Source organism: Musca vetustissima, unplaced genomic scaffold (assembly GCF_032173495.1).
Source record: "Musca vetustissima isolate MV318-11 ecotype Yass unplaced genomic scaffold, APGP_CSIRO_Mvet_v1 utg2910, whole genome shotgun sequence".
In the NCBI taxonomy this organism is placed as follows: Eukaryota; Metazoa; Arthropoda; class Insecta; order Diptera; family Muscidae; genus Musca; species Musca vetustissima.
Genome location: NW_026885361.1, coordinates 3,520 through 141,483, shown reverse-complemented (window position 1 = coordinate 141,483; position 137,964 = coordinate 3,520). Strand labels below are relative to the sequence as shown.

General features: G+C 33.2%; 23 protein-coding genes across 24 annotated transcripts; 12 read left to right on the top strand and 11 right to left on the bottom strand.

Moving 5' to 3' along the window:
* Window positions 1-30,816: 30,816 nt before the first annotated feature.
* On the top strand, window positions 30,817-34,785 carry LOC133332608 (transcription factor castor). Its single transcript, XM_061540991.1, has 5 exons — window positions 30,817-31,089; window positions 31,141-31,755; window positions 32,622-33,423; window positions 33,903-34,297; window positions 34,384-34,785. Exons 1-5 carry the CDS (start codon window positions 30,817-30,819, stop codon window positions 34,783-34,785), a joined length of 2,487 nt encoding a protein of 828 aa, XP_061396975.1.
* A 7,318-nt stretch (window positions 34,786-42,103) lies between these two features.
* LOC133332607 (E3 ubiquitin-protein ligase Godzilla) lies at window positions 42,104-47,101 on the bottom strand. The gene is made up of 8 exons (XM_061540990.1): window positions 46,982-47,101; window positions 46,730-46,902; window positions 44,253-44,350; window positions 43,986-44,179; window positions 43,725-43,917; window positions 43,384-43,656; window positions 42,599-42,725; window positions 42,104-42,539 (listed from the first exon to the last, which is right to left on the bottom strand). The coding sequence occupies exons 1-8, from the start codon at window positions 47,099-47,101 to the stop codon at window positions 42,104-42,106; spliced, it is 1,614 nt and encodes a 537-aa protein (XP_061396974.1).
* Window positions 47,102-47,490: 389 nt separating this feature from the next.
* Window positions 47,491-103,569, top strand: LOC133332628 (small ribosomal subunit protein eS25). The gene is made up of 4 exons (XM_061541017.1): window positions 47,491-47,496; window positions 102,759-102,815; window positions 103,060-103,336; window positions 103,410-103,569. Exons 2-4 carry the CDS (start codon window positions 102,813-102,815, stop codon window positions 103,481-103,483), a joined length of 354 nt encoding a protein of 117 aa, XP_061397001.1. The 5' UTR covers window positions 47,491-47,496; window positions 102,759-102,812; the 3' UTR covers window positions 103,484-103,569.
* LOC133332632 (probable cleavage and polyadenylation specificity factor subunit 2) lies at window positions 56,353-58,817 on the bottom strand. The gene is made up of 4 exons (XM_061541020.1): window positions 58,663-58,817; window positions 57,673-58,596; window positions 56,890-57,601; window positions 56,353-56,829 (listed from the first exon to the last, which is right to left on the bottom strand). The coding sequence occupies exons 1-4, from the start codon at window positions 58,809-58,811 to the stop codon at window positions 56,353-56,355; spliced, it is 2,262 nt and encodes a 753-aa protein (XP_061397004.1). The 5' UTR covers window positions 58,812-58,817.
* LOC133332606 (adenosine deaminase-like protein) lies at window positions 59,998-61,029 on the top strand. The gene has a single exon (XM_061540989.1). It carries the CDS (start codon window positions 59,998-60,000, stop codon window positions 61,027-61,029), a length of 1,032 nt encoding a protein of 343 aa, XP_061396973.1.
* Window positions 61,046-62,945, bottom strand: LOC133332605 (zinc finger protein Xfin-like). Its single transcript, XM_061540988.1, has 3 exons — window positions 62,814-62,945; window positions 61,734-62,749; window positions 61,046-61,532 (listed from the first exon to the last, which is right to left on the bottom strand). Exons 1-3 carry the CDS (start codon window positions 62,943-62,945, stop codon window positions 61,046-61,048), a joined length of 1,635 nt encoding a protein of 544 aa, XP_061396972.1.
* On the bottom strand, window positions 65,143-89,664 carry LOC133332625 (serine/threonine-protein phosphatase 2A 56 kDa regulatory subunit gamma isoform). 2 transcript variants are annotated; one of them, XM_061541013.1, is made up of 8 exons: window positions 89,607-89,664; window positions 80,557-80,731; window positions 68,852-69,048; window positions 68,445-68,779; window positions 68,142-68,372; window positions 67,681-68,073; window positions 67,365-67,617; window positions 65,143-65,283 (listed from the first exon to the last, which is right to left on the bottom strand). In XM_061541013.1, the coding sequence occupies exons 3-8, from the start codon at window positions 68,918-68,920 to the stop codon at window positions 65,143-65,145; spliced, it is 1,422 nt and encodes a 473-aa protein (XP_061396997.1). In that variant the 5' UTR covers window positions 68,921-69,048; window positions 80,557-80,731; window positions 89,607-89,664. The 2 variants fall into 2 exon arrangements, with proteins under 2 accessions (XP_061396997.1, XP_061396998.1); XM_061541014.1 differs by lacking the exons at window positions 80,557-80,731; window positions 89,607-89,664 and adding an exon at window positions 73,573-73,682.
* LOC133332604 (uncharacterized protein DDB_G0271670-like) lies at window positions 73,568-81,783 on the bottom strand. Its single transcript, XM_061540986.1, has 5 exons — window positions 81,760-81,783; window positions 80,557-80,731; window positions 75,526-75,930; window positions 75,059-75,483; window positions 73,568-74,341 (listed from the first exon to the last, which is right to left on the bottom strand). Exons 1-5 carry the CDS (start codon window positions 81,781-81,783, stop codon window positions 73,568-73,570), a joined length of 1,803 nt encoding a protein of 600 aa, XP_061396970.1.
* On the top strand, window positions 81,378-84,286 carry LOC133332624 (zinc finger BED domain-containing protein 4-like). The gene is made up of 4 exons (XM_061541012.1): window positions 81,378-82,151; window positions 82,206-83,712; window positions 83,770-83,919; window positions 83,988-84,286. The coding sequence occupies exons 1-4, from the start codon at window positions 81,838-81,840 to the stop codon at window positions 84,180-84,182; spliced, it is 2,166 nt and encodes a 721-aa protein (XP_061396996.1). The 5' UTR covers window positions 81,378-81,837; the 3' UTR covers window positions 84,183-84,286.
* On the bottom strand, window positions 84,399-86,260 carry LOC133332603 (anaphase-promoting complex subunit cdh1-like). Its single transcript, XM_061540985.1, has 2 exons — window positions 85,936-86,260; window positions 84,399-84,467 (listed from the first exon to the last, which is right to left on the bottom strand). The coding sequence occupies exons 1-2, from the start codon at window positions 86,242-86,244 to the stop codon at window positions 84,399-84,401; spliced, it is 378 nt and encodes a 125-aa protein (XP_061396969.1). The 5' UTR covers window positions 86,245-86,260.
* On the top strand, window positions 92,524-92,992 carry LOC133332638 (ubiquitin). The gene is made up of 2 exons (XM_061541027.1): window positions 92,524-92,571; window positions 92,637-92,992. Exons 1-2 carry the CDS (start codon window positions 92,524-92,526, stop codon window positions 92,970-92,972), a joined length of 384 nt encoding a protein of 127 aa, XP_061397011.1. The 3' UTR covers window positions 92,973-92,992.
* On the top strand, window positions 93,167-94,201 carry LOC133332631 (peroxiredoxin-5, mitochondrial). The gene is made up of 3 exons (XM_061541019.1): window positions 93,167-93,295; window positions 93,673-93,807; window positions 93,870-94,201. Exons 1-3 carry the CDS (start codon window positions 93,200-93,202, stop codon window positions 94,197-94,199), a joined length of 561 nt encoding a protein of 186 aa, XP_061397003.1. The 5' UTR covers window positions 93,167-93,199; the 3' UTR covers window positions 94,200-94,201.
* On the bottom strand, window positions 94,403-95,050 carry LOC133332635 (nuclear cap-binding protein subunit 2). The gene is made up of 3 exons (XM_061541024.1): window positions 94,980-95,050; window positions 94,698-94,915; window positions 94,403-94,625 (listed from the first exon to the last, which is right to left on the bottom strand). Exons 1-3 carry the CDS (start codon window positions 95,028-95,030, stop codon window positions 94,430-94,432), a joined length of 465 nt encoding a protein of 154 aa, XP_061397008.1. The 5' UTR covers window positions 95,031-95,050; the 3' UTR covers window positions 94,403-94,429.
* LOC133332634 (protein phosphatase 1 regulatory subunit 21) lies at window positions 96,657-98,240 on the top strand. Its single transcript, XM_061541023.1, has 6 exons — window positions 96,657-96,730; window positions 96,822-97,175; window positions 97,240-97,419; window positions 97,478-97,764; window positions 97,826-98,075; window positions 98,145-98,240. Exons 1-6 carry the CDS (start codon window positions 96,674-96,676, stop codon window positions 98,232-98,234), a joined length of 1,218 nt encoding a protein of 405 aa, XP_061397007.1. The 5' UTR covers window positions 96,657-96,673; the 3' UTR covers window positions 98,235-98,240.
* On the bottom strand, window positions 98,476-99,012 carry LOC133332602 (iron-sulfur cluster assembly 2 homolog, mitochondrial). The gene is made up of 2 exons (XM_061540984.1): window positions 98,969-99,012; window positions 98,476-98,900 (listed from the first exon to the last, which is right to left on the bottom strand). The coding sequence occupies exons 1-2, from the start codon at window positions 99,010-99,012 to the stop codon at window positions 98,477-98,479; spliced, it is 468 nt and encodes a 155-aa protein (XP_061396968.1). The 3' UTR covers window position 98,476.
* LOC133332600 (probable 18S rRNA (guanine-N(7))-methyltransferase) lies at window positions 100,658-101,606 on the top strand. Its single transcript, XM_061540983.1, has 3 exons — window positions 100,658-100,696; window positions 100,754-100,791; window positions 100,856-101,606. The coding sequence occupies exons 1-3, from the start codon at window positions 100,658-100,660 to the stop codon at window positions 101,604-101,606; spliced, it is 828 nt and encodes a 275-aa protein (XP_061396967.1).
* A 3,410-nt stretch (window positions 103,570-106,979) lies between the features above and the next one.
* Window positions 106,980-107,889, top strand: LOC133332633 (V-type proton ATPase 21 kDa proteolipid subunit c''). Its single transcript, XM_061541022.1, has 2 exons — window positions 106,980-107,093; window positions 107,172-107,889. Exon 2 carries the CDS (start codon window positions 107,230-107,232, stop codon window positions 107,863-107,865), a length of 636 nt encoding a protein of 211 aa, XP_061397006.1. The 5' UTR covers window positions 106,980-107,093; window positions 107,172-107,229; the 3' UTR covers window positions 107,866-107,889.
* Window positions 107,890-112,686: 4,797 nt separating this feature from the next.
* Window positions 112,687-114,899, top strand: LOC133332599 (dual specificity protein kinase TTK). The gene is made up of 7 exons (XM_061540982.1): window positions 112,687-112,829; window positions 112,895-112,972; window positions 113,030-113,882; window positions 113,942-114,048; window positions 114,103-114,478; window positions 114,539-114,715; window positions 114,783-114,899. The coding sequence occupies exons 1-7, from the start codon at window positions 112,696-112,698 to the stop codon at window positions 114,897-114,899; spliced, it is 1,842 nt and encodes a 613-aa protein (XP_061396966.1). The 5' UTR covers window positions 112,687-112,695.
* A 1,072-nt stretch (window positions 114,900-115,971) lies between these two features.
* On the bottom strand, window positions 115,972-120,736 carry LOC133332598 (ribosome-binding protein 1). The gene is made up of 5 exons (XM_061540981.1): window positions 118,516-120,736; window positions 118,194-118,307; window positions 116,238-116,690; window positions 116,053-116,172; window positions 115,972-115,980 (listed from the first exon to the last, which is right to left on the bottom strand). The coding sequence occupies exons 1-5, from the start codon at window positions 120,730-120,732 to the stop codon at window positions 115,972-115,974; spliced, it is 2,913 nt and encodes a 970-aa protein (XP_061396965.1). The 5' UTR covers window positions 120,733-120,736.
* A 5,943-nt stretch (window positions 120,737-126,679) lies between these two features.
* LOC133332626 (RAB6A-GEF complex partner protein 2) lies at window positions 126,680-128,294 on the top strand. The gene is made up of 3 exons (XM_061541015.1): window positions 126,680-127,013; window positions 127,077-127,348; window positions 127,626-128,294. The coding sequence occupies exons 1-3, from the start codon at window positions 126,680-126,682 to the stop codon at window positions 128,292-128,294; spliced, it is 1,275 nt and encodes a 424-aa protein (XP_061396999.1).
* A 188-nt stretch (window positions 128,295-128,482) lies between these two features.
* Window positions 128,483-129,386, bottom strand: LOC133332636 (RNA transcription, translation and transport factor protein). The gene is made up of 3 exons (XM_061541025.1): window positions 129,311-129,386; window positions 128,921-129,247; window positions 128,483-128,860 (listed from the first exon to the last, which is right to left on the bottom strand). Exons 1-3 carry the CDS (start codon window positions 129,369-129,371, stop codon window positions 128,505-128,507), a joined length of 744 nt encoding a protein of 247 aa, XP_061397009.1. The 5' UTR covers window positions 129,372-129,386; the 3' UTR covers window positions 128,483-128,504.
* A 1,182-nt stretch (window positions 129,387-130,568) lies between these two features.
* Window positions 130,569-131,413, bottom strand: LOC133332597 (RRP15-like protein). Its single transcript, XM_061540980.1, has 2 exons — window positions 131,371-131,413; window positions 130,569-131,305 (listed from the first exon to the last, which is right to left on the bottom strand). The coding sequence occupies exons 1-2, from the start codon at window positions 131,411-131,413 to the stop codon at window positions 130,569-130,571; spliced, it is 780 nt and encodes a 259-aa protein (XP_061396964.1).
* A 2,057-nt stretch (window positions 131,414-133,470) lies between these two features.
* Window positions 133,471-137,577, top strand: LOC133332639 (transmembrane protein 192-like). The gene is made up of 5 exons (XM_061541028.1): window positions 133,471-133,547; window positions 134,769-134,901; window positions 134,960-135,224; window positions 137,272-137,396; window positions 137,465-137,577. The coding sequence occupies exons 1-5, from the start codon at window positions 133,471-133,473 to the stop codon at window positions 137,561-137,563; spliced, it is 699 nt and encodes a 232-aa protein (XP_061397012.1). The 3' UTR covers window positions 137,564-137,577.
* The last annotated feature ends 387 nt before the right edge of the window (window positions 137,578-137,964 follow it).

The following is a 137,964-nucleotide window of genomic DNA, read 5'->3' as shown; positions in this document are numbered from 1 at the left end:
TATATCAGATTCAATATTCCTTATATATAAAAAATGAATATATTTTCCTTAAAAAAAAACAAAAAATATATATATAATAAAACCAGTGAGCGGAGCAGTATAGTCGGACGGGGCCGACCATACGATACCCTACACAACTACCACGGAACTCAAATTTTCTGCGGATGTTTATTCCGAGCCTGGGCAATATTTCGTGATATTTGCACTCTCTTGCTCTCTCGCACCTCTTTCTCACACTGACATATTTTCTGACTATTACGAGTATTCAGTACAGCTATTGTCCAGATTCCCTTCACCGTGGGTTGTGTTGTGATGTTCGGTTTTCATTTGTGATCTATAGATCGACTCAAAATTAACACAAAAAATTAAGTTTTCAGTCCACTTCATTCCAAAATTATTATCTGATCATCACAGAAAATTATAGGCGTTGTCCTTGACCATAACTGGAACGTCATGGAACATTTTAAAGTGATCAGCGCTATATTTCCGCCCTCCATTGTGGTAAGGGTTACTATATAATATCTAAATACGTAAGCACCTGTAAATATTTAAGTGTAACTGCCACATCCAAGAACATACGACAATAAAATTGGTATCAATTTAAAGGTCAACCACTCCTCTTGGATATACTATGAACTTCTCGGGTCTATGTCCTTCAGGGGCAAATATATACGCTATAGAATACACATTTTGTCATTTTTCACACAAAAGTTAGGGTCCATTTGACCGATATTTATCAAAACAGGCATGCTAATCCTTTGGCCCGATCCCCTTCTCCGTGCAAAAATTCGCCATAATTGCGACCTCTGGAGCGACCAGAAAAACCGACAAAAATAAAGTTTTTGGTCCATTTCATCTCCCCTAAATATTAACCGACATTTTCCAAAAACAATAGGGGTCTTCATTGGCCAGAACCCATCCTACATGCAAAATTTCGTGAAGATTGGTCCATAACTGTGGCCTGTATCGTGTTTACAAATTATAATGGACAGACGGACGGACGGACACACATGTCTAGATCGACTCAGCTAGTCGAGATATGATACATAAAGGTGGGTCTAGGACCAATATTTCGCCGCGTTACAGACTTTTGGGGCTGCACAAAGCTATAATACCCTGACAACATAGTTGTGTAGGGTATAAAAATTAATTAATATTATTATTTTTTTTGTAATAATTAAAAATAATAATAATATTTTTAGATTCCAAAAAAAAATTTCAAAAATTTATTTTTTGTTTATTTTTTATTGACGAAATTTTCAAAAAGCCACTATTGTCTCATTTTGTTTGCAACTAAATGAAATCTCCATATATTTGTAACGTATATTTTATTCCAAAAAAAAAAAAACGAAAATAATAAAAAAGTAAATAAATAGAATTTTTGCAATTTCGATTTTTTTCTAAGAAACACATTTTTTTTGTAAAATTTTTGCATAACAAAAATTGAACAATTTAATATCGTCCATTGAATTTAATTGAATTACAGTTTTTGATTATTGCCAAAACCATATTGAACAACCCCTTTATCTTACCTTTGACTTTATTCGCCCCTCCTAACTTATTGAACTCAATATTTTCAACCGAAGTCACCGATCAATAGAAATTCCCTATGGTTTGATGTGAGCAAAACGTCTTAATATGCAAATGAGTTGGCAAAAAAGAAAAGAAAAACAACAAATAAAGAAAGGATTACAAGGATATACCATGGAGGGAAGTAATTGATTTGCATAACATTGGCACAAGCCTGTGTGCGGAACAAGCGATCTACAAAACAGCCATTAAGTGGTAACAATAAATTTATGGAAATTTTTGATCAGCACGATTTTTTAAGAAAATGGAAATATAAAAAGAGTGCTGTAGCGAAATTTTTCTTGGAATTGATCAGTACTGAGGATTGATTCTTTTCTATAGAGAATTCGTTTTTTTCAGTCATAAGAATTAATTTTTTTTTACAAAATATTTTTTTCTCATTTTTCCAAAAATAAATAGTTAGTATTGAGGATTTATTTGATTAAATTTTTTTTCTATAGTAAAAAATTCTCAAGATTCATTTATTTCTATTAAAAATCCTCAATGCAGTGAATTTATTTTTTTATTTTTATAAAAAAAAAATATATGTTTTCTTTTCAGGCTGAACATTAATTATTTCCAGAGAAAAAAATACTCCCTACTGAAGACAGATTTGTTTGCTATAGAAAAAATTTCTCAGTGCAAAGAATTTTTATTTAAAAAAAATATTAAGTACCTAGGATCAATATTCAAGAATGAAAATGTTCCTATAGAAAAAAAGAACCTCAGTTCTCAGGAATTCTTTTCTATAGAAAAAATTTTATTTTCTATAGAAAAAAAATAGTAGAAAAAATTCGAACCTCAGTTCTGAGCTCTATTTATTCTATAGAAACCTCAGTTCTAATCTCTATTTTTTCTATAGAAAAAATTCAAACCTCAGTTCTATTTTTTCTATAGAAAATAATTGGAATCTCAATTCTGTGATATGATTTCTACAAAAAAAGCTATCTTCCGGACCGAAAAATATCTCAAATCTGAGGTTCCATTTTTTTTCTATAGCAAATAATAGACCTCAGAACTGGCGTTTGAATTTTGTCTATAGAAAAAATAGTCCTCATAACGGAGTTTGAATTTTTTTATAGAAAAAAATAGACCTCAGAACTGAGGTTTGAATTTTTTCTATTGGAAAAAATAGAGCTTAGATCTGAGGTTTCTATAGAAAAAATACAGCTCAGTACTGAGGTTCGAATTTTTTTTACTAAAGAATAGACCTCAGAATTGTTTTTCAACAGAAAAAAAGACATCAGAACTAAGTTTCGTATTTTTTCCATAGACAAAAGTAGACCTCAAATTTATGGTTCGATTTTTTTCTACAGAAAAATAAACCTCAGAGCTGATATTCGAATAAACCTCAGAGCTGAGATTAGAAAAAAATAGAGCTTAGAACTGAGGTTCGAATTTTTTCTACTAAAAAAATAGACCTCAGATTTTTTTCAACAGAAAAAAAGACATCAGGACTAAGTTTCGTATTTTTTCCATAGACAAAAGTAGACCTCAAATAAACCTCAGAGCTGAGATTCGAATTTGTTTTCTATTGAAAGAAATAATCCTCTTAGGTTCGAATTTTTTTTATAGAATAAAACAGATCTCGAAAGTGAGTTTCGAATTATTTTCTTTAGAATATAAGCAGACATCGGAACTGAGGTTCGATTTTTTAATAAAAAAAATAGAACTCAGAACTGACGTTCGAATTTGTCTGTATAAAAATTTAGGTTCAGATCTTCTCTAAGAAAAAACTCCTCACATCTGAGGACCGTTTTTTTAATTAAAAAAAATTATAGAAAAAATAGCCAGAATGAGTTTCACTGTTTTACTCACGGAAAAAAATAACTGAGCACTGAGACTCGATTTTTTCTGTAAAAAATAGACCTAAGAACTAAGCATCGAATTTTTTTCCATAGAAAAAATCCTCAACACTGAGTTTAAAATTTTTTCTCTTGGAATAGAAAAACCTCAGCACAGAGGTTTTTCTATTCCATAGAAAATATACGCCTCATAATGTTCGATTTTTTTTTCTTGTATGAAAAAATCGAACATTATGAGGCGTATATCTCAATATTGAAGCTTCATTTTTTCTATAGAAAATAATACAACGGAACTAGAAAAAATACCTTAGAATTGAGGTTCGAATTTTCTTCTACAGGTTAAAATTCCTCAGAACTGAGACCTGATTTTTTATATAGAAAAAATATGTCAGAATTATTTTTACTATAACAAAAATTTCTTCCTATTTTTTTTTTCTTAAAAAATAATTTTTAAAATTCCATTAAAATATTGTTACCACTTAATGGTAACAAAAATATTCAAACTCTTTCGAGTTTGAAGATCTCATGTTCTGCACAGTCTTGTGCCACTGTTATACAAATCATCCACATCCCCCCTTTGGCATGACCTTGCAATCCTCCCTTTCTTTATAGTTTTCCCTTTTTTGCCAACTCATTTGCATATGAAAACATTTTGCTCACTTCAAACCATGGCAAATTTCAATTGATCTGTATTGGTTTGGAAATGTCAGTTCAATACGTTAGCAGGGACGAATAAAGTCAATGGTAAAAAGGGGTTGTTCCTCCCATAGCTTCTTTATATGTTGACAATAATAAAAAATGTATAATTTAATTAAAATCAATGAGCGATATTTTATTGTTCAGGTTTTGTATTGAATGGAAATGAAAACAAAGCAATATTTTTTCCAAAAATAAAAGAAATTGCAAAATGTTCAATTCTTGCAGTTTTTTCTGAATAAAATGTACGTTACAAATATATGGAAATTTAATTGTGTTTGCTAAAAAGCAATTTTTGCAAAATATGGATTTTTATATGATTGTCGTGTCAAAAAAGGAAAAAAGGGATTTAGAAGATTTTTTTTGGAATAAGCAATGCCTTGAGCAGAATTTCTGTAAACAAATTTGGTTAAAATATAAATTTTTTTTAATGTTTGTAAATAAAATATGTCCATTTTTTAGTTTAAATAATAAATATATATTTTTTACTATTATTATTTAAAGGAATTTATTTAATGATAATTTTGAATTCATTTTTAAGGGACCACCCCCCACCGCCCTTCTCGATTTTAATTATTCAAGATTTTCAATGGGCTGGTAAATCAATACCAATGCTTGTCAAGGTTTGTAACTTTGCACATATATATTTGAAGATTTAAAAGAGAGGAAAAATTATTTACAAAAAAAATTTGTAATTGTTTTGTTGTTGTTTTTTGTAATTAAAGATAAATCCTTATTTTTGATGGCGGGCATGATAACTCCTCACTGGAACATCGGAATCCGAAAATTCCAACGGTGTTAGAAAGAGTACATGTCTGGCTCTCGTATGAACTAGGATTATTGACTTCGCTCTAAAATTAACAAAATGGCGGACCTTTGAAAAAATATTTTTGGAAAATCGCAGATTTTTGACCAAAACCCAAGTTGAAAAATAAGAAAGATCATCACCGATTGGCTTTATCCTAGTTCATACGAAAGCTATACACTCACAGAGAAAGGTGTAAAAATTTGGAATCGATTGGGTTATTAGTTTTTGAGTTATCGTGCCCGCCATTCACAAAAGAGAAAAACGCGTTTAAAGTTTGAGAAGCCCCTTAGCCGTCACTTGATGCTGACACAATAAATCGGATATATCTTCAAGAGTTCTTGAGATTTTCACTTGAAATTTTGTAGGGACATTCTTGAATTAGTGTAGATTCGAATTAAATCAAAAAAAATTTTGACCCCGAGTTTTTATAACCTTTCGAGTCGAGAAGTTTTGCAATGAAAAGGAAAGCCAGGAGAAGAGACTGTTTGTCTAGACTGTAGACTGTCTATTGAATTCTCACTTATAAAATATTTCCAAGAAATATTTTTTCTCTAACATTTATTTTCTAATAACCCAAGAAATTCCCATTTTAAACACTTCCAAAATTAATTGAACTCAAAAAAATGTGTCAACACACTCTCCTCTCAATGCCAGTTGAGTGCAATAATCCTAACTAAACAAGGCTCTAACAATGTCAACTATTGTTTAGATGAGGAATGGTGAGAGACGATGGTCCAACCTCAACCCTAATTAAGGCTATTCAATGGAGAATGAAGATCCTCGCACAGGTTTATGCTAATTTGATGCAGATGATGATGTCAGAGACAGACATACACACCAACCAAGGATAATGTGATGATGCTGAATACACACACACAAATTAAGACAATATGAAGATGAGAGTCTTTGTGGTCTCAATTGATCTCCTTCTATTTGTGTGTGTTCGTCTGTCTGTTTGTCTTGCAGGCCAACAATGTAGAGATTATGCAAATTTGGCATCTCATCATCACTTGAGGTGAGAAAATGTCCTGCGGCGATATGTTAATGAAATGATCAATAAATGATCGAACGTTCGATCATGGGCAATTGATGGTTACGATGATGATTAATTATGTTATAGATGGTTAATGATTATTGAAATTCTTCTAATACTAGAAACAATAAAAAAAGTGTAAATAAAGATTCATTTGAGGTAATTTTGCTTTAAAAAGAAGGCCTCATATTGAAGACTTTTTGGAGTAATTTTTCGAAGTTCTGCATAAGAGGACTGTATTTAATTAGAAAAAATCCTCAAATTTGAAATTTGAATTTTTTTTAAATAAATTTTTTTGTTTAGAAAAAAAAAGTCGCCATTATATTCTGAATGGATGGATTGGAATAGAAAAAATGTTTAGTATCCTCGATTTTTTTCTAACAAAATTGAAGGACTAAAAATAAAAAAAAAATCCTAGATTTGTTCTATAGCAAGAAAACTCCGCACAGCTGAAAAGGCTAATTACCTCAGAAAAAATACTTGGTATTTTTTTTTTCTAAATAGAATTGGGTATTTCTTTTTTCTTTAGAATAAATCCTCAGTAAAGAGATTTGTTATAGCCTCCACCATAGTATAGAGGGTATATTAAATTTGTTTTTTCCGTTTGTAACTCATCGAAATAATCATTTCCGACCCAATAAAGTCTATATATTCTTGATCAGAATAAAATTCTATGACAATTTAAGCATGTCCGTCTGCCTCTTGTCATCGCCAAAATTTTGCATAGAGTCGTCTTTTGTCTGCAGACAGGTCAAAATCGAAGATGGGCTATATCGGCACACCTTTTGGCAAAGCTATCTTATAAAGCGGTTTGAGAGTATTTTTCGACCGAATTGGCTGTAATTGTATACTTTCAGTTATTATTGCGTTGTAAATCTCTCCATTAAATATTTTAAATATTGGTCCATTTTTCCGGGTAGTTTCCATAAAGGGTACCCCAATTTTCTGTATTAAAAAAATATTTATATTCGCCCACTTTTGGGAGTCCATATAACCTCCTTTTTATATTAAAAAAGTTATCTGATTTGTTCCGCATTTAGGTTGTCTCCGTATAGCCGCATTCCACCATAGTATGGGGGATATTCTGTACTCCAAAAATTGTCAGTTTATACCCTACAAAGTATGGAATTCTAAAACGATTTTGTCTATTTTGCCATTTGTTGTAATCATTGTACCTTCGGAGGATATCGAGATACAAATCTGGAACGTCAGGTTCGAGAATAACATATATCGGCCCGCATTTAGGACTAGACCCTATATAAAAATATCTACGATTTAATATTTAGGGTGAAGGAAGGTATTGTGATACAAATATTGAATTGATTTTTTCTATAAAAAATCATCAGAACTTGAGACAGATTTTTTTCTATAGATAAATCCTCAGTACGGAAGATGGAGTTTTTTTAGAAAATGTCTCAATATTATTTATTAAAAATTATTTTTTTATTGATTTTTTATAGAAAAAATTGTCTAAGTCAGGACTGCTTCTTTTATAAAAAAATCGTCAGTACTGGGAGATTGGGTTTATTCTTCTGGCCAGTACTAAGTTGCATTGTTTTCTATAACAATCCTAAATAAAGGGCCTCAAGTTTTTTTTTACATTCTGTAACAATCCTTCCATAGAATATTTTTTTTAGATTTCAAGAAAACAAAGAAATCGCTAGTAAACATGGAAAATTTTGTATTTTTTTTAATTAATGATGTTCATTTTTTAACTCTTAAAAATGATCATTAATATTTTTTAAGAAACGAGAAATATTTTGTTGTTGCCATTTTTTTCATTAACACAGATTTTTTCCCTAAGTTCAAAGTTGAACATCATTAGTTGACAAAAATTTGCTTCATTATGTTATTTTTTTTACATTTTTTGCCAAAAAATAATCTGAATTTTTGTATACTCTTGCGTTAGGGGTTGGTTGCTATGCAGTGGTCATTAAGTTTGTGTCTTAAGTCTTTCGTATTGGCAGCTGACATCATTGATGATTAATGTTGATGGTGGGTTGAGGTAGGGTGTTTTTTTTTCTATTCTTGAAGATTGGGTTGGCTGTTCCCGCAGAATATTCTGTCATCACAACGATCATTTCAAGTGTGAAAGTTTCCTTCAAGAAAAAATTTAGGAACCCAAAAAGTGCGGGAAATATAATTGATGACTTTTCAAAATTTCACACTTGAATTTTTTTTCAGTGATTTTTTTCTTGTTAAAAAGTGAAGAAAATTGCAATAAAGATGGGTATAGGAAGACTGTACACCAGGAATCGCCATCAGAATCCCTCCACTCAAAATATTCAATTCAATCTATGGAAAACCTCCTTAATTTTCTGAGGACCTTTAGAAAATGGTTCTATATTTTTTAAAGACATTTTATATATGCAATTGATGATTCTTTTCAATAAAAAAAATTCTCTGCACAAAGAATTGAGATTTCTTCTCAGAACTAAAGATTATTTGTTTTTTTTTTTATAAAAAGTCCTGAAGATTAATTTTTTTATGAAAAAAAAATGGGAATTTAATTTTTTGCCAATAGAAAATTTTTTTAAATATAGAAAAAATTATCAGAACTGAGAAGTGATTTTTTTCTAAAGCTGAGGCTCGAATTATTGTCTATAGAAATTAAGAGACTCAGATTTGAGGTTCGATTTTGTTCTATAGAAGTAAATATAATAAATAAATAGACCTCAGATCTTAGTTTCAAAATTTTTTCTATTGGAATAAATAGTCCTCAGAAGTGATTTAAGCTCAAGAGTAAGGTTTGTTTTTTTTTTTTTTTTGTATAGAAAAATACCTCAACACTATGGTTTGATTTTTTTTCTACAGCAAAAGTTTTTTCGAACTGAGACTGGATTTTTTTCCATAGATTATAAACTTAAACTCAAAACTAAGGACAGATTCCATTCCCAATATCTACCTTCTTCTTCTTTTATTGAAAAGACGACATCAGTCTTGAAAATTATTTTTTCCTAATACCATGACCTCGACAAGGATATAATAATGATGTATCTCTCTCTTCTCTCAACCCATCCAATAATTTATTATCTGTTTGCATATCTTTTGTCTAAATAAAAAATAAAATTTTCTACTGATTATTAAACTACAGCTATCGGATCCTAAAAATAGAGATCATTAACCCAGCATCATTAAGCATCATGTCCTTTAAGATTCAGTTTTTTTACGAAATAAAAAAAAAATCCTTAAAAATATGATGATTATTTCTTCCCATAGTCTCCCAAAACTCCCATAGAGTTTCTTGGACGACTGCGATTTTTTTTTTACCTAAAATCTAATGACATTATTAAAATTAATGATCTTCACGTTAGATATTGGATACTTTTTTCGTGTAATTTTCTTCCTTTTTCTTGTTTGTTTTACTTATTTTTCGGTGCTTTCTTCGCCCTTTCACCCCTTTTTTGTGTGCAGTTGTCTCATCAAAGGGAAATTCATTAATTTTTTTTGTTGTTGTTCGAAAGAGTTGAGAATCTTTTTTTGGGAGGAAGAAATAGAATTTAATGAATTGTCATATGTGTGTTCTTTGCAAGGACACATAAACATTTAATCCTTTTGTTTGTGTTTAGCCAACACAGGTAATAAAAATTTCCTATTGTATTACATTGGGTTGTTCAAAATTGCTTTTAAAATAATTTTCACTTTTTATTTTAACGGAATTGTTTTTCTTTTTAAAAAAATTAAAAAGGGGTTGATTGAATTTTTCGCAATAGTTTTTTTTCGGCAAAAAAGAGTTAATGATTTTTTGCAACCCTTTAACGGGAAGGCGGAAAAAAGATTTAATAAAATAAGAGAAAATTTCGAAGTGATTTTCTCTCTTAAAATCCTCTCTAGGAGAAAAATTTTTTTGGTGGGAATTTCATTGAAACATTTTTATCAGTAAAGGCTCTACATTTGAATCTCTTAACTCGATATTCTACAGTAGTGGCTAGTGAAATCAAATAAGCCGCTCCTAGTAGCCTCATGCTACAAAATTGTGGCCATCTAACATACAGTAGTGGCCTCTAAGGCCATCTACTTTACACAATGGTCTCAATGGTATACTGCCCTAAAATACCCCCTAAGATCATCTACTCTACATCATCTAAGACCAATTATTCTAAAGTCTCAAAGGCCACAACTGTACTTCAATAATATGACTTCTAGGGCTAGGTACTGGGCACAAATAGTCCCTAAAGTCAGTTACACTACCATTCTACCAGATTATTCAGTTTTACCCTCTAAGGCCATATTTTTCACAGTTTTGCCCTCTAAGGTCAATTACTCTAAATACACGCATTTTACAAAATTTTGTTCATCTATTCTAGACTAGTGACCTATAAGGTCATCTACTATACGCAATAGTGACCTATAAAGCCACCTACTCTACAGCAGTGGTCTCCAAGGTATACTGCCCTAAAATACTACCCTCTAAGAACATCTACTCTAAATCATCTAAGACCAACTATTCTACTCTCGTTACCTTTGAGATCAACTGTACTGCAATAATATGGCTTCTAAGGCCATGTACTCGACATAAATGGTCCCTAATGTCAGTTACACTGCAATGCTACCAGATTCTACAGTTTTGGCCACTAATGCCAGATTCTTTGTAGTTTTGCCATCTAAGGCCAGTTGCTCTAAAGTTTTGGCCTCTATGGCCAGCTACTCTACAGTAGTGGCCTCTAAGGCCATATTCTTCACAGAAGTGTCTCTTCGCAGTTTCGGCCTCTTTGGCCAGTACAGTATTGTAATGCCAGCTGTTCTATAGTTGTGGCCCTTCTGTTCAGATTCTTCAGAGTTTTAGCCTCTAGGGTCAGTTTTGGCCTCTAAGGCCAATTACTCCACAGAATATACATCTAATTACAGATTTTACGAATTTTTGGCCTATAAGGACACTACTATAGAGTACTGTATTGTCAGGCCAGCTATTCTTCAGTTGTAGCCTTTTAGGTCAGATTCTTCAAGGTTTTAGCCTCTAAGGTCAGTTAATCCACAGTTTTGGTCTCTAAGGCCAGTTACTCCACAGAAGTGGCCTCTAAGGACACATTCTTTGCAGTTTTGAAATACAAGGTCACTACTGTAGAGTACATTATTGCCATGACAGTTACTCTACCTCTAAGGCCAGCTACACTACAATATTGTATAGTACAGATTGCCTCGGATGCCACTACAGCAGAGTAACAGACCTTAAACTCCTTGTACATTAGAACTTTTTGTCGGGGTTAACCTACTTTATGAGGATTTATTTGACATATATGCAAATGAAATGACAATTGAAACCCACTGGGTTAACGAAATCCGATTAAATGTAAACTTACTGTTAGAGGCCGGCACTATTGACTATCGTCACTTCTGTAAAGTCCCGGGTCTAAGAGAACACAAATGTAGAGTAGCTGCCCCTTGTAGTATTGTATAGCATAGCTAGCCTCGGAAGCCCCTACAGCAGTTTAGCTGGCCTTTGAGATATAAACTGTAGAGTACCGTGCCCTTTAGTTCGTTACAGTATAGCACTTACTCCTGGAAGCCACAGCTGTGGAGTAGCTGACCTAAGAGAGTAACTGATCTTAGGTGTCATTACTAGGGAGACACCACTAACGAAGTAGATGCCCCTGGAGGTCACTGCTTTGAAACTGTCATTAGAAGATGCTACTACAATAGAGTATATACCCTTGGAGACCACCATTTTAGAGTATTGTGCCCACTTCAATAAAGTCCCGGGTGTAAGAGGACACAAATGTAGTGGAGCTGGTCCTAAAGGTAAGTATTGTTGCCCTCGGATGCCACACCGCAGTAGTATAGCTGGCCTAAGAGACCAAAACTGTAGAGTACCGACCCCTGTAGGTCGTTAAAGTATATGACTTACCCCTGGAAGCCACAGCTGTAGAGCAGCTGACCTAAGAGAGTAACTGATCTTAGGTGTCATTACTAGGGAGCCACTACCCTCACTTATGTAGAATAGCTGGCCTCAGAGGCAACTACTGTAGAGTATAGCTGTCAATACTAGAGACCACTGGTTATGACGACATAAATGTAGAGTAACATTCCTTAGAATACAGTATTATAACGTATATCAGGTCTATGAGGCCACTAATGTAGGTGACCTGTGGTGACCTTAAGGGCCACCACTATAGAGTAGATAAGCAGACATCAGAGGACACTTTAGCAAAAATCTTTGATCCAGGGTCCACTACAGAGGGCTGCTACAACAACAGCAGTAGAATAACTGTCACTAGCATAGCTGGCCTCAGGGGCCAGTACAATAAAGTAGCTATCCTATATGAGCTATAGTGATCTCCACTATAGTAAAGTAATTGGTCAAAGAGGACACAAATATAGGTGACTTTGCAGACCACTACTGTAGAAGTGTAGCAGCTTCTTTAAATGGCCACTGCTGTAGAGAAATTTGCCTTAGATACCTCTTCTGTTAGTAGCTGGCCACAGAATCAAACTAATGTAGAGTAGTTGTCCCTATAGGCCACTACTGTATATTAGTTGACCTCAGATTTCCCTTCAGTAGAGCTGTATGCCTTATATGCTATTACTGGAGAGAAGTATGTGACCTTTCAGGGACACTGAGGTCTTCAGATTTATTTTATATAGAAAAAAATAAAACTTGAGGCCTTCAGAATTTTTTTTCCATAGATAAAAGACCTGATGATTTCAGAATTATTTTCTATAAAAAAAAAGACATGAGGCCTTTAGAACTTTTTTTCTATAGAAAAAAGGAGACCTAAGCACTTCAGATTTTTTTTTTCTGAGGTCGTGAGGTCTTTAGAATTGGTTCTATGAAGAAAAGAAACTATATGTAATGTCTTCAGAATTGTTTTCTATAGAAAATAGAAGTCCTGAGACTCATTTCGCTCTGTAGAAGTAGGCTATAAGGTCAACTTCTCTGCATCAGTTATCTGTGGAGTCAGATTTTACTAGCTACTCCCTAGTAGAAACCTTGAAGACCAACTACTCCACTTTAATGGTCTATAAATGTACATACTAAGGTTTCCACGAAAAGAATTTCTCTTGAGATCCGTAAAAAGAATGTAGAGTAGCAATTCCGATTATTATTTACAACAATATAAAATAAACATTCCTTAAAACACGATATTTGCCATCTTTATAGAGATATTAAAATTTAAGTGGAAACCAAATCAAATTGTCACCCTTGTCTCCGAACAAATATGTAAAACTATGCAAATTATGGCAATATCGAGGCAATGAGAGTACAGAGAAAACATGACTTTGCAGCGATTAAAATATGTGTGAGTGTGTGCGGATCGATTACAACATTCAATTGATTTTTAATTTGCATTTTTCTGGTTTAATGGTTATTCTGATGAAGATATTCCGCAACCCTTTTTATTGCTGCTTTTTGGTGAACTAGTTTATATTCATTGATGGTAAGTCAGGTCAGGCCCAAAAATAATCAATGGATGAATGTAAGAAGGAGTTGAGGAGGGATCTGCACACACACAATGTCTTAGGGGGTTTGTCACCTTTGTTGTTGCACAAAAAAAAATATTGCCAATAAAAGGCAACACAGATTTCACAAATTTGCATAAAAATTAAACAGTCAAGTCAAACATTTGCATATCCTTGAAAGGAACAAGAAATGCCTTCGTGTCTTTATTCGCCTTCGGCTCTTGTGAGCGAATCAAATAAAGTTGTAAATCTCATGTTTGTTGTGTGGATCGGTTGTGTAAAACCATTGTAACGAATTTCGATATCATAACATGGGAATTTGCATATTTTGCCAATGATTTACAGAAGCAAAAAAGGATATCTAATTTCAAAGACGAAGAGAAAGGATATGAATATTTTTCTTGTATTGTGAAACGATTTATGAAATTGATTTCCATTAACTTTGTTGCAAATGAGAACTGGATGGCGACCTTGTAGTAATTTGCATGTTATCCTCCATGTTACGTTTTGTTATTTTAATTTCTGTGTTTTCTGCCATTGATCCTGAATATCCTGTTATTTAAACTAAAAGCAATTTTTTGAAATTTCATACGCTTGTTAAGTTGTTACGACATTTGTCGTTCCATTTTTTGGAAATTTGCATGAAAATGCGCTCACCTCTCTCTCTCTCTCTCTCTGCACAATGTAAACAAGACAAGGAGTGAGTGAAGGATGAATGAATGTATTTGATGGAATGTCCTTTTTTGTGACAACATACAAATTTTTTTTATTTTCTTTTTCCCAAGCATTTACAATTGAAAATTTATTGCATTTTAATTAGTTTGTTTAAATTTATTGAATAGCAGAGCTTCTGTATGACGACTTTGGAAAAGAGTAGTCAATTGATGGCAAATGTCGACTGGACAATGGCCTTTTGTGATGCTGACGTGTAACGGAAAAACATTGTTCAAAATCTTTTTTCTTTTTAATTTGCAACAATGAAGAAGGGTGATTCTGTGGTTATTTGATATTCTGCCAGGACAATTGACATTGAGAAAAATTAAATCTCAAGAGTACCGTAAGAAACTTGACAATTTCTCATTCAGGATAATTGACACAACTGACCGACGGTATTTACAAACAAAGCCTTCATTAGATGAATATTGTTTCTTCGGACGGGCAAAAGTGAACTTCTGCTTCTGAGGCCGCTTGACTTGAAGCTTTTCCGACACTTGGCAGATGAGGTATTTTTTATTAACTATTCTACAATTATATTAATGAACCCTCTATATCATAGGATTTGATAGTAATTGTGACGTATTTTTCTATAGAAAAAACTTGGCCCAAGAGTCTGGCTATTTTTTTCTATAGAAAATTTTGGGGGCGTAATAATATTTTGAAGATCTCAGGTCATCTTTTTTCTATTGGGGAAAATTTTTTGAAGACATCGGGTCTTCTGTTTTTCTATAGAAAAAAATCTTCAGGTTCATCTGAAAGGTTAGATACTTCTCTACAGCAGCATCATATAAGGCATACAACTCTACAGAAGAGACTTCTATACAGTAGTGGCCTATATGGCCAACTACTCTACAATAGTTTGCCTATGTGGTCAGCTTCTAACAGAAAAAGTCTTTGAGGCAATCTTCTCTACATCTGGGTCCATTAAAGGCAGCTACTCTTCCACAGAAATGGCTTCTAAGGTTACCTACATGTGTAGGTTATTTGACCAATTAATTTACTATAGTGGTCTCCAGGGATAGTTAATTTACTGTAATAGCCTCTGAGACTATGCTCTACAGTAGTGGCCTCTAAGGCCAGCTCTACTGTGAAACTCGAGTCGTTTCGGAAATTAGATCCATCTGTAGTGGTCTCTAAGATTACTACTCTACTCAAGTGGCCTTTGAGGCCCGCTTTTCTGCAGAAGTGTCCGCTAAAAGCTTAGTACTCTACATAGGTGGTCTTTAAGGTCACCTACTCCACGGTGGCGACCCCCAAGGGCAGCTACTCTACTGTAGTGGCCTCAAGGACCTGCTATATTTTACAATACTTTCTTCTATGGACTGCTACTCTACAAGTATATCCTCTTTGACCAGCTACTTTACAATAGTGGCATCCAAAGGTAGCCACTTCACTGTATTGGCCTTTAAGACCAGCTATGCTCTACAATATTGGCCTCTGAGATCAGCTATGCTCTACAGTAGTGGACTCTAAGGCCAAGTTTCTACTGTTGTTGTAGCAGCCCCACTGTAAGTCGTTTCTGATCGTAGATACATCTGTACAATGGTCTCTAGGTAAATGACTTTGCTTTTGAGGACAATTTTTCTACAGAAGTGTCCGCTAAAGGCTTTGTACCCTACAGAAGTGTCGTTTAAGATCACCTACTCCACAAAAGTGGTCCTAAAGTCCAGCTATTCTACTGTAACGACCCCAAAATCCTGCTATACTTTACATCACTGTCTTCTATGGACTGCTACTTCACATTTATATCCTCTTAGACCAGAAACTTTATAACAATGGACTCCATGGGCAGCAATGTTACTATAACCGCCTCCAGGGGCTGCTACTGCGATGGTCTCAGGGGTCAGTTACTTTAATGTAGTGGCCGAGATACTCTATAAAAAATTAAATATAGTCTTCTTAAGGCAGGTACTCTATATTTATGTCCTTCTAGACCAGTGACTCCCTAATATTGATATTTGAAGCTGAGGACAGTTTTACTCTACACTACTAATGACATCTAAGTTCAACTGCTCTGCTTCAGTGTCCTTCAAAGGCCAGCCGCTTAAATGTAAGCGTCTCTGAGGTCAGGTACTCTACAGTGTTGGCCTTTAAAGCAGCTACACTACTGTCGGGTCATCTGAGACCAGCTGTACTCTACAATACTACCTTCTAAGGACAGCTACTCTATATTTAAATTCTCTTAGACCACCGACTTTACAACAATGGCCTCCGGGGGCAGCTACTTTACTGTATCGTCCTCTCAGACCAGTGACTTTATAGCAGGGACCTCCAGGGTCAGCTACTTTACTGTAGCCGCCCACCTTGCCCGATACTCTACAGTGGTGGCCTCTAAGGTCTGTTACTCTACTGTAGTGACATCTGAGGCTGGATTACTCTACAATACTGTCTTATAAGGACAAATACACTACATTTGTGTCCTCTTAGACCAGCGACCTTACAGCAGTGATCTCCAGGATCAGCTACTACATTGTAGTAGTGTCCAAGGCATTGTACTCTACAGTTGTAGTCTTGAAAGCCAGCTATACAACTGTAGTGGAATCTGCGGCTATCTATACTATGCAATACTGTATTTGAAGGGCAGATACTTTACATATGTGTCTAGTTAGAACACAAACATTCAAGCAGTGGCTTCCAGGGTCAGTTGCTTTATTCTAGCGACCTTCAGGCTACGGTACTCTACAGATCAGATCTCTAAGGCCAGATACACTACTGTAGTAACATATGTAGCCACTACTGTAGTAACATACGAGACCAGTGGCATCCAGGAGCAGCTACTTTATTGTAATGGCCTTTAGGGCACAGTACTCTACAGTTGTGGTCTCTAAGGTCAGCTACACTACTTCCGTGGCCTCCGAGGCCAGCTATGCAATACTTTATTCGAAGGGTAGCTACTCTATATTTGTATCCAGCGACTTTATATCAGTTATCTCCAGGATCAGCTATGTTACCATAACCGTCTCCTCGACCCGATACTCTATTGTGGTGACCTCTAAAGTCTGTTACTCTACTGTGGTGGCATCCTAAGCTATATATACAATACAATACTGTACTCTACATTTGTGTCATCTTAGAACAGATACTTTAAAACAGTGACTTGCAGGGTCATTTACTTTTCTGTAGTAGTATATAGGATGATATATTCTAAAGTGTGGCCTACAATGACTTATATTCTCCTGTAGTGACATCTGAGGCCAACTTTACTCACAATAATTACATTTAAGGTTTGTATCCTCTTAGATGCGATTTACCTCACTGCTACTTTACTGTAGTGGCATCCAGGGCACTGTAACCCAGGGTAAAGTCTTCTAAGGTCTGCTTCTCTACTGCAGTGACATCTGAGGTCAAACTACTCTACAATACTGTCTTAGAAGGACAATTATTCTTAGACCACGGCATTAAAGCACCGGCATTCAGGACCAGTTACTTTGCTGTACGGGGGTGGTCTATAAGGTCTTCTATTCGTCTGTAGCGGCATCTGAGGCCAAATATACTATACAAAGTACTTTACCATCTTTCTGGTCTCTAAGAACATCTTTCTGTATAATAGTAACTCTCTCTCTCTCTCTCTCTCTCTGAGGCAAAATAATCTAAGGGCATTCACCTTGTAGTATCATCTTCCAGCTGTTCTACAATACTGACCACAAAGGCTACTTAGGTAAGGTACTCTATTGTAGTGACTATTAGAAGCAGCTACTCTACAGAACTGACTTCTAAAGTTGAGTCTCTAAATTTGTTTTAAGTAATCCATTATCTGCCAATTTGTTTATCCTTCAAGATGACCACGCGAAAGACTGGTTTTTCATCTCAGACACTGGAACGTGCCAAACCACTACAATTAACCCCTTCACATGGTATGTCACTGACCATTAATTGAGTGACCACTGTGTGACAATGAATGTTAACTTCGTAATTTCCTTTCAAATTAACCCCTTATTTGCATTTGGATATGGTGGAGAGGAAGAGAACGAACTGACCAAAATAAACCGGATTATCAATTTGACCAATGGTCAGTGTGACGCGTGCCTTCACTTAGTGAGTATGCAAAGGAATTTTATGAGTGTCCTTGGAAAGAGAAGGAAGGGGAAGGAGAGGTGTCAGAAATTTAAATATCGTTTTTCGTGGTAGGGGGAGTCGGTGGAAAATATTATGTTTTTTTATGGGAGGCAACTAAAAGAGAAGTTGGTCTTTAGAGTCAGTTATGGTCTTTAGAGGCAGTAACTGTCCCTAGGAGGTCACAGCTGATATAAAAGGCCACTAGTATTAAGTAGCCTCAAGAAGAAGCTATTCAAATAATGCGAACGATGACTAAAATGCAGAATATCTCACACTTAGCATCTACTTTCTCTGCTTTTTTGTACAAACCACATAGTCTCCGAAGCTACTGCCTTTGATTTTCAGGATTTAATTTTTGTTTTCTTCAATTTTTTATAAAAAAAAATAATTTTTATAACGGCTATTTAATTGAAATCCTTTCCCAACAACAACGACAACAAAAAACCATTGACAAATCCCACAAAGAAATAGACAGGACAATTCAACATGTTTCCCATCCCTTTTGCTTGGGATGGGCACCTAAGTGATCTTCCTTATTATGTGCGGCATGTATTTTTTTCACCCAAAAAAATATCCTTTAAAAAATTATCCTTTAAGAAATTCTAAGAGAAAACTAATGCTGCTGGGCAAAGGGAAGTGAAACTGATTTGCATAACAAAAGGGATGAAACATCTCAAAACGGACTTTGGAATAACCCCTTCGCTGCAGTCTGATGAGAAAAATCTTTGTTAAGCAACCACGATCTGCCGAACAATGGGATAGCCAGCAGCCCATCCAGCCATTCATTCAAACAATAAAAGGGTCAAAACCGGTTTGGACACAACAAACATTAATTTCACTAAAGCTTAGCTGGCACATAACCGAAAAACGGCATTTTCAAAAAAATAAATGAGATGAGATAGCCCGTCTGATGCTGATGATTATTTTTGGTGGGGAAACCCTTTCAGTGCTCAGATGGATGGATGGCCTTACAAATTCATTGTCTGTAGGTATAGAGACAAAGGTGTAGAGAATTGAAACGGTCCAAGGACTTGACGTCATCAGTTGTTTTGAAATTGGTCACTGCCTAATAGAGAATTTCGAAATGGAAATAATTATAAAAGGATAAATGGTTTGTATGTAAAGGACTCACACACACACCCAAATACAGTTACAAAATATTATATACATAGGTATTTCATGCAGATACATACAAAATGCTATAAAGGGAGTTTTGCATTTCCATTCATTGAAACAAAAATCCATCTGTTGGGAAAGTTGATACTGGCCTCATCTACTACTCGTACACCTCCTTCGTCCTTTTATTTAACTCTTTTTTTTTGGTACTCCGTTGGCCAAGCCTAAAGGGTGGGCATTTTAATATGCGCATGTCCACACAGCCATTCATTCATTCATTTGCAGAACCGGTTATGCAAATTTTCTTTACAATCAACCGACACACTCACGTCCTCGCTTGCTGGTCATACGACTCCATGTGACCAATTGCTGAATGTGATTTGTATTCGCTGCCGATGGTGGTGGTGGTGTAAAGTTTAAAGGGGTCAGCCATTTTGTGTACGACTTTGGTGAACTCTCATTAAAATTTTATGTTTTCATATTAACATTGAATTTTTCTTGTATCCTTGAAGTCTTTAAAGGAATATGGGTGCTAAGGTAGTGGGTCCACAAAAAAATTAAGTAAATTAACTGTACCAATAATAAGGAGTAAATGATTGTTTGCAAAATTTTTTAGCGGAAAATCTATAGGTCACTACCCTAAGTTATATTTAAGAGGATCTTTAGAGGATACTAATCGTCTTAAAGGGATACCACAGTAAAGTGGCTAGCCTAAGTAGGCCACTGCAGATATAAGGGGCCGATACCATGAAATATATGGTCTTTATGGGACACAAATGGAGTAAGGAATCCGAATAGGATATGGGTGTAGTTTTTTTTTTGTATTTGAATACTTCTGCTGTAGAGTAGCTGACCTAGAAGCATACTAAGGTAGATTAAGTGTCCTTAGAGGTATCGTATAATTGCTGGTCTTAGAGTACTAGAGTAGCTGGCCTCAGAGGTATTGCTACAGTAGAGTATCTAGCCTTAAAGGGCATTACAATGTAGAAGTTGGAGGCTACTATTATAGAGGAGCTGAGCCCATAAATGCAGGGTAGCAGATCTCAAGGGACAGTATTGTAATGTCGATGACCTCACTTGTCACTACAGCAGGCATACAGACCTTTAAGGCCATAACTGTACTGTAACTAGCAATCGGGCGCCATGGCTGTACAAAAAAATCGTCTCAAAGGAAATTATTGCAGAAAAACTGTCTTCTGCTATCCCTGAATCCCAAAAGAAAAGAAAATTAAAGTAAATAGTCTAGAAAAAATAGGAAGCTGTTCTCCACAAAGGAGTTTCTATAGAAAAAATGTCACATCGAAGTTTCAAACTTTTTCTACAGAGTAGATGGCCGTTGGAGACCACAAATGACGTGAGATATTCGTAGAGGATATGACTGTAGCTTGGCTGGCTTTTGAAGACCTTGAAGGCCACTAAGGTAGATCTGCAGCCCATTGAAGACAGTATTGTATAAGTGCTGATATTAATATAGTAGCTGACCTTAGAATTCTTACTATCGTAGGATAGCTGGCCTTATAGAGAAATTTACAATAACGAAGCTTTGGAGGCCACTACTATAGAGGAGCTGGACATAAAGGCCATAAATGCGGGGTAGCAGATCTCAAGGGATAGTATTGGAATGTCGACGACCTCACTTGTCACTACAGCAGGGACTATCATTAGAAAAATTTAGAAAAGCTCGTCTCAGAGGCCACTATTGCAGAAAAACTTCAAATCTGAACTTCCGATTTTTTTCTATAGAAAAAATAAAACTCACAACTGAAGTTTCCAATATTTTTATATAGAAAAATAGACCTCAGGAATTTTATAGGAATTTTTTTTTCTGTAGAAAAAATACACCTCAAAACAAAGGTTGCGATTTTTGTCTATAGAAAAAATACACCTCAGAAAAAAATAGACCTTAGAACTGAGAAAAATGTTCTTCAGGACTGATGTTCTATTTTGTCCTATAGAACTGAGTTCAAGATTTTTTTTCACAAAAAAAAACTCAAAACTGAATTTCAGCAGAGTTTCCGATTTTTTTCTATGCCAAAAATAGACCTCAGAAAAAAATACCTAGAACTGTGCTTCCGATTTTTTTATAGCAAAAACTAATAAGATTGGTTCCGAGTTAATTTCGGTAGAAAAAATAAACCTTAAAACTTAGGCTCCGATTTTTTCTATAGAAATAGTCCAAAGAACTGAGCTTAGCATTTTTTCTATAGAAAAAATAGACCTCAGTGGTGAGATTCGATTTTTTTTGAAAAAATTGGGGCTGGGTTTAAAATTGTTTGTAAAAAAAAAAATATTTTATATTTTAGATACCTCACAACTGAACAACGTTTCATCAGTCTCTAATCTTGGACCCCCTGAACGGTACTAATGTAGAATGTAGAGAGCTCTAAAGAGGGATATCTAGAGTAGCTGGCTTTTGTAAAATTGTTGGCCTTTAAAGGTCACTACTGTAAAGTATCTGGTAGTAGGGACTAACTGGAGAACACTTCTGTAGACTCCATTCGAAAAAAATGGTTTTTAAAAAAATATTTTATATTTTAGAAACCTCACAACTAAACTTAGAACTTTTCTATTGAAAAAACAAAGTTTCATCAGCTTCTCATCTTGGGCCCCTAGACGGTACTAAAGAAGAATGTAGAGAGCTCTAAAGACGGATATCTAGAGTAGCTGGTTTTTGTAAAATGTTTGGCCTCATTCACTACTGTAAAGTATCGGGTGCTAGGGCCCATCTGGAGAACACTTCTGTAGACTCCATTCGAGTGTAGATTCTGGCTTTCAACCATAGAGACGTTGAATTTAAATGCCAATACTGTGGAGTAGCTGGCCCTTAAGGTTATTACAAAGTAATTGACCCCTTAAATCCGCCAATGCTATAGAGTAGCTCGTTTCAAAGACCAATTCGATCTTCAGAGAGTCTCTAGTATATGGCACATGGAATCTGAGGATACTTCTATAGTTGAGTATTGAGTTGAGTGTAGTAGCTGACCCTTGAAACCACTATATCATGATTTCAGTACCTCAAAATATGGATTTTCATTTCCTTCGGTCATTTGTGCTTATCACTGAATGTATTTTGTAATTGAGATAGTCATAACTTGTCACTCTGTGAAAAAAATAGTTTAATTTTCCATAAAAAACCCCCTTCGACATTGTACTGAAAACCACATATTAGTAGTATTTTTTTTAATAGATAAATTTCAATATTTTTTTTATGAAAAATATCCCTTTTTTCCCAATAAAATTGAAGAGGTAAACATTGACACTTTCCCTGAGCTGTGAGTTATGGCCTTGAGGAATAATTTGCATAAGAAAAAAAGTCTTTATCTCCTCATTAAGAGGACAAACAAAACAAAAGAACTCAAGTAATTTTTCTAAAGATTCCATAAAAAATTACAATAAGATTTTTTATTGAAGTTCAGTTAAACTAGCCCACCATCCTTCATCGGGCCGCACAAAAAGGATAGCCTTTACAAAACCAAAAAAAGAAAATACAAAGAAAATATTGACATTATTTACCCCAATTTTCACAGAGATAAATGCTGGGTATTAATAAAATAGTCTGCGTCTTCTGCTGCTGCTGCTGTTAGCCACAGGATTTATTGTCTTGAGAGAAAAGGATCGATTATTAGCCTGTGGCTAAAGGAAAAAAAAACAACTAAACGAATTTCATCCCTTAACATTTCCGAAGTAATCAATACTTCGTGCCTTTAGTATAAGGCCCAAAAACAAAATAGATAGCTAATATTGGCATTTTAGGCAAATGATGTTATTTATGTGTGTGATCGTTCTATTGTTTTGGAAATTCTTTCTTTCGAAAATAAAGAAATCGAAACCAAAACCCAAAAAAAAAAAGAAAGAAACTCCCAAGTTAATTTGGTTGCAAAATATGTGAAAATTACCTAAAATCGAATTGCTGACCCTTAACGAAATGCAAAAAATAAAACGAAGGTGACTTTGGAAGTCAAACTCTCAACACTTAAAAACGGACGGCCGGGGCATTGTTTGGAAATATTCATTGCGTTAATAAGGATATCATTATCATCATTCGGATGACCATTGTTTGCTAAATAGGATATGGAAATCAGGAAACAAAGAAAAAGGAAAAATTCAAATGAGTGGACAATTACTCAGTAGCAAAGTTAGGGGATGGTCAGTCAGTCAGTCGAACAGATAAGGATATGCTAATATTGTTATCCTCTTAAGTGACCATTTAAGGTCCTTAAGGATTTTTAAATATTTGTCAACACAATTCATTCTTTAGGTGGTGATTCTAATTTATTAACAGTTTTGACAACTTCCTTACACCCCAAAAGGAATATGCTAAGAAGGATGATGCTAAGATGGATGACTTTTAGGTAGCTGAGAGGATATTCTGATGGCCAATGGTCATTTGTTGTTAATAAAGAGAGAGTGTGAGTGAGTGCATGCGCACGAGTAGATTAACACGAGCCAATGGTCAAGCAGTTTAAAACTGGTTTTAGTTGATATTTATAAGGAAAGGGTTATGGAAGGACATACATCAAGATGATTTGAATATTGGCTCGTGCCACTGACCAATAAATCAATGCTAAATGGATCAAAACCTCAACAAATTATTAGCGAATTAAGGGTCACATTTTTGTGATAATAACCAAGCCTAAGCAATGTGAACTTTTTTCCAACAAAAAAATCATACCTTTTGTAAGAAGGTGGGAAAAATGTTCTGGAGATTTTTTTTATATTTATAAAATATTTTTATATTACAAAAACTCACCCAAAAATTTATTTTTCTAACGATAATAGTTCAAACCTCAGTTCTGATTAAAATTCGAAAATCTGAAAATAATTCGAACCTCAGTTCTGAGGTCTATTTTTCTATAGAAAAAATTCGAACCTCAGTTCTGAGGTTTATTTTAACCTATAGAAAAAAAATCGAAGCCTCAGTTCTGAGGTTTATTATAATTTTTTTTTTTTTTTTTTTTTTTTGAAAAAAATCGGAACCACAGCTTTGAGGTCTATGTTTTTAAAACATCCACACCTTGTTTAGGCCCTTGAAAAAAATTTTCTTTAAAAAATCATTGACAAATTTTTCTTTAAAAAATCCTTGAAAATTTTTTTTTTTTAAAAATCCTTGAAAATTTTTTCTTTAAAAAATCTACTCCTATTGTTTAGATAGACCTTGAAAAATTTTTCTTTAAAAAATCCTTGAAAATTTTTTCTTTAAAAAATCCTTGAAAAATTTTTCTTTAAAAAATCCTTGAAAAATTTTTCTTTAAAAAATCCTTGAAAATTTTTTCTTTAAAACATCCACGACTTGTTTAGTCCCTTGAAAAAAAATTCTTTAAAAAATCCACGCCTTGTTTAGGTTCTTGAAAAATTTTTTCTTTAAAAAATCCTTGAAAAATTTTTCTTTAAAAAATCCTTGAAAATTTTTTCTTTAAAACATCCACGGTCCTTAAAAAATATTCTTTAAAAAATCCAGGCCTTGTGTTGGTCCTTGAAAATGTATCTTTTAAAAAATCTACGCCTTGTGTTGGTCCTTGAAAATGTATCTTTTAAAAAATCTACGCCTTGTGTTGGTCCTTGAAAATTTATCTTTTAAAAAATCTACGCCGTGTATTGAAAAAGTATTCTTTACAAAATCCACGCATTGTTTAGGTTCTTGAAAAATTATTCTTTAAACAATCCACGCCTTGTATAGGTCCTTGAAAAAATATTCATTAAAAAATCCACGCCTTGTAATAATCCTTGAAAAAATATTCTTTAAAAAATCCACGCCTTGTTTAGGCCCTTGAAAAAATATTCTTTAAAAAATCCACGCCTTGTTTAGGTCCTTGAAAAAAATATTATTTAAAAAATCCACGCCTTGTTAAGGTCCTTGAAAAAATTGTCTTTAAAAAATCCACGCCTTCTTTAGATCCTTGAAAAAATTTTCTTTAAAAAATCCACGCCTTGTTTAGGTTCTTGAAAAATTTTTCTTTAAAAAATCCACGCCATGTGCTGGTCCTTGAAAATATTCTTTAAAAAATCCTTTCTGTTGGTCCTTGAAAAAATATCCTTAAAAAATCCACGCTTTGTGTTGGCCTTTTAAAAATATTCCTTACAAAAATCGGTCCAAATTTTTTAAGGACTCCTACAGAAAAAATTCAAGCCTCATTTTTGAGATCTATTTTTTAAATAACAAAATGCTAACCCAATTTTCTATAAAAAAAAATTGAAACTCAGTCATGTGCTACCAAGGTTCTGGAAAATACTTTCCAAAGAAAATATTGGGACCTTCTTTGGAAAATGCCACCTTTAATAAAAAATATATTATGCAAAATCCTTTAAAAAAATATATCGCAAATTTCCACCGGAAAAACAGCAGCTGCAGCTTGCAGCTGAATTTTCATTTTTTATTGTAGAAAAAAATTTGCATAAAAATTACAAATGGCATTGCAAAAAAAAATCCGCACAGAAAAAAATCATCTGTGGATGAATGTCAGGCCAGCTTAATTGCAACCAAAGAAAAGGGAAAAAACTTGTGCGAATAATTATTGCAATTTTCCCAATGTGGAACCGCATTTAAATGAAATCAAATTTGCATATTTTCAAATCAAATAAAGCGGGGAAAAAAGGATATACATTTTCCAGCAACAACAAGTAACAACCCTACACTACCATGCGGGGATATGAAGGAAACTCCATGTAACTTCCGTTTTAAAACAACAGAAAAAAGGATTTCATTTGTGCAAAAATCTTTGCAAAGGACCTTTTATTACAAATGTAAAGGATTTGCATAATTTTTGCATTTATGGTTGTTCGCTCTCTCCCTCTCTCTCTTTCGCTACACAAGCATGCGTCACAGACTACCGCACACATGATACTGCCACAGATGATGGTGCCACAATGCCTGGAGGGTTGCTGCCACAGCCTCTGTTATGCAAATGACCTGTCGCGTTTGCGCACACGACAAAATTTCACCGTGCGGATTTACGAAGCAAAAAGAAAAGGCATGGTTCATGTTTTAATGGTATGCTAATTTTTTGTTGTTGCTGCTGTTCAATATTCGGTGCTGATCGAACGAACAATCGATTGAACAACGAAATCCATTGGCAATTGTGCGTACAGGACTAACGAAAAGGATATGCTGGTGTATGTTTTTGGATATTGATTACAGTGAAAAAAGGTTATCCTTTTTTATTTTTCTGTACATTTGTTCGATTGGCAAAATTGAAAATTGAAATGAAACGAAAAACAAAACAAAAAAATCTGCATAAAAATGGTAACAAAGGACCTGAACGCATTTCGTAGGTTGTCATAAATTCAAAAACGTAATTTCAAATCGTTCGTTTTGTTTTATGTGAAAGGCTCTTTGTGATATCCTTTTTGATATATTTTTTGAATATTTGCATATATGTATGTATTTCATAGAACGTAGTTATGAAAGATGGCCTTGTTTTCTGATTGCGCTATGGATTTATGAATTTTGATTTGAGAGATCATCGTGCGTGTTTGTAATGTAATTGAACTTGCCAATACATATAAATTAATTTAGGCCTAAACAAATATATAAATTGGACCTATGGAACAAACTTGGACTTATAATTCGGACAATTTTTAATAGGATCTCATAACTAAAATTCGAAATTATTACAAGGCGTGGATTTTTTAAAGAATATTTTTTCAAGGATTATTACAAGGCGTGGATTTTTTAAAGAATATTTTTTCAAAGACCATGCGTGTATTTTATTAATAATATTGTTTTTAAGGACGTGGATTTTTTAAAAAATATTTTTCCATATAACTTAAAAAAGTCGCAATTTTTTTAAAAAAAATTGTTTTTAAGGACGTGGATTTTTTAAAAAATATTTTTCCATATAACTTAAAAAAGTCGCAAATTTTTTTAAAAAAATTGTTTTTAAGGACGTGGATTTTTTAAAAAATATTTTTCCATATAACTTAAAAAAGTCGCAATTTTTTTTTAAAAAATTGTTTTTAAGGACGTGGATTTTTTTAAAAAATATTTTTCCATATAACTTAAAAAAGTCGCAAATTTTTTTAAAAAAATTGTTTTTAAGGACGTGGATTTTTTAAAAAATATTTTTCCATATAACTTAAAAAAGTCGCATTTTTTTTTTTTTAAAAATTGTTTTAAGGACGTGGATTTTTTAAAAAATATTTTCCATATAACTTAAAAAAGTCGCAATTTTTTTAAAAAAATTGTTTTTAAGGACGTGGATTTTTTAAAAAATATTTTTCCATATATCTTAAAAAAGGCGAGGATTTTTAAGAAACATTTTTTCAAGAACCTTAAAAAAGCGAAGATTTTTTAAAAAATATTTTTCCAAGGACCTAAATAAAGCGTGGATTTTTTAAAAACATATTTTTTCAAGGACCTATTCAAGGTGTGGATTTTTTAAAGAATATTTTTTGGAAGAGATGTAAGAGACGTGGATCGAAAAATGATCGAAAGTTTCCATAGAAATAATAGACCTCAGGACTGACGTTCCGATTTTTTCTATAGGAAAAAATAGACCTCAGAACTTAGGCTGCGATTTTTTCTATAGAAAAAATATACATTAGGATTTTTTCTGTAGGAAAAATAGACCTCTGGTCTGAGTTTCCCATTTTTCTATAAAAAAAGATCTCAGATCTGAGGTCCCGATTTTTTCTATACTGAGATTCCGAATCAAGGACCTAATCAAGGTGTGGATTTTTTAAAGAATATTTTTAGGAAGAGATGTAAGAGACGTGGATCGAAAAATGATCGATGATTCCTATAGAAAAAATAGACCTCTGGACTGAGGTTCCGATTTTTTTCTATAGAAAAAAATAGACCTCAGGACTTAGACTCCGATTTTTTCTATAGAAAAAATATACATTAGGACTGAGGTTCCGATTTTTTCTATAGGAAAAATAGACCTCTGATCTGAATTTCCCATTTTTTCTATAAAAAAAAGATCTCAGATCTGAAGTCCCGATTTTTTCTATACTGAGATTCCGATTTATAGACCGGAAAAATATAGACCTCATAACTGAGATTTTATTTAGGTTTCACTATTAAAAATCCTAAGAACTGAGATTCAGATTTGTTCCTTTAAAAACTGAGGTCCTACACCTCAGAGCTGAACTCCTATTTTTTCTATAAAAAAATAAGATAGGCCACATAACTGTGGTTCCGATTTTTGTCTATAGAAAAAAAAAACTCAATTGAGGTTCCGATTTTTTCAATAGAAAAACTGCCTCGGAATCTAGGTTCCGATTTTCGTCTACAAAAAAATATACATTAGGACTGAGGTTCCGATTTTTTCTATAGGAAAAATAGACCTCTGATCTGAATTTCCCATTTTTTCTATAAAAAAGATCTCAGATCTGAGGTCCCGATTTTTTCTATAGAAATAATTATAAAAAATATCTCGTAACTGAGATTCCGATCTATAGACCAAAAATATAGACCTCATAACTGAGATTTTATTTAGGTTTCACTAGCAAAAATCCTAAGTACTGAGATTCAGATTTGTTCCTGTAAAAACTGAGGTCCTACACCTCAGAGCTGAGCACTTATTTTTTTCTATAGAAACATATGATAGACCACATTACTGAGGTTCCGATTTTTGTCTATAGAAAAAAAAAACTCAATTGAGGTTTCGATTTTTTCAACAAAAAACTCCTCATTATTGAAGTCATCCGATTTTTTTCTACAGAAAAAAGTAGATAACATTGCTGAGGTTCACATTTTTTCTTTAAGAAAAACCTTTAAAACTGAGATTCCGATTTTTTAGAAAAAAAAAATAACACAGAACTGAAATTCCGATATACCGTATCCTAGAATGATATTCAGATTTTTTAGAAAAAAACTCAGAACTGAGATTCCTATATTTTTTCATAAAAAAATAGACATCATAACTGGAGTTTGAATTTAAATCCAATAGAAAAAATACACCACATAATTAAGATTCAAATTTGTTTTCTATAGAACAAAGATTCGAATATTGTCTAGAGTAAAGATAGCGATTAAAAATAGGTCTAGTATCAGAGAAAAAATTGGTCTCATATCTGAGGTTCGACTCAAAACTGAAAATTGATTTGTTTTCTATTAAAAACCCTCATAGCTGATATTCGACTATTAATTATAGTTCGATTTTTTTATAAAAAAACACTCATAACTACAAATAAAAATTAATCGGAACTGAGTTTTGACTTTTTCTATAAAAAAAATCTAAATTTTTTCTTAAAGACAAAAATATTTGAGATTGAGTTTCGATTTAAAAAAAAAAAAACACATTATTATTTTTTTATAGAAAAAAATCATTGTCACAAATCCTGACCTTCCCAAAAACACCCTCCAGCTAGGTCATGGTCTTCTTAATCAAGTGAAAAATATCGACAAAAATTCCCACACAAAAAAACTGCAAAAATTCCACCAAAAAAACTCTCATTTTTTTCTCCTCAAAAATCTCTCTCTCTCCCCTTCTCTTTCACCCTCCAATAAAACATACATGAGATAAAAAAACTATCCCAAATGCGAATGAATTCCTACACTCCTGTTGGTTGAAACAGTCGGAATTTTTTAGCAAAAAATCATGTTTTTGTCGAAATATTAGCATGTCTCGCCATACCATTGGTTGAAAACTCCCCGAAAAAAAAACTGAAAAATAAAATATTTCAAGAGTCCCAAATGGGAACCAGCAGACAAGCAATTTTTTGCGCGCTCTATAACAATGGGAATGTATTTTTTTTGCCAAAGGACAAAGGAAGTGTAGCAAAAACAACAACAACCATAAACATAATAAGGGATGAAGTTTTTATGGAAGCTACAACGCAAAACTGGCCTTCAAAAGAGTTGTAGAGGAAAACCAGCAAACAAAAAATAACGTTTAAAAAATAGGAAGCAAGGATGAATGGATGGACGGACAAGAGACCAGCCAGACAGGACATTCACAAGCAACCCCTTTTTGTGGTGCTGACAAACTAAAGAGAGTTTCGGGGTTTTTTAAGGCTCTCTTATTTTTTAGAATCACACACACCAAGGATCCTATTTTCTCCGTTTCTTCTGTCTCTCTTTTTCTCTCGCCTTCTTTTTTAGGGAAGTTTTGTTGATGATTTTTTTAAGAGAAAGAGAGTGGCGATCTCATGTCTCATGTTTTGTTCCTTTAAAAAAAGAGCATTGTGTGTTACAAAGGGAGAGGGTTGTTTGTGTGTGCGTTTTTTACTAAAGAGATCTTTTTATTGCTGATGAAAATTTTTGCTATATTAAGCGCTCGCCGTTGAAGAGTTAAATCAGTTTGAGCTCAACAGCCAAGCTTGAAATAACACTCTTATTTCGCCTTTACCGAACGTTGAATAGAAATAGAAATATTTCATTATTTTACGTGAAGTGACAAAACACACACATACAAAAAACCACCAAAAATATAAAAAGGATTATTACCATACACCCAAAGAAAAATCTCTGTTGGATTATTACAAAAAAAATCATTAAAAAAATAATCAAAAAATATTTGATTGTTGTGAAAAATTGGCAAAAAAATATAACAAAAAAATTGTGCAAAAAAAATTTGAAATCAAAAAAAAATAATTTAAAAAAAAATAAAAATTAAAAAAAAAATATTTTTTTTACAAAAAAGTTTGCCAAAAAAAAATTGAAAAAAAAACTAAACATGTCTACCCAAATGGAATTCATAATGCAATTATATATGATGAATTTATTACAACAACAACAGCAACAATTGCAACAAAATCAGCAACAACAGTCACAATTTGCCCTGAGTCCGGTGAAAACCAAGGAATTGGAATCCCTAAACACAGCAACACCCACCAATTTAAGGACCCAGCAACGCAAACTGTCACAAAACACCAACACCAGTAGTAGTAGCCGTAGTTGTAGTCCCAATAGTAATTTGAGTCCGCAATTACCACCAACACCTTTGACTGTTCCTCAACTTTCCCTGCAACAGCAACTACTATTGCAACAACACCAACAGCAGCAGCAGCAACAATCTCAGGCCATGAATCCCATGTTGTTAAATAATTTGCCGGCCTTGACCCAATTCATGTTAATGCAGCAGCAGCAACAACAACACCAACAAATAACCTCCTCCAATCTCCTGCTAACACCCACCACACCCAATTCCTCCTCCACAAATTCATCATCCTGCACGCCCTCCTCCACCTCCCTAATGGCCGGAAATTATTTAGGCAACTCATTTGGGGTTTATGGAGCAGGAGGTTCAACTACTGCTGGCTTTTCTGCAACACCACCTCCTCCCTCCCACTCTGCTTCCGCTTCTCTTTTCTTTCCCTCTTCTGCTTTTCCAGCACAAAATTCTAGTTCTTTTATAGCCTCCAGCACCTCACCATGCACCAATTTTCTTCAATCATCTACAGTGACATCGACACCAAATGCCGCCGCTGCCTCCGCAAATTTGGTTGCCTCTGTTGATGCTCATAGTGTAGACGAAGAAGAAGAAGACGATGTGAAAATTATTAAAACCGAACAATTGGATACCGAACAGGATGTCCATAGTTTGGCTAATTCCACTATCGGCCTCAGGCCATTGGAATTGACCTCGGATTCTATGGAGGATTCCAAGCAAATGGTAAGTGAAGGAAAATTTTATTTCAAAAATTATAAAAAAAATCTAGAAAAATTCTCAAGGCCCCATGTCCAAGTTTTTTTATAGAAAACAATTTGCAAGACCTCAGGTCTAAGTTTTTTATATAGAAAAAACTTCTCAAGACATAAGCCAAGTTTTTTCTATAGAAAAAAATTCTCAAGACCCCAGGTCCAAGTTTTTTCTATAGAAAAAAATTCAGGTCCAAGTTTTTTCTATAGAAAAAAAATCGCAAGACCCCAGGTCCAAGTTTTTTCTATAGAAAAAAATCGCAAGACCCCAGGTCCAAGTTTTTTCTATAGAAAAAAAATCGCATGACCTTCGCAAGACCGTAGGTCCAAGTTTTTTCTATGAAAAAAAATTTGCAAGGCCTCAGGTCGAAGTTTTTTCTACAGAAAAAAAGATTTTTGTATAAAAAAACATAGAAAAAATTCTGAAGATCTCAGGCAATTTTTTTCATGTGGAAAAATTCTCAATTTTTTTCCTTAGAAAAAATCTGAGTATTTTTTTAAATCCCTCATTATTTCCATTGCCTTTTTCCAACGATTATTTTTTCTTTCGAATCTTGTACCAAGCATGTGAACTTTTTTGTTGTTGTTTACAACAACAAAAACAATTAAAATTTGCTGGAAAAAAATCGGCAACATTATAACAACATTTGAACACTTGGACAATGATTTCGATTTTTTTCTTCAAAATCCAAACATAAACAAATCTCAAAACACATGCACAGATATTCCGAATATGGGTGGGCAGGAAATTTGAGAATCAGCAGCATAATAAAGAAAAGCAAAACACAATTTATCAAAAAAAAAAATCTCATTTTATTTTTTTTCTTTCTCTCTTTGCAGCCCTTTACACCCGAAAAATCCGATTTCTCTGTGAAACCCCTTGGAGACCATGATCCCTCAAATGTGACACCGGTGACATTGAAAAATGCCATTTTGACACCACCCTCTAGCGAACAGTTGTGTTCGAAGCAACACGGCAGTTCCGCATTTGAAGGCTCATCGTCTTCATCGGGTGGCATGAATAAATCATCATCGACGGCATCGAATTCTTCAGCCACCTCAGCCACCACCTCGGCCACCAATCTAACCGGTAGCACTTGCATTTCGGCGGCCACCGGTGTTGATAGTTTCCTTACCGAGGAAAATCTCAAACATTTACGTAAAAATTCCTCCTATTTGGAATGTGAAAATCCCCTATGTCGCCAGGAGAATCTTCGTGAACATTTCCATTGCTATGAGGAACCATGTCAGGGTAAAATTTTGAGTAAAAAAGACGATATCATCCGCCACTTGAAATGGCATAAGAAACGTAAGGAAAGCCTTTTGTTGGGTTTTGCTCGTTTCTCATCGTCGGATGATTGTGCCCCTGAATATGGTGCCGGATGTGCGTACAATTGGAAACAGACTCATTATCATTGTGTCTATGAGGAATGCCCCAAGGTGTACGTGAGCACCAGTGATGTTCAAATGCATGCCAATTTCCATCGTAAAAATTCGGAAATTGTTCAGGAAGGTTTCCGCCGCTTCCGCGCTCATGAAAATTGTAAAATCGAAGAGTGTCCCTTCTATGGCAAGAAGACATCGCATTATCATTGCTGTCGTGAGGGTTGCAATCATACGTTCAAGAATAAGGCTGATATGGGTAAGTTCCAAATCTAATATATATTTTTTAAAAATTCCTAGGCTCAAATTTTTTCTAAAGAAAAAAATTCTCAAAACCCCAGTTTCAAGATTTTTTCCATGGAAAAAATTCCAGGTCCAACTTTTTTTCTACAGAAAAAATTTCTCAAGACCACAGGACCAAGTTTTTTCTATAGAATAAAAATTCTCAAGACCCCGGGTCCAAATTTTTTGCTATAGAAAAAAATCTCAAGACCCCAGGTCCAAGATTTTTTTCCATGGAAAAAATTCTCAAGACCCTTGGTCAAAGTTTTTTCTATAGAAAAAATTCTCATGGCCCGATTATTACATGAAAAAGTCTCTAGAACCGCATTTTTCTCCTTAGAAAATATTCTCAAGACTTCTATCTAAGATTTTTCAATTTTCAGTAATTTAAAAAATCGAAATAATTTTCAAAATTTTAATATATATATATTTTTTTATTTTTCAATTTTTTTGCAGAAAAACACAAGGTCTACCACATGAAGGATCACCAGCTGACCCAGGATGGTTTCAAGAAAATTTTGAAAACCGAAAAATGTCCCTTCGACAATTGCAAATACTCGTGCGTTTCGAATCACATCCATTGTGTTCGGGAAAATTGCAATCACATTCTGCACTCGAGTACCCAAATGATTTCACACAAACGTAAACATGATCGGGCCGAGGGTGAACAAAATTATCAGCAGTTCAAGACACAAAGGGATTCCAGTGAAGAAGAGTCTCCCAGCAATGTAGCGGTAACGGCGGCAACTACCAAGTCGACTCTCAGCAGCAGTAATACCTCAACCCCATTGTCTTCGCTGTCGGCTGAACACTTTTTGGCCCGCAAACGTGGCAGGCCACCAAAGAAAATTGTAAGTAACAATGACAACAACAACAACGAAATTCAAAAATTTAATTCGAAAATTGAAAACTAATTTAATTTTTTTTATTTTTCCAGCAATTGCCCTCCGAAGTCAATGAAGCCAAACGTGTCAAATTGGAAGCCTCAGCTGACTCCAACTCGAACAGCTCAATTCCCAATGCCACGCCAGCTGCCACAGCCGCCAATCCTTTGGCCTCCACCACCATGCCTTTGATGAATCCCTTTATGGCCAATTTTAATCCTGCTGCCGGTGTAGATCCCAATGCTCCCAATTTCCAATTGACCCATTTGATGGCCCTGTTCCAATTGCAAAATCCTCTCTTCTATCAAAATCTTTATCCACATGGACTTACAGCTGCCAATATGGCCAATATCTTGGGTGCAGCCAATTTGCCAGCGGCCAATGCCAACATCAACACCACACCCAGCACCCAAGTTAAACAGGAATTCAATGAGAAACAGGAATTTAAGGAATGAACAGGGACTTAGGACTAGTTTTATTTGGTAAAAAAAAACATGGTTTAGGATCCAAAAAGGACTCCCCGGAAAAAAAATGTTTGGCTTTCGAACATTTTTTTGTTATGGTCCATAGACTTTAAAAACTGAGCGATCTTTTGTTAGATCTTTGGCCTAGAAGATCCTTGGAGATCGTTGATTTTGTTTCACAACTAGGCAAATGGGAATTTGGCTGGCTTATAAAGCTCGACAATAAGCTTAAAGCTTTAATTCCTTTGGGCGGAAAACAAGGGATTTAGATAGACAAAAATAATGAAAGAGCAATTAAGAGAGAGAAAGGATTTACTTATCAAGGACATGGTAATAGTCCGCATAAGTAAAAAAAAATCAGAAAAAATTAAAAATTTCTTTCAAAGGTTTTTTTTTTATTGAAAACAAATCCGAAAACCTTTGCAACAAATTTTTATTTATTTTCTTTTTAATTCTAACCTCACAAATGTTTTGATTTGAAATTTAATTTTTTTTCAAATCATTTCATTTGTTTAATTATTAATTATAATTTAAAAAAATTAAATAAAATTAAATTAATTTCTTAAAAATTTCCCACAAAAAAAAAATAACTGTGATTGTTTTGTTTAAAAAAATTGTGTTTAGAAACTATAAATTAATACATAAAAATAAATAATTAAGTAAATTAATTTGGCATAGTTAATCATGTAAATAATATTTGTATTACACAAACAAATTGTTGTTAAATTATAAATGAAAAAAAAAAATATTTATTTGAAAACAAAAAGAAATTTCTTTAACAAAGATGTGTGGAAAGGATTATTAAAAAAACTAAAAAGGGAGGTTATGTTGAATTGATTAAATTAAATAAATAATATCCGAGTGATCAGATTTTTTCCTATATGATGTCTTCCAATTTTTTTATAGAAAATTTTCAAGACCACAGGTCTTCTTTTTTTCTATAGAAAAAAAATTTGAAAAAAATTTGGAAGACCACAGGTCTTCTTTTTTTCTATAGAAAAAAAATTTGAAAGACAGCAGGTCTTCTTTTTTTCTATAGAAAAAAAAATTTTAAAGACAGCAGGTCTTCTTTTTGGAAGACCACTTGGAATTTGGAAGACCACAGGTCTTCGATTTTTTTCTATAGAAAAAAATTTGGAAGACCACAGGTCTTCGATTTTTTTCTATAGAAAAAAATTTGGAAGACCACAGGTCTTCGATATTTTACTCTAGAAAAAAATTTGGAAGACCACAGGTCTTCGATTTTTTTCTATAGAAAAAAATTTGGAAGACCACAGGTCTTCGATTTTTTTCTATAGAAAAAAATTTGGAAGACCACAGGTCTTCGATTTTTTTCTATAGAAAAAAATTTGGAAGACCACAGGTCTTCGATTTTTTTCTATAGAAAAAAATTTGGAAGACCACAGGTCTTCGATTTTTTTCTATAGAAAAAAATTTGGAAGACCACAGGTCTTCGATTTTTTTCTATAGAAAAAAATTTGGAAGACCACAGGTCTTCGATTTTTTTCTATAGAAAAAAATTTGGAAGACCACAGGTCTTCGATTTTTTTTTCTATAGAAAAAAATTTGGAAGACCACAGGTCTTCGATTTTTTTCTATAGAAAAAAATTTGGAAGACCACAGGTCTTCGATTTTTTTCTATAGAAAAAAATTTGGAAGACCACAGGTCTTCGATTTTTTTCGATAGAAAAAAATTTGGAAGACCACAGGTCTTCGATTTTTTTCTATAGAAAAAAATTTGGAAGACCACAGGTCTTCGATTTTTTTTCTATAGAAAAAAATTTGGAAGACCACAGGTCTTCGATTTTTTTCTATAGAAAAAAATTTGGAAGACCACAGGTCTTCGATTTTTTTTCTATAGAAAAAAATTTGGAAGACCACAGGTCTTCGTTTTTTTTCTATAGAAAAAAATTTGGAAGACCACAGGTCTTCGTTTTTTTTCTATAGAAAAAAATTTGGAAGACCACAGGTCTTCGATTTTTTTCTATAGAAAAAAATTTGGAAGACCACAGGTCTTCGATTTTTTTCTATAGAAAAAAATTTGGAAGACCACAGGTCTTCGATTTTTTTCTATAGAAAAAAATTTGGAAGACCACAGGTCTTCGATTTTTTTCTATAGAAAAAAATTTGGAAGACCACAGGTCTTCGATTTTTTTCTATAGAAAAAAATTTGGAAGACCACAGGTCTTCGATTTTTTTCTATAGAAAAAAATTTGGAAGACCACAGGTCTTCTTTTTTTCTATAGATTTCTAGTGATATTTTCAAGTGATTTTTTCGAGGAAAGTGGCAGCAGTCATAGTGGATTTTTATGGAAACCTTTTTTCGAGGACTACCAATGCAGTTATGTTGAATTTTTGAAATCTATTTCCTGATATATGGACCCTAAAATGTTTGTCCGAATTTCAATCCTGGTACATGTTACGGAGCTGAAAACTCATAATCAATTTATCAATTGCATTATTTTTCCAACTACCTGGTCCGGATGCCTGGAATTATGTTTTGATGTTTGAGCAATTACCGAGACTTCAAACTTCAAGACTGATTTTGTTCATCATTCCAATTGTATTAAAAATTATATTACTAGCCATTCTTTTCTTTATGTACTTAATTTATTTTATATTGAAATAAAAACCAATAAACAGATTTGAAAAGAAGTACTAACATGTTTTTTTATTTATTAATGGACGTCTGTTAGTGGGGGTTCTCAATATTAAGTTTCTTTGTGTCTGCCTCTAAAGCAGTAAAGTCACATGTCTATCCTCCTGGTTCCCTCCCAATGAATTAAAAAAATCCCAAAAATGTTGTGCATTTTTGGCAAATTTCACAAAAATACCAGGCGCCCAGAATTAAATAGCTAGTTGCCCGCCAAAAAATAAAAAATTCGAAAAATTTTGATCTGGCAACAACCTACCCGCGAAAAAATTCGAGCGCCTAAAAGTATGCTACACATTTTGTATTTTCTTAGTACGGCATTGCCAGATGCAAATTTTTCTACATTTTTTTTTTAATTTTTGGCGGGCTACTTTCTATTTTATGCTGGGCGCCTGGTATTTTTGTGAAATTTGCCCAAAAATGCCCTAAACCAAGCGATAGAAAAAATGTGACGTCATCACATCACATTTAGTGGCATGTATACTTACCATATTTTTTGTAACCATAAATAAAAACAAACAATTTTTTTTTTAAATTGGTTTTCTTTTTTATTAATTAAATATTCGTTGTATAAAATATATACATAATTAAAAAAAATATATAAAACATTAATTTTAGTAAATAATGTTCTTAACAACTAAAGCGATTTTTCGGACTCTCTTGAATTGCTTGCAATCCTTTCATGTAGAATTGGGAGATTGGGCGATTGGGAGAACTGGATAATTCCAAAAGACATAATTTTCGTTACAGTCGGGGAGGGTAAGCCATATTATAAACTTATTTGTAGATCGTTTTCGATTGCCATAATACGGAATTCCTGGAATGAAAAATAAAAAAAGATGAATTAAAAATATATTTTTAAGGTAAGAAATATGTTTGAAAGACCTGAGGTCTTCCGAATTTTTTCCTATAGAAAAAAAAGAAGACCTGAGGTCTTCCGAATTTTTTTCTATAGAAAAAAAAGAAGACCTGAGGTCTTCCGAATTTTTTTCTATAGAAAAAAAAAGAAGACCTGATGTCTTCTGAATTTTTTTCTATAGAAAAAAAAGAAGACCTGAGGTCTTCCGAATTTTTTTTCTATAGAAAAAAAGAAGACCTGAGGTCTTCCGAATTTTTTTCTATAGAAAAAAAGAAGACCTGAGGTCTTCCGAATTTTTTTCTATAGAAAAAAAGAAGACCTGAGGTCTTCCAAATTTTTTTCTATAGAAAAAAAGAAGACCTGAGGTCTTCCAAATTTTTTTCTATAGAAAAAAAGAAGACCTGAGGTCTTCCGAATTTTTTTCTATAGAAAAAAAGAAGACCTGAGGTCTTCCGAATTTTTTTCTATAGAAAAAAAGAAGACCTGAGGTCTTCCGAATTTTTTTCTATAGAAAAAAAGAAGACCTGAGGTCTTCCGAATTTTTTTCTATAGAAAAAAAGAAGACCTGAGGTCTTCCGAATTTTTTTCTATAGAAAAAAAGAAGACCTGAGGTCTTCCGAATTTTTTTCTATAGAAAAAAAGAAGACCTGAGGTCTTCCGAATTTTTTTCTATAGAAAAAAAGAAGACCTGAGGTCTTCCGAATTTTTTTCTATAGAAAAAAAAGAAGACCTGAGGTCTTCCGAATTTTTTTCTATAGAAAAAAAGAAGACCTGTGGTCTTCCGAATTTTTTTCTATAGAAAAAAAGACCTGTGGTCTTCCGAATTTTTTTCTATAGAAAAAAAAAAGACCTGTGGTCTTCCGAATTTTTTTCTATAGAGGTCTTCCGAATTTTTTTCTATAGAAAAAAAAGACCTGAGGTCTTCCGAATTTTTTTCTATAGAAAAAAAAAGACCTGAGGTCTTCCGAATTTTTTTCTATAGAAAAAAAGAAGACCTGAGGTCTTCCGAATTTTTTTCTATAGAAAAAAAGAAGACCTGAGGTCTTCCGAATTTTTTTCTATAGAAAAAAAGAAGACCTGAGGTCTTCCGAATTTTTTTCTATAGAAAAAAAGAAGACCTGAGGTCTTCCGAATTTTTTTCTATAGAAAAAAAGAAGACCTGAGGTCTTCCGAATTTTTTTCTATAGAAAAAAAAAAAGACCTTTTTCTTCCGAATTTTTTTTTATGAAGAAAAAGAAGACCTGAGGTCTTCCGAGGGGATATATTCCATGTTTCTTTGGATCAAATCCGTTTCAGACAAATGTCCATCTGATCGTATGGTTAGGTGGTTGGTATACACGATAACTCTACAGGGCAACCTCATCTGGCCCCTATACACAGGTGGTCAACCTTTGACAACAAAATTGTGTATAATTCGGTAGACTTCCGTAAACCATAGGCTGACATTTTTTTTACTGGTTTCTATAAAAAAAAGAAGACTTTCAGGTGTTTTTGTATAGAAAAAACAAAGACGTGTAGTTTTGGCGATTTCTTTCTATAGTAAAAACTTAGACCTGTGACAGTGAGAATTTTATTCTATAGAAAATAATTTAGACCTGCGGATTTGACGTTTTATTTTCCGATTTGTTTTTATAGAAAAAACATGTACCCAATGGTCTGGCGATTTTTTTTTTCTATAGAAAAAACATGGACCCAATGGTCTGGCGATTTTTTTTTCTATAGAAAAAACATGGACCCAAGGGTCTGGCGATTTTTTTTCTATAGAAAAAACATGGACCCAAGGGTCTGGCGATTTTTTTTCTATAGAAAAAACATGGACCCAAGGGTCTGGCGATTTTTTTTTTTATAGAAAAAACATGGACCCAAGGGTCTGGCGATTTTTTTCTATATAAAAAACTTGGACACAAGGGTCTGCCGGTTTTTTTTTTTCTATATAAAAACAATATTTTTCTGTAGAATAACCTTAGGCAAACCCTACAATTCTTAGGTTTTTATAAAAAAAACTTTGTTTTTTCACAAGGGTCTGCCGATTTTTTTTTCTATATAAAAACAACATTTTTCTGTAGAATAACCTTAGGCAAACGCTATAATTCTTAGGTTTTTATAAAAATTAGTTTTTTTTTCCAAATTATTTGAACTTTTATAACGACGAACAAAGGTCATCGGTCATTCCGAACGATATCTGCAAACTACGCTAGAGCTAAAGATTCTGCTAGCATCCTAATCAATCAATCACCGCATGGATAGCCGATCTCCCTAAAGAACAAAAATAAAGGATTTTTTCATTGACAGACCAAAGTCCAAACATGTTGTAATTTGTCTTTTTTTAAAAATATGACTAAAAATCTTTATTGATTTTGATTTTTGTTTATATGAAGTTCTGTAATTAAAACTAAAAAGAAATAATATATATGTATATATGTTTTGGGGTTATGTTTGCTGGTGTATAATAAAATGTTTTTTTTTTTTTAATAACAAATATAATTCAAGTTTTTCGTTTTATTCGTATTTTTTTAATTCTTTCATCTTTAATATACATATACAAGGACTTATTAACAATAGTAATAATAATAATAAAAAATATTTTCTTTTTTATATTATAATATAATTAATAATAAAGGTACTTGGTTAAAAAAGAATAATAATAAACACATATATTTGCCAATCAATGGGTGTGAGTAAAAAAATAAAAAAAATAATGGAAATTTATAAAAAAAATATTTTACAAAGTAAACGAAATGTTTTAAAATCTTTTCCTTTCAAAAAAAATTGTAAAACAGATTCTTGTTTAGGTTGTTTTTTTGGTACTATGACAATTGCAATGAGTTGTTGATAAAAAAATAGTTCTTGTTCAAAAGTAATACCAAAAAAGGTTTAAATAAAATATAACAAAAATAAAACAAAAAAAAATAATAATAAAAACAATGAAACGAATGATTTATAAAATATTTATACTAATATTAGTATTTTTTTCTTATTCCGATTGTTGGATAGGTTTGGTTGGTTTTTTTCGATATTGCATATACAGTTGGAAAAAGGCAAAAATAAAAGAAAATCAAAAAAAATTAAGATTATGTTATAATTTGAAAATGTAAATGTTTATCCTAGCTATAACTATATTCAAAATAGTTTTTTTTAATACACAGAGTAATGAGGGATGGAAATTGATTTTTGGATTTCATGACAGTATTTTTCAATGGAATTTCTAAATTTTTTTCAACTACATTGAAAATCAATGTCCCCTCACATCTAAGCTGTATATCGATTTGGAAAATTATTTCACTTACTTTGAATTCTAACCTTAATAAAGATCATAGACAGGCTTACAATTATAGTTTTCGTTTTTTCTTGTTTGTTTATAATTTGTTTCTTAACATTTTCTTTTTTTTTTGGGTAGGTAAGCTATTTTTCATTAATTAATTTAATTTTATGTTTTCAAAAATTTAAACCAATACAACGGTTTTATATAAATCACAATATTTATTCTGGTTTGTTTTTTAATAAGGGTTTCTTTTTTGTCTTGAATAAAGAAGAGGAAGGAATAAAAACAAATAGTTTAGTTTTTTCTCTTTTTTTAAACTCGGGAAGCCATGGCAAATTGCAAACGTGGAAAATAAAAATAAAATAAAAAGAAGAAAACAAAACAGACATGACTAAAATGTTTTGCATTCAATATTTAAGCTTAAGCTCCCTGCTGGGTTGAGGTCATTGCCTACTGCCTCCTCATCCCCTTCTTTATAACAAACTAAAAGAATCCAAATTTAATGTTCCCCTACCAAGGGCCACACACTCACACATTACCAAAACCTAGCATTATTACTATTTGCATGGATAGGGGGGTCATTGCCATCCCTGGGCAATGCAGCCACCGCAATGCCACCTTGTGTCGGGGTCTGTATAAACACCGAATCTGTTTCATTTGTCACAATAGGCTGTTGTTGTGGATTATTATCTAACCCACCACCAGCAGCAGGTTGCTGTATGGGATTGGATGTGATCACGTTCGATGCAGGTTCATATATACACTGTAATGGCGGCTCATCATCTTCCTCGTCCTTAAATGAACCACTTAAATTCGGATTTAGAACATTATTGGATGAATGTGTGGGTACACTGGTGGCCATGGTGGTGGAATTTGTCGCCCTTGGTTCACCAGCTATAACATCACTTAATATGTCCTCTTGATAAGGTGGTGCTGCCACACTAATTGTGGTTGGTTGACGTCTTAACCATCTAGGCGGAAAATACATATTTTATTAATTTTAAAATTATATTTCAACAATAAAAGTTACCTGAATACCGGCAAAGACCAAAAGAAACTTCTGGAGCCGTCATTGTTAAGTTGGGCCGCCAAATGTGGTGGTAAATTTGGAGAACGGTCAAAGGGATTGATGCGGCGAGTAGGGGTAGACGATAGCACTGCAACAAAAGAATAAAGACGAATTATTAAAATAAAATTTTCAAGGCCCCAAGCTCAAATTTGACTTTAAAGAATAAATTCTAAGAAGTTTCTTCCATAGGGAAAAAATCGTTAGAGCCATGGGTCCAAGTTTTTTCCATAGAAAAAAGATCGCCATACCCTTGGGTCAAGTTTTTTTCTATAGAAAAAATCGCCAGACCCTTGGGTCAAGTTTTTTGCTATAGAAAAAAAATCGCCAGACCCTTGGGTCAAGTTTTTTGCTATAGAAAAAAAATCGCCAGACCCTTGGGTCAAGTTTTTTGCTATAGAAAAAAAATCGCCAGACCCCTGTCGAGTTTTTTCTATAGAAAAAAAAAATTCTATAGAAAAAATAGAAAAAATTCGTTGGAACTTTGGGTCAAGTTTTTTTATAGAAAAAATTCGTTGGCACCTTGGGTCCAGTTTTTTCTATAAAAAAAAAAATTCGCCAGACCCTTGGGTCTATTTTTTCTATAAAAAAAAAAATCGACAGACCCTAGGGTGCATTTTTTTCTATAAAAAAAATCGCCAGACCCTTGTGTGGAGTTTTTTCTATAGAAAAAAAATCGTTGGAATCTGGTCAAGTTTTTTTCTATAAAAAAAAAATCGTTGGTCCTTGGTTTTTAATCCCGAACTTACTATTTTCATCATCCGATGTAACATCGGCTGCACCACGCTGAAATGTACCATGCCGTGTTGAATTATTCGATGACATTGTTGTTGTCAATGAACTCTGCGATGATTGTTGTAACAATGGCGCTGTATCATCATCAGTATCGACTATACTATCCAATGAAGACTGTCGATTCCGTTGTGATCGGGCTTCGCCTTTCGTAAAAACCTTACGCTTACAAATTGGGCATTCGCGTTTATTTTCGGTTAGCCAAACGTCAATGCAATCACTGTGATAGGCTGCAAAAAAACCAAAACAAATTATTATTTATTGATCCAAATTATGTTACGTGCCCAAATTAGCTTACGATGTTTGCATGGCAACACTCTCAGTTTATCGCCCTCGGCAAAGGTTTCTATACAAATGACACAGGTGTCATAGGCTATGTTGCTATTTTTCGTAAATTTGATTATCGGCAACTTCTTCAGCATACGTTTGGGCAAACGATAACGTCTCAAACGTCTTTCTTCACGTATGCATTTGTAGATCATGTAGAAGATCTAAAGAAGAATATTTAAATTTAGCATTAATTCAAATACAAAAAAAAATAGAGGTGTGGTTTACTTACCATCACCAGAAAACATAAACCAATTAATATGGAAAATGGTAAAATCAATTGGGTATTAATATTAAAAGGCAGCTCATCATTTATGACTAAAACAATTTCGGGTGTAAAGAATGATTTCAAATTCATTCCGGTTGTGTGGCCCACAAATACCGCTGGTATCATAATACCACTGGAATTTTGTGCTGACATGTGTTCTATAATAAAATAATGATTTTTGAGTTGTTATTAATTTGAGAATTTCTATTCCAATTTGAATTGAATACTAACCCAAATCATCACTCATATTGTTGTAGATAACCACAGCATCGAATGCTGCCGCCTGAGCATTGCGTACCTTCAATTCAAATGTACAGTCCACACCACCTCTGTAATGAAATTGAGAAGGAAATTATTAAATAAAAAAATATATAATTGATAAAAAGCATAAATAAATGAAAATTAAAATAGGAAATTTACTAAGCTAACAATAAATATATTTAATGAATGTATATGACAATTTAATATTGATATTAATGATATTGATTAATATAGATATTATTGTATAAGACAAATAAAGGGTTTCCTAAGAGAACAACCTATTTTAAAATATCTAAGGACATTATAAACGTGATTTTTTTAATTTTTAACTATTATTAACACAATAAAAACCTCAAGTGTATTAAAAAAAGCACAATTTTTAAAGACTATCACAGTATTAGAACCACATTTTTAAAAAATACTTTTCAAACCCATTAGAAACGTAGCCGTCTATTTTTTAAATATTTTTCAAGGACAATCATATCAATTATTTTTGAAAATATATGCTTCAAGGACTTAGAAGGACTTTAAGTGCTAAAATCGAATTTTTGTACAGCGTGAATTTTTATGGAATATTTTTGGAGAGCTTCAAGTATAATAGACGGTGATTTTTTAACAATATTGTTTGGAAGTCTTAACATACTGGAAGCTTGATTTTTTTAATACTTTTAGGAGGCTTCAAGGAAGTATGAGTTTTTTCCTAATTTTTAAGGGCTATAAGCGGAATATTTGAAATAATTTTTTAAAAGAACATCCAGAGCTGTAAATTTGGGTTTAAACAATTTATTTGAAATAATTAAAGGAGAATCACCCATTGATTCTTAAAAAAAATCGCCAGACCACGTGATCAAGACTTTTTTCTTTAAACAAAATGCATTATGTCAAGGTTTTCTGTAGAAAAAAAATCGGCAGACCCTTGGGTCAAGTTTTTTTTTTATAAAAAAAAATCGCCAGACCCTTGGGTTTTTTTTCTATAGAAAAAAAATCGCCAGACCCTTGGGTCAAGTTTTTTTCTATAGAAAAAAAAATTCGCCAGACACTTGGGTCAAGTTTTTTTCTATAGCAAAAAAAATCGCCAAATCCTTGGGTCAAGTTTTTTTTCTATAGCAAAAAAAAATCGCCAGATCCTTGGGTCAAGTTTTTTCTATAGAAAAATAAATCGCCACACTTTTTCTATAGAAAAAAATTGCAAGGCATTTGGGTCAAGTTTTTTTCTATAGCAAAACAAAATCGCGAGGCCCTTGGGTCATGTTTTTTTTATAGAAAAAAATTCGCCTGACCCCTGGGTCATGTTTTTTCTAAGAAAAAATTCGCAAGACCCTTGGGTCAAGTTTTTTCTAAGAAAAAAATCGCAAGACCATTGGGTCAAGTTTTTTCTAAGAAAAAATTCGCAAGACCCTTGGGTCAAGTTTTTTTCTATAGAAAAAAATTCGCCAGACCCTTGGGTCAAGTTTTTTTCTATAGAAAAAAATTCGCCAGACCCTTGGGTCAAGTTTTTTTCTATAGAAAAAAATTCGCCAGACCCTTGGGTCAAGTTTTTTTCTATAGAAAAAAATTCGCGCAGACCCTTGGGTCAAGTTTTTTTCTATAGAAAAAAATTCGCCAGACCCTTGGGACAATTTTTTTAATAGAAAAATAAAATTCGCCAAACCTTTGGGTTATGTTTTTTTTATAGATGAGGTCTACAATGATTGAAAGCTTCAAAACTGGTATTTTAAAAATGTGTCTACGACAATTTTAAATGACACCGAAAGGTGGATTTTTAAGGACCTAAAATTATAGATTTTTACAATTTTTCTGACAGATTTTATTTGACAATTTTAAAATGTTTTCGCAATTTTTACAAATTTTCAGAATTAAATAAAATTCGCCAAACCTTTGGGTTATGGACTTTTGTTTTTAAAACAATTTTAAAGGGCCTCAAAGTATGGAATTTCATACCAACTTTCAAGGCGAAGATTTTAAGGCTACATTAAAAGACTACAACCATTTTTTAGTTTTAGACGAGGATTTTTAAGAATGTTTTATTTTTTAAATAGTTAAAATGTGGAATTTGTGGAAATATTTCTGAAGGACATTCAGAAAAAAAATTAATTAATTAAGAATTAATTTATTTAAGAATATTGCCATTCATATTAATGAATTAAGATTATTATTTCAATGGCCTTTAGGATAAGTACAATTCTAAATCTGTATTTTTTTGAAATGAGAATTTTTGATGGCAAAATTTTGAACCAAAAATTAAAAAGAAGAATAAGCTAAATTGAATTATGTGTAAAAGATATAATAAGAAAAAATCCTTCTTGTTTTAAGAGTACCTTTGATTACTAAACACAATCGGCATATTTGAAGAAAATAAAATTAAACAAAATTAATTGGATTACAATTAATGTCAAAAAAGGTGTAAACATTTCTCGTTGATTACAAAATTTCAAAAGAAAACCTACCTTTGTATTATAGCTGCAAATTTTGCATTACTGGGATAGCCGGCCATATGTGGGGGTTTTGCTATTTTCCCACAAGCATCATTGGGTTCGGCTGGCACAGCAAATACCTTAATACCGCTAGATGTTAGACTAGGACCAAACTGGGCTGGCATATCATTGTATTCTTCAATTAGCTGGATAAGGAAAGAAATCAGCATTAGCATAACATGATCATTTTTGTATTATTGTGTTAAATAAGAAATTTACAAGAACCTGATTGGTTATGCGTCGATACACCAATATATGGGCATCAACTTCCAGCAAAGGACTTAAAATACATGTGCAGGCAATTAGTAGTGGTGTAACTAAACGGGTACATTTTGAGGGCTCCATCTTTAAAGCCTAGAAGAAGAGAACACAAGAATTCTGTTTATTTCTAAATTTAAATTTTCTAATGCATTTAATATCATTTATTTTTAATAACATACAGACAACAACCAACAACTTTTTAATAGATGGCAAACACGAAAGCGTGTTGGATGGATGGATCTTGCCTGTATTATTAATAGCAGTAACTTGTTCTCCTACACCGCCGTGTGTGTTTCTTTTTCTTCTCCTTTGACGTTTGTCGCTGCTGCTGCGGCGTCGTCAATGATATCGTTGAATTTTTGTTGTTGTTTGCAGTTATTGTTTTCTTGTTGTTGTTGTTGTTTTTTTATGCGTTTGATTGTTCTTTTTTTGGCCCCCTACAAACAAAGAAATCTTTTAAAGTGGATCAAATATTTGTTGTCGTTCTCGTAGCTGGTGTGCCTGATGTTGCTGTTCTGTCGGCTGTTGTTGCTGATGCTGCTGCTGATCTTGTTGCTGATGAGTTTGGATAACAAATTCCCTATTTACAAGTTGCATTTGTATGCCCATGTAGTACTCACAATGGTTTGTAATGTATCTGGAATGAATAAAAAAATACACACATTAAATAAAATGTTGAGTTATTTTTTTATATTAATTAATGTTTAATTAAATTTATAATGAATTCCATAAAATATATTTTTTTTTTCAACGAACAACAACAGAGAGAAGAGAAATTTGGATTTTGTAAAATCTGTTTCGAATACTCAGCAGTGTCATGAATTATTTAAAGAATATTGTTTTTTATTTTAAAATCCAATATAGTGAATTTTTTGAACCCCGAAAATTCTAAATTTGATTTTGAAGATCCAAAAAACGAAAAATTTTCACAAAATGTTGTTCAGGGACCCAATAAACCATCATTAAAAATATTTTTTGACGTATCCAAGACCCCACATTTGGTCAAAATGTTCAATATTTTTAAACCCATTATCAGTAGAAATGCTGATATTCCCTTCTTAAGGAAGTCCGCAGACTACTTAGTGCGGCAGTTAAGAACTTTAACCCCCTTTGTTCAAAGTCGATTGTACGTTCCGTCGTTCCTTTGTGTACGTTCCGTCGGTTAACTTCATTGGCATAGAAGAGGTCTTTCAGATAGCTGTCCACAAGCAACCAACCGTCAGTATCGACTTTGACGGCCAACAGCCTCAGAAATCGCGAGACTTCACTACAGGCCGTAGAGATGGAATTAGGATCCTATTCCTCGGCAAGGTTTACGTCCCTACTCATCATCTGAGGGGAGTCACCTTGATTTGGAGGAGTCACGAGAATAGCTACGAAAGTCGAAAGTAACGGGGGATGAGACAAAAGAAAGGTCCAATGGCGGTTGGTTAAATTCTGAGACTGAGGATGCCAAGGTAGTCACACCAGCATCAGTCAAAAAATCACATACATTGCTTTCATAATTTTTAGAAGGGCGGGGGTTTTAGAATTCGGCTCCCTAGAAGAACGATTTTGTAAGGGTTTGAGGTTGGCCATGGTATAGCCCCTGACCATGATAAGGATTCGGCAACTAATCCTTAAAAAAACTTGTTGAGACGCCCAGGTAGCAACAAGGCTCCGTTCTTATACAGTTGGGACCCTGAATGCAAACCGCAAAACACTGATGGGCACGCCTAACACCCCAGTGTTGTTGTTGTAGCAGTATTTCTTAAAAACATAGTTTATGTTCAAAAATGGGAAATATCGATCCACTCCTTCTGGTACCACTACCAACAAAAATGGTCAAAGTTGTGCTACAAATTTACTTTTATAATATCATGCGAACGGACTCTCCTATTTGAACCAAATTTTGTATATCTTAAAGATGATACCCATTGGTCCACTCCTTCTGGTAACACATTCACATAGGGTCGAAATTTTCAATATTTATGCATGCAATATGTCCGATTTGAACCAAATTTTGCACAGTCTGTTACCTTTACCTAGCCTAGATCAGATCCAAAGATACTACCCATCGGTCCACTGTTTCTGGTACCTCCTCCACAAAGGGTCAACATTTTCAATATTTATAAGTCCAATATCAGGTGGATGAAAACCTATTATCTTTACCATCCCTAGATCAAATTCAAAGATGGGACCCATTGGTCCATTCATTCTGGCACCTCCCCCACAATTGGTCAACATTTTCAATGTTTGTAAAACCAATATCAGGCGAATGGAATGTATGATTTGAACCAAATTTTGCACAGTCTGTTATACTCACCTAGACAAAATCAGGTAAAAAGATGGGGCTCATTGGGGGCTCAATAACCTATTATCTTTACTAAGCCTAGATCAAGTCCGAAGATGGGACCCATTGGTCCACACCTTCTTTCATATTTCAAATAATTTAAAAAAAAATGTACTTCTTCTCCTGCAAAGAAATTGTCCACCATGAATATTCCCATTAATTACACATGATAATATTTGTATATGAGGATATACCCCCCGTCAGGCCAGGTCTATCTACTGATAAGATATCAATGTCAAATTTTTATGAAATTCCAAAATAACTGATACTGATTAAGAATAGTAATTTACGGCAGCCCTTATAAAAATCGTTGGTAAGGTCGCCTTTGTTTGAAATGCACTCGCAGGCTAATCTTCAATATCTGTAAACATTTTCTTTTATTAAATATATATATATATATATATCTTCACGGTATACTCCCCCCATTTTATTGTTGTCTTTGTTATTTGCTGCTTAACAGATTTATATATATATATATATATCCAGACAGCCAGACAAACAAACAAAAACATGATCACTAAAATGTGAAGAAGAGTATGACGACTACCCAACCCAATATCATAATCATCAGCAGCAGAAGATAGTAGAAGTAAGTTGTTCGATGTCCACTTGTTGTTTTTGTTTTGAGTTCAATAACACATTGCCTTATTTTAGATGATTGAACACAATGATGATTTGGTGACAAAAATAAATAAAATAAAAAACAAATTAAATAAACAAAAGCGAAATCACAGAGAGCAAGGGAGAGCAGAAGAATTAAAAAAAAAATATTTTTAATAACAATAAAAATGAGATCTGAATTTTAAGGTTTGTTATTTATAAACAATCCATCCATCCAGATCCGAACCCCACCTTGATTAACAAACAATACATAAATAAAAAAAACATTTTCATTCTTAAGCCATGCAGCCATAAACGGAAACTGTTCGGCCAACAAAAAAAAACGAGGAAAGAGGAAACATCGACGAAAAGAAAGTCCCAATAAAAGTTAAGGGCAAACACACAAATGATTTTTTAAAAAAGCAAAACAACAACAACAAAATAAAATAAAATAAATTATAGTACGCATTAAGTCAATAGTAAATAATAATAATAAAAATCGACTGTAGTGAAGTCGAGGAGTGAGTGAGTGACTCACTTCCAATGGCACAAACAACAAAATGCATTTTTTGTTGTTAAATAAAACATTCTTACACACATGCATGCATGCACATGCCTGTTGTTGATACTTTGTTGTGTTTTTCTAATTCTATGAAAGTGAATTTAGAAATAAATTATTATAAATTGTTAAAGCTTTGTTTTAATTTCAAATTCAATATTATGCAAGGGGAAATGAATATCCAGCAACAACAACACATAGCTGCATAATGTGACAGACAAGAATTGCACGTTTGTTAAGGGCGTAGTGGCATATTTTGATAAAAACATGCACCAAATATTTTTGAGACTATACAAAAATGGAGATCTAGGTACAAAAATTCCCTATAAGGAGGTTTCATCAAGAAAAACACTGCCAAAAAATCAATAAAAAGGGGAAAAGTGACCGACTACATGACTGTATATTCGGTATATAGGGGAGAGGGGGGCACCTTTGAACACTTTTTTCTTTCAAGCCTCTAGGCTTGGTTAAGATATTAGGTTGTTCCAAGTTATGTTCAAATCGGTCATTCGATTCGCCTGATATTGAATTTATAAATATTGAAAATGTTGACCCTTTGTGGTGGAGGTATCAGAAGGAGTGGACCAATGGAGTTGATCTAGGCTCGTTAAGGATAATAGGTTGTACAAAAAGTTTGCTTCAAATTGGACATTCCATTCGCCTGATATTGAATTTTTAATTATTAAAATTTTTATCCTTTGTGGGGGGAGGTATCAGAAGCAGTGGATCAATGGATCCAAACTTCAAACTTGATCTAGGCTTGATAAAGAAAATACGCTATGCAAAGTTTGATTCAAATCGGACATTCCATTCGCCTGATGTTGAATTTATAAATATTGAAAATGTTGACCCTTTGTAGGGGAGGTACTAGAAGGAGTGGGCCAATGTGTTCCATCTTCAAACTTGATGTAGGCTTGGTTAAGATTGTACAAAGTTTCCTTAAAATCGGATAGTTCATTTTCATGTTATTATAAAATTGATTTTTAGCACAATTTTGAACATTTTGTTTGGAAGGTACCAGAAGGAGTGGGCCGATATTCCCCATCTTCGAACTTAAAATATGTATGGAAGAAATATTAACATGTGCAAAGTTTTGATGAAATCGATTATTCCCTTCGTGCGCACCAGCCAGACAGACGGACATGTCTAAATCGACTACAAATTTTCTGAAAGGGATTTGTTGCAAAGAAACTTGGGGTCCAAAACCAATATTTAGATAAGGCACATTTTCACCATATCAACGTGTATATACCCTCCCTCATTAGCCATAAGTCTGAGGGTATAATGATTGAGAATGAAATGAGTCCCTAAAAACACTAAGTGTCCTCCACTTGTTTGGAAGGTCAAGGTCAAACTCACAAATACTGCAGTCAAAAACGACATACAATAATGTTTTAAAAAAAAATATTTTTTTATTACATTGTGGTTTTTAAGGCGGCCAACAAATTCAGTCATACGAAAAGGTCATTGCATGAACTTTAAGGTAGTGGCAGACATACAGTTCATCATTCATTCAGCTGGCAGTAATTTCCTAATTTCTTTGGATTGAATTTTAAATTCATTTCCATTTTTTTTAAATGGTAGGAAAATGATTTGTTGTCTTATTAAAAAAATAAAAATTAATATTGTTAAATGATACAGACGAACGGATGAGAATCTCTATAGACGAGCGGAAAGCAGAAAACAGATGATCGAATAGGAGTCTTTATAGAGAAGCTGAACGGAGTCTCTATAGACGAGCGAAAGGTCTGTGATTTTTATTTATATAAGGGTTATGGCTGTCAACATATACAGTCACCAGTCCTAGTTCGTTGAACCAATTCTCTTAAACTAATTCCACTGCTTTATAATTGCTAGAATCTCTTCTTGAAAGACGCTACAAATTGCCTGGTTTGTATGACATTTTGATAGAAAATTCATCACAGAAAACCCCTATCGTCCAGAGGAAGTAGTCCACCCGTCCAGTTTTCTCTGATGTGGGGAGAGTCAGTAAATTGCCTTCAAAAAATTCGACCTCATTCTTACTGAGGTATTTTTTCTGTAGAAAAAAAAATTCTACCTCATTTCACACTGAGGTATTTTTTTTCTCGAAAGAAAAAAAATCCGACATCAGTTTCCAAAAGGTCGTCTTTTCTATAGAAAAAAAAATAACTCATTGTGAACTGAGGTCGGATTTTTTCTACTGGAAAAAATACCGCAGTTGGAATTGAAGTCGGAAAAAATTCAAGTACAAAAAATCCGACCTCATTTCCCACTGTCGTTTTTTCAAAAGAAAAAAATCAGACCTCAATTTCCACAAAGGTCATTTTTTATAGAAAAAAATCGAACCAATTCCCAAAGAGGTATTTTTTATAGAAAAAAAAAATCAGGGAGTTGATTTCATCTCTCTTTCGTCCTTGCACAGACGGCAGTAATCCACCACATTGATTTCCAACTTAGAAGTAAGATATCTAATCCTGTAGTGACCTGTTATGATTCCCAAAGTTATTTGCATCTCTTTCTTGCTGAGAGAAAACAACGAAAACAAGAGCTGCTTATAGAAATAAACGACCTGATTGATTTTGAAGCTTTGCATGTCCATAGTGTGAGATCCTCCACGTTTCTCCATCTTTCATCCTCACTGCACTTCTGGCTGCTTGAAATTGAGTCAGTAAATTGAAGGGGTAAACGATTTATGATAGCTTTCAAAGCAGCGCTACTAGAGGCGGCAGAAATTTGGAAAGCTACAGATCTGTGTACACTACTTAAATCGGACATATAAGTTCTTTTTCGAAAATTTGTGTTTTTGTGTCTAGTAGGCCTGGTTCGGTCCTGCTTTTAAGTATAACCCACATTCTGTAAATAAATTGATTTTAAAGATATGGCTAGGCTATTTTTCCACTGAGGTAGCCATCATATAAAGGTACGCCTCAAATTTCGGAATTAAGTCCTTTTAAATCTTTATCCGCACCTCATTGAACCTGAAACTATATAAAGTTAAATATAACATATTTAAAAAAGAAATAATTCCCCACAAAAAGGATAATACCTGTTGTGTGGATAATGATGCTGCTGCTACTGACCACAAATAAAACATGGGGGACAATTAAAGGTCACTAGTATGTAATTGCACACAATCATGAACACATTCAACCCAGACCTTGAAATTATTTGACGCATCGAGGTGGGAGCCTAGGTAAAATTATACCCTATTAAGGCACTATAAAAAAATAAACGCCAAGGAAAAAAAATCGAGCAGGCTAGCGAGCTTAGCTCATATTAAGAAAACAAAACTTATTTTCATTCATATTCGTCGTATTGTTTTCTTTTTTCGGTTTTGTTCTTAATCAAAATCAGCTGCGCTGCCTGCTCTGTTCTGCCATTCATCTGCTGCTATTCATCTTCTTCTTCTATTGTTTTGTGTACTGCTGCATAAATAAAGTGAATATAGGCAAACGAGAGTTAAGAAAATGTGGGGGGCAAACATGTTTATCGAAAGAAAAAAAAAATAACAACAAAAGGTGGGGGTGGTGGTGAAACTGAAATTTGATTATGTTTATTATTTTTTTGTTTTTGCTGCTGTTGTTCATATTTACTTCTTGCGATCGATAGATAATAACAAATTTCACTTACATGACTGCTGAACTAATCCCCCGTTTTAGATGTAAATTTTGCAGGAGAGCTGGGTCGACGACTAGCCAATATGTTGTAATGAATTTGTTTTTGTTTCCAATTTTTTCGCCACTTTTCACACTAACAATAAATCACAATTTTGTTTTTCTTTTCTTCTTTTTTTGAAAATCGTGAAATTGTTTTTCTTTTCTATTTCTTTCTATTTTGTTAATTCTTCTTTGCTTTTGCTTGTTTTTATTTCGTATGTGTTTTTTTTCTTTTTTATTTTTTTCTAGGGTCTTTTGTCTTCCATCGCTGTCGTTGTCGTCGTCTGTCGGTCGGCCGTTTCTCGTTTCAATTGCGTTCAATTACGACCCCAAACTTTAGAAAATCCTTTCTCGTTTCGCTACCTTCCACTTCTTGCAACAAATAAATTTAGCTTTTAATGCTAAATAATTATTGTTTCCTGATTAAGCACACACATTTTATCCATTGAAATCTTCACAATTTTGCTGTAAATTTTATTTGTAATTCTCTCCAGATTCACTTTACACACCAGAAAAAAATATTCTAATTGAATTTAGGGTTGTGTAGGTCGACGTTTGACTAATCGATTGCAGCAACTTATCAATGGGAAAATACTAATCGAAATGTCAATTTCACATGTTTGACAGTCTGCTCGGAGAGAGAGAGAGAGAGAGAGAGAAGGATAGACATATTGATTTTATTTTTCTCATAAATTTCAGTTGTAGGAAATTATAATAGTGCAAGTTTTAGGGTTTGTCGCTAGAATAATATATAAAAATTTAATTATAGTCTTTAACTACATATCCCTAATCCTAATAGAACAGTGCTGTCAACATGATTAGTGTAAGAAAAACGCGGGTTTGTAAAACCACTTTAAGAGCGCGTTTAGACCACTAAATCCACTCGATTTAAAATGTCAATTCCATATCGTGTACGTCACCTTAGAGCGCGTTTAGATTACCTTTATATGCAACACCGCTATATCAAAAAGCGGTAAATATTTCGAGCTCAGTCGTGATATCAGCAGACAAAAAGGCGGATATGGCAAGCTTATATTCATACATTCTGGGTCTCCGATAAATATATCTAGAAGGCCCATAGGCGTGAATTTTTTGAAAAGTTCTCGAACGTCATTTCAAGAGTTCCTAGAAAGCGTGGCTTTTTAAAGCAGTTTTCGAGAGGTTCTAGAAGGCCAAAAGTCGTTTAATTTTAAAGCCTATAGGCCTATAGGCGTGGCTTTTTAAAGCCGTTTTCGAGAGGTTGTTGAAGGCCAATAGGCGTGGATCTTTAAATCAGTTTTGAAGAGGTTTTAGCAAGCCAATAGGCGTGGAATTTTAAAGAAATTTTTAAGAGGTTCTAGAAGGGCAATAGGCGTGGATTTCTAAAAGAGTTTTCTAGAGGTTCTAGAAGGGCAATAGGCGTGGATTTCTAAAAGAATTTTCTAGAGGTTCTAGATGGTCAATACGCGTGGATTTTTAAAGCACTTTTCGAAAGGTTCTAGAAGGCCAATATGCGTGGATTTTTAAAGCAGTTTTCCAGAGATTGTACAAGGCCAATAGGCGTGGATTTTTAAAACAGTTTTCGAGAGGTTCTTAAAGGCCAAAAGGCGTTGAATTTTAAAGCAGTTTTCGAGAGGTTCTTAAAGGCCAATACGCGTGGATTTTTAAAGCAGTTTTCGAGAGGTTCTTAGAAGTCAAAAGGCGTTGAATTTTAAATCAGTTTTCAAAAGGTTCTTAAAGGCCAAAAGGCGTTGAATTTTAAAGCAGTTTTCGAGAGGTTCTTAAAGGCCAATACGCATGGATTTTTAAAGCAGTTTTCGAGAGGTTCTTAAAGGACAAAAGGCGCTGAATTTTAAATCAGTTTTCAAGAGGTTCTTAAAGGCCAAAAGGCGTTGAATTTTAAATCAGTTTTCGAGAGGTTCTTAGAAGTCAAAAGGCGTTGAATTTTAAATCAGTTTTCAAGAGGTTCTTAAAGGCCAAAAGGCGTTGAATTTTAAATCAGTTTTCAAGAGGTTCTTAAAGGACAAAAGGCGCTGAATTTTAAATCAGTTTTCGAGAGGTTCTTAAAGGCCAATAGGGTGTCTTTTTTAACCGAAGGCTTTGAATTACAATTAATTAAAGTTTTTTCCAACATATTTGACTTCTCAAAAATGTAATTAATTTCCCACTTAATTTCTCAGTAAAACAAGCAAATTTGTTTCCCGAACAGTAGACACACCAACATATATTACACAATAGCATATTGTTCATATAACAATTCACGTATTTTATAATATTCCTCCGATAGACAACCTTCCATTGTCACCTTGCCGGTGTCAATGCGCCGCAATGCCAAGGAGCCATTACAACACCACAGTACACCACCAGAAAATTCCGAATTAATATTATTACGCATTAGCACCTGTTTGAAGTCGGATAATTTCAATTCATTAATTAGAACGGAATTGTGTACGGGAATTTCATCGGTTTCCAATGATTCGAGGGTGAGAGTTCTTTCTTCCGCTGTTGTTTCGGTAACATCATTATCTGTTTCCGAGTTTTGATTAGTTGTGGCGGGAGCATCAATGGCCTGGGTGCGCATACCAATGCGAGCATCAATCCATGCCACTTCAGCATCTTTGCCTTTTTGGAATTGCAATTGAGCTACAAGGCCCTCGGTAAGGCGGACTTGATAGATGTGGATTTCGGTGGTAACATCCACGGTCTACAAAATATAATATACATTACAAAAAAATTAATATAAAATGTTAAATCATTTTCTTACTTCTCCCTTGTGTGGTGCAAATACCCTAGCACCAATATTCTGCTCACAGTGCCGGGCCACAGCCATGGTGGCTTCTTCAATGCCATGCACCACAATAACACGTCGCGGCCGCAATTGTGACAATATTTTCAGCATTGATTCCCCATCCGATCGCCCCTCAAAATCTATACGTTGTATTTGGGCATTTATCTCTATCGTTTTACGCTGGACAATACATTTCGTTGGCTTCTCCAGTAATTGGACATCATCATCTGTCGTGGATTTTTCACCTTTTATATCTTCTTTTTTAACATTCTCCTTATTCGCATCTTCCATATTTACATCGTAGGCCACATCAGCAATGCGATAATCATCCAAATTGATTATTTCACCATATTCGTCACATTTGATTTTCTCTTCGTGGAATGGAAACATGACATGGTGGCGTTTGTTCGACTTAAAGAATCCCGTGTGTTGTTTACCCTCTGGCCTTATAACAATATCATGTTTTCCTGTTATTATACTCATTTCAATATCATCATCCGAGTCGGAACTGCTCTCCTCATCGACATCTTGTTTGACAATCAGACGATTGACCTTTTCGCCTTGGATGCGTAAATACTCTTCAAGTTCAGCGCCCTCTAATTCAACTCTACGTCGTATATCCAATTCTATTTTGCGGCCAGGTGTGTGGTTGTCGACCAAATCCATGGCCAGTGTACCCTGAGATGTACTGAAATTTAAAAACGTGAAGTTATTAGAAAATAAATTTAAGAATTATGTTGTTTTTTATAGCTCCCTTACCGTGATGTAAAAATAATGCTATTATTTGGATTTCCAGCCCACTGTACAAACAACTCTCGTGTATAACCACTTTCCATATCGGGTTCGCTGGCCAACACCACCTTTGGTCCTGGCAGCAGAGCAAGCTCCGCCAAATTATGACACAATTGCATATGCTTGAACTGAAAGGGATTATTACGTGCCCCCTCAAACGTCTTCATCAGCTTATCACTCATCCATTCAATCTGCGATTTGGCAAATTCAATCACATTATACGAGAAATTATTCAATAAAGCCAATGTGTATGCCATTAGGCCGGATTCTTTATTTTTCCACAATTGATCTAACATATGGGCCAATTCTAAAACCCGTCCCGCCGTATCAACAGCTATCAAAACATTTCCATTACCGCGCAAAGTCTGCAAAATGTTGGTCATAAGTTTTTCATCTCTGGCTCTACGCCGTGCCTGCTGATAGAGGGCATTAAATGCATCTGTTATCAGCAATGAGGGTCTCTGCAGTCGCTCCAATTCACAACCATTAAGATGGCGTTCCTTTTTGTGATTGAAATCCGTGGCATAGACAATATCTTCTTCGCCAACTTTAAGGATTTTCCATATAGTACCACCAATCATGTGTCCGGCAGGCAGTGGCGTTATTGCAATTCCATATGCTTTTCCCTTCAACGACACAGTTTGATTATATTTCAATTGGATAATTTTATCGAAAGCCGCATCCACATCATCCAAGGAAAACAAATCAAAATCATACATATTGAAGTGGGACATATACAAATCATACATAAACATCTGACCCATTTTATGTACAGGTATGGTGGCATAAATGGGACAATTCAAGCCCAATTTACCCACCAGATAGGGTAGAGCGCCCAAATGATAAACATCCGGATGGGACAGCAGCACAGCATCTATGCTATGGACATGTCTGTAAAAACGAAAAAGCAAAACAAAATTATATTTTTTTATTTTTCCAAGTTACCTTCCTCCTTACCTCTTGACTTCTTTGATAAAATTTGCATCAAACTTTTCATCCCAGCCACAATCGAGCATAATTTTGACTTCATCTATTTGTAGGATATAACATGGTGGTGTCTCATCCATAGCCCCCGAAACAGTATGCAGTTTAATAATAGAGGTCATTTTGTTTGTTGTGTATTAAATTTTTGGCTTTAATTCATTAAAAATTTATTAAATTTGTAATGAACAATTGTGGAAAAAAGGTAAACAAATGTATGCGGCTTTCGACTAGGGATAAGTAAATCGACTTTCGACTAATCGAATTTTTGTATTGAAAAATCAAAAAGTCGAAATTGATCGCAAAGTCGACTTTCGATTTTCCTTTAAATACTTGCAGACTTACAGCCAGTTTGTGTAAAATTCGAAACGAAACAATTCGAACGAATTACTTCCTTTAGAGTATATGCATAGAATCAATACAAAAATGTGTATAAGTCATTAATTTTTTAACCGATTTTTTTGATTTTTATCATTTTCGAAAGCTAATTTAATTTTCTTCCCCGTAATATAATAAAACTTATATGGCTTGATATCATAATTTCATCGTACAGTCCGAAGAAAAATAAATTTTGTCATTTTATGCGTTTTTTTCACATTTCAGCCGCTGTAACTCGGCCAATCCTCCACCGATTAACCAAATATATATCATGTTTGAAAGGAAAAATTGTACTCTTCGTTATAAAGGAAATAAGTTATTCAAGTTTCAAATGGAAAATCCATGAAACCACGTTTTTCTCTATATTTACCGTTATAAAATTAATTTTTGAAGTGATTCAGAAAAACCAAAGGTATTTTCGTGGTCCAGGGACTCCAACTAAACAAAATTGGTACATTAGAAACCCTGAAAAATGTTCGTGTCGCACAGTGTAATAGTTCAATGATAATAGACAAAAAACAGAAATTAAATGAAAATAATGTGTTTGAATGTAGATATCAATACGTTCAGATAAAATAGAATAGAACTAGAGGAATTTCAGGATATATTTGGACTGTTCCTGTACTGCAAGAATGTACGAGTTTTTACTATTTTTTTCGATATCATAAAGAAAAAAATTGTTTTCGTAGTAAAAAATAGTAGATTCTTGCAGTACGGGAACAGACCAATTATGACGTTATTTTTCGGTACGATTGAATGGAAATATTTTTTCAGAACACTAATACTTTTTTCGATCTTTATTGACCTTGCTCAATGCGACACAGTGGTGACCAACCTACCGGCATATCGTTCTTTTATTGAGTTTGAGGATCGCTTTGAGCTACAAACATATTTCTTTACAACTATCCCTAAATATATATTCCCCTATTCACGATGGATAGTACATTTTTCGAAAAACTTCCTAAAATTGAGTTACATGCTCATCTAAATGGATCACTGAAAATGGAATCAATTCAAGAATTGGGTATGCAGCTATACGGAGAAAACAGTGCAGATTTCCTAGGGCGGATACAAGAGTTTACAGCATTTCCCGAAGAAATGGATGCGGATAAATTATCCAAATGTTTTCAAAAGTTTGCATTTATGCATGAATTAACCTCAACCAAGAAGGGTCTTCAATTGGCCACACATTTGGTGATACGAGACTTTGCCCGGGATAATGTCGTTTATTTGGAGTTGAGAACAACTCCTAAGCACAATGAACATATGACACGTAAGGAATATTTGGAAACCATATTGAATGCAATAGAAGAGGCCAAAGGGCGTTATCCCGGAATATTAGTTAAGCTATTGGTATCCATTGATCGTTCTCAGGTTATTGAGGCTGCAACGGATATTGTCAACTTGACGATGTATATGAAGAAAAATTACCCCAATATTATCAAGGGTATGGATTTAAGTGGTAATCCGGCAAAAGGTAATTTCAATGATTTCATGCATCTCTTGGAAAAGGTCAAGGCTTCCGATTTGAAATTGGCCTTACATTGTGCGGAAATAGAGAATGAGAAGGAGACCCAGCAGATGTTAGATTTCAATTTTGAAAGATGTGGTCATGGCACATACCTAAGCGTACCACAACAGATGGAGCAGTGTAAAAGACAACAAATTACCGTTGAATGTTGTTTGACAAGCAATGTCAAATGTGGAACTGTCAAACACTACGAGGCACATCATTTTAAAACACTCCGCGATAATGGTATAAAGACAGTCATTTGTACCGACGATTGCGGGGTTTTTGATAGTACCTTAAGCCAAGAATTTGCCATAGCAGCCAGGGTATTTTCATTAGATAAAAATGATATCTGTGATTTGTGTATAAATGCCATAGATGCTGCCTTCTGTGATAACACTGAGAAGCTAGATTTACGTCAACAAATTGACCGATTTTTTGCGAAAAATAAATAACAAATTTTTGGTTTTTTTAAGTTACTTCGTTTATTTGAAAATCTTCATCTTCTTCGTTTTCTATGATATCATCGAAACTATTGATTTCAGCCGCGCAATCGCCGGATGATGAATGCTGTTCGTGTTCATCCATCAAATTATCCGAATCGATTTGCAGAATGGAATGCTTACGCATATGATGTACCAGTGATGCCCGTTTCATATAACTTTTATTACAAAAACTACATTTATGTTGTTTGATACCAGTGTGGGTGGTTAAATGATTCTTCCAATCGGATCGTTGCCGAAAACTTTTATCACAAAAGTTACATGGATATGGTTTCTCTCCCGTATGCGTTCTCATATGTAATTCCAAGAGAAATACACGAGTAAATTTTCTTTGGCATACGGTACACGAGTGTGGCCTTTCTCCGGTATGTGTTAGCATGTGAACATCCAAGTTACCTTTTTCATAGAAAGATTTTCCACAAACAGAGCAAGCGAAATCGGGCTGGCCGGTGTGTCTGAAAATGTAAAGCAATTATAATGTTTAGGCATATATTTGGGACAGAATGTATAGAGAATACAAGTTCATAAAAACCAAGTGGTCTGTATAGAGACCACATATTTTTTTCAAGACCAATTGGCATGTATAGGGACCATAGGCATAGGCTGCCAGACATGCATAACTCAAATTTCCGTCGAATAATATAATTGCTGCTTACCTTTTAACATGATAATTCAAAGATGATTGGGTCTTGAATGACTTTTCACAATATTGACATTGAAAAGGCCTTTCTCCTGTGTGGGTTCTCAGATGCATTCTTAGAGCAAAGGGTGTTTGAAAAACACGCTCACAATAAACACATCTTCGATGATTTTCTATGGACTCATTGTTATAATTTGTGTTTAATACTTTTTTCTTTTTTGTCTCGTCAACGGAGGCGGCAACATCATCACCATCCGAACTTAATTCCTTACAATCTTTGGCATGTTTTAATAATTCGATTTCCGAAGAAAACCAATGATCACATATCGTACAGGCATAACATTGTGTAAGGGCATGTGTCTTTTGCAGATGTTTTCGCAAATTAATGGATTGGACGAAGGCCGCTCCACAAATATCACATTTATAGGATTTTTGCTTTTTCACTTTGATGGGCATTGATTTGATGAATGCACTATTCGAAAGATCTATGTGTACTTGAAAATCATTTGATGTTGCTTCATAGTTTATAAGGGAAGAATCTTCTTCGACCACAATTTCATTGGTATCATCAAAGGCGGTAGTGGTAGCCAACACAGTTTCATCATTATTTTCTATTATTTCTTGGACAATATCCTCTGAATTACAATTTGGTGGAAATTGGACAACATCCATGACGACTTCCTCTTCAATAATGTTGGTATTTTCCAACTCCTCCACATTATCATCATCATGTGCATTATTTTCTATCAAAGAAAGTAAATTATCATTGGCCATATTCGATTCAGGGTGTTCAGTCTCAATTGTAGAATAATCATTTGCATTCATGGAGTACTCAATGATCTGCTGATCTTTATTATTGCTTTCATCCTCTTCAGCATCGCTGAGGTTAGGAACGACAACATTGCCCTCTTGTAAAAGGTCATCATAAACTTCTTTTGATTTGGCACATTTATCACGAAATTTTGCTGCAATTAGCAGCTCTCGGGTACATTCTTCACACAGATATTTTGGAAATATATCATTGTCTGTAATCTAAATTAGAGGCAGTGAAGTCGGAACTTGTTTCGAATAAACTAAAATAGAAAACAACACCCACCTGAATGCCACCACATTTTTCTAGCAGAGCGCTAAGACTAGTTTCCAGATCTTCTAACTCATCGAAGACATTAATTAATATTTGTTGTTCTTGCAGACAAACTCTGCATGTTAATTCATTTATGCTAAGCATAATTATAAATTATTTTTCTTAATATTTAATATTTTTTGTATTTATTTATATTTTCCTGAGATGAGTTCAAAAAGCGAATTCACTAAATGGAAATGAACGGAACAATACAAGACGCGAGTAATGATGCTATCCATTGCCGAGTTATCATTTTGCAGTGAATAGCCAATTTCTTAACAAATATCAATAGGTCTGTCTGTTTACTCCATATTTATAATTTGTAGCAAGACCACAGGCCAATTGGCCTATATAGAGACCACAGTAAAATCTAAGGGTTCTGAAGTCTTCCTTTGGTGCAAATTTCCCTTATTATTAAATCGTCGTTAAAAAAAGGGATCGGAAAAAACAAATTTAAACGCATTTTATATTAATGCTGATAATTAAATTACATTTTGTTTATAAATATACAAGTACCGTTTATTTGTCGTCAATAATACATATATGTATATAATAGATTATTTTTTGTTTGTTTATGTTTTTATTAATACATTTTATTTGTTTTTATTATAAAAAAGCATTTACAACAGAGTGTTGACACGTATTTGTTTGTGTATATATTTTTCCTTTTTTTGTTTTGTTTTATGATTTCAATTAAACTGTCTTAAGTAATAATAATTATTATATAGTTTGTGTTGTTTTTTGTTTGTATATATATATTTGTTGTAGTGTATGTTTTTTATTCTTATTCTTGTTATTCTTCTTCTTTGCCATCAGTATTAGGTTTGTTTTTTAATTTATATTTATTTTTGCTTTTAGCTTATTATTAATTAAATATTGTTTTTGTTGTTGTTGATTTTGTTTATTTTATTATTGTTTATCTATTTATGCAGCATATACACATTATTGTTGTTGGTTGATTTTTGTATTGTTGTTGTTTTTTAGTTTGCATCCATGTATATATACCACACATATTTAAATTTATATTTATATATGTGTTTTTTTGTTTTTGTTGTTGTTGTTCTTGTATGTGATAATCATTACAGTAGATAGTTATTTTATAAATTATTTATATTTATATATATGTATAGAGTTTACATGTTATAACAAATATAAATTAACCATTCTCATAGCTAATAATAAAACTCTCTCCTCAATAATGGGTTAATATTAATAAAAAATATGTATGTAGTATGTAATTCCTATATTGTTTGTTTCACTGAAAAAAAAAAGAAAAAAAGAGAGGGAATAGTTTATGTAGAAATTAATTGATCATCAATTGAATTTTATATTTTCTTTGTGTGTGACAGGATCATTAACGCCCCCGTTTTGGTGTTGAAGGGATGACGTTGCATTGTTTGCTTGTATAATGCTTTGCATATCCTTTTTTTATTTAAACAAAATGACGAAATGTTTCCACAAATATAAATACACAATTATTAAACATGCATTCAATTAATTAAGAGTAGTAGAGGAAGTAGAGCAAAACGAGATAGACCAAAATGTATTACAAATGTAAAAAAAATCATGCTACTAAGAACACATTTAAAAATAAATTATTATTTTAACGTTACCACAAACAACTTAAATTTAATAGTTCCAAAGTTTTTTCTCCCATCATTGAAGAAAAATTTATGTTTTTTGTAAACTTTCGTTAAAAAATATTTTTGAAAGGGGATTGTTTTAATACTTGAAAACTCTCATCTACCTTTTTTTTAAATTAACGAACATAATATTACCAAAATATTTTTGTTTTCTTTTCCTAATTTGTATACGGTAACAACACATACCATTTGTAAAAAAAATAATGTTATTTTTGTATATTTTCCCCTTTTTGTTTGCAATAGAAATAATTAAAATTATATTGATGTTTTCAAACGAAAAAGAATACATATTCTTTAATTAGTTAAACTGGTACAACTTCGAAAATAATATAAAGTATAATATATATGAATATATATATATGGAATATTTATTTTGTTTGTGTAAGAGTGTGTGTGTGGCTTTTGTGTTATAAGTGCACTGCTTATATATAGAAAAATATTGTTTTATTTGTTTTTTAATGCTTTTGGCTTAATATGCAACTGTTGTTGTTGTTGTATTCCTAAATGTTTTTTATTTTTAGTTGTCTCTTCTAACGCCTGCGTGCGTTTCGCTGTTGTTTTTATTTTTGATTTGGTGTTACGAAATTGAAATCTATTTCATATGTTGTTACTCTTCTATTTGCCAAATGTTTAAAAAAATTGAATTTGATTTCCGTTATCTAAAACGCATTTGCATCTGGTGGAGTTTTTAAATATTCATCTGGCCTCTTGTGTTCAAAGAGAGCATGTACAATGCCGCTATCAGCTGGCAAATCAGATTTTCGTCTTAGCAATGGTTTATCCATGTTACGTGGCGATTTCTAAGAGAATTACAAAGTTGTTTTCGTTTTGTTTTTTTTTTTTTACAGCAAGTAGCAATACACAAAATAAAATATTAGTTATTTGAATTAACATACATACAAACATTCATTTAAAAACAAAACAAATAAAATATGGGATTGAGAGGGATATCTACATATATAAATGTATTGAGTAAAATACCACATGTACAGATAGGTTTACAATTATATATATAAGAGCAGTACAAAGCGCCTTTTTTGTTAATATTAGCAAAAATAATTTTGTTTTTTGTTTACATTCTACATTATATTGTTATAAAGGGCAAGACACAACAACATTGAATATTGTTTAAGGTTTTTGTTTGTCTATTCTAATAAAGCTACATAACGCTAAAAAATAAAAAAAAGAGAAAGAAACTCAAGAAGTTAGTCACAGATTAGAATAAAAGGCAAGAAATTTTTGGTTTTCAAACTACAATAGTAACAAAGAAAATTAGGAAATGTTATTATGAGAAAGCTACAAATATAGTGTACAAACAAAAATATTGAAGTATTTTTAGTAATTATTATAAAAAACAAACTAATTTCTAATATCTTTAAGTGTATGTTTTTGAGGTAAAGCCAACAACCATGTGAAACAGGTAGGAATTTTTACTTTTTGCTTATTAGATAATTAAAGAACGTATAAAAATTTCGATGAGGAACATTTTTATCGTATCACAAAGTGTATACACCAGTATTACCCATAAGGCTGCGGTTATAAAAATAAGGACCAAGGGTGTATTTAAAAAAAATGTTTTCAACAAATTTAGGTTTTTTTCAGGGACCAACAGACAACAAAGATGGATTTTGAATTATAAAATTAATTCATTTTTAAATATTTTTTATTTCTTCAAAAGGAAAATAATGTGGAGTTTTTAATAATGTTTTGCCGGACCAACTGGTTAAAATAATTTTCCAGTAATCAACATACCTAATGCCATGTTCTGACGGGCATTCGAACAACGTAGTTCGCTCTCAGAATTACGTATATGAATTAACCCGTTCATACAACACTATTCTTAATTCATGTCATCAGAGTTTTTGTATTTCAAACTTTTTGTTTCTTGTTTCACACCAAAATTGTAACATATTTGCGTGAATCACATATGGATCTAAATAGAAAAAATAATTCTCTTTCTCCTGACTATAATATCAACCCCTATCTCTTTACTTTTAATTCATGTTTTCCATTTTTTCTGAAAATATTGTTGTTTTCAATTCATTTTTATATTTTCTCAACTCAAATGTCACATTTAAAAAATTGGAGAATTTTTGTTTGGGTTTCCCCACTTTTGTTTTTCGTTTTGTACGCTAATTAGAACCAAGGGGATAGAAATGCATATTGCATTATGTAGACAACAAAATTTACATCCTTCTGCATATATAAAAACTAGAATTTTGGTTACTTTTCATTCATCATTTTCAATTTTACTGAAAAAGTTTGAAAAATTGAAAATTTTTTTCATGCTGTCAAAATTAATTTATTTTCGATAAATTCTCTCAATAGTTAGAGATGGGACAAAATTCTTGGTGATTCGGAGAGTGATTCGAATTGAACAACGTACAAAAGTCGGTGTTCGCTCAGACAATTTTGTATGGGGAACTAAGTAATTACTTCATAATTAAGGGTCGAACAACGAATGAGAGAGCGAACAACGCTCGTCTGTACATGGCATAAAAAGTTATTTTTTTAAATGAAATAGGAAAAAATCAGCAGTTTTTTCCAAATATCAAAAGTAGTTGATTAAAAAAAATGAATGGATTTTTGGATAATATTTTTTAAAGACTAATTGATTTAATAACATGGAGCCACCAATATATAAATATTTCTTTCATTATAAATATTGATTATATAATATTAAAACATATGTATAGTACCCATCACATATATTAGTGTATCTCATTATTGTTATTCATTAAAAATACTTCAATATTTTTGTTGCTTACTACGTTATCGAAATTATGGTTAGTTACTGGTTCTAGCTATGATATGATATGATATGTATAATTATATATTTATATATAATATATTTTTTTAATTCGAAACATATTCAACATACCTCACGATTATCCTGTGCTATACTATGATTTTGCATTTGTTGCGACTGTTGTTGTTGCTGCTGTTGTCGATCATCATAATCCAACTTATAGGTAAGATCTAAGTTATCATTATCATCATCGAATTCATTTTGACTACTCGAAATACTTAAATTGTCCATTTGACCGCAAAGTTTGTGCCATTCGGGATTATTTCTGGCCATAGATTCAACCTGTTGCCACAAGCCCTCACGTTGAGACATTTTTTCACGTTCCCTGGAAGTAGAGAAAGATATTTTTTTATTTATTTTTCTATCTATGTTTGAAGATATTGCATACAATTGCTTTTCTTGTCGATAATTTTTACTGCACTCGTCAAATAAACGCTGATTCATTTCCATAAACAATTTCAGTGCATTATAAATTAAACCGTGTATGGTTTTGTTCCAATGTGTTTTCGAATTGCGATTCAAGGCAGGAAACATAATGGGTAAAATGACTTGAGAATTGTCCGATATTAATGACATAATGTACTCGTTGTTCCAGTAGTAAAGCGCCCGTTCGGCCACCTGGAAATGTGGCGATGAAACGCATTTGGCAATTTGACGGAATAATGGAACCATGACTTTTTGGAATTCAGCTGGCTCAATGACATCCAACAGCTCTTCCAGTTCATTTAAGAACATAACCTCTTTGGGACTATGGGTTTTGGGCCAGAATTTTAAAAGGCTCCTAGGAAGAAAAAAAAACAATGAAAGTTTAGAGTTTACAATACATTAGTGAAGATTTTTTTAACACACTTAATGACTGGTTCGGCCAAGCTGGGATCTTTTTCCAAAAACTGCACCACACAATAGGTCAATTGCGGATGATAGACGGACAGGCTTTTGGCCTTGTGCAATGGTAACAGTACTTTGAGCAAAAACTGTTTGTGTTCCTCTTTGAGAGGTAAAGCGAAACCATTGATTATACTGCCCAAAATTTCCAAAAGTTCAGCAATGCCATTATGATGTTCCGTTTCATAGATGAATCTGAAAACATGATTGACATCATTATTATTAATTCAATATTTTTGAATAAAAATAGGTTATTTTCTGGCTCACCGGTAAAAAACATTATTGATTTGTTTGCGTATAAATGCTCTCAAACCCAAAAATTTGCCATAAATACGATGTAAAACAGTCTTTAGGAAATCACGTTCTCTTGGATCTTCCGAATCGAATAGATCCAACAATTGCAATACAAACTGATGATCAATATAACGTCTGGCGATGTTCGGTTGAAAATCGGGCGATTCTAAGAAACGCAAAAATAGCTCATAGACAAATTGTAAATGGGGCCATGATGATTCCAATGTGGGTTCATCTTCTTCCGGATCGAATTCGGCACCATTTGGATTTGAAGAAGGCGGTAGGGTGCGAAATAGGTTGACAGCAAACTGAAATACGAGAAAAAATTAAAATGTTATTAAATATATGAACACAGAACAGGGGAAGGGGTTGGTTCTTACCATATTGATTGCCTCGGGATAAATTGCTTCGGTAATAACATTATTTTGATTGGATAAATATTCAACCATTTCATGTAAAGCCGCCCGTTTAACCTCCTTCCATTTTAGGTCGCTTAATGGTTCGGAAAAATCGAACAGTGTACAGCATTGTCTTAGTTTTTGTATAAACAATTCCTCGCGTTCATTGGCAGGAGTTTCTGTTGTGTGGAAAAAATGGAATTGAAATAAATTAATATAGGAATTTTTTTATAGGGATATTTAGATGAAAATAATAAAGAATTTTAAAATAACTTTAAATAATTTTGAACAAATAAAAAATTATTTAAAAGAAAAAAATTGTTTTTTTATTATTGGAATAAAATAAAATTTCATTTTTGTTCGTTCAACAAAAAAAAAAAATAGTTTTCCTTTTTATAAAGGAAGAAAAAAGTGATTTTTTTCAGAATCACCACAGCTATATGGACAATTAAAGACTATTGTCTCAAATACCAACAAAATGCTTATCCAGGATTTTTTAAAAGAATATTTTTTTCTAAGGACTAAAAAACGTTTTTTATATGATAATTTTTTAACAATCACAATTTTTAAAGAACAATTTTCAAAGGGCACAAGTCGTGGATTTTTTAAAGAATTTCCTAGGATCATATGGCTTGGATTTTTTTAAAGAATATTTGTCAAGGAGCTTAGGAAGTGGACTTTTTAATGTCCGTGTTTTTTTAAAGTACTTTTTAATAGACCCTAAAGCATGGCTGCAGCACATGAGGCAGCACTCGATTTGCACGAAATTTCGCACAGCGTATTGAATTGGGTCTAGAATAACGTGTGTCAAGTTTCGTGAAAATCGGTTAAGATTTAGATAAGGCTCCCATATATAGTTTCATCCGATTTTCAGGGTATGGTTCACCAAAGTCCCTATATGTCATTCGATTTGGACGAAATTTGGCACAGCGTATTGAATTAGGTCTAGAATGATGTGTGTAAAGTTTCCTGAAAATCGGTTCAGATTTAGATATAGGTCCCATATATATTTTCGTCCGATTTAAGGTAAATGGTGCACAAAAGCCCAAAAATATGGCCCATTCGCACAAGATTTTGCACAACGTTCTGAAGTTAGTATAACCTACTGTGAAATCGGTTCAGATTTAGATATAGCCCCCCATTGGTTTCAATTTTTCAATTTTTGCAGGGCTACCAGAAAATATTTTGAAGTACTATCAGACTAATAAACCTGGATTTGTTCTTAATAATTTCTTTCAAGGACTGTCAGATTAATAAACATGTTTTTTTAAGCTAGTAAAGGTGTAATTTTAAATACAAAATTTTCTAAAAGACTATTTTGTTTTAAAGTATATTAAAAGCAATAAAAAATTAGGATTTTTATACTAAGCAGATTTTTTTTACCAGGGCAATATGGATGTTTTTTTAGATTTTTTTCCAAGGGATATTTAGTCTCTATCAAATAGTGTACAGGTAGACAGGCAGGCCAACTGTTTAATTTCAAAATTCATATATCAATTTTGACAATAAAACTGAAATTGTCTAGAGAGAGACATCGGGTGAAACATCTCTCTGTCTCTATACATAAATATTTTTTTTCTGAATTAATCATCTTTAACGAAAATTCCTTATATTATGTGTGTGTGTAGTAGATTGATGTTTGTGCTTTCGTCATTGTTAGTTTTGTATTGCAATGCTATTTATTTCGATTTTGTCTTTTTTGTATTATTATTATTTTTAAATTCTTGGCACATTATCAATTTTACGACGGCTGATATAGTAAATATCAAAATAAACAAATTGCAATGTATAAACAACCAACGACAACAGAAGTTTGTAAACAATGATACTAGAATCTATAGTGATCAATATGATGATAATGATCGTGATCATCATGATCATCAATAACAACAACATGATCATGTTTTGTAGGAGATGAGTTGAAACGGTTGTTTCAAGTTGAAGTCAAATAGAGAATATATATATAAAAAAACAACGAGATAAGGGGGTGGCGGGCTGTGTAGTGAGAGGCTGATCAATTGATGCCACAACTTTGTGAAATGATAATTGAAATGACTATAAGGAAGACATATTGAAGTGTTGAATGTAGAAAACGTTCTATAATGAATACATTTTTACTTTTCAAATTTAATGAGTAATCAAAAAATAATTATTGCAAATTAGTCAATTTTACCCCGATATCATTTAAATAATACATAGATAACATAATTTAATAATATTACATATTAAATTATGTTATCTATGTCTTATTTAAATAACATTAAATTACAATCCTAATTAATTGTATTTGTTGTATATTTATGCTTCTCACATTTCCTATCAAATTTATTTAGCAAAGGCTTGTAGGTATTAACATATGTGATATGTGTTAATTGAAAAAGTTGACATTGATGATTGCTTGCTTAGCTATTAATGTCGGTCTAATAAGAAAAATAAACTTAACATACACACACATTTCACAGATAATGTGATTGAATGAAGAAGTGTACGGACAATAAAATGCAATAGCAATATTTTAATGAATGAAATTGCTTTTCAAGTTTAAAATTTAAATTGAAATAAAAGTGTGGCAATTATAGATAAATTCGCTCAGGACAAGATGAATATAAGAAATATCTAAAATATTACATATTTGTTGCTAAGCAAGTAAAAAAAAAAATAATCTTAGATCTACAAAACAGTCATCGACAAACGATATTACTAGAATGTTATAAATAAAGTGGTAATTTTTTTATGAAAAAAATTTTAAATTTGTATGAAAAAAAAATAAGAATTTTTATGAAAAAAAAATGTGTGAAAGGCCAATTGTGGATTTTGAAAGAATATTTGTTATCAAGAATACATCCAACAAAAATGCTTTATTCAAAAATCATATGTTTTTAATGGATATTTTTTAAAGACCTACAGCTTAATACCCGTGTATTTTGTAAAATATATTTTTAATATTTTTTCAAGAAATTCGTAGATTCGTATTCGTAGATTTTTAAATAATATTTTTTTTAAAAAACGTAGATTTTTATATCCAGAATATTTTTCAAATAACCATTAAGGTGCGGTTTTGTACAAGAATATTTTTCAAGTAACCATTAAGGCGTGGAGAATATTTTTAAAGTAACAATTATGGCGTGGAGAATATATTTTTTATGTAACCACTAAGGTGTGGAGAATATTTAAAAATGTTTCTTTATGGATCAATATGATTGAATTTTTTAAGTATATTTTGTCATGGACCAAAACTCAGAGCATTGACCATGGATTTGTATATAATTTTGAAAAATATATACATATATTTTTCAAAGACTCTCTGAGCATTTTTAAGGGGCTTGTTAGAGCATATAACGTGGACTTCTAATTATTTTTTAATAATATTGAAGGACTATAAGAAGACTAGTGACCATCGAGGCATGGATTCAGACGTGAATTCTTATAAGCATACTTTTCTAGTAGGCAATAAGGCGTGAATTCCCATAAGATTTTTGTCTAGTAGTCATTAGGACATGGATTCCTTGAATACAATTTTTCGAGTTACCAAAAAGGCGTAAATTCCTTTAAGAATTTTTTAAAGTAGCCATTAGGGCGTGGATTCCAATAAGAACATTTTTCCAGTAGCCAATGAGGCGTAAATTCCATAGAATTTTTTCAAGCAGCCATTAGGACGTGGATTCCTACAGGAATATTTTTCAAGTAACCTTAAAGCCGTGAATTCTCAAATTTAAATATTCTTCTAGTTGGTAATACGGGTTAAAAAATATTTTTAATGACTACATTTGTGCGTGAATTTTAAAATAATATTTTCTTTCTGAAATTGGAACCATAGTTTTTTTTTTGAATATTTATTCAATTGGCATTCCGAGCTACAAGAGATTTTAAAAATAATTCAAACTATTCGCTTGGATTTCTCAAGAAATATATTTTCAAAGACTACAACAATTATAAAAAATGGCTTTTAAATAATATATCTAAAGACCTTTCGAAATATATTATCTGAGAAAAATATGTGATTATTTATTTGAAGAGTATTTTTTCAAAGGACCAATAGCCCAATAAAATATAAAGAATATATTTTTTTAAAGTAAATTTAAACTGTTCACCTATGGAAAGACTATAGGGCTTTTAATAGTATTTTTAAGCTATACATAAACGGCGAGGATTTAACGACAATCCTAGCTTTAAATCTGTTTTATTAAAAATATATTTGGGACTGCTTTATACGTATTCGTTATTTTTTTACACAATAGTTTAAGGGACGAAGTTCCATGGGACCACATATGATCTTATTAATTAATTTTGAAGATCAATTTCATTTTAAAAACGAAAAATGTTTTTCTTATGTCATATGTAAATGCCTAACTACGTAAATATTTAGCAACCAACCACATTGTGTATATTTCAATTTAGTTTACTTTTCCTTCTGCTGTGGTGCTTATATGTATGTGAGAAGGTATATTATAAAAAAATAAAACTATAAGAAGAAATGAAACAAACAAAACAACAACAAGAAGTTGAAATTAAAATCAATTAAAACACAATAAACGACGAGAGAAAATAAAACCAAATAAAAAATACTAAGTACGCAAAGCATTCTTAATTACAAAAAAATGAAATAAGGAAACAGCAACAACGAAAATGCAAAATAAAACAAACCAAACTGAAACAAAAACGAAAAAATCATGACTAATTGTTATAATAGTTTTGTAATCAACCTCGTAGTAATGGTAATTGCACTGCTGCCGTTGATGAATTTGGCGAATGAAATACATTACGATCTCTAGCTCTACCAGGACTGCCAGTGATTTGTTGCAATGTTTGTGTGGTGGTTGTGGTGTTTAATGAAACATTTGTATTGTTAGTGGGAGTCAGGTCATTGTTGCTGTTGCCAACACCACCACCTCCACTATCATGTCCATTTTGATGCTGTCCTTGATTAAGTTGCTGTAAGGATGGTGGTGGTGCCGGTTGTTGTTGATTATTTGGTTTTGTGGTAGCTGGTGCCGCTGCCGCTTGTGACACTGTATTAGATACAATTGTTGTTGATGCTGTTGCTTGGTTGCCATTATTACGCCCCGGTGACGGTCCACCACCACCACCCGATTTGCCATTATTATTTGCCGAAGCATTACCAATACCCAAAGATATACTTATACCGCTAACTATTTGTTGAGTTACAGAGCCGCCGCCATTATTCGAGGATGCTGGTGCTGCTGATGTGGATGACGACGATGCACTGGATGATGCAGCTGCTGTAGCTGAGGAAGATGATGACGCTGATGAGGACGCGGACGATGCCGATGAAGATAATGATGCTGTTGCCGATGGCGGTGATGATGATGTAGATGAAGATGTTGATTGTAGGCCACTGCTAGAATTAGATGCTGCCGCTGCTGCTGCGCTACTGTTGTTTGCAGCAGAATTTCCCACATTTTTAGTTGCATTTAGGATATTTTTAATGGCTGTGGCGGCACTTACTGGAGACTAATGGGACATGAATATACATACATATATAAAAATTAATTGCCAATTCGTATTATTATTGTAAAGAATTTTGAATAGTGATTCATGGGAAAAGGAAAGCTAGTGATGATTTCAACATTAAATAAAATTAAAGTAGAATAGATGTAGGTTCTTAAAATTGAAAAAAATATTGAGTTAAAATTAAAAAAGAAAGGTATTCCCCTGGACATTTCTAAAGATCTTTAGCCCATTTGGTCTCAATACAGACCAATTGGTCTTTATAAAGACCGGTGGCCTCTATACAGACAAAATTGATCTTTATAAAGACCGGTGATCTCTATACAGACCAATTGGCCTTTAAAAACACCGGTGGTCTCTATACAGACCAATTGGTCTTTATAATGACCGTTGGTCTCTATACAGACCAATTGCTCTTTGTAAAGACCGGTTGTCTCTATACAGATCATTGGATCTATGTTATAACTAATTTACAATCGTATCTTAAAATAAATCTTATACAATCCATATTATAAACTTAAACTAATATACATAAAAACAAAAGAAATAGAAAAAAAAGAAATATAGAAATGTATAAAAAAACAACTTTCATATTTAAAATTCAAATAATACGAATAATTCAATAACAACAACAAAAAAAGAAAATACAAAATCATATTCAAGGTGAAGAGGAGATTATGATGGATTGCAGAGAAGTTGTTGTTGTTGTTGTTATCAAACCTTATTATTGGAACCAAGTGTTGATGAGGCTGTCGTTAGCAGCTGTGTTGCTGAGGTGGCCGCATTAAAATGTTGAGCTAATGTCGACACAATCGAGGATGTTGTCGACGAAATGGAACTTGTTGCAGCTGATGATGATGCCGACGATGACGTTGTTGCTGCAGATGCACCACCACTGTTGCCGCTTGTTGACGATGCCGAGGCCATCGATGTTTTTATTGTATTTTGTGAAACGGATGTAGCTGCAATGTTAACTGCAGAAGTTGATGTCGATATTGAAGAAGAAGAAGATGCTGATGCACTTGAAGAAGATGATGATGATGAAGTTGTTGTTGATGATTGTGGTGTTGTTGTTGTTACTGTGGAGGAGGAGGGGTGGGAAGTTGATTGTGGTGATGGTGATGCTGATGATGCTATTATTGATGCTGATGATGATGGCAATGCTGAACTATTATTACTATTACTACCACTACTACTATTGTTGCTATCGTGAGCATGCAATGTTGGCATTTTATTATAGATTTTCGTAACAACACTTTTCGACGTTGAGGAACTATTTGTTAATTTTGCCTTGATCTCTTCAATATTTGTGAATTTGAATTTGCAACCAATGACACCGACAACACCGACGCCGCCCCCGCTGACGACAGTTGTCGCCGCTGTTGTTGGCTGTTGCGATTGTTGTTGTTGCTGTTGTGATTGCATTACTACTACATCCCCATCCCGCCCGGTGGTATCATCGTCATCGGCCAATAGATCTAATCCACTGTGAAATGATGGGGATTTTGGTATACCTAAGCCAAAATAACCACTCCCCACAGATGGTGGCTGCTGTTGGTTAGGCAGAATTTTTGGTGGATGTCCCGATGATGCTATAATATGACTATTATTCTGTTTCAATTCGTTATTTGCACAACTCACATCAATTCTTCGAATTGTTTTTTTGATGTTGTTGTTTGAATTAATTTTTGCCAAATTTGTATTTGTTGCAATTGCTTGATTTTGAATGTTATTTTCACTAGTATTTTTACTATTAAGATTATTTGTTGTCGCGCTGGCTGTTGTTGTTGTATTATTAGTTGTTTCAAATAACATAGCACAAAATACCATCATACATGTAAGGGGGGTCAAACCACACTAATTTCTTATTTAGATTTTGCTAGTTTTTTTTTTTCAATTAATTTTAGAGCATAGTTTTAAAATGGAATAAGCGAAATTCAAGCATTGTTATCATCTGTAAGAGCAGAAAATCAATAAATATGAAAGATGTGAAAGAGAATTTTGATTTTTTTGGATATATGATATTTAAAAAAATTAATAAAAATAGAACTGACTAATTATAAAGAAGCTACAAATAATAACATGGCCATGGCTATAATAGTTGTATGGGAGTGCGTGTGTATGTGTTTTATTTCAAGTAATGATAAGAGGGTAAACATTAAACTCAAAAATAGTTTTTTAATTCTTTAATTATGTGGGAAATCAATGAATGAATCGAATATGATATCGGCTAAACTTGAAGTTTATACTTCATTTCATTTGGGTAATAACGGGAAAATAAAACAAAAAAAAAATTAATTACGAAAAGGCCAATGCAAACTCAACTACATGGGAAATAAAAAAACAATAAGCAGGAAAAACTTCAATAAGAAAATTGTTTGAAATGATCACCTTTCTAGGAAAAAGTAATGACCAATTGGTGTTTATAAAGACCTATGGTCTCTATATAGACATATTGGTCTATATAAAGACCTTGGTCTCTATACAGACCAATTGGTATTTATAAAGACCTTTCGTCTATTTACAGACTAATAGATCCCTATAAAGGCATTTGGTCTCTTTACAGACTAATTGGTCCTTATAAACACATTTGGCCTCTTTACAGACCAATTGGTCTTTATAGACTGGTGGTCTCTGTACATATTAAGTGGTCTATATAAAGATCTTTCGTCTCTTTAGATACCATTTAGTCCCTATAAGCCCCTTTGGTCTCTATACAGACTAATTGGCCTTAATAAAGACCTTTGGTCTCTATACAGACCAATTGGTCTTTATAAAAACCTTCTTTATACAGACCAAAAGTCTTTAAAAACCCTTTGGTCTATATAAAGACCAATTGGTCTATATAAAGACCTTTGGTCTCTATACAGACCAATTGGTCTTTATATAGACCTTTGGTCATCCAATTAAATTAATATTTTCTTTTATAAAATTAATTATAAATAAATATAAATATGAATCATGTTTTAATTCATGTTCCACTGTATTGCATTGGCATAACTTATGGAATTAAAAATACACATGTTATTAACTAATTCTATTGTTTCTTTTCTTTACTTTATTCCATATTAGGGAATGGCAATACAAAAATAAAGAGAGATGGAAATGAAATATGAAATTTCTATAGTGAAGAAAGCCGATCAAAAAGTATTTACATTTCTGTGAAAGACACCATTGTGTCAATCAAACATCTATTTTGTATTTTTTGAAAGTTCCTAGAGAATTGGGTGGCACACACTAAATATGATGAATGGAAACAGTACATACAACAATACTACGTAGGATGACACTTGAACTTAAACAATTAAAACAAGAAAAAAAAAACGAAATAATGGTAATTTAACAAAAGAAAAAAAAAACAACAAATTGCAAAGCATGTCACTGGTATTTAAAGGGAACATAAATTAAAGAAAAAAAACTACTTTATCATGTTTACATATATTTCTATTTTGTATATACATACATATGTATAACAATTTCTGTGGTGGCTGAAGAAGGGAAAAAAATAGTAACAACTACAATGGCACAAATAAATAAAATATACAAATAACGGCTTATTATTAATACTTCAACCAATGACGACACCAACATTACAAATAATCAAAATAATATTGTTTTTGTATTGTATTATATATTATGTATTTGATTTGATTTGTGATGAGACGACAGCCGGTAAGGGTAATATGTGGACGTGGTTAATGAATGACTGACTGGTGACGGTGGTGGTTATGGTGTTGGTATTGCTTTGCTTGCCTTCTTACCTTTCGTCTAAAATAAATAACCTAATTTAAAATGTATGATTATTGTTATTAGTTTAGAGGAGGGTAGGCTAGGAAAACTGTTTTGCTTATTGGCTATATTATTATTTTCATGTTGTTTGTTTTATTTATTTTTAATTAAAAATACTTGTTTTTTATTTGATTTTTTCGTTTCTTTACTAGTTTTGTCACTTATATACTGAAAAACTTTAACTACTGAGGAGCTAACAACAGAAAAAACGAAACAAATCAATAAACTTTTTGACAGGTCTGCTGCCAAGACAGAAATTTTCTCCAAAGGCCTTTAATATTGCACTCTCTCTCTCTCTCTGCACTCTCGGTGTATGGGCTAGTTGGTTGATTTCTTGACTATCCTTAAATAGTAACTATGAGAGAGAAAGAGTACGAGAGCATAATGCGCATGTACCACACTTTGGCAAATGGTGTGGCCAGGAAATACGTATAATTAAACAATAATTAAGTAAATAACAATACTAATAACAATAAAGATTGCAATAAATTAAAAATAATGTATTTATATAAATTGCTTTTAAAAATCATATTATTGATATAGCACAGACAATATGCAAATTGAAATAAAAATATTAATAATTGTAATATTTATTTATGTCGTTTGTATTTTGCAATCAGCTGATTGTCTGTTTTGACGGAAATTGAGGGAGGAATGGAAAATAAATACACCTACATATATACAATGAGGGTGAGGGAACACAAACAAAAAACCTTTTTGTTATTTTTAAAGATAATTGATCTGTTCCGGTACTGCAAGAACCTACCATATTTACTATTTCCTTCGATGTCATAAAGGAAAATTTGTTATCGTAGTAAAAAATTTATATTCTTGCAGGTTTTGGAACAGACCCCAAGGCCTATGTTTTTTCCTATATTTTCCAACGAGAAGTGGTTGTTATGTGGCATATTGGGTTCTTGATGGCTAATGGACTTCCTCATAGAATGTTCTGTCTTCATTAAGACTATAATTAGGCATTTAGGGGTTTAGAGGATATAAAATCTCCTAACCGAAAGTGTCAATGTTTTATTTCAAAGGTTGTTAAATTGAGGTAATTTTGAAAAAAAAATTTGATACAGGTTCATAATTTGTCATATTTTTTTTAAATATAGGTCAATGTTAAAAAAAGTAAATACAGCATCCGTTCCTTTTTCATTGTTTTAAAGTTACTGGACACATTTTCTAAGCCAAATGGCAGTAATTTTTGTATTTCGTTTTTCAAATAATAATGAATATCTCTTGGCAAATTGTCAAAATATGTCCGTATTTTGTCAAATGTAGTGGTGGTTCGTCCCATATTAAATTTGCTTTCAATTTATTTTTTACAAGCTAAGATCTTATAGTTTGTTAAACGGGTTCTTGGAGTTTTAAAAACTACTTCAAAGAAAATGGTGAAAATAGGCCCAGTTTTAAAATAGCCCCACATATAGTTCCCGTCCCATTTACGGTATATCATTCCCTAATATAAGTATCTAATATTGATGGTTCAAGTCAGAAAATCAGAGACGGTAAATCGATATTTTCGACATAGGTTTTCGGCGTTAGGTCAAAATATCGGAAGCGGTTGAAATTTTTGTATTTCGCCCGAACAATTTTAGGTATTTTCCAATGACTTTAGTAACAAATTAAAAGAAAAAACTTCTTTCTGGCTAGACTTAATTTATTTGTTTTCAAACATAAATTATTAACACAAATAATCAAAGATCCATTAAAAAATAAGTCAAATGTTAGATAGACTTTACCGTTTAAAATCAATTGAGAACTGATTTAAATCTATTTTAAGAAAACCAGTGCTCAGTACTGGTAATTAAAATCTGTCTAGTAATATATAAATATAACAGATCAAATAAGTTAATGGATTTCGGTTCTGTAGTCAACAGTTTAATTTTGGTATTAACCCACTGGAGTGCATGAAATCATGTCAAAATAAAATTTTCTTTTGATTATAGCAATAGATTCGAACTCGCTTATAACGACCGGCGAAATTGGTCACTACAGGCGATAGTCGTTATAAACGATATCAAATAAGAGGCTACTTTTTAATAGCGTCGTTAAAAACGATGTCGCTATAAACCATTTAAAGTCTACAATCCTAACAGCAGGATGTTATTTATTACGGATTATTTATTAAGGGATTAACCGAGGGCAAACCGTATCGCAATAAAAAAACTTAAACATTTTAGATGTCCATCTGATGATCACAGATGTAAGGATGATTCAAAATATGGCGCTATTCAGATGAAATATATATACACCAAAACAAATATTTAAAACCCTCAACAAAAATTTGAATCAATAAATACAAATTAAAATATCAGAATATTCTCCCAGTAAAAAAAACTGTCATATAACTGAGGAAGTTATTACAGGAAAAATTCAATCCTATATAATGTTTTTTTTAATATATATTGAAATATAAGAATACTCACTCTCATTCAAGGGGGATAATGTTGTTAATTCACAATTTTTGGATACATTATAACGTGAGCTGGTTTGTCGTTTCTCCTTTTTGACTATGGGCGTGGTAGTTAAGTTTAAACCTTTAGTTATGGGCGTGGGTGGAGGAGCATCCCTTGGTGGTGTGCTAAGATTTTCTTTATTGGCCTGAAAATTTAATAAAAAAATAATAAATTTGTTTAAGTTACAAAATAAACAAATAAAAAACTATTGAATTTAATATTTTTAAAGAAGCTTGGATTAAAAAGAATATTTTTCAGTCGGATCGGACCATCTTAAAATTTGATATCTATACTCTAAACTCTTAAATTTGGATTGAGCGTTATTGATGGAGTGTAGGATAGATGTACCAAAGGGTTTTTGAACATTCGAACTACAAGTATCCCCAAAAAGTACTAATATGTACTAAATTTTCTATATAATCTCGTAGCATTTCTATGGATAGAGCAACAATTTTGAAATTTTGAATTCGAATTAAGGTCGATATAAGGAGGTGATTTTAAAAGCTTGTACTCATGTATAAGAGAAATACAAACTGTACTAAATATGGTACAATTTGTATTTAGAGAAACGGATGGAAATGGATTCATGAAATTTGAAAATAAACATTGCCATCGGAGTGTAGGATAGCGACGATATGTAGGTAGTTTTGGAAATTTGTACTTATGTATTCGAAAAGTACTAAATAGTACAATATGGATTTGAGTAAACCGTTGGAGCTGAAACATTGAAATTTGGAAGAAAAAAAAGTACTATATTTGGTACAATTTGGATTTGGGTAAACCGTTGGAGCTGGAACCAGAGCACGAAGCCGATCGGCTCGCAGTCGGCGTGCAGCCGCCGCCGACTTTTTTTAAGTGATCTGAGCCGCCGCTGATGTATGCGGCTCTCATCGGCTCAAATTTTTAGCCGACTGAGTCGGCTAAGCCGTTGAAAAATATAAATTTATACAGCAAATTTGTATAAATATGTCTTTTAATCTTATCGATAAATTAACATATTATAATGCTCATTATTGGACGATAATTTACATTGTGCACTCGTCTTCGAGAGGCAAAAACGTGTAGGCTATTTATATTAATTATACCCTACAGCACATAGTGGTAAGGGTATTATGTCTTTGTAGATTTGTTTTTTTTTTATCACAAAACCTTTGGCAACCTTTTGTAACTTACGAATTTTGATGGAGTGGCAACCATATTGTTTGCCAAAGATTCGTTGTGTTTTTGCTTGTTCAAAGAAAAGAATGCAAAATGTGCCAAAGGAATATTAAAAATTATTTTTCCGCTAACCGAAAGGGTCAAACAGTTTTGACTAAATCAGAATCCGATTCTGACGAATCTGTTGATACTGAAATCAATATTTCTCAATATGCAGATGTATCTCAATATGAAGATCTTTTTAAAAAGAAAAATGAATTTAAAAATTTGGCAAAGGTTGTTGTAAATGAAGGTGGTATATCATTGTGTTGGAAATATTTTGGTGATCTCTATTTTAAAAAGAGGCATATACTTCAAAAATATAAATTTTGCAAATTGTGTTTGGATGAAAAGACCAATTTAAAAAGGTAAGAATTTCTAATTTTTTCCATTCGCATGTGTGTAATTGTTTATGATTTTAGTTTTGGAAAATCAACATCAACCACAAATTATATGAACCATCTACGAGCTGTACATAACTTGGACGTGAAATCTTTAAATAACCTGAAAAGTTCAACAATGACACAAAATGCATTGAAATCCTCAACAAGTTGTAACAACAAACAACAAAATGCTCGCCGGGTCGCCGAAATGTGCTGTTGGGATTTGCAACCGTTTAAAATTGTTGAAAGGCCAGGATTTAAGAAATTGGTATCTTTCTTAAACCCAAAGGCTATATTCCCCACAGATAGGACAATAGCTACAACGGCTTTAAACGATGTTTATAACATATATTTGGACCACGTAAAAACAAGCCTTAAAGAGTCGCCCGAAAATGTTACACTTGCATTGGATATGTGGTCAGATAAACATAAGCACTTGTCTTACATAAACATAAAAGTGCATTTCTGCCAAAATTTTCAAATGCAAATTGTAACGCTCAAGACAGAGATCTTTCCACGACCTCACACTGGACTAGCAGTTGTAGAAAAAATTGAAGAAGCTTTATGTGAATTTAATCTGTTGGAAAAAAACATATGTGCTGTTACTGATGGTGGAAGCAACATCGTTTCAGCTTTAAAAATTAAAAATATACCAAGATATGGTTGTATGACTCATGTTTTACACAGATTTTTGATGGAAGATATACTAAACAACAAGTCATTTGAAAATATTAATAACATAATATCAAAATTAAAAAAAATTTATGGCAGCTTAATGTATAGCTATGAAGAAATATCAAATATTCAAAATATGGAGGAACAAAACGATTTAGTAAAAATATTTACAGAGGTTGAAATAATTTTGGAGAGTTTGGATAGTTGCGAACAATTTCCACATGGAGATGACTATTTTACTGAACAATATGAAGCAACTTTAAACGTCAAGCACCACACCTCTTTGAAAAATTCCGTTGCAACACGTTGGAACTCTCTGCTTGCAATGATTCAAAGCTATACGAATAATATATCCACTATAAATATAGCATTAGTTAAAGCTAAAAAGGAACTGTTAGTGATTGGGACAATGGAAATGCAAATTATAACGGAATTTGGCACGTTTTTAAAAATTTTTGAGGACGCCACAAAACACCTTCAAGGCCAAGATTATCCGACGATATCTTCGTGTATTTATTTTCAGGAATCCATTATGTCCTCATTGAAGAAAGAAGAAGAAAAAGCGTCTTTTGAACTAACAATCAATTTATGCAATTTCGCTGTGCAAAACTTTACGAAGCGATTCAAAGTATATAGAATGTATGTTGTAGCTGCGCTTATGGACCCATGCCAAAAAAACTGGCCTGTTTTAGATAAATATATACTACAGATACCCAAACAATCGCCAAACTCCTTGGAACTTGTGCATGATGTTCTGTCTCCAATTTCCAAGGAGAACTTGATTATGGAAGAAATTGAAAAATTAAAGGAAATCGATGACACATTATTAAATGAGCCATCAACGAGCACTGAACCAAATGCAAAAAAACAGGTATTATGTTTTAATAAATGTAAAGGTAAACTTAACTAACGTATATTTTACTTGCAGAAAATATCAGCTAGTCGTCAAAGAATGTTGGAATTTATGGGACCATCGCCTTCTAATGTACAAAATAACGTAGAGTTAGAAATAAGAAAATATTTGGAAATGAAAGTCGAGGCGGTTGAGCCTCTAGATTGGTGGCGACAGAACAAACAAGTACGTTAAAGATTCACATCTTAAACTTATTTTAAGCAGGTTACTTTTTAACCATTTACTTTTTATAGATCTTTCCAAATGTTGCTGCTGTAGCAAATATGTGCTTTGGAATTCCAGCCACATCAGCATCTTCAGAGCAAGCATTTTCATATGCCGGGAATTGTGTAAATGCAAAGAGAAGCAGCCTGCATCCGGCAACAGTAAATAAACAATTGTTTGTTCACGATAACAAGGCAGTCGTCGAACCATTTTTATCAAATTAAAGTATTTTTATTAATTTTTAATGTGCTATAAGCAACAAATGTGCATATAAACTTATATTTTCATTTTTATTTTAAATTAAATGAATTGACAGTTATTAAAACAACCGAAATTATTTGTTCACGTTAAAGTCGTCGTCTGTAGCCGACTTTTAGCCGCCGCCGGCCGTATATTGCTTTAGCCGCCGCCGCCGATTTTCTTTCGGCTGCAGTCGACTTTTAGCCGCCGCCGACTTTTTTATGCTTAGCCGCCGCCGCCGAGAATTTTACATCGGCTTCGCCCTCTGGCTGGAACACTGAAATTTGCAAATAAGATTGGAGTGAAATATTGAGGTGTGTAGTTTTGTAAATTCATACATATGGGTACGAAATGGTACTAAATTTGTACAATTTGGATTTTGGAAGAACCGATAGAGCAAAAAATTTGAAGTTAGGATTATTGTTGGGGTGTAGGATTAGGGTGTGTAGCAAATTTTGGAAATGGTGCAAAATTTGGTATGTAGGAAGTTTTGTAGATTTCGATGAATCGATAGAGCTGGAACATTGAATTTTGGAAATAGGATTACTGTTGGGGTGTAGGATTGTGGTATGTAAGAAGTTTTGGAAATTCGTATTATTGTGTACTAAATGGTACCAAATTTGGATTAGGATCAACCGAAAGAGCTGGAATCTTTGGAGTTACGATAACTGATGAATTGTACAAATAGGCTATGTAGGAAGTTTTGGATATACGTCCTAATGTGTACTAAATTTGATGCAATTAAAATTTTTTGGGGAACTGATAAAGCTGGAATCCTGGAATTCGGAGTTAGGATCACTGTTGGGATGTAGGATTGGAATATGTAGGAAGTTTTCGAAATTTTTACTAATGTGCACTAAATGGTACCAAATGTGAATTTGGTCAAACCGATAGAGATGGAATTTTGAAATTTGAAGTTAGGATCACAATGTGTACTAAATTTGCTACAATTTTGACTTGGGTAGTTTTGGAAATTCATACTAAATTTGGAGCAATTTGAAAGAGCTGGAATTTTGAAATTTGAAGTTAGCATCACTGTTGGGTTGCAGGATTGGGCTATTTAGGAAGTTTTGGAAATTTTGTACTAATGTTTTTTAGATGGTACTAAATTTTGCACAATCATATTTGGGTGAAGCGATCGTGCTGCAACCTTGAAATTTGGAAATAAGATTTCTATTGGATTTATATTAATGTATAGTAAATGGTACTAAAGGTAATAAATGGTACCATAATTAGTATAGAGCTAGATTTCTGTCGAGGTCAACGTTTGGCGTGTAGTGCTGAGTTATGGAGGTAGTTTTGGAAATACGTACTATGTTTTCATTTGCCTACCACTTTATATGAAACAGAGGAAAAAATTCAGAACGATATCTATATGAATTTTTTTTACAACATGAAAACTGATATAGAAAACAATTCTGCATTATTAATAAAAAATACGATTTAGATTTATGCCGGTCTTGCAGCAAATACAAATCAACTATAATTTCTTTAAAATTAAATACTTGAAAACAAGTAACAGAACAAAAAGTGCCACAAATATGAATATACAGTAAGAAAACATAATTTCAATATGTTGGATATATAAGAAGGAAACAAGTAGTGAAGCCATGGAAAAACTTATATGTAGGTATATATGTACATATGTATATAACCTATGTTACACATAATGAATATAATGAAAAGAAAACAGAAAAATATGCACAGATAGAGATATGAATGCCGATCTCAACTTACCTCCTTTTTAATAGCCGCTGAAAATGGTGGCGATGAAGAACCGGAACTTGTTGTATTACCACCACTGGCCAATGTATTGGTAACCACAATTGGTATGGAAGCTGTTGACGTTGTTGTTGCTGTGATATTATTACTGTTATTTTCTTTGATACCGTTGGAGGACGCGGTGGTGGTTGTTATCTTGGTATTTATGTTATTGTTATTATTGTTGTTGTTGTTATTGACAACCACCGGCGACACCACAACATCCACTGGTTTCGAAGATGTTGTATTTTGCTGTAGCGTCGTTGCTGCTGCCTTATTATCCATAACGGGTGTTAAGGAGCCACCTCCTTCACTTCACCTGGGATCCGTGACGTTAGTAAATAATTATTCTTCCTCCTCCAGTGTTGTTGGTTTGTTTAGGGAGGTTGGTTGGCTAGTAGATTGATAGTTTGTAGTTTCCAGCTATCACAACAATTCTCCAATAAAACTTAGATTTTTTTGAAGAGATGATGTGAAGAAAATAGCTAGGTACACAATGTTGTTGTCAATTGATGAAGACGACGACGACAAACGTGCACACACTTAATTGTGATTACTACTTACATACGACGACGACAGACGATGATGACAACAACCACAACAACAAATGATTCAACTAGAAAATCAATAAATGAACAAATTAAAAATTCATATTAGTGAAATAAAAAGAAATTGTTTATGGAGAAAATTTGTTGCAAAAAATATACTATTATTAGGGTTTTATATTTGTTGCTTTTGTTTTTTAAGGAGCCTATCTTAATTTTAGATAATAACTCCATAAGAAAACTTATTATGTGTTTTAATCCTTTTGATAAAAGAAAACACAGCTACGATGGCTATAGGTTCCGACAACACTGTGTTTGTAATATATTTACAAAAATCACCCACACTGCCACAATTACAAAAAACCATATGTATAGTACTAACAAAATGTCATTTAAAATAATATTATAAAAACTAAATCCCTTAGAGCAACATATCGGTTATATGTGCTATTGCTATTTTACTTTTTTACTGCTATTTTAATATTATATTATAGCGACCGATTTCGCCGGTCCCTTGACCGCAGTTACAATCGATTTCGACTGTAGTAAGTAGCATTATTAAAAAAAAAAATTTCCTTCCTTTCGCTTAATATTGAAATTTTAAAAATTATAAATTTTAACCACTTTCCAACAATATACAGGCTTTGCAAAGATAGTCGGCAAATTCGCGTTCGCATAATATTACAAAATTAATTTTCAGCCAAATTTGAGCACTTTGTGCGGGAGTAGACTGATATTCCCCAAATTCGAACTTGATTTAAGTTTGGAAGAAATATTACGTTGTGCAAAGTTTACATGAAATCAGTTATTCCCTTCAAGATTTATAGTGCGCACGAACCAGTCGGAAGGACATCAACTTAAATCAATTTCAAATTGTCCGAAACGGATTTGGTCCAAAAAACAATATTTCGAATAGGCACATTTCTGCCGTATTAAAGTGTATATTCCCTCATTAGCCATAATGCTGAGGGTAGAATGAAGAGTTGATAACAGTGTGTTTGGATAGGCTTATTCAAACTTATTCAAGTCGAGTACAGCTTCGATATTTGAAATTTTACTAAGAAGTCGAATCGATAGCCATTCAAGTAGGCTGCTCACCCATCGTATCTCTCCAAAAATGTATAAGACGCAAGTCTGTGTATAGTAGAAACTAGTATAGTTTAGAAGCTATTCTGCATTTGAAAAATCACAATTTAATAATTTGAATATTGGGGAACGTATGACGAATGACCATGATAAATGCAGTCGAATCTTACTTATTATGTGGTCTATAATATAATATGTATGATAGATTGATTGATTTAAAAAAACGGCAAATATCAGCCCATGTCTTTGAAAAGGTTTCATACAGCCGATTTATTTTTTTATTAGCTGACTTGCCTCTAATATGGGGTTGTGAATGGGTAATATACATTTTTCCAAATTTGTTCATTATAGATTCACATTTTTACTTTGTTCCTATTTAAATTTTGGTCACCATCTTGAAGGATTTAAATAATAACTTAAACGACATGTAGATTAGAACATTTTATCGGGTTTACCTACTTAATGAGGAATTATTTCACATATATGCAATGGAATTGACAATTTATACCCACTGAGTTAACGAAATCCAGTACAATGTAAACGTAATTGATTAATTATATGGGACCTCGTTTTCCCCTATGAACGGTACATTCTGTAACAAATTTTGGTACATCTTTGTTACTTGTATATAAAATATAGACATGCTGAACCGTGTTTTTTTCGAATTTTCAAAATGGTTTTAAAAGTTTGTCCGAGCGAACCTAACGTTCTTCGCTGTCAAATTTATATATACTTGACACACACGTTCCATACGTGGGAAAAATCATTAATTGCAGAAAAATATTTGTTATGGTGGGCTTTGAATATGTGTATTCCCCAATGTAAAATATTCTGTCATTCATTATCTTTCACTCGAAAAACTCTCATGACCATTGACCATGACAAATAGTGTAATGTGGGCCTAAGAGATTTCCATTCTCTCTCTCTCTCTCTCTCTCTCTGCCTTTTTTGTATAATTGTCAACCGAATATTTGTACCGACTAAAGGAAATTGTGGTTAAAACGTTACTTGCTAATATGTTTAGACAATTTATCTATAATACTATTAAAAATATATGTATTAAATAGATAAACAAAAGCCAAGCCTTCATGCTAACTGTCTGAGAGAGTTCTATTCTAGCTCTGTGTTCTAGAGAAAGCGCATGTTATCGGCGCTTTCAGTACACGTTTAGTGTTGTCAACATGTAACATGTCAATCATTGCAAATTATACGTACGCGGTTTTTACGTGCGCGCATTTTTACAGAAAAAATTACAAAAAAGTGATCTTTAAATTTTTTTATAATAATTGTAAAATATGAGGAAGATTGCCTAAAAAGAATAAAAATTATTGATTTGATTTCATTTTGTTTTGAATATACTGGCTTCAACCACCCAAAACTATGCATACCGGTGGTGTATCGATTGTCATTATTGTATATCACTATAATCACAATGACAAGCCGGTTTTACATAGACGAATAGTCAAGTAACCGGATTGATGCATTGGAATTTATGTCACTATTTAGCATTACTTTCAGCTGTATCAACGACATTCTACACACAAAATTTACAAAACACAAAATTTACAAAAGAAACCCCCGTTTAATATTATAAAAAAAATACCCCAAAAAATAAACACATTCGAATATTTTCAAAAATTTTTATATATTATCAATGAAAACACTGTAGTACGACGACGATACGTATTAGGAGAGAGTTATTTTTTCATCAAAACAACAAATGGCGGACGAGAAATAGGCAACAAGTATAAAAAAATACATGTGTGTATGTTTGTTGTGTTTATATGCATGTAGGTATCATCACCATCATCATCAACAACCGCACAATAAATTATGATGAATACTTTTACAGTGTATGGGAGGGAGGTCCGTCCGTCCAACTCAACTATGATTTACAATGCAATTTCTTCGTTCACAGATAATAATCAATGTTTTGGTTTTAAATACTTTTAATTAACAAATGGTTAGTTGTCTTTATTTGTTTGGTTAATTTCTTGTTTCTTGTATTATACGCACCCCCAATATGCGGAATATTTTATTTATTTTCTCTTTTCCTCGATTTAAATTTGAAAACATTAAAATATTATGCTGCAATTATAAACCAAAGAATATTTAACAAAAAAATATATGATGTGATGTGTTCTTGTTGCAGACCGATGGGAACAATTGTAATACGGGGGATCGTCGTTCTGAACGCGGCGCACACACACACTCGCGAACGCACTTATAAACGCGTTAGCCGTTTGTCAACCTTTTTTGATGTCTTCTTCGTTCTATATTTCTTTTTTATAGAGGCGCACTATGTTTTTTTCTCTATTTAAGTTTCTCTTCTTTTCCTCCTATAATAATTCTTCAATAAAATGGATATGGAACTACTACAAATGGTTTATTTGATTTGCAGCACTTTCAACACCAACCAAATCTAGAAAGTCGATCGTCGAACATGAAGAAGAGCAATCAAGCGATAACAAATTCTTATTCGATTATTTTCTTGTTTTTATTTTACAAACTGCATTCAACTTCGATTTCACCTTTTTCAGACATACATATTAAATACACCGTAAATAGATTATTTTCTTAACAATTATTAGATAATTATTTGTAAAATAAATCTTCGCGAATTTCTTTTTTTCATTTGCGAAAAAGAACGACGTTTACTGACTGACCAGAGTAGCCATATCACACACGCAACGACATAAGACTTGGTATGTTGACCAACTATTGCATGACGTGTGACGTCGTTTTGTTGGTAATGGCGTAAAGCGTAGAGTCTGCGATTGTCTTGCTGTCATTGTTCATGGGATGTTTACACTAAAATATTTTGAAACTTACTAGATCATTAATTTTATCATAATACAATTTAATTGAATTAAATTGTATTGAGTAAATAAATAAATTGTCGATTGAAATTATTATTAAGCATTTATGTGGAATTTGTATTAAGAACATAAATATATTGTCAATACCTATTAGTATTTAAATTGTAAAAATGGCTGTTTTAGTTTAAAGATATTTTTCAAATATTTTTGGCCGTGGATTTTTAAAAATTTTTTATTTATTTATTTCAAATTTTTGTATCATAAAGCCTTAAGGCCATTAATACGTATCTGCTGACAAATATACATAGCCTGAGATACATTATATATTAAACATAAATAAATATAACTAATTTTACTTTGATTTCCTAACAATTGCTTGTTTCTGTTGGATTATTGATCCAAATGTCAATTCCATAGCGTATAAGTCAAATATAATCCATAGGATTGGTGAACCTCACCCTAATTACGGTTGGTGTTGTCGTGTCGATAATTGGGCCCTGTCGCACTTATACCACAAATCGGTATTATGAAAGTCGTTACAATACGCCAAATTTGACGTTTAAGATCCTTTTGAGGACAGCATACAAAAAATATAAAAATGTATTAAAATTGCAATTTAACAATATTTACTGATTAACTGTTACTGTTGACTTTATTTTTTTTTTTTTTTTTGCATTTCTCAATATTCATAAGAATTACACTTACCACAAAATTAATTACAAAACAAACAAAATGTCATAGTTTTTTCCATGATGCAATAATAAGGTGATGTATCAAAACAAAAACCTTTGATTTTGTCTCGACCATCTGTCAAATTTTTCCTTATATTTTTCACATGGTTGGCAGCATTGCACATCGAATTCAAGTATGAACTCATGGTATAATAATAGAAGGTCACAGCAAGTGTTGTTGTACAACAAACAATACAACAACCACATGGACATTTGTTGTTGTAAGTTTTACTAGAGTCAACATCATTTGGCAGATGTTAAATCAAATCAGCTGTTATTTGCTGTTACCTTATATAATTGTACCATGTTATGCACTTAGGCGAGTTTACTTGCGGCAATTCTTATCGTTCTCTTTTGAACTTGCTTCATGCGTTTATACACAGCAATTCGATTTCATTTTTTTTATTTGTTACAAATAGTTTTTTCACATTTAAATAAATATAAAATGTCAACAAATACGAAATATACAAAACGAATTGCTAGAAAAATGCCGGTACGAGCATTTCTATTCCCCTTGCCCCTCTCTGCTACAAACAAATACTTACCGCAAGTAAACTCGACTAATCTAAATTGGGACAATGTAAACATAATGTCACATCAAAAATAAAAAAAACATGATTTTATTTCCTTTATTTTAACACATGGTACAATTATAAAAGGTAACAGCAAATCCCAGCTGATTTGATTCCAACGTAATACTAGTGTCAATATGAATTTGACAAATTATGTTTTTAAAAATCACCCAACAGGAAAATTGAGAACGCATACAATTTGAAATTGTTCTTTATTAAATTTGCTCCCGTATTCAATTTACTCAATCTGCCTGTTGGGAAAGTTTGAGGAAGCAAAACTTTCTTCATGGAATAACTCGCAATTCCCTGCATTATCATTTGTGTTACACATATAAGTGGCAATGGCTCAATTATAGGAAAGATGTAGAAGCGATAGAAATATAAATTTGATAGATTTTCATTCATGTTTTTCAATTTTTATTTTGAGAATTCGAAAATATTTCATTATAAAAATAAAAATAATTTGATGATAATTTGTTTGTTTGTTTACATTTTTCTGTCAAATGAGTTGACACTAGTAGAACTTACAACAACAAATTTCCATGTGGTTGTTGTATCGTTTTTTGTACAACAACACTTGCTGTTACCTTCTATTATTATACCATGATTTTAACATGTCAAATAAAAAAACAAGTTGGATGTGAATGCATCAACAAGAGCAATGAATCAAATGAACACTAGTTTCAACAGTTCTGCCAAGTGAATTGTGATAATTCACACAACAGTTCAATTGTAGGCAGGCAGCAAAATAAAAAACAAACATTTTTACAGGGAACTCCGACAAATTAAAAGAAATATAAAATAAAAAATGATGAAAGTTTCTATTAAAGTATTGAATGGGCAAGAATGTCATTTGGAAGTAAGTACTAACATCACATGATTCTTTTGTACATGATTATTTACAATTTTATCACCTGTCATTAGGTTGAACCGAGCACCACCATCAATGAGATCAAACAGGAAATAGAAACGAGGCTTGGTATTCCCAAGGATTCCCAGAAGCTTTTATTACTTGGACGTACATTAAGTGGTGATCGAGCCCTGTCCTCATATCCCTTCATAAAGAGTAATGAAGTGAAACTAAATTTGATAATTGTCAAACAAGACATCAAAGACATTATTCATCGCTCTTTCCGCAAATACTACAATGAAACCCAATCGGCCGCCCTCACCAAGGAATTTATGTTGGACTTGGAAAAGAAACTAAAGGGATTCAGTCTGGATGACATAGAGCGTTTGGCTTCGGACCATGTTGTTTGATTTAGTTTATTTTCTCTCTTTTTTCATTGTAACAACAAGCTGTGTTTTCGTGTTTTTTTATCCATTAATTAATAAAATCTAAAATAAGGTTGGCAATGCCATTTTGTATTTTCTTTCTAATTATTGATTATGACATTCTGCCTGCTGCTGCTGCTATCATATGGTCGGCCGCCTATAGTATATGCAGCTCATATATCATTTGAGAAGAAACGAGAGAAGACGAGAAAATGCAAATTGGTCGCGTTATATTCCAAAATACTTTCTCGAAGTTGCAATCGATACGTCAAATCTCTACAACGTTGAACGCAATGGCTCCCATTAAGGTATGTTCCGGGATTGGCATTTATATGGTTTTATTTTTGGAATCTCAGAAAAAAGGCTCAAACGATTTGTGTATATTATGTAATTATTGCGGAAGTACTTGAAAAATCAGATTGTAATCCTAATTATAATATGTGAAAGCATGATGTTACATTCTCGAAAAGTTGCAATTTCTTCCAAAAAAATTTAGCATTTTTTGACAGAAGTACATAACCATTTGGTTACACGACAACCAATACGGAAATGAAAACTATTGTAAGTTGCAAAGAGCCGGGAATTGAGTTACTATTTGCAAAGTATTGATTATCGCTTAGAGAGCATAAACATTTCTGCAATCTGGGAACGAAATTATCACACGTCTTTCTTAAATTGTTTATAGGTTGGCGAAAAATTGCCCTCTGTGGATCTGTTCGAAGATTCTCCAGCCAACAAGATTAATACTGGTGATTTGACTTCCGGCAAGAAAGTTGTAATATTTGGTGTTCCAGGTGCTTTCACTCCCGGCTGCTCCAAGGTAATAGTTAGCAAATATTACAAACTATGGAATTATTTTTTAAATATGTATTTTAATTTCAGACACACTTGCCCGGATATGTCTCCTCAGCTGATAGCTTGAAGTCACAACAGAAAATTGATGAAATTGTTTGTGTCTCAGTAAATGATCCATTCGTAATGTCGGCATGGGGCAAGGAACACAATGCCTCCGGAAAGGTACGCATGTTGGCCGATCCTTCTGCCGCTTTTGCTAAAGCCTTGGATTTGACCATTGACTTGCCACCATTGGGCGGTGTACGTGCCAAGCGTTTTTCCATGGTTGTGGAAAATGGACAAGTCGTTGAATTGAACGTCGAGCCTGATGGCACCGGCTTAAGCTGCTCTTTGGCCAATAATTTGGGTAAAAAATAAGAGATTAACATTAATGCAATTAAATTGCATTAGTTAAATGCATTATCTACCGGAATATCAAATAGGAACGTAGAACGTGTAAGCTGTCAATTGAAAAATATAAAAATATATAATTCAAGCGTAGGCTATAAACTGTAGATGGAATATAACGAATAAAGAAAATTATAGACAAAACATCCTAAAAATGTTTTTTGTACACTTTTTTATTTAAAAATACAAAACTAACTTAATTAACATTTCGGAACGATTTCTAATTTTTGTGATAAGAGTTTGCCATATCCACCTCTACCGGCATCATAATCTGTACGATATTCATCACGTACTTGTCCCCCGGTTTTGCCACGGCCATATTGTCGGCCTTCTATAAAGCCTGCATCCCAATCCACACGAATCAAGCGATCGTCCAGTCTTGTGCCATTAACATATCTGAAAACAAGAAATTACAACAAATGTCACTAACATTTCTGGTCATTTCCAAAAAGTAAACAGAACACCCACCTCATTGCCGTTTCCGCATCTGCACGGGTGTAATATTCTACAAAACAAAATCCGCATGGTGTCTTTTTATATTTATCCAAACCCATAATTATTCGTCTCACCTCTCCGCATCTTGAAAATAGTTCATGAATTTGTTCCTCGGTTGTGTAAAAGGACATATTGCCCACATATAATGTGGTCGATTCCCGCAGAGATCGCTCTTGTTCCGAACGTGAACCCTGTTAAAAAAAGAAATTTTCTCTTTTGAATTTCATTCCAACAATTAATCGAGTTTTTCCTCACTTTGAAGTGCTGATCACGGTAGGAGCTAAGTTCTATAGAACTACCAGACATCTTTAAGGACCTTTTTCTAGAATTGTTGAAAAAAAATTGTTTACTCGTATAAAAAATGCTAAAACAACGCCACCGCTTCTTTAATATGTCAAAATGTGACAACGACGGCCATATGTTTTAATTTAATGCGCGTTGCCAATACATAACAGTAAAAAACGCCAAAACAGAATTGGCAAAGTTGAAAGTCGTGGTAGAAATAAGTGATGTATCAAAACAAAAAAAAAAAATGTTTTTTTCCCGACCATCTGTTAAATTTTATCTATAAACATTTCTCATGGTTGGCAGCATTGCACATTGAATTCAAGTAGAAACTATGCACTTGACAGTTAATATTTTTTACATGGGTAAGCCATATTTTGAAAATGTCAGAATATATAAAAATATATTCTTCTGCGAATAAAGTAGAATGTACGTTTACATTGTACTGAATTGTGGGTTAAATAGTCAATTCCACATTAGATGTAAATAAAAAACATACAGTTAATCAAAAAGCATTAGAATATTTGGCAGAATATTAAATGCAATTACCAGGACTACGTAAATATTGCAATAGCTTCAAACGAAAAGCATTATTGATTTGTGAAAATATTCTCAGTTCAATGGGCAAATTGCAATTTTAAAATGAAAAGAAAAATTATAACAATTTAAATGTTTCTGCGATATTTGGAAAATCCAAACTAAATGCTAAAGGCTATAATAGCAAAAATTCTGTAAATAACTTTTGTTTTCTTTTGTTTTTACATTTGACTACTATTGAATATAAAAAACAAGATGTGAAAACAGTTGCATATTTTGGTAATTTGTGAAAAACTTCTTTCTTTTTTGTACAAAAATAGCGTTGCACCTCTTTAGTATCATGATTCCGTTCATGATTTCAAATAAACCTTGCTGCAAGGTGATTTAAATTCTTAAGATAAATCATTGTAAATTTCGTCTGATTAAGAAAATAAACACTGACTCGGCACTTAATCGATTTCACTCGATTTTAGAAAGAAAATTTGGCATTCATTTAGTATCATGATTCCGTTCATGATTTCAAATAAACCTTGCTGCAAGGTGATTTAAATTCTTAAGATAAATCATTGTAAATTTAGTCTGATTAGGAAAATAAACACTGATTCGGCATTTAATCGGTTTCACTCGATTTTAGGAAGAAAATTTGTCATTCATTTTTCGTTTTATATGTTATTTTTTTAATATACGCAAAGTTGGCATTAATTTGTCATTAACGTTGCCAACTTCATATAATCTACAAGAAGAAGAAGGGTAAAACAACAAATGACAGCTGTTAACTGAGGGAAAGAGAGCTACATGTATTTATCGCCAAATGTGAAGTAATTATTAAAAAAGGCAAATACTGGCAATAATCCACTAAAAACGAATTAAAATAAAACCGCCACATATATCTGGAAATTTATATTCCCCTGGAATATAATATCCACACAATACCGTACCAGTGTGGTATTTGCAAAACATTTGTTGTTGGATTAATCATAAACATCTCACAAAGTATTTTTATGCATTTTACTTTGCCTGCAAATCAAAAATAAAACTGATATTGTTGTTTAAATGTACACGAAAATCTGTGATAAAATGTTCATGTTGCACTATTACTAATCGAATGAATGATCAATGCCAAAAGTATGGAGGGATTCGTTGCCGAAGATAAATATCAAAAGTTAGCCAGCGAATATGCAAAGGTATGTCAAGTTGGCCGAAAAACGCCCATTGATATGAATAGCAAGCACTCTTGTTAAACGGATCATTTTTGTATTTTTTGGTTTTATCTAGATAAGGGCTCAGGCTTCAGTATTGCGAAAAGGCATATTGGAGGAACAATCAAAAAATTCCAATCTACGTGATCAGCTGAAACAGAAAGAGCTAGAGGCCAGGCGGGCAGAACAAGAAATTGACTCGTTGGGTTTTCGTAACAAGCAGTTGGAACTAAGGGTAGCCGCACTTCAAGAAGAATTGGCCACAAGTGAAGCGCGCAAAAAGGATAAAGATAAGAAACGAAGCCACCACGATAAAAATGATGCCTCGCACACCAATGCTATGGGTAACAAGGGGGATATCTCACAGGATGCATTAATCTTTGAGGAGTTACAGAAAAAAATTATTGAAAATGCTGAGCTGACTTCACTGGTATATCGTCGTCGAATAAATACATTTTATGATTTAATTAATTCGCTTTCCTTCCCTCCATTAGATCGATGACAAAGAAAGAAGTCTGCAGTTACATGTTGAACGCATCAAAAACATGGAAGATACAATAGAAAAACGTAATATTGAGCATGCCGATAGTGAAAGGCGTTTACGTAAAGATATCGAAGCACTGCAATCTCGAAATCAAGAACTGGAAACAAAGCTTGTCGAAGCAGCAAGCATGGTAAGTAAGACAGGTAAAAAATGTATTAACTTAAATTACATTATGTTTTCATCTTTAGCTGGGCAGTGAAGATGCTTTAAGTGCATCGGGCAGCGAGAATACACCTTTACACAACCATCATCCAACATCTCATCAAATGGAAATTGAAAGTCGCATTCATGCCTTGGAACAAGAAGTGGCACATTGGCGTTCACAATATGAACTAAGTAAACTGTATGCCGATTCAATGGAAATAGCTGAAACAAGTTTGCAAGGCAAGGAAGAAAATCGGGCAAATTCATCTTGTAACAGCACAACAACAGCTGCAGGCCTTACTATTATACCTTCATTTGCAGATGGCAAAAAGTGGGTATTTTTACATTAAATAAAATAATATTTATTTAATGTTCTCTTCCTTAATTTATAGCAAGAGAGACTCTGGAAAGGATCACCATGCAATGCCATGCAGCAAGGAACTACTAATATTCAATCATTTGAGTAAGAAACTGGAAGACCTACTCAAAGATAAAGTATGGGCCGAATCCAAAGTGCGCAGTGTAGAAACTGAAGTGGATAATTTACAAATTTGTCTCGAAAATGCTACACAAGAACTGAAAAACAAAGACGACCAGATTGAAAGCATTAATCAAGCACTGCATTTACTGGAAGAAGACATGGTAATGTTTGATATAAATATTACAAAAATCAAATTATATCATAATACATTTGTTTTCTAATCTTTATAGACTACCACAAGAGTTAACTACGATGAACAGATTAGTGTTCTCACCGAACAGATTATTAGCCTAAGCGAACAGTTAGCTGCCAGTAAATAATTTGTTGTCTCATCTGTGTAGTTTATTGACAATTCTTTTTTTGTTAGTCAAAAATTGTGTATTTATTTATGTAATAAGCGCTTTTTGACTAGACGCGCGTCTGCTGCGTCTGGTCCTAATTTATAATTGTAAACAACAACAGAAAAAATAAAAACGTCTTTGTATATAATCTAAACGACATAGTCAAACCACAGTTAGTTGGATTTCTTTTTGATCGTATAACAATTAACACATAGATCTCTCTAGTCCAATTTTATGGCAAACGATGATCCACAAGAACAGCCCTGTTCAGCTTTCGGATTGGCCAGCATACGAAAACCGGAACGAATTAATTCTGTATGATAGTCGACGGTGGCACCATTACAATATTCCAACGAAACCGTATCGATGACAACTTTGGCATCATCTTTACCAAATTGTAAATCGTCGTCGTTTAATTTGGTGTCCAGATCAAATTTATATTGAAATCCTGAGCAGCCACCACCCTCTACGGTGATACGTAAAAAGCTACCATCTCCACATATTTCCTTTAGCCGCTTGAGACATGAATCACTGATAACAAGTTGTTGATCCGACGAGGTAGTGGGTGAGGATGCGGCTTTTGAATAGTTTTTGGGGTTCAGGGCTTCCGCTGCTAGCATGGGAATTCGTTGATGTAAACAAAAACTATATAAAATTAAAACTAGTTTTTAGATGTATTTATATTATTATTGTGAAATATATACAATATATACCTTCCCTGGCCAGGTCGTATGAGATTTCTTAATAAGGATGCCATTTTGTTTTGTATTATATATACTCCTGATGCTTTACAATAGTCGTAATTTTATTTAATTTATTTATGCAAGATGCTTTGCAATAGTCGTAATAAGCGAATAGTCGTAATATAAGCTGAGGTGAAAGCAAACGAGACGAGGACCAACCTGGCGAATGAGAATCAAAACAAACGAGAGTAGGACCAACCAACAGCTGATCACAATTGAACAGTTGATCAGCTGTTGAACGAACTAGTTCATTGAATTACACTTCGTTTTTGTATTCACTATAACATGATAACACATTGTTCTATGGACTATAAAATAAGAGAATTTACGTTCTCGTTTACATCGTACTCGATTTAACTAAAACGGCATATACATTAGAACTTTTTACCGGGTTAAACTACTTTATGGAGATTTATTTGACATATATGCAAAGGAATTGACAATTGAAACCCACTGGGTTAACGAAATCCGGTTAAATGTAAACGTACTTTAACAGGATTTATTTAAATAGCATAATAAGTAATAAACTAAGTGTAAACGTGTGGAACATAATTACTAATTAAATAGATTGCACATATCAGGTTCGTGCACCTTCTTTATTTTTAATTTACGCTGTTTTAAAATCGATGATTTGTATAGATTCTGAATGATTTCCATATAATAGATATAATAGCCCCAATTTTACTTGTGGCAAGTAGACATGTGCATGAATGTACCCCCATGGTACAATTATTCAAGGTAGACCATAGCAACCAATAAGTTACAATTTTTTCATACTGTGGCTTGTTATGCTAAAATCATATACAAAATGTGTGACTGTGTGTGTAATGTTTTGAAAACAAAAATACAAAATATATTCGAAAATCGATTTTTTTGAAGATGATTTTTACAACATATGTAAGAAGATTTTTGAATGATTTGTGAGTAAATAAACATGTAAATCATATCCCCAACACAATTTTGAAAAGAAAACCTGACATTCCATTCATTTTTCGCGTTTTTGGTAAAATGTTAAAAATGTGTCAAATGAACAGAACGGCTTGTTGCATTTGTTTTCATTTTAATTAATTCTAATTATTTCTTCTTTTTATTTTGATAACACAGTTTCATGTACAGAGGATGATTAACCGAATTAGAATTATGGCTCAGCTGACTATCTGAATAACTGTCAAAGTGCGTTCTAATTGAATTCGATGTGCAATATTGCCAACCATGAGAAATATCACTAGATAAAATTTCACAGATGGTCGAATAAAAAACAGAGGTTTTTGTTGTATACATCACCTTATTATTGCATCATGCACCAGCCAAATGTAAACATACATACACTGCACATTGAATTCAAGAAGAAATTACCCACTTTGACAGTTAATCAAGACATTAGCTGCGTTAAATGGACTCTCTATTCAATGTGCCATGGTCTCGATCATCTGTCAAATTTTTCCATATAATATTTCACATGGTTGGCAACATTTTGCCACTCGTGATACGTTCTATTTCAAGGTGCTCCTTAAACAAAGGTTATCTAGAAATTGGTAGTTGCTTAATGTTTTCACAACACTAGTCCTCGAACGTAAACAACAACACGTGCAGAAAATAAAAATAAATTACAGATTTTCTTAATTTATTTTTAATATTTTTATTTAAATAATTAAAATAATGGCCAGAAGACCTGAACATTCTGCTCCTCCAGAAATTGTATGTACTATTATATATTTATTAAAAAATAGCAATAAAAATATCTTACATTTTTAGTTCTACAATGACGATGAAGCCAAAAAATATTCAAACAAGTGAGTAAACAATTTATTTCCTGGGAATATAATTTCCTAATTATTTATATTTTTATTATCACAGCTCTCGTATTATTGAAATTCAAGTGGAAATGGCTGAACGTGCTTTGGAGCTACTAAATTTAGATGAAGATGAATCGTATTTAATTTTGGACATTGGCTGCGGTTCGGGTCTATCGGGTAGCGTTCTTGAGGATAACGATCATATGTGGGTTGGCATAGATATATCAAAATCTATGCTGGACATTGCCGTCGACAGAGAGGTGGAGGGAGATTTGATATTGGGCGACATGGGACAAGGTATGCCTTTTAAACCGGGTACCTTTGATGGAGCCATTTCCATTTCTGCTCTCCAATGGTTGTGTAATGCCGATAAAACTTCACACAATCCCCACAAAAGACTGTACAAATTCTTTTCCACACTCTTTTCAAGTTTAACACGTACAGCCCGTGCTGTATTTCAATTTTATCCTGAAAATGCCGATCAAATTGAAATGGTCACAACACAGGCAATGAAGGCCGGGTTTTATGGTGGCATTGTTGTGGATTATCCCAATTCAACAAAGGCGAAAAAATACTTTTTAGTCCTGATGACAGGTGGTGCTGCACCAATGCCCAAGGCCTTGGGCAATGAAGAGGACGAGAAACGTATTAGCTATATAAAGAAACGTGAAATGACCAAAGATAGTAGAGGCAAACCGTTGAAGAAATCACGTGATTGGATTTTGGCCAAAAAGGAACGTAGAAGGCGTCAAGGTAAAGATACTAGACCGGATACAAAATACACGGGCCGTAAGCGCAGTGCGCGTTTTTAGTTTTGATTTGTTGGTGGGGCGGCAATGTGAAAACCAATTGGCTTTATTATTTAATGCGTTTAATATATATATTTTTTTGAATAATTCGTATATACAATTGAGAAATATATAATGAGAAGTTCTTTATATTAAGAATGGAAATAAATGTATATTTTTTCTAAAAATTATGTTAATTTTTTTTTTGAATACCCATATTTTAAAAATTATAATAATCATAAACAATTAGTAGCCACTTCAAATCAGTTGGGTGTTAAATTTTGAACCTTTGGGGTCAAAACCTACCTTAAATGTATGTTAAGAATATTTTATTGAAAACCTCACATCAGCACTAAATAATAATTCGATTTGATATTTTGCATATTAATTTCTTCTACTACTAGGATATTTTAGGTATTTAAAATAGGATAAAGAGCATTTTTAAGATTATATTCGAATTTTATAATGGAATGGTGTATATTTTAGCACTAGTTGTTTGTGGAGAATGTAAAACGTATTTGCAGAAAATTCCCAATATAAATAAATGTTTTGACATAGATCCCATATACTGGTCCCAATGATTCCGGGCATTTCTCAAGTGAAGTGACCGGAAAAAAAAAACTTCTTGATAAACTATTTTCAATATAGATCCTTGTTTTGGCATATCCCTATATAAATATCCCACTTCATTTTCAGTTTTGAAGATTCTAGACGAATTCGGTATTTTCCTTTTACAGAGGATAAAAAACCTCCTCAACCTTTCGTTCTCTACCGAACAAAATTAACTTGAAGGCCTCAGTCGTAGTCCCGTTTTCTTCACTACACATCAATTGTGCCAATTCATATTTCTAGCGATATGGACTTCTAAAGTTCGGAAATAATTATTTTTTTTTTTCGTTATAACCTACCCTAGATCGGCTGAAAGTTTTCCAAGTAGTGTTAATTAGTGTTGTTTTTTATTTTATTTCAAATAATGTTTAAAGTAAATATTACAATTATCTACTTTCTTTATTAATTTTTATATATATTAGTAAAATTTAACTATTATTTCATATACGCTTTACGTCGACTCCATTTAGAATGCATGGCAACACAAACTCCCTCTAACGGCAAATAGCAGTGTTAACATATGTTTCTCTCTGAACACTTCCAACTGTCAAAAATTCGCATGCACAGTGTGGTAGCACTGACAATTTCCGTCCTCCATCTTTTTGCTTTGAGGTTTCCAAGATGGTAAGTCGTGCGGCCAATGTTTTCGACAAAAATTTCGAATAAAAACCAAAAAAAGTGAAAATAAAAAAATTAAATGCAACTAACAATAAAAAATACAACAAACACTAGTGAATGTGAAAAAAACATGAAACTACAGTGAGAATTAAATGAAAACAAGAAAACTAATTCAATCTAACCTCATTAAACAAATGCTGTGGTGCCTGGTGTATTAATAAATTGTGTGTTTTTTTTTTAATAATTACAGCCGCCAAAGAAGGACGCAAAATCGTCGGCTAAACAGCCACAAAAGACACAAAAGAAGAAGGAAGGTAGCGGTGGCGGCAAAGCCAAGAAGAAGAAGTGGTCCAAAGGAAAAGTCAGGGACAAGTTGAACAATCAAGTTCTTTTCGATAAGGCTACCTACGAAAAGTTGTACAAGGAAGTTCCCCAGTACAAATTGATTACTCCCTCTGTAGTCTCTGAACGTTTGAAGATCCGTGGCTCCTTGGCCAAGCGTGCTTTGATTGAATTGCGCGAAAAGGGTATGTTTTTAAAAAACGAAAATTATTTTACAATTATATGATTTTAATTTTTGTTTTTCTTTCTTTCTTGCAGGTTTGATTAAACAAGTCGTCCAACACGCCTCTCAAGTCATTTACACACGTGCCACCAAGGGTGATGATGCGTAAATGTGTCTGTCGTTTGTTTTAAAACACTTCCTAAGAGACATGTTTTACATATTTTTTTGTATTAAATGACTTAAAGGTAAAAAAAATCCAAACCAAACAATGTGTTCTCATTTCCAAATGGATTGATTGTGTACGTCAACGTGGTGTGGTTAACACACACAGGCATAAACAAGTTTTGAAAACAGAAAATAGTTGTGGTGGGTGCGCAGACTTTTTAGTGTCATGAAAAATATTTAATTACTTTCCAGTACAAAAATAAGTTGTAGTGATTTTTATTTAGTTAGCGGCATTTGTGCAACAAATACTTTTATATTCTAAGTTGAGTACAGCATGACTTACAGTTAACAACTTTAATAATGTACTTTTGTTTTAGAAACTTATAATTTATAATTGAGTTTTACAAAAGAAATTTTATTTTCAATTAACTGCTACTTATAAACTTCCAATTAAAACTATTTTAAAAACTAGCTGCTACAAAATATTGAATTCTAGTTAAATGGGCTTTAAATTTATTATTCATAGTGCAATTTTTGGAAGAAAAATTATCTTGTTTATATTTGGGAAAAATAACGAAACGAAGTTGTAATTTTAATGTATTTGTTGCAGCAAGGTTCGGAACAAATCTAAGTCGAATTCATCTTATTTATTTTATTGAAATTCTTATGCGAAATCATTGATATATGACACTACTCTAAACCGAAATACATACTATACGGGAGGTTTAAGACAGCCATGAAAAAAAAAAACAAATTTTAAATCATTTTTGTTTTGAACAGTTCAACGGAACTTTAGAGCCCCCTGTTCCAAAAATTATGGACTTCCATATATGGGCTTATGGAATATATGCCATATATATAACGGATATCTTGATAATCTTATGATACACACGTTATTCTATTTTATATTCAGGCCTAATCTTTAATTTATAATATCCTATACAAAGAAAGCCTACAAGGCCCTTAATATATATTATTATATTCATAACTAAGTACTTCGTATACAAAAATACACGGTCGAATGGGAGCGCTAAAATTCGTATGTCGACATAAATATTTTGGTTAGTATAAGCAATTATAGATAGACCCTTATTATGGGTCTATCTTTAGTGTTGTGTAGAGATGAAACGAAGGAATTCTGCTCTGAAACTATGCGATTTAAAAATATGCAATTTTAAATTATTGACCCTTCATAGGACCTAGGTTTGGTAAATACATAACGATGTGCAACGTTTGTTGTCTTATACCACGATGGTGTGCACTGGTGTAGACTTCGTCTTCGAACTTCATTAACGATTGGAAGTACATAGTATAAAAATAGGCAAAGTTTGGACCCAAGTTGTAACCGCCGCCAAACATTTCTAAATCGGCTTCAAATTTGAGTGAATCTGGTGGGTCGTTAAGGCATTAAAATAATTATTTCTATACTGAGAACATTGTTAAGATTGAAATAAATAAAATAAACATTGCTATAACCGGAACATAGTTGTGTCATTGTTTGCATAGCATTTCAATGTCAGGAGTATTAGGATTAAATCTGTATGGATTCCTCAATAGGAGAAAGTCTTAAATCTCCGACCGAATTCCTACCACCCACACTTATAATTAAATGAGGAAATTCTAAGGAAGTGTGCACTTTTTTAATAGGATAAATTTACTTTAGCAACTTGTAGTTCTGCCGATTTTAATTGATACCCATTTTGCTATTTTAAGATTTATAAAAAGGCCCCCCACGGAATTTTGAAGGCCTTTTATCTCAGGAAGTATCAACTTTTTCGATAAGAAAATTAAATTTTTGTAATCAGAAATTCAAACGCACCGATTTTACCCTAGCTAATTTCAAAAACCAAGAGAAATTACAAGGGTCTAAACGGAACTTTAGTAAGAAATTTATACAATTGTACAAATTTGAAAACCAACCTCGACCGGCAATTCAATAGACCAAGTCTTGTGGTCTATTGAATTCTGGGCAGATGTATTGCGAAGTTGGATGTATCTATCGGGGATTAGACTTCGGCGGACACCGGCTAACTTGATCCGCTCTACGGGGTGTGGTCCTAACCCTTACCCCACTCTTGACATGCAACAATAACCCACATCTTGCCCATCCAACCTTGGTCACCACTAAAACAAAAACAACATCCCCAAATGCATTCGGGCATGGCTAACCATACTCGTATAACTATGGTTAACCACAGAAACTGCCTGAATAACATTAAGCTCTTCCTAGCTCCTCCATATATACCAGCAAGCAGGAGCTAGGGATTAATTTAAATGTGGATTCGCCACCGCCACGAAGGCTGAAATGGTCTCGTCTTATAGTCCCCCCACGAAAAATATTTTTTTGATGTCCAGGTGTGGACTTCGATTCCTTTCTTTTCGAGAGCTTCGCAACACATTTTTTGTCATAACAAGATTTTATTGTACGGCGCTATCAGGGATTTGCTTATTTTTGCACCCTGAGTCAGCCTGCCTAGCTTTTAATTTCTGCTTGATGTAGTTGGTGTTCGAAAATCATAAAAATGTATTACTATTCACCAAATTTACTTCTCGCTTCCATAAATAATTGGAGATTGCGCTTCCGGAAGAAGAAATTGATAATAACTCGATACATTCAAATCTTTGCACTTGTGACGTCAAAATTAACGGCTCATGGAGCAATGGGGTGGTTTGCAAGATAAATGCTGAACGAAATGTTAGAAATGTTGCTTTTATTACAACAACACGTAGATATTTTCGCCATTCGCTACTTGATTATGTGCAGGTTTGAGTGTGTGTGCCAAAATTGCTGATGATTTGTTTTTACAGTGGAACATCTCTATTAAACCTATGGTCATTTTTTAATTTTATATAAATAATTTTTAAAAATTATATTAATAATTCATGTTGTAATTGCACAAAAATAGTACTCAAAATAATGCTATGCAAAATTCCTGGTACATAAGAGTTATACAGTATTATAATCTGTTATACTAAATGATAGATACATCTAACGAAGAAACTCAGCTCAAAGAAGATGAGGGCGGTATATACATGTTTCACTGTATGTTATTGTTCAATAAGTGTACACACTTGTTATTAGTGTCATGTGCTTTGGACATCTAATCAGCTGAATTATCAAGCTTATGACGCGTAACGTATTTAACAAAAAATCTCAGCGTACGACTACATTTTGTGTATAAAAATCTACACTATAACTTTCATCAGAGTTGTCTAGATCTCTATAGAAATTAGTACTATTAGACAAAAAGTTGGAAATAAATAATGCCCAATACATTGCTACTCATTAATTACAACCTTTTTCACTTAAATACCAATTATTATTGTTAATTTCCATAAAAATACAACAAATTAATGTATTTTTGAAATTATTATTTTTACGACGTACAAAACCCATACGCCGCATCTATACGCCATCTCTGTTTTATAATGAACGTTAGCCGGGGGAACGTTTTTTTATTTCGATTGCAACTGTCAAAATCTTACTACTTCTTGTCAAATAGAGACATATTTTGGTATTGTTTTAATACGCTAGAGAGCAGCACTTGATCATGTGATTAAGGCTGAAAGTTTTTCTCGTAGTCACCTGTCATTGAAAATATTCTGTAATTTTTGTGAGTTTTTTTCTCCGTTGAATTTTTTGTTTCCTCCCCGTTTTTTTGGGCACATAGAATAATTAAACGTATTTACAGTTAAATTCAACGAAAAGTGCTATCGAATTTGGGGAAAAAGAAAAACTAAGCTGAAACAATGGCCCAGTTACGCAGTATTGTTGGAAAAACATTCTTCTGGCTTTTCGTTGCCACTTGCACCGTCTTGATCTTCTATCATGTCTTCACTGGCAAGGGCGAACGTGTCAGCGTTGGCTGGTTCCTGTCCGTCTCCTCGCCCTATATGTGGGCCTGTTTGGGCATTGGATTGGCTGTAGCCTTATCTGTGGTCGGTGCTGCTTTGGGTATACACACGACTGGCACCAGCATTGTGGGTGGTGGCGTTAAGGCTCCCCGCATCAAAACAAAGAATTTGATTTCGGTTATCTTCTGCGAAGCTGTGGCCATTTATGGCCTCATCACTGCCATTGTTTTGTCCGGTTTGTTGGAAGCATTCAAGATGGAAACTGCTATGAACAATCAAACCGTAATGAATAACAATTGGACTGCTGGCTACGTTATGTTCGGTGCTGGTTTGGCTGTCGGTTTGGTTAACTTGTTCTGTGGTATTGCTGTAGGTGTTGTCGGTTCCGGCGCTGCCTTGGCTGATGCCGCCAACTCGGCCCTGTTTGTGAAAATTTTGATTGTTGAAATTTTCGGTTCCGCCATTGGCCTGTTCGGTCTGATTGTTGGTATTTACATGACCTCCAAAGTGAAGATGGGTGACAAGGAGTAAAAAACTGTAAAATTATCCACCCAAAGAAGACGTAAGTCAATTCGAACTTATTCCCACAAAGTAGTCACCTTTTAATGCTGTATATTTTTCATTTATAGTTGTCTTCACAAAAACCAGCCATTCCATCAACAACATATATTACAACAATTGGAAAAAAGACCAAATAAATTAATATATAGTAGACAGAACAATTTTTTCTCGCCAAAGTTATTCAACAAACCAAGCAAAGAAATTACTTATCCCAGAGTGTGTGCCTGTTGCAGGATATTTTAATCTACGCGAAATAAAAATAACCATATAAAGTGTAAGGACTTATTATTTGAAAACAAAACGATATGATTTTAATCTTTTGTGGAACATGTATTTTCGAACCAACTCAGCATCAAACAAGATAATACATGTTCTCAAAGATTGAATTGAATTCTTTCTTTCTTCTTACCTTGTCATTATAATGATTGTACGACAATGTATTTTTCTCTTTGTTGGTTGTCTTTTTTTAAGTTTCTCTTTATATTGTTAAATATGTATTATTTTTTCTAAATATCAATAATTCTATATACAAATTGATTTAATTATATACTTAAAAAAATGGAAATTGTAAAAAGTATTGAATATATCAATAAATATCGATATTGTTCGTTTTCTTTCTTAAAAAAACACAGTTATTTTTTTATAATTTATACATTGTATAAAAGGAAAATTGTTTAATTATTATTACACTATACACTATAATACCCATAAGACATTTAGACCCACATGAAACATATTCATAGAGTTATAAGAATACAATTTTCTGAGTGGTTAATATTAATATAATCACATAAACAATCTGATAGGATGTATATAGTTATATTATAAACAAAAAAGGACTATAAGTTGGTACTACCTTTTTAAATTTACGGATTAGATCCATGTGTCGATTGTCAGTTATATGCAACTTGTTGGATCAATTTGCGAAAATTAATCCCGTATTTTCACAAATAGGTCAGATGACTAAGATTTTATTTTAAACCATGTATTATGGGATTCCACATTCGTTAACAAACATTTTACTGTTGCGTTATTATGCGATACAAACTTTGCTTATCTAAAGAAACAAAAACGAAAGCATTTTTTATCTCGAAATGAAATACATGATTTGTTGATAACTTTGAAATGATCAACAATACCTATATGAAGACTATCAACGACATTCTCTGTTTAATACTTCTTTTTATAAAAAACGATGCGCCCTATATAATTATTCTGCTAGATTACTTACGGGAAGATTTTGGTCTTTGGGAGGTTTCACATTTGTAGTAATGGCAGATACTCTAAGGAAGATTCCATTTACCCAGTTACCCTGTACCATATAATAGAGGATATTTGAAAATTGCCTTTACGTTTGAAACATCTCAAAATCTTCATCTGAGACCTCATGAGTATACCTGTTGATATCGCCATCGTTTTTCAATGTCATTAATAAAACTTCTGTTTTGTATATACCATAGTATATAAAATTATATACTATGGTATATAATTTTATTTTTTCGTTTGTAACTCATCGAAATAATCGTTTCCGACCCTATAAAGTATATATATTCTTGATCAGCGTTATGGCGATTTAGCCATGTCCGTCTGTTTGTTGTGATCACTTTAGCGTCCAAACGAATTGAGATAGATCGCCAAAAATTTTGCTTAGAGTATTGTCTGCAGGCAGGTCAAGTTGGAAGATGGACTATATCGGTCCATGTTTAGGCATAGCTCCCATATAAGTGTACCCTCCAATTTTTGGTATTTTTCAACCGAATAAGCTGAAATTCTGGTAGCCCCCATATAAGGGTACCGCCAATTTTGAGGTTCTTCAGCACGTTTTTCAACCGAATTCGCTTTAATTTAATATTTTGTAGTGGTATATGATAAAACTTCTTCCTACCAAAAATTATTAATATAAACCCCTTTTTATATTAATATTCGCTGTGGCAAAATATAAAATAACTGTGAAAAATTTAATGTTTTTATACTCTTAATGTTTTATACTCTGGTGAATGAGGATATATACACTTTGAATGTGCCTTATCGAAATATTGGTTTTAGTCAAACCAAACTTGGCAAAACCTATTATAGTTGTCAAGCCTCTCCCACAAAGTGTGTACATTTTCAATATTTTTAAATCCAATATTAGGCGAATGATATGTCTAATTCAATCCAAACAATGCACAAAGAAGAGGAACTTCGGGTAATGTGGATCCACATCTTCTATTTGTGATATTGTGGGGGTAACAATGGTAAAAAATAAAAACAAATTGTGTCAGTAGGCATGTTGCCAAAATATATTCCAGGTCGCACATTACATTTAATTTACTTAAAAAACTCAAAAGGGCGAAAAAAATAACATGGCGGGTTATGTGGAAAAATCAGGTTGTACATTGTGATAAATGTCTATTTATTTTAATCATAAATACAAAAATACAATGGTCCATGTTTTAGAATGGCCCCTATTTAAATGTACCACCAGATTTTCTGTATTTTCAAGGTCCTTGCATCATTATCCAACCGAAGAAGCTATAATTTCGCATAACGAGGATTCGAACTCGTCCTCATGAAAAGGTTGCACTTTTTATAGAGTTCCACATTACACGACTTTGACTTTTTTATTTAAAAATAATTTTCTGCTTAAAAAATAAAATTCACCGATTGATTTAGAAAACCAAACAAAAAACCAGATAACTTCTTTATATTTGAGAAAAACAAAGTGTTCGACTATTGTGGGAGTACAATGTTGTAATATGGGACTTATCGGTCCATTCATTCTAGTACCTACCCCACACAATGGTTCAAAATTTTGTAAAACTTGTGAATAATAATTTTAAATAATTCATTTGTAATTCAAATAATTTTATTAAATTTTTACATCATCACACCATATTTTAATCACTTTAATCACAAATATAATAAACGCCCGATCATATACAACCTTCCGAAATGCACGAAATGTCGTCGCCTAAACGAGCAACAATTAAAATAAAAAAAGATAATTTTTTAAACAGATTACTCATGACATTCACAATTTCAACAATAAACACATTTATGCATTTTGTTTTCCTTTATAAACGCCCGAACATCCGAAATACAAATCAAATATATCGGCGTTACCTGCCTTCCACAAGTATAAATAAAGTGCAGCTTTCTGTTTTTTTTTAATGAAAATTGTGAAATCGCGAACTAATTATTTCTAACTTTATTCACTCAAAAACCTCGATCACCCAATATTCGCAAACCGTTAACTTTGATAGAGTTGCCATGGTATAGTCATAGACATTAAAAATCAGGATCGATAAATATTGAAGAAAAATATTTTTTCTGGATTCATTTATAAAGCGTTTACATGCACATCGAAAACCGTTATAATTTATGATATATTTTGACGTATATTAAGGAAAATAATGTTTTAATATATAATTATAAGGAAACAAAATTGACGATAGAAAGTAATACAAATGTTAAATAATATGTTATACTTCATTTCGTAGTTGGCAAATGGTATAGTGTTGTTGATTTGCAATTCAAATAAAGAAATTTGAGATATTTGATAGGCTGCAAATCGATCGATTATGTAGTTGTTTTTAAAATATACCGGAACACGGCTTGTCTTTTATTGATGCCAACAACAAATCGGCTATGACAGCCTTACCTAATTTTCAACTAGCTCGTTCGACGTTTTTCACCACAAAAGTAGAACACATGTATTTATATGAATGTTACCGAAATACGTCGAACGTACAAAATTTCAAGTTGAACAATTTCAACTTTGACAGAACGTATTTTTAATTTTTTTCCTTCGGTGAAAACAAAAACAAAATATTCTGGAAATTTGAAATTTCGAATGGGAACTAAAAATACGTGGATTAATTTAATAAATTTTCAATTTTGTTTTGCGGTTTGTATTGTTTGCTTGAAGATAAAATTCGACGTATTTGGGTAATACGGCCGTAAACAACATTTTGCAAAAGTGGGGAAATTGAATATTTTTGTACGCCCCGTCGGATTTTAGGTAACTTTGTGATGAAACATTCTATGTGAACAGCTGATTAGCGTTTGCTTTCACCTCAATTTACAGGGTTGTAATTTGCGAAGCAAGAATGTGAGCTACCCTTAAACTTGTCACTGCGCTACAAAATTATTTTGTCTCCGATAGGAGTTATCAATGAAGTCCTAGACACCGGACAAGATGTCCTAAATCTTCCAGACTTCTTTAAAACAACAACTCTAGGCATACATAGAGGCTGATTTCTAAAAAAAAAAAAAAAATAATATAATTTAACTTATGTTTGAAATTTTGAGCTTTGCTCTATCGATGTTTAATATTGTTATGTTACACTAACATTTCTCAATTATAGTAATACATCTGTGATAACTTTTCATACCCACCTCGTACACTACAAAATGTTCGCTGTTTGTTGCCTTTCAACAGCCTCTTGTTTTTTTAGTTTTAAGATTGTTACGTAGTTTTAAGTTATTTATTATTTTTCACAGACGTTTATGCTCTGTTCGTTACCTGATAAGGCCGTGAGCAAGCCTGTATACATATATTTATCAATAATATTTTTGTTTTCAAATTTTCAATATCAACTCAGCATGTAGCATATAAAAACATATGTTTGCCTTTAGAACAAGACGTTTAATAGTTCTAAGATTTCATGTTATCATTTTACTTTACATTTCACAATGTTATCGATATAAAAAGAAAGTCTCAATATACTGCGCTCATTTAAAAAATCCAACAATCGATCAAATTAATCAATTTTCCACTAAAGTTTTAGAAATTATTATAGAAATAAAGTAACTTTAATGTCATTCCACTATCCACGCCGTGTTAAAGATCTGCCTAAGTTAGAACTAGATTCGGAAGATGAATTTAATACACCACTTAAAACAAGGCAGCCGCCACCACCAAAGGATAAATTTTCGAATTCACAACAAAGGTAGGAAGGAAGGATGGAGTAATTAAAGTAATTAATTAATTGCAGTTTTGGTATTTCTTATTCAGCACGGCAAGATCAAACAAAGAAAATGAAAATAATGCCAACAGTTGTTCCACATTTTCATTTAATAACTTGCGTATGGTGTAAGTGGATATGTTTTTGTTAATGGTAAAAGTTATTGTATTGGAGTATTGTTTCAGTCCAAAAAGACGTGCAGAGTTACCTGCGCTGGAATCGGATTCCGAAGACGAGTCTGCTAAAGATGATAACTTAAACTGTGCCATTCTCAATGATTCATTTGTACTTACTCCGGGTAAAAGCTATGGCGAAGCGGGCTCGAAAGAGAGCTCTGTGGCCAAGGGGAAATGTAATGAGACTTCAGATATGTCCTTGCTGGCACATTTCAATAACATGGATTTAAAGAGTCCACCGAAAGAGCAGAAGACTGATAAACCCGCCCAAGAGAGTAGTAACAATTCGGCGGCAACAACAGAATCTCATGAAGCCCATAATGCTCCAGCATCAACAGTTAAAAATGCATCATCCATTGATGCCCAATTTGCCACACCACAAATACGTTCTTTTTCAGTGCAAAGGCGGCCGCGTGACCTCTGTTCTACACAATCGCAAAAGACCAAATCGGCCATTGTCAATGAATTTCGTTCGCAAAAAGTTTTGTTTCAGACACCAATGGCTATAACACGGGCGCCAATGTCTTGCCTTCCCAATGATAGTATTTCATTTTCTTTATGCGACACCATAAACGAGGGTGGAACACCGTCAACCACAGAAAAGACTCCTAAATGTCCAGCAGAAAAACCCACCGGACGTTCTAAAAAATCTCTGGAAGGTGAATTTATGGAAGTGACACGTGAACAGCAGGCACAGAAAATTGAGAATAACAAGTGTTCGGCCATTACAACCCGAGACAAAGAAACAATTGTGCATATTAATAATTCTGACTATATTATTATGCAAAAATTAGGTTGTGGTGGATCAAGTTCGGTGTATTTGGCAAAAAGAGCAGACAATGATAAAGAATGTGCCTTGAAGGTAAACTACATTTCGAGATCAATTGTAATTGTGATTTAATTTTTTTGTTCATTTTGCAGGTGGTTGATCTGCAAGGGGATCCTGCCGTTGTGGAGGGCTATTTAAATGAAACTAAATTGTTAGCAAAGCTCCAAGGCAATGTGTGTGTGGTCTCGCTATACGAGTAGTAAGTATTACAAATAAGTTTCCTTTTCATTTAATAACGTTTTTTATTTCACAGTCAATTGTTACGCAAGGAATCTAAACTTTTCCTGGTAATGGAAAAAGGTGATTCAGATTTACATAAAATTCTGCAAAGTTATACCACAAACTTACCTTTATATGTGCTCACCAACTTTGTATATCAAATGCTACAGGCTGTTAATTATATACACCAAAATGGTGTCATACATTCCGACCTAAAGCCAGCAAATTTCCTCATGGTTAATGGTCGTTTAAAACTAATCGATTTTGGTATTGCCAGTAATATTGCCATCGATTCGACAAGTATTATTAAATTTTCTCAAGCGGGCACATTTAATTATATTAGTCCAGAAGCATTAACGGACACCTCCACGGGAAGTAGTCCAATGCGTAGTAATCAACCGAAAATAAAGGTTTGTCCTGGAAATTGTATTTTTGAGTTGTATAATTTCGAATTTTTGTTGTTTGAATAGATTTCCACAAAATCGGATGTTTGGTCTCTGGGATGCATTTTATATTTGCTGTTATATAAGAAAACGCCGTTTGGTCATATTAAAAATCTATGTGCCAAAATAAGTGCCATATGTAGTCCAACGCAAAATATTGAATTTGGTCCATTGCCACCCTACTATCCCGCCATGCTGGTTCATGTAAGTTTTTTCTTATTTATTGATTTTTTTGATGGTATATATTTTAAATGATTTTTTTTTTCAACAGATGGCTAAAAACTGCTTGCAACATAATCCCAAACAACGCCCGTCATGTGCCGATTTACTTAAATATCCATTTAATATGATAATTCCAATACAGAATCTTTCACTGCCACCCAAATAATAGATGTTTTTAAGTATAATTAGTTGTAAGGATTTTTGGATATCATCGTGAAAATATAATAAAAATAAAATTGTAAAATATTACTATTTATAACGAAATTAACACATTTTGTGAAAAGTTTTTCAGAATTCTCAAAAGAATGACGTTCTGCTTCTCAACTAAGTTATGTGTTTCTTTTTCTCTTCAATCCGATAGAAGAAAGGGTAACCCATATAGAAGTTTCCATCTCGCTTGAAATTTTTTCGACCGATATGGCCACCAGTCTACAATCCTCCTTACAGATGACGACTAGTAAAAATTCCCAATGAAATAATAGTGAAGTTGGTTATGAAAATATGAGGATAAAATAGGGTACAAAAAACAATCCAACCAAATGGGAAATCAGAAAAATCTTGCCTAGCTCAGCTGCCTGACAGTTGATTCTAGATAACCAAAAATGGATTTTATTAATAAAGCGATATCCATGATTGTATCAACTATGAAAAACATAAAAAACAACCAACCAAATGGGAAATCAGAAAAATCTTGCCTAGCTCAGTTGTCAGAAAGTTGATTCTAGATAACCAAAAATGGATTTTATTATTAAACCGATATCCATGATTGTATCAACTATGAAATACAATCATGGATATCTGTTTATTAATAAAATCCATTTTTGGTTATCTAGAATCAACTGTCAGGCAGCTGAGCTAGGCAAGATTTTTCTGATTTCCCAATATATTTTATCCTCATATTTTCATAACCAACTTCACTATTATTTCATTGGGAAGAAATATAACTGATTATGGTGATCTATAGTATGTATACATTCTATATTGAGCTTCTATAATATAATTGATAGTTTTTCAATAGTAAGGACACCTCTATTAGCGAAAATGGGTTTCATTCATAAAAAAAAAAATAAATTGAAATAAAACAACAAATATATACAATTAGATTTTTTAGATTATTTTCTGTTGTTTATGCTGTTGTAATATAATCATAATTGAATTAATGTATCTTTTTTTGTTTTGTTTATTGCATACTACTATAGTGCTTAATGTATAGATTTTGTTTTCCATTATGACAGACATTAAATGTCCTAAAATATTAAAGAGAATAGAAAGAAAAAAATTAGCAAACAAATCAATATCCTTCACAAATTCAAACTTACTTGCTGACCATTAGATTTGTATTGTAACGTATTGATTTGTTCATCTTTAGAACGTACAACACTACGCCAATGTTCTTCCTGCTCTTCGGCTTTTTGCATCAGGTCGGATAATGTATATTCCTATAAAAGAACATTTATTATTAATACATTTTTGTTTCACAATCAAATTTCCGTTCTCAACATACAGTTTTTCTAGCGAGTTTTGTCAACTCGTCGATACGAACGCGCAGGATTGAATTCTCTTTAAGTAACTCAGACTTTTCAGTGTCATTGTTGTTATCCCCAGAGCCGGGACTGCTACTAACGCTGGAACTGCTACTCCGACTGCCATTGGCATGGGCAGAGTTTTGATTTTGATGGGAAGGAGGAGGAGGAGGACTATTGTGTGAATTTGATGATTGTGTAGATTTGTGACTACTGCTGACTTGCTGCTGCAGCTGCTGTTGTTTAATGTGAGTCGACAGGACCTGCTCCACCCATTGATCGAATGTAACAGACAGTGCTGTGCCGGCACAAGCTTTAACTGCCTCGGGACACAATCGCTGTAAAAGAACACGCAATTGTTTTTCATCTTTGGCAGCATCCGTTGATGCCTTGCCTGTCTTAGCTGCTGCCGAAGATAATAGTTTTTCCTGTTGCTAAATTGTGGAAGAGAAAAAATATACATGTAGTAAAATATTCATTTAATGTTATGTGCAACAACAATAAGATTATGACTAATCTACACATATACTAATATACATAAATATAATTTTCATTTGTCAATCAAAAGAATTTTCTTGATATAAAGACAGAGACAGTCACTGATTCATTGAAATGACAACCGGGTATAAATGCTGGTCTATATAGTAGTTCATCCTCGAATCTTACGTTTTTGTTTTTGATCTCGATATCCTTCGCAGGAAGAATGATTACAAATCAAACTATTTTAATATAAAATAGTTTGGGACATAAAAAAAATTACAGTGAATTCGGTTAAAAAACGCTCCCAAGAATTCCAAAATAACGAACATTAGGGGGCTACCCAAAAAAATTGACCTATATTTATAAATTTTAGTGGAGAGATTTGCTATCCAATAAATACAAAAATTACAGCCAATGCTATCCAATAAATACAAAAATTACAGCCAAAATACGCTCAAAATCCCATAAAAAATTAAAATTGGGGGGTACCGTTATATAGGGACTACCAGAAAAAGTGGACCTATAAAATACCCTTATATAGGTGCTACACGAAAAAATTGGCCTATATTTATAATTTTTAGTGGAGAGATTTGCTATTCAATAAGAACTCAAAGTACAAAATTACAGGCAATTCGGTCAAAAAATACACAAAAAAGTCCAAAAAACTGAAAAGTGGATCTATATTTATAATTTTTAGTGGAGAAATTTGCTTTCCAATAAAAACCTAATGTACCAATTTTCAGCGAATTCGGTTAAAAAACGCCATAAAGAACCCCAAATACCGAAAATTGGGGGTACCCTTATATGGGAGCTACGCCTAAATGTGAACCGATATAGCCCATCTTCGATCTTGACCTGCCGAACTTGACAAAAGACTGTATGCAAAATTTTGGCGATCTATCTCAAGTCGTTTAGAGGCTAGAGTGATTAAAACAGACAGACGGACTGAGATCGTCATAGTATTTTATGCTGATCAAGAATATAATTTATAGGGTCGGAAATGATTATTTCGATGAGTTACAAATGGAAAAACAAAATTAATATACCTTCCATACTATGGTGGGGGCTATACAAATTTTATTCTGTGGGGCTTTGAAACCCCAAATTGTGGATCTCTTTTAAACCTTTTTAAAATTGAAATTTTTCGTAGTCTTATTAACCTAATTGAAATTTAACCCACAAAAATTTATAATAATTTTTTGTCTTCCATAGAATAACGAAGCTCTCCCTAAAGAAGATCAAAATGCCATTTTAAATTCAAGACCCAAATTTTAACCCAATGTTATTTCAATGAATCATAAATCATTTTTAAAACATAACTTAACTTCTATATTTAAAAAGAAATATAAAGAAATTCTCGCCATCTCATTTGAAAATTGTATATATAGAAAATAGAAATAGACAGACAGAATAGGAATAGGATAGTGTATAAAAGAAATATTATATACATATAATTATATATAGCATGCACTTACAACACCTACTAAAATTGCATTTTGGCTTTGTTTACTAACTTTTGCTTCAGAATTTTGCAAAGCCTCAACCAATTTCCAGTTTTTAGTGCGCAAATCCTAAAGCAGAAACACATAAATTATATTATATTAGTAGAAAAAAAATAGCAAAAAGTTTTACATTAAAATAGCAATGAAAACTGGAAAATTTCGGTTTTGTTTTAGAGGAGAGAGGGCCAAGTCAAATTTGTGCATTGTTTGAAATGAAATTACATAGAGAGCAAGAAACGCAATAATGTTTTTTTTTTTTTTGAAAACTACTACTTACATTATTTTTCTCTTTTTGTTCTTGCAACTGTTGCAACAACTCCTTTTCACGTTTGCTTAGCTTTTCCGTTTCCTTTTCGGCTTCCTTGAGCTGATCGCTCTTTTTGCTAAGATCCTGTTTGAGAGCATCAACAACTTTTTGCACATCTTGCTGCTTCGCATTGTCCTGCAATTGTTTGTCTTTCTTTTGAACTTCTGCTTTCAACGTTTCCACCAGATTTTGCAGTATTTGTTGTTTTTGTACATGCTGTTCGCTTTCTTGCAGAACTTTTGATTTGTTGTTAACATCTGATTTGAGGCCTTCAACTAGTTTCTGCAATTCTTCCTGTTCGTGAGATTTTTGCTTAAGCTCTGCCTCCAGGGTCGAGAGTTTCTGTTGCAATTCTAATCTGCATGCTTCGGAATCGTTCAATTGTTGTTGTTTCTCGACAATTTGGGTCTGTAGAGCGATAAGATTGCTCTGCAAATCGTTAGACTGCTCTTGTGTTTTGCTAGAAATATTCACAAGCTGTTGGCTAAGCTCTGCGTTTTGGGCCTGTAACAATTCAATTTCCTTCTGTTTATCGGCAATTTCCTTGGTACGCACCAAAGTCAATTCATTGCGGAGCGCTTCCTTTTCGGCATTGCTTTGGCTAATATCAGATCTAGCAGATTCGAGAGCATTTTGAGTGTTGCGCAATTCCAATTTAAGTTCGCCTAATTCGGCTTCCAATTGATTAGCTTTTTCCAAATCGAAAATTCTATTATTGGAGACTTGTTCCAGTTCGTCGCGTTGTTGTTCCAAGACACGTATTTGCTGGGCTTGTTGTTGAATAATTTCGTTCTTCTTTTGGGATTCTTCGACGGCCTGATGTGAGGCTGTAAGCATGCACCTCATCTCAGCAATGCATTTATCCTTCAGGGCCAATTCGTTTTGCAACATTTGCAGTTGGGCCATGTCTTGCGAACCGGATTGTTTTTCGTGTATGAGTTTAGCCTGGAACTGTTGACGTTCCAAGGTCAAGGTGTCGTTGAGGGTTTTAATTTTCTGTTCCAAAAGGGCAATATCTTGATCTTTTGTGGCCAATTTTTCGGTATACGATTTGATGGTGCTGCTCATGGTGGCCCGCTCAGTGTTGATTTCAGTGCGTAGCTCACGCAACTTGGCTTGTATGCCAATGGAGGCCTCCTGCTCCTCGGCCAAAGCCTTTTCTTTTTCTTCCAATTGGCGTTTGAGTTTTTGACAGATATCATCGGACCATTCGGAATGGGAAGAGGGCATATCTTGTTGACGATTCAAAAGGTAGTCAATTAGAATTTGTATTTCGGAGCGGTTTAATTCGGCACGACGGAACAGATTCATAAGCAAAGACACACCAATGGTATCCGATTCTGAGAGTTTCTCAAGACCGGCCACAATATCTTTTGAATCTTTTTGTTTTTTATTTTGTTGCTTTTGTTTCTGTTGTTGAGTGGGTTTTGGAGAATTTTGACGTTGCTTTTCCTCAGCCTGCTTTACTTCTTTGACGATTGGAGTTTCGTTAGCTGCTTGTGGATTGTTTTCATTGGATTTTTCTACAGCTTGACGATTGTCTGATTTTTTGTTTGATTTATCTTTTTTGTTTTGTTGTTGTTGGGATTTTTCTTCTTTCTTTTCGGATTTCTTGAGTTCAACAGCATCTTTGGGAATTTTGGTGTCAAAATGATTGGTGGTGGCGACGGCAGCTACTTCGATTTCCTTTACATTGGCGGGTTCATTTTTGTGCACCAAAATGCCAGCCTTACCAGCTCCACCACCACCGGGTTTCTTGTCCTTTTTACCCTTCATTTGCTTGTTGAGATTTTCCTTTTCAGCCGTACTGGAACGTCTAGATGCTGTTTGCTGATTGTTGTAAGTCAATACTTCCGCATCGGGTTCAAATTCAACGTGGGTTTTGGACAAACCTTGGGGTTCTTCATCTTCCACCGATTGCTGTTCCGATTGGGCATCCGAGTCTTCAGGTTGCTCACGTGAGCGCTGCTGCTTTTTCTCTCGTTTCATTTCCTTTTTAAGGGAAATCTTTTTGGGTTTCTTCACCACATTCTTTTCTTTGCCATAGATTTTTTCCGTCAAAGCCTTTTTCTCGGCAATAACTTCTTCGAAGGTTTTGCGGCGTAAGAATTTATTGATGAATAGCAGAGAACATAATGATGCCAAGAAAACACATGCAATCACAATAAAAATGTGTAAATCCATCATTGCATAGTTTGTCGATGCTGTTCTAGTTTAATCCAAAGTTTTGAGTGTGTGTTTTTTCTTCTTTAAATTAAATTCTGTTGTTGATTCCTTGTTTCGATCTCTTTGCAGTGTATTTTACAAATTGTTGATACGTGGAATGTACTAAAAATAAATGTATAAAAAAAAACAAAAATTATTAGTTTGGTTGTTCATTTCATTCATATAGGAAATGATCATGATAAGTATTGTTGCAGCAGAAAACAATGACATACTAGGAGAGCGACAGAGAGCGGGCGGGCTATGGCGACAGTGGTGGTTGGTGGTATACAACCACTATATAATTTGTCTATTATAAATAACTTATCTCGGTGATATTTTCTAAAAAAAATAAACTGGAATTTCTTATCAGAAACCGTCGCAGCAGCACGAGTCGGGTATAGAACAAAAAAGAACTAACAAAAACAATAATTTCTTTTTTTTAAATTAAACCTCGAACAAGAGTTGATTTGTGCTGGTATTTGATGACGTGTTCTTTTCTTTTTGGTTTATGAATGAACAAAAAAACAAAAACCAACAGATTCTCTCTTGCTCTCTTCTGGCCAGGCCAGTGTCAGTCACGGATCACTTTTTGAATCATCAATGATAATTATTTAGCTACTATGTTTTTCTTACGTTCACATTAAAATGCGTGTGGGGAAGGAAGGAGGGGGCGGTTTCCTATATGCCAATCACCATAAACACAACCGCACACTTGTATGAAGATGGTATTATGTTCGTGTGTGTATGTGTGCGTATACAATTTTGTTGTAGTATGTAAAAAGCCGGCCGGTATTAATTGTTGTTTTTTTTGTGTTTTCTATTAACAAACGACCACACAACAGTTTTGCGGTGTTACTAGTCCAAGCGACAAATTACAAATGTTAAGGGATCTGGCTGGGAAATCAAATTGGAATTTAATGAAGTTACAATCTCCGTTGCGGGGAAATATCAAAAAAGAAGAAGAAGAAAAAACGAAGAAAATATTTCACACCAGATGACGAAAGAAAGTTACCACAAATATTTAAGAAAAGAAACAACAGCAGCAACAAAAACTTGTTTATCTTCTTTGCTTTCATTGTCGTCATCATCATCACCATTGTGCATTTTTCTTGTGCCCAACGTCACAGAAATTAACCCATTAACAGGTGAAAATGGAGAAATTTTTTAATAAATGAAAAGTATATGGAATAAATAATAATAAATATAACAGATAATAAAGAAAAAAAAATAAGAAATGCAGTCGACATGGGGATTGGCGAAATTGTAAGCTATAAGGTCTAGTGAAAAAGTGAATCATTTTTTCACAATTTTGAATTTTTGTCGTTATTTTGACAGTATACAATTTCTAAAATTTAATTATTGTATCCGATCTCTTAACAACTAAAAAAGCATTTGATTTCTTACTGGATTTTACCGGAGATGTTGTTCGATAACTTTTTGATTTTTGACTGATTAATTTTTACCCAGTAAGTAATCGGACAATTCTTATGTTGAAAAATTGATCAACAGAACAATAAAATAATGGAAAAATTAAAAAAATATTTTTTTTTCGAAATATTAGGACCCAATAGCGTGGATTTGTTAACAATTTTTTTCTAACCATGAATCTCTTGCAGATTTTTTTGTAAGTTTGGATTCTCTATATAGCTTTTATTTTTCAAATTTTGTTTTTCAAACTTCTTGCGACTGCAATCGCACACCAATAAGTGTGTATTTCTTAAAGATTTTTTTTTCATGCGTTTGGTATCCAAGCTGCGATGATTTTTAAAGATATTTTTCAAGCAACTTTGAACCCGAAGGGATGGATTTTTTGAAGAATATTTGTTCAAACCTATTTGAGAGAGATTTTTTCCCGAGAACTCGAAATGTCAAATGTTAGGCTAAGACCTTTAAAATTCCAAAAAGTAGATGGCGGAACCTTTAGATGCGATTTTATTGAAATATGGACCTACATACATAAAAAATCTGTCAAAATTGCGGTTACTCCATTTGGCAAATGTGGTGACAGATTTTATATGAAGGACCAATATTGGCAATTTTTCTGTGACCGTAAAAATTTCTAAAAGTAGATGGCGTAACCTTTAAATGTGGTTATGGTGAAATATGGATCTAAATATATAAAAAAATCTGCCAGGAGGGATGTTATTCCAAATTACGGTAACTTACATTGGAAAATGTGGTGACAAATTTTATATGGGGGACCAATATTGACAATTTTTCTTTGACCTTAAAAATTCCAAAAAGTAGATGGCGTAACCTTTATATGCTGTTATGGTGAAATATGGATCTACAAATTACGGTTACTTCAATTGGCAAATGTGGTGACAGGTTTCATATGAAGGACTAGTATTGACATTTTTTTTTTTTTTTTTTTTTTTTTTTTTTTTTGGAGGTATTTCTTCCTCTAAAAAAATTAATAAAATTGGCCCGCACCATTATTCAAGTTATAACTAAAACATAAACTTATATTGAAAGTTTCCTGAGAACGCAAAATGTCAAATTGAAGCCACATTGATATAATGTTGTGGCCTTAATATATAGGAAAATTTGGGTGGGACCTTTATATAAAAAAAAATTTTAAAAAAAATCTAAAATATTTCATAACATCATCTAATATGTGCATGATGATCATAAGATGTGTTTAACTCTTTGTTTCCAAACTTCTGGTTGATGGTATTTTTTCTCATTTGTTTTAACTTTCGATTAAATCGCTGCAATAGCTTCAAAACTCGAATGGGTTAAAAACTCTCTTTGGCTAGGGAAAAGAAACAGGTTTTCATTTTCTTGTGTGAAGAAACGAAGAAACAATCCCACATTAAATTATCTACATTCACTGACCTCATCACCACCACCCGGAGAATCAGAAGCAGCAAAGACCACGACAAGCCAGTCAGCAACAAATGTAATGCAGAAGACATAAGCAAAGCAACATCAGAGAAATGAAAGAAAGCAGGCAGGCAATGAAATTCACATTTAAAATATTCACAAGAAAAAAAACGAATTTTAACAACGTCAAGGTTGTTGCTCCAAACAAATTAAATATTCGCAAAAATAGCAATATTTGTAGGTATTTTTAACAATAGTCGCTGCTGTCGACGCCAATGGTAGTGAAAATATACAAAAACACAACTTCCCACTAACAATTACACACATATGTATGTATGAGTAAACAAAAATGCTGCCTAAATTTGCAATTTTATTATTGGGATAATTTTGAAAAAATAAAATTAAACTGGCTTTGGGCATATGTTTTACTGAAATGCAGATATATGTATGTATATGTATTACAACATATTATGTACACACATATAGATTTTTGGCAAATCCATATGATTCAACAAAACGAACAGACGACATACAAATTTCAAATTTACACTATGCAGCAACATCATTTTCGAAAATCTAAAATATAACAAATATATACATATTAATTAATAAAAACAGAAACCAACACTACTTGGCTTTGTCGCATAGTGGCTCCCCTCCCCCTCCTCCTCATCATCACCATCAATAAATATCTTGCAAGAAAAAGAATAAAAAAAACAACACTGAATGTTGCAAGTTTGCCACGTTGATAAGTACCATCCATCCAAGCAAACCAACAATAACAACAACACAACCCAGTCAGTACTTGTCCATATGTACTATTGGGGGGCCTCTCTCTGGTATTTTTTCTTTACTGTACATACGAACGTACATAGACAGAAACATTAGTATGTACATGTATTTAACCTATATGGACTTTGTTGTTTGCTGCATAGGACAGGATTTTGTTGCTATTTTATGTGTGTTGTGGCACAATTAAAACAACAAACTATGTGAATGTCAGTCTTTTTTGCATTTTCAATATAATAATTGTCACATCGGCAATTATCAATATTATTTTAGACTAGGCATAAAGAATCATTGGTCGGTTTTTCTTCTTTCTTTCATTTTGTATGAATCATACTCAATTAAAATTTAAACCAAATAAAATGAAGTTCGATACAATAATTGCCACATAAATACATATTTCTGAGAATTTCTGAAGTGTGCGTTAAATAAAAAAATCAAGTTTTTTTTGGCAGAAACAAAAAAAACTTGTAGGCTTAATATAAAAATACCCGTATATACACATCATCTTTTTTTGAGAAAAAGGGCGACGGCAACGTATGCAATCTTCCATGTAATTCGGTTTTCAGGTTTAGAACTTATCACCGCTGCACATTCATCAAGCAAATTGCATATATTTTCTTATTTGATTTTTTTGTTTGTAATACATATCTAAGGAGAATATATTCTCCAAATATTCTTTTACTTTGCATTTTTATTAGATTTCGTTTTATTTTTTTCATTCGGCTTCACCGCCATGAAGAAAAATGAAATGACGGCTGGCACATATAACTGAACATCTTGAAAAAAGGGAATTTATTCACATTTCTTGGTTTTGCGATTTATCACTTATAAATTTAAACAAATAGAAATTAAATTACTACCAAATTACGAGAAGAAATTACTTTTTCTTATTTACTTACATTTTTCCTGTTGTATTTTATTAACTAAACTGAAAAAAAACTAAAAACTTGTCTCGCTTGAAGATTACCGATTACTGCCGAGAGCTTATCGGTTATTATTTGTTTGGTTATTCAAATTGGTGGAGAAAGCACTATGACAATTGGAAATGAAAAATAATCGATAGTGATTTCTTTGCAGCAAATATCGATTGTGATGATGAACAAAATGCCAATGTGTAGGCATTTAAAGAGGCGTACACACTAGCACTTCTGAATGGCACTCGACCAAATTTTACTTGTTGAAAGGGCTAAGCAGAATGCTCGCGTTGAGCCGATATGCGTTTGTGTTATCGTTTCCTTGTGGTTGTTGTATTTTCGATAACAAATAACCACAAGGAAACGATAACACTAATCGCCTTGTGGTTGTTGTATTTTCGATAACACAAAACGCAACAGATGCGCTTTGAAGTTTCAAATATATTTTGGTCTTTTTTGTGCGTTAACGCGATAACAAAAAACGATATTTGCTGCAAAGAAATCACTATCGATTTTTTTTCATTTCCAATTGTCATAGTGCTTTCTCCACCAATTTGAATAACCAAACAAATAATAATGGTAAAGTAAATTGAGTTTATAGGCGAAGGAGTTGAGAGGAATAAAAGGGGGTACAGATATACTTGTACTCCGCAATTCTGTTTTATTTCATTATTCGTTGTAAAAAAGTTGAAGTTGGCTGCAGAAAAGTTGTGCATTTTCATTCATTTTATGTTTTTTGTCGGCAAAGAAACGCCAAGACAGATAAAAAATTAAAAGCTGTTGCAAGGAAAAAGAAAATCAACAAAAAATACCGTTTATTTGCTGTCAAATAATACAAATTAAATTTGTATATATCCTCATTGCAAGCTACGGCTATAGCTTCTTCAAGAAATTCAAGAATACCTTTCATAATTAAGCTTTGTCTTTTAATTCCATTAATTAATTTTCAATTTTTTTTAATTTTTTCAAAATTAAAAAAATCATAAATTTGGCGCCAGCATTAGATTCTTGCAGTGCGGGAACAGCACCAATATATATTTTTTATTAAAAAAATGCAAAATATTTGACGTGGCAACGAAAATATTACCAACTACCGAGAGATAAATATAGAATTATAGAGCCCTTTATTGTTGTAATGGGATTACGTTACCAATGAAATCCTCCAATTGGAAAAAGTAACTGCACCAAGCCGATGAATGTTGTTTATTTAACGGCGGCGCAACAAGAACAGCTGTTGGTTGGTCTCTCGGCTCGTTTGCTTTCACCTCATTCGTTGCAAACTCTGAATGTGTGCTACGCTTAAAACAAAGTAATGCGTAATCTTCTAGGGGATTGCTGTCTGGACTGGACGCATCACATAGGGGGAAAGTTAATTGTTTTGTAATTATCTTGCCTTTAAAATGATTGAAATCAAGGCAAAACTAGTTAGGGCCGACTCGCCCATATATGCCACGGGTGAACATGTAGAATGTTTGATAGAATTCACAAATAAAATTCCTGGTGATATTGATAAAAATGTTGTGGAGAACCTAGCCTGGGCTTCGGTGCAATTGCATTGTTATCGCAAGACTAATATTACCATGGGACACAAGGACAAAATGTTGGAGCTTAGTGAAATGGTTGGTAAGACAGCTTTAGATGCTGTTACACAGGCACCCGGTGATATTGTCATTGCGACCAAGCCAAAAATATTGTTTTGTGATTTGAAGCTGCAACCAAACGAATCAAAAATTTGTAAGTAATGTAAAAAAATAGTTTCCTTGTGGAGCTCTAATGTGTTTTAATAAAATGTTTTAGATTTTTTTAATGAACTCATTCCAAGAGATGGCCCGCCCACATACAGAGGTCATGACATCAAGTATTTCTATAAACTGACTATAGCCACGCAGAGAGTTAAATGTAAAGTCCAAACGCTTACGGTCCCGCTGAGAGTATTGCCAATACCATTAATAGCTCGACCCGATGAACTGCCAATTACCGAAGAAACCAACGATGAACTGGCCCCTACAAATCCATTTGTAGAAAAGAAAGAAATTACCGAATTGGAAGTATCATGGCATCATTTAAAAGTAAGGAACATTACACTTTTAAGTGGATTTAAGGGTTGCTTTGGGTGGCCATGCGGATAGTTAATATTTTACCACAATTACTCCTTGTCGTGTTCCTTACAGTTTTATACATTTAGTGTGCTAATTACGGTTTAAGCAAATTATTCTCGGACTTCGAAGGCCAATGTCTTCGGCATTCCCAGAAAAATGTATAAAATTGTAATAAACAGAAGTAGTAAATACGGTAAAATTTTTTGAAATTATACGACCGAGATTAAATTATAGTCTTTCTTTGCAGAATGTAACAGCAAGGAGAGCTCCCAAATTCTATAGAATATCAAACAAACGAGGATTTGTGGGTAGATTTTGCCTTTTCAAACCCTCCTACAAATTGGGTGAAGATATTGTGGGCAGTTTGGACTTTGCCAACTGCAAAGTACGTTGTGTACAATTTTCAGTAAAACTGCAATCGCAGGAAATCCTTTTGAATGTGACAGAAAATAAATATTCCAACAACGATTTTAATGACAACTCCTCGGTTAACTCTTTGGATTTGGCAAGTGTTGCTAGCGGTGTGGGTTCGGAGTATATGCATAAATCTTCCACCTCAGCCAGTTCTAAAGATAACGATGCAAATTCAGAACCAACGGGAAAAGTAACAACCCATGCTATAAGTCATCAGGTTAGCTATGCAACATTACAGACTCAAGTAGTTGTACCTATTCCGCTGCATATAACTCCCTCGTTTCGTACCGACTGTGTTGAAGTTAAATGGAGATTACATTTTGAATTTGTCACCAGTACAATGATGGATTTTGGGGTACCAAATCCCGAGGTGGGTGAACTACAGGCTCCAGCAGAAATACCAGTGGAGACAATGGTTTGGAATTTGCCTATAACCATATATCCAGCTAATCCCTTGCAAATATATGCTCCTTCACAAATCCATACGTTGCTTATCAAGTAAAAAAATTAAATATTCCAATTTATAAAAAATAACAAAATAATAAGGAAATTAAGAAGTAAAATTATGATATTTGTTTATGTTAATATCTAATGAAATAAATAACGCATTTAATGCAAGTCTTGCTTATTTATTTCCTAAAACATATTGACCATTATAAATATGTGTATCATTAATTTAATATCATCGTGTGCTGAGAAATAATTCATTACTTTAAAATCCAACTTTACCAAGTTTGGTATCTGTTTTGGGATTCGCTGTAACATTTTGTACGGCAACAATAGTCTCATTGATGCGTGTTTGTAGCTCACGTAAACTTTGAATTTGTAGTAGACGTAAAATTCTCACCGGATAATCAAGATTGCCATCGTTGGGCGAGACAATGTCATTGCCCTTTTCAAAGGGAAATGGTGTGCCAACAACAGCAGGTCGATTTCTTACATCGGGTGCCATGCGTTCCTTAACAATACGAGATATGGCCTCCAACTGTAGCAAATGATTAGGGTGGTGAGGTATTTTTAATTTCGCAGCCAATGACCGTACACCGGCAATAAAATCTTTGTGTTGGACTAAAGAAACACACAGAAATAAATCAATAAGTTTAAGAAAAGTTTGCCATAATATCTTACAGTCCATATTATCAAAAAAGTTTTCATTTTGTATACTGGGCTTAATGGATTTACTGCTCTGTTCGGCCACCTTTTCACCACTCAGATCTTTGTAATTTTCTGGTGCATCCAAAAATTCCAAACGTATGGCATAGCTCAAAATCCAGGACAGCTCTTCCAGGGGTGTCTGAAACTTTGGCATTCCCAGATCCTGTTTGTATTGTTCATAGGCCGCCTCCCATTGTACGGTATCATCTACTCTGCGCAGTGGTTCACGGTCTTCGATTTTGTATGTTCGAATTTTCTGGTCTTCCAACCATAAAACTGTGCTTGCAAAAACTTTGCGATCTGTAGAGAAAAACTTTTGTTAGATTCGTGAAATTTGTTAGAAGTGGGTGTAAGGAAACATACCATTATAATCTAAGTTATCAGGAGTTGGATGTTCCAAGGCTTCCAGCTTAAGTTTCAACATATTTCGAGAGTTTTTCAAAGAGTGATGTGTGTGTTTGTGTCCCCTGCGTCCAGTCCAGCCGGCGAGATGAAATGAAATTAAAAAATATTAGGGTTCTATAAGACGACTTATTGATATGTGGGTAGATAACAAAAAAGAAAACGGTTAATCGCCGTAACAGTAAAGCCGTGTACACACAATCAGTTTTGTATAACTGTTTGGTTCCTGATGCAATATTTTTTTATGTCAGTTTGAATTACAATAAGTGATGCAAAAAAAATTTTATAACAATAGGTGTGTTCGTTTACCCTATATTTTGCATTCATTTTTTTTTTTTTTTTTGAAAGAGTAGATTTTATTTATTATATTAACTCAGTAAATGTTTTCATGTTGCATTTTGAAGTTATGTCAGTTTATTATATATTTGATAAGGATTGTTTCTAAATGTTACTGGATGTTGTCTGTTCACTCCAAAGTTCAGTAAAGGGGAACGAATTGAAAAAGAAAAGGTGACAGTTGTATGTTGACAAATTATTTTTTTTTTAGTAGGCAGTTAATTTTAAGTGTTGACCACACTTAAAATATTCGCTATTTTATGAATGTTGTTCTTTAATACACATTTCTTTTAATCAGACACAGCTCTTTTATGAATTTGTATATTTACTATGTACGGGAACACAACAATTGTTACTTGCTGAGTGAAACATGCATGCATGAATGTCATGGATAGGTTAGAATAACCATGCATTTTAACGCACGGGTATGTGTTGTTCCATATGTTTTTGATCTCATTTGCGTCCAGTCTACACCGTTTACAACAACCATGTCGTCCACCACACCGACAGAAGATTGTTTACCCTGCCGGTTAATCAGCGGATTTGGTGTAATGAGTATGGGGGCATATATATATCATCAAGCTGGGCGACGTAAACCTTTAGAGAAAAATATTATGAAAGTTATATCAGTTGGTAAGTAACAACAACACAACTGATCCAAATCCAATCGGAAGTACTAGCTACCTTTGTCTCTTCCTTACAGGCGCAATTATGCTTGGAGTTGCCCGCTTACTGAATATGCAATTCCTAAAATCACCAAAAAGAGACCAATCATAATAGTTTCAGTTGTGGTACAAAACTATTTTTGTATAGGTACATACTATATTTATTTGTAAATAATATTAACTACAAAAATCTTACAATAAAATAGTAATTCTTAAGATTAATCATCATCCCCATCACTTTCAATTGAATTGTTTCCATCGGCATCATCGTCGTCCTCATCTTCTTCGTCCCAGTGTTTATTTTTCTTGTTTGTCATAAAATCATCCTGCAGTACACTCCATTCGGATTTCTTTTTCTTATTATCATATTCTTCATCGCTACTGTCGTCATTTTCATTCTTGACAGCATTATCGACAGCTTCTGATTTGGCACGTTTGCCGCCCATGAGGACATCTAAAAATTTACGTTTATCGATATTTTTCAAAACAGCTTCTCTCCGACTGTCCAAAGGACCGGCTTCCTCCAACTGATGTTGCAAATCTTTTTGTTGAATACGCACGGCATTGAATAGTTGCACTACACCCTTGGTGGCCACTTTACGCAGGGCACGCTCACGTTCTATATCCTTCCATGATGGTTTGACACGCAGTTCTAGTTTTAGATTTCTCGGTGGTTTAACATCTTCAGGTTCTTCTTTTACTTCTTTTTTGATTTCTTCTTTCTTAATTTCACCATCAATTTCAAAACCGTAATCTTCCTCGGCTTTTTTCTTATCGTCTGGTTTGATTTTTTTAGCTCTGGACAGGACTAGAGTCTTTTTAGTTTTTGGTTTCGATGTGCTTAGAACTTTTGCAATGGAATCAGCCCAACCGCTGTTGCCTGCCTGTGGAGCCTCCTCATCTGAAGATGCCTCATCCGAGGTGGCATTTTCATCGTGGCTAGCTTCATCGGAATCTGAAACTGGAGTAGAAACGTCTTTAGTAAAATTATTATGGGATATTAGCTTCTAATGGTATTACCTTGTTCTTTGGGTTGTTTCCTTTTTAATCCAAGTAAAGCCATTTTTAGTTTTTTGTTCCTTTGATGGCCACCAATGTTTACAAATAAAATTCACGTGTATGCGCCGAATGTCATACCTTGTAAATAATCTATTACAATATCCATATGGACATTAGGGATTCTTAGTTCAGTATGGGTAGGAATTGTCTAAGCATTAAGTTGGATATACATTATCGAACAAAGGTATTTAGTTTGAATTTTCGTGTTAGATACCTTCCTTCATTCATGCTTGAATAGCACAGTCATAAAGACGAGTACACACTATAACTTCTAAATGAGAGCTTTCTATTGATTCCTGACAATTACGGGGGAAGCACATATAGTAGAGGAGAACGGAGTCCTAAATTAAGTTTAACTCTGATATTCCTTTATAAATGATATTTAATACAAAGCCAACCTAACATGCCAGGTCCGAATCCTCTTATGTGTTTCCTACTTTATTTTACTGACTTATATGTAGGGCTCACTATCAAACGGGAACATTATTACGAAGATCTCTCCTGACATATCTGTGTGAAAAGCTTCTGCATAGTATAATTATACATGGTAACTGAAATAATCAGCTAGTTTGAATATATCGTAATACTGGTGTCAAGTTTGATATGACATTTTTGATTTATGAAGAACGACCCAGCAGAAAAATTGTGTGAACATTTTATTTGAAATAACAAATTATATGATAAAATTTGAGCTTTACAATATATAGGGAACAAGAAATAATACAACATCTCTTTGTGAAATGTTTCACATTTATCTTTACCATATTCCCAAATCTGCAGACGACGGATAAATATAGTATCGGCGTTTAGTTTTTTTTCTGAACCGGTTTTACAATCCGGAATAAATATAAATAATAATAAATATAAATTTTAAAGAATACTAATTGCGCGTTAACATTTATACATTTTCAAATCAAAGACTTACTTCAATTTCCTAATGGGAAGATTTGATCCAGCAAATCCTTTTGCAATGAAAAATTGCAATGCTCAACGCTATTTTTAAGGGCTAAGCAGAATGCTCGCGTTGATCCATCCGTTGCGTTATGTGTTATCGAAAATACAACAACCACAAGGAAACGATAACACAAACGCTCGATGTTGATGTGCGCTGTGCTTCGGAGTTAAATATATTTTAACTTTTTGCGTGTGTTAACGCGATAACAAAAAACGCTCAACGCGAGCATTCTGCTTAGCCCTTTAGCGTTTTTGTATGAGTTACATCTACATATGGCAATGACTCAATTAGAGAAAAGATTTGAAAGCGATAGAATTGTAATTTTGCAAGATTTTCATTCATGTTTTTCAATGTTATTCGGAAAATTCAAAATAAAACAAATGTTTTGATATTTCGTATTTTTTGACACTAGCGTTACATACAACAACAATTTTCTATGTGGTTATTGTTGAATTATATTTGTGTATTTTTGAAGTTACCTTGTATAATTGTATCATGATAAAGTGTTTGGCATTGTATGAAATGTCAATTTATAAAGGAATTTCAGTGTTAAACATCATTTCTGGCGCCGTACAAACAGTCGATACTCGTCCTTTAAAACCCTACTGTCGATAAACGCCCCCATTGTTTTGATTGCCTTCGATAGTAGTTATTTGACAAACATTTTTTAAAAAAACAACAAAAAATATTAGATTACAACAAAAACTCATACGAATACTTATTTCGCATAAATATATATGTAAATATAATAAACGAAAAGGAAAAAGCATTTGGAATTGTTGTTGTGAGTCATCTCCCTCTATGCAATTATACAATTCAAAATAGTATTGATAAAGATACTCGACGAAATACGAAATAAAAACACAAACAAAGGGAATAACAAATGTGCATTTGCCTTTGCAGTAGTTATCGGCGTTTTCATTGCTGATTAAATGGCCAGTTTGTTGCCGAATCGGGCTGGAAGTGCATCAGTAAGTTTTGTTCCATTTCATCGATTTGTAAAGAACCGGTCAGCAGTATTTGTTGTGGATGATTTCATGTGATTTGCGTATTTATATATTTAGGGTGCTCAATATATGGATGTGAATTTTGGTGATTCGAGAATTATGGCTGATGTTGAACCAATTTTAGCCTCGTCCGGCGATGGATTTTTCAAAAAATTACCAACAATACCGGTATTTAGGTGAGAGCGATCATAATAAAGTTGTTATATTTATTTTCCATATATATTTTGCGGACATTTAAGATATAGAAACTGAGTACGATATGATAAAATAATTGGTAATCATGACAGCGGGGATTTAGGATGTGATGGGTTTATTCCTCTTTAAATTGTGAAATATGTAAATAAGTTTGTGTGCGTGTTAAAGGAGAGTTGCTGGAAATTCGAAATACAATTGGAACAAACATGCTGTGTTGTATACCATGGACATGTTAGAAAGTCAAACAAAATGTATACCCTACTCAGCTGTGGTGTATGGATATTGTAAATGAGAGTGGCCGAGAAATATTTAAAACTTTTATAACCTTATAATTCCATTCTTTTTGGAAGAGGGAAATAACATTTGACAATTCCTAACATTTTTATAATAAGGATGATAGGTCCTACACCCCCATCATTATGTATATTTAGAATGTAACGTAAAGCGTAACGTAAAGTTTTGGATTTGGACACTCCAAAAAACCCTATTATACTGTATTGTGGAGAAAGGAAGGCATGGGTCCAAGGCTTATAATGTTCAGTCAACACAATAATTCAAAGCGATCGATCATCAGTAACATAGTATCTTTGCTTGGAATGCATGAAAATGTTAACGAATTTATTTATTTATTTATATATTTCATAGTGCCCAGTCTTTCGACCTTAAGGCTGTAAGCTACATTTCACAATTAAATATAATTTTATCGTATTAAGCGGCTTAAATGTAAAAGGGAGGGATATTGAACTACTAAAGAATATTATACCGATTAAATTACAAAAAAAAAAAGTTTTTGATTATTATAGGTTATGATTAAAAAATTTGATTAATTGGATTATGACTACTCCAGTAGGAATGGAATGGAAAATTATTATATATAAAAATGAGTTGTGTTTTTATCTAAATAATTTGTATCACAAATATAAAAAAATTAAACATACATACGTACATTAAAAAATTTAATTGAATTTGAACTACTCCAAAGAATGCAGAATTCCATGCGAAAATCATCTTGCTAATGTACCCAGTTAATGTAGGCTACTTAGAATTGATAAAATAAGGCTCTTAATCGTACAATGTATGAAAGGCAACTTTGTAAATATTCATATATAGACAACTTCCTGACCTACCCCAAAATGTTTACATCCTCGAAAAAGAAATGAACATCTGAATTAATTAATTATAACCATTATTATCTCTTACAGCATTCATTTGAGTTTGTCCGTAACCATTTCATTTGTCGGCATTGCCTTATCCGTTTCATGGCCAGAGGAGCTGCATAATAAAGCCTATTTTATAATGACATGCTTGAGAGTCACATTTTGGTTGATAACATTTGTAAGTTCATTGATATTCTGTTTGTACAAAAAAAGTAGGTTTAATTTTTTTCTTTCAGCTCTTCGATCATCTTGTACGCAAACGTCATAATGATTTAAGAATGAACGGTTATCATGATTTCCATCGTACTATTACAATGCATAATGGTGTTGCCTTGAATGTTGTCTCTGCTTGGAATACTATATTGTTATTGACTCAAGCGTTACTGCATCATTTGGAAGGTAGCTTTGTGTGGAATTCATGGTTTACACCGATATCGTGTATGGTGGCATTGCAAGTGGCCGAAACAATTATTTTGATGGCAACACATGGTTGTTATATTGGTAGGTTTTTTTTTTAATTATATATATTTTTTGTAGGGGGTTGAAAGAGGTCGAAAAAAGAATACATGTAGCTCTGCTGCCAAAAAATGATTGATTGTCTTAAGGAATCTTGTGTTCTGATCGTATAAATAGTTTGTTCAGCGCGTCTATAAAGACTCCCTTCAGCTCGTCTATAAAGACTCCCTTCAGCTCGTCTATAAAGACTCCCTTCAGCTCGTCTATAAAGACTCCCTTCAGCTCGTCTATAAAGACTCCCTTCAGCTCGTCTATAAAGACTCCCTTCAGCTCGTCTATAAAGACTCCCTTCAGCTCGTCTATAAAGACTCCCTTCAGCTCGTCTATAAAGACTCCCTTCAGCTCGTCTATAAAGACTCCCTTCAGCTCGTCTATAAAGACTCCCTTCAGCTCGTCTATAAAGACTCCCTTCAGCTCGTCTATAAAGACTCCCTTCAGCTCGTCTATAAAGACTCCCTTCAGCTCGTCTATAAAGACTCCCTTCAGCTCGTCTATTTAGGCTCCTTCAGCTCGTCTATAAAGACTCCCTTCAGCTCGTCTATAAAGACTCCCTTCAGCTCGTCTATAAAGACTCCCTTCAGCTCGTCGATAAAGACTCCCTTCAGCTCGTCTATAAAGACTCCCTTCAGGTCGTCTATAAAGACTCCCTTCAGCTCGTCTATAAAGACTCCCTTCAGCTCGTCTATAAAGACTCCCTTCAGCTCGTCTATAAAGACTCCCTTCAGCTCGTCGATAAAGACTCCCTTCAGCTCGTCTATAAAGACTCCCTTCAGGTCGTCTATAAAGACTCCCTTCAGCTCGTCTATAAAGACTCCCTTCAGCTCGTCTATAAAGACTCCCTTCAGCTCGTCTATAAAGACTCCCTTCAGCTCGTCTATAAAGACTCCCTTCAGCTCGTCTATAAAGACTCCCTTCAGCTCGTCTATAAAGACTCCCTTCAGCTCGTCTATAAAGACTCCCTTCAGCTCGCCTATAAAGACTCCCTTCAGCTCGTCTATAAAGACTCCCTTCAGCTCGTCTATAAAGACTCCCTTCAGCTCGTCTATAAAGACTCCCTTCAGCTCGTCTATAAAGACTCCCTTCAGCTCGTCTATAAAGACTCCCTTCAGCTCGTCTATAAAGACTCCCTTCAGCTCGTCTATAAAGACTCCCTTCAGCTCGTCTATAAAGACTCCCTTCAGCTCGTCTATAAAGACTCCCTTCAGCTCGTCTATAAAGACTCCCTTCAGCTCGTCTATAAAGACTCCCTTCAGCTCGTCTATAAAGACTCCCTTCAGCTCGTCTATAAAGACTCCCTTCAGCTCGTCTATAAAGACTCCCTTCAGCTCGTCTATAAAGACTCCCTTCAGCTCGTCTATAAAGACTCCCTTCAGCTCGTCTATAAAGACTCCCTTCAGCTCGTCTATAAAGACTCCCTTCAGCTCGTCTATAAAGACTCCCTTCAGCTCGTCTATAAAGACTCCCTTCAGCTCGTCTATAAAGACTCCCTTCAGCTCGTCTATAAAGACTCCCTTCAGCTCGTCTATAAAGACTCCCTTCAGCTCGTCTATAAAGACTCCCTTCAGCTCGTCTATAAAGACTCCCTTCAGCTCGTCTATAAAGACTCCATTCAGCTCGTCTATAAAGACTCCCTTCAGCTCGTCTATAAAGACTCCCTTCAGCTCGTCTATAAAGACTCCCTTCAGCTCGTCTATAAAGACTCCCTTCAGCTCGTCTATAAAGACTCCCTTCAGCTCGTCTATAAAGACTCCCTTCAGCTCGTCTATAAAGACTCCCTTCAGCTCGTCTCCTTCAGCTAGTCTATAGAGACTCCATTCTGGTCGTCTACAGAGACTCTTTTTCGTTCGACTATTCGTCCGTCACTTAATTCATATTAAATCCTTTCAGCTAGTCCTTTAAGACAACCATTAGTTTGTCTATACAAATGGCATGCAGCACGTCTAAAAAATTTCCTTCAGCTCCCCCAAAAAAGACAATATTACGCTCATTTTATTTTATTATTTTTTTAATTTTTCTTTTCTTATTTTTTCAGCTAAAGTTTTCAAATTTAATAAAAACGCAAATGCCCCAGATGCCTTGATGGGTACAAATACATCTTCTGGTTCTTTGGGTCTTATGCAGCCAGGTGGTAATGTGGCTGAACTTTTAGAGAAACAGGTAATTTGAAATAAATAATCAATCTTTTAATTTATTTATTTACGTGCATTTCATTTTTTTTGTTCCAGGCTGACTTAATAGCTTACCTTAAGGATCACAATCAAACGTTGAATCAGAAACTGCATCATATGCAATTAAATACACGAGTTAGTCCTTTGGGCCATTGAGAACAAAAAAACTTTGAAATATCCAGGAAACAATGGCCACAAGTTTTTTTCAGTTTATTATTTTATTTAAAATTAATCAAAATTACAAAAATATTTTTATTATTTTTCTCATTATGTTTCTCCTTCAGTTTAGTAACAGAGAAAAACCATTTTCATTTAGAAAATAAAAAATTATATATATATATATATATATATATTGGTATATAGAATATATCAAACGAAATGTATGTAATACTACTGTATTTTTCATCAAAAGAATACAATTGTATATTATTAACTTTCTCTGGCAAATTGTAATAATAATGTAAATTAAAATTCTAAATAGTATATAAGATGACTTAAAGAAAAGATTATTTAAAGAAAATTAAACATATTATTATATAAACAATCTGTTTTCTTAA

What these genes read in the sequence shown, in the direction of transcription:
- LOC133332605 (XM_061540988.1), bottom strand. Translation starts at nt 62,945, where the DNA reads ATGCTTAGCATAAATGAATTAACATGCAGAGTTTGTCTGCAAGAACAA. An exon ending in AAAAATGTGGTGGCATTCAG is followed by an intron (nt 62,750 to 62,813) that starts GTGGGTGTTGTT and finishes CCTCTAATTTAG; the next exon opens with ATTACAGACAATGATATATT. An exon ending in TTGAATTATCATGTTAAAAG is followed by an intron (nt 61,533 to 61,733) that starts GTAAGCAGCAAT and finishes TTACATTTTCAG; the next exon opens with ACACACCGGCCAGCCCGATT.
- LOC133332606 (XM_061540989.1), top strand. Translation starts at nt 59,998, where the DNA reads ATGGATAGTACATTTTTCGAAAAACTTCCTAAAATTGAGTTACATGCT.
- LOC133332607 (XM_061540990.1), bottom strand. Translation starts at nt 47,101, where the DNA reads ATGGAGCCCTCAAAATGTACCCGTTTAGTTACACCACTACTAATTGCC. An exon ending in CAATATGAGTGATGATTTGG is followed by an intron (nt 44,180 to 44,252) that starts GTTAGTATTCAA and finishes ATTTTATTATAG; the next exon opens with AACACATGTCAGCACAAAAT. An exon ending in GTTTATGTTTTCTGGTGATG is followed by an intron (nt 43,918 to 43,985) that starts GTAAGTAAACCA and finishes ATTCTTCTTTAG; the next exon opens with ATCTTCTACATGATCTACAA.
- LOC133332638 (XM_061541027.1), top strand. Translation starts at nt 92,524, where the DNA reads ATGAAAGTTTCTATTAAAGTATTGAATGGGCAAGAATGTCATTTGGAA. An exon ending in GGCAAGAATGTCATTTGGAA is followed by an intron (nt 92,572 to 92,636) that starts GTAAGTACTAAC and finishes ACCTGTCATTAG; the next exon opens with GTTGAACCGAGCACCACCAT.
- LOC133332631 (XM_061541019.1), top strand. Translation starts at nt 93,200, where the DNA reads ATGCAAATTGGTCGCGTTATATTCCAAAATACTTTCTCGAAGTTGCAA. An exon ending in ACGCAATGGCTCCCATTAAG is followed by an intron (nt 93,296 to 93,672) that starts GTATGTTCCGGG and finishes AATTGTTTATAG; the next exon opens with GTTGGCGAAAAATTGCCCTC. An exon ending in TCACTCCCGGCTGCTCCAAG is followed by an intron (nt 93,808 to 93,869) that starts GTAATAGTTAGC and finishes TTTTAATTTCAG; the next exon opens with ACACACTTGCCCGGATATGT.
- LOC133332625 (XM_061541013.1), bottom strand. Translation starts at nt 68,920, where the DNA reads ATGGTTGAATATTTATCCAATCAAAATAATGTTATTACCGAAGCAATT. An exon ending in ATCCCGAGGCAATCAATATG is followed by an intron (nt 68,780 to 68,851) that starts GTAAGAACCAAC and finishes CTCGTATTTCAG; the next exon opens with TTTGCTGTCAACCTATTTCG. An exon ending in ATCAATAATGTTTTTTACCG is followed by an intron (nt 68,373 to 68,444) that starts GTGAGCCAGAAA and finishes TCATGTTTTCAG; the next exon opens with ATTCATCTATGAAACGGAAC.
- LOC133332624 (XM_061541012.1), top strand. Translation starts at nt 81,838, where the DNA reads ATGTGCCAAAGGAATATTAAAAATTATTTTTCCGCTAACCGAAAGGGT. An exon ending in AACCAAATGCAAAAAAACAG is followed by an intron (nt 83,713 to 83,769) that starts GTATTATGTTTT and finishes TTTTACTTGCAG; the next exon opens with AAAATATCAGCTAGTCGTCA. An exon ending in GGTGGCGACAGAACAAACAA is followed by an intron (nt 83,920 to 83,987) that starts GTACGTTAAAGA and finishes TACTTTTTATAG; the next exon opens with ATCTTTCCAAATGTTGCTGC.
- LOC133332608 (XM_061540991.1), top strand. Translation starts at nt 30,817, where the DNA reads ATGTCTACCCAAATGGAATTCATAATGCAATTATATATGATGAATTTA. An exon ending in CAAGAATAAGGCTGATATGG is followed by an intron (nt 33,424 to 33,902) that starts GTAAGTTCCAAA and finishes ATTTTTTTGCAG; the next exon opens with AAAAACACAAGGTCTACCAC. An exon ending in GCAGGCCACCAAAGAAAATT is followed by an intron (nt 34,298 to 34,383) that starts GTAAGTAACAAT and finishes TTATTTTTCCAG; the next exon opens with CAATTGCCCTCCGAAGTCAA.
- LOC133332602 (XM_061540984.1), bottom strand. Translation starts at nt 99,012, where the DNA reads ATGGCATCCTTATTAAGAAATCTCATACGACCTGGCCAGGGAAG. An exon ending in ATACGACCTGGCCAGGGAAG is followed by an intron (nt 98,901 to 98,968) that starts GTATATATTGTA and finishes AATTTTATATAG; the next exon opens with TTTTTGTTTACATCAACGAA.
- LOC133332628 (XM_061541017.1), top strand. An exon ending in GATTGAATTGCGCGAAAAGG is followed by an intron (nt 103,337 to 103,409) that starts GTATGTTTTTAA and finishes TCTTTCTTGCAG; the next exon opens with GTTTGATTAAACAAGTCGTC.
- LOC133332600 (XM_061540983.1), top strand. Translation starts at nt 100,658, where the DNA reads ATGGCCAGAAGACCTGAACATTCTGCTCCTCCAGAAATT. An exon ending in ATTCTGCTCCTCCAGAAATT is followed by an intron (nt 100,697 to 100,753) that starts GTATGTACTATT and finishes TTACATTTTTAG; the next exon opens with TTCTACAATGACGATGAAGC. An exon ending in GCCAAAAAATATTCAAACAA is followed by an intron (nt 100,792 to 100,855) that starts GTGAGTAAACAA and finishes TTATTATCACAG; the next exon opens with CTCTCGTATTATTGAAATTC.
- LOC133332639 (XM_061541028.1), top strand. Translation starts at nt 133,471, where the DNA reads ATGGCTGATGTTGAACCAATTTTAGCCTCGTCCGGCGATGGATTTTTC. An exon ending in CATTTTGGTTGATAACATTT is followed by an intron (nt 134,902 to 134,959) that starts GTAAGTTCATTG and finishes TTTTTCTTTCAG; the next exon opens with CTCTTCGATCATCTTGTACG. An exon ending in CTGAACTTTTAGAGAAACAG is followed by an intron (nt 137,397 to 137,464) that starts GTAATTTGAAAT and finishes TTTTTGTTCCAG; the next exon opens with GCTGACTTAATAGCTTACCT.
- LOC133332604 (XM_061540986.1), bottom strand. Translation starts at nt 81,783, where the DNA reads ATGGTTGCCACTCCATCAAAATTC. An exon ending in ATTATCCCCCTTGAATGAGA is followed by an intron (nt 75,931 to 80,556) that starts GTGAGTATTCTT and finishes GTCATATTATAG; the next exon opens with CATCATCGGGACATCCACCA. An exon ending in TAGCAACAATAGTAGTAGTG is followed by an intron (nt 75,484 to 75,525) that starts GTAGTAATAGTA and finishes CATCATCATCAG; the next exon opens with CATCAATAATAGCATCATCA.
- LOC133332599 (XM_061540982.1), top strand. Translation starts at nt 112,696, where the DNA reads ATGTCATTCCACTATCCACGCCGTGTTAAAGATCTGCCTAAGTTAGAA. An exon ending in GTGGTCTCGCTATACGAGTA is followed by an intron (nt 114,049 to 114,102) that starts GTAAGTATTACA and finishes TTTATTTCACAG; the next exon opens with TCAATTGTTACGCAAGGAAT. An exon ending in GTAATCAACCGAAAATAAAG is followed by an intron (nt 114,479 to 114,538) that starts GTTTGTCCTGGA and finishes TTGTTTGAATAG; the next exon opens with ATTTCCACAAAATCGGATGT.
- LOC133332626 (XM_061541015.1), top strand. Translation starts at nt 126,680, where the DNA reads ATGATTGAAATCAAGGCAAAACTAGTTAGGGCCGACTCGCCCATATAT. An exon ending in ACCAAACGAATCAAAAATTT is followed by an intron (nt 127,014 to 127,076) that starts GTAAGTAATGTA and finishes AAAATGTTTTAG; the next exon opens with ATTTTTTTAATGAACTCATT. An exon ending in TATCATGGCATCATTTAAAA is followed by an intron (nt 127,349 to 127,625) that starts GTAAGGAACATT and finishes CTTTCTTTGCAG; the next exon opens with AATGTAACAGCAAGGAGAGC.
- LOC133332603 (XM_061540985.1), bottom strand. Translation starts at nt 86,244, where the DNA reads ATGGATAATAAGGCAGCAGCAACGACGCTACAGCAAAATACAACATCT. An exon ending in CAGCGGCTATTAAAAAGGAG is followed by an intron (nt 84,468 to 85,935) that starts GTAAGTTGAGAT and finishes TCAGTGTTCCAG; the next exon opens with CCAGAGGGCGAAGCCGATGT.
- LOC133332636 (XM_061541025.1), bottom strand. Translation starts at nt 129,371, where the DNA reads ATGTTGAAACTTAAGCTGGAAGCCTTGGAACATCCAACTCCTGATAAC. An exon ending in TGATAACTTAGATTATAATG is followed by an intron (nt 129,248 to 129,310) that starts GTATGTTTCCTT and finishes TTTTCTCTACAG; the next exon opens with ATCGCAAAGTTTTTGCAAGC. An exon ending in CTTTTTTGATAATATGGACT is followed by an intron (nt 128,861 to 128,920) that starts GTAAGATATTAT and finishes GTGTTTCTTTAG; the next exon opens with TCCAACACAAAGATTTTATT.
- LOC133332634 (XM_061541023.1), top strand. Translation starts at nt 96,674, where the DNA reads ATGGAGGGATTCGTTGCCGAAGATAAATATCAAAAGTTAGCCAGCGAA. An exon ending in ATGCTGAGCTGACTTCACTG is followed by an intron (nt 97,176 to 97,239) that starts GTATATCGTCGT and finishes TCCCTCCATTAG; the next exon opens with ATCGATGACAAAGAAAGAAG. An exon ending in ATTTACTGGAAGAAGACATG is followed by an intron (nt 98,076 to 98,144) that starts GTAATGTTTGAT and finishes TAATCTTTATAG; the next exon opens with ACTACCACAAGAGTTAACTA.
- LOC133332635 (XM_061541024.1), bottom strand. Translation starts at nt 95,030, where the DNA reads ATGTCTGGTAGTTCTATAGAACTTAGCTCCTACCGTGATCAGCACTTC. An exon ending in ACCGTGATCAGCACTTCAAA is followed by an intron (nt 94,916 to 94,979) that starts GTGAGGAAAAAC and finishes TTTTTTTAACAG; the next exon opens with GGTTCACGTTCGGAACAAGA. An exon ending in GATGCGGAAACGGCAATGAG is followed by an intron (nt 94,626 to 94,697) that starts GTGGGTGTTCTG and finishes TCTTGTTTTCAG; the next exon opens with ATATGTTAATGGCACAAGAC.
- LOC133332598 (XM_061540981.1), bottom strand. Translation starts at nt 120,732, where the DNA reads ATGATGGATTTACACATTTTTATTGTGATTGCATGTGTTTTCTTGGCA. An exon ending in AACAAAAAGAGAAAAATAAT is followed by an intron (nt 118,308 to 118,515) that starts GTAAGTAGTAGT and finishes TTTCTGCTTTAG; the next exon opens with GATTTGCGCACTAAAAACTG. An exon ending in CAAAACTCGCTAGAAAAACT is followed by an intron (nt 116,173 to 116,237) that starts GTATGTTGAGAA and finishes GTTCTTTTATAG; the next exon opens with GAATATACATTATCCGACCT.
- LOC133332597 (XM_061540980.1), bottom strand. Translation starts at nt 131,413, where the DNA reads ATGGCTTTACTTGGATTAAAAAGGAAACAACCCAAAGAACAAG. An exon ending in GAAACAACCCAAAGAACAAG is followed by an intron (nt 131,306 to 131,370) that starts GTAATACCATTA and finishes CTCCAGTTTCAG; the next exon opens with ATTCCGATGAAGCTAGCCAC.
- LOC133332632 (XM_061541020.1), bottom strand. Translation starts at nt 58,811, where the DNA reads ATGACCTCTATTATTAAACTGCATACTGTTTCGGGGGCTATGGATGAG. An exon ending in TTTATCAAAGAAGTCAAGAG is followed by an intron (nt 58,597 to 58,662) that starts GTAAGGAGGAAG and finishes TCGTTTTTACAG; the next exon opens with ACATGTCCATAGCATAGATG. An exon ending in AGCATTATTTTTACATCACG is followed by an intron (nt 57,602 to 57,672) that starts GTAAGGGAGCTA and finishes TTTAAATTTCAG; the next exon opens with TACATCTCAGGGTACACTGG.
- LOC133332633 (XM_061541022.1), top strand. Translation starts at nt 107,230, where the DNA reads ATGGCCCAGTTACGCAGTATTGTTGGAAAAACATTCTTCTGGCTTTTC.